At 43.5% G+C, this 132,957-nt stretch overlaps 3 protein-coding genes and 2 long non-coding RNA genes across 17 annotated transcripts; 3 read left to right on the plus strand and 2 right to left on the minus strand.

Moving 5' to 3' along the window:
- Positions 1 to 20,544: 20,544 nt before the first annotated feature.
- On the minus strand, positions 20,545 to 82,518 carry CEP350 (centrosomal protein 350). Of its 11 annotated transcripts, none has more exons than XM_081011986.1 (39): positions 79,915 to 82,518; positions 70,563 to 70,648; positions 69,110 to 69,153; positions 66,848 to 66,962; positions 64,169 to 64,292; positions 62,657 to 63,240; positions 61,802 to 61,915; positions 61,282 to 61,398; positions 60,931 to 61,077; positions 57,818 to 58,461; positions 56,370 to 56,494; positions 53,731 to 54,710; positions 53,197 to 53,350; positions 51,948 to 52,099; positions 51,613 to 51,799; positions 50,707 to 50,915; positions 50,431 to 50,594; positions 49,833 to 49,943; positions 48,229 to 48,369; positions 47,875 to 48,008; positions 46,546 to 46,659; positions 45,845 to 46,008; positions 44,261 to 44,454; positions 43,612 to 43,796; positions 41,731 to 41,818; positions 40,316 to 40,462; positions 39,546 to 39,697; positions 35,802 to 35,924; positions 33,121 to 33,320; positions 30,733 to 30,911; positions 30,265 to 30,409; positions 29,602 to 29,762; positions 28,858 to 28,994; positions 28,516 to 28,598; positions 24,801 to 26,527; positions 23,984 to 24,385; positions 23,281 to 23,427; positions 22,458 to 22,580; positions 20,545 to 21,329 (listed from the first exon to the last, which is right to left on the minus strand). In XM_081011986.1, exons 2-39 carry the CDS (start codon positions 70,633 to 70,635, stop codon positions 21,165 to 21,167), a joined length of 8,955 nt encoding a protein of 2,984 aa, XP_080868112.1. In that variant the 5' UTR covers positions 70,636 to 70,648; positions 79,915 to 82,518; the 3' UTR covers positions 20,545 to 21,164. The 11 variants fall into 11 exon arrangements, with proteins under 11 accessions (XP_080868112.1, XP_080868114.1, XP_080868111.1 ...); XM_081011988.1 differs by lacking the exon at positions 79,915 to 82,518 and adding an exon at positions 77,667 to 77,835 and having other exon boundaries at positions 20,545 to 21,323; XM_081011985.1 differs by lacking the exon at positions 79,915 to 82,518 and adding an exon at positions 77,667 to 77,834 and having other exon boundaries at positions 54,172 to 54,710.
- On the plus strand, positions 78,125 to 80,525 carry LOC308480673. The gene is made up of 2 exons (XR_013988214.1): positions 78,125 to 78,317; positions 79,793 to 80,525. It is a non-coding gene; the product is annotated as an uncharacterized lncRNA (long non-coding RNA).
- A 160-nt stretch (positions 82,519 to 82,678) lies between the features above and the next one.
- LOC308480548 (uncharacterized protein) lies at positions 82,679 to 94,503 on the minus strand. The gene is made up of 7 exons (XM_081012229.1): positions 93,888 to 94,503; positions 91,831 to 91,905; positions 91,078 to 91,122; positions 89,527 to 89,610; positions 88,150 to 88,218; positions 85,330 to 85,368; positions 82,679 to 83,898 (listed from the first exon to the last, which is right to left on the minus strand). The coding sequence occupies exons 1-7, from the start codon at positions 94,351 to 94,353 to the stop codon at positions 83,081 to 83,083; spliced, it is 1,596 nt and encodes a 531-aa protein (XP_080868355.1). The 5' UTR covers positions 94,354 to 94,503; the 3' UTR covers positions 82,679 to 83,080.
- Positions 94,504 to 98,347: 3,844 nt separating this feature from the next.
- Positions 98,348 to 108,592, plus strand: LOC308480543 (torsin-1A-interacting protein 2-like). Of its 3 annotated transcripts, none has more exons than XM_081012214.1 (4): positions 98,348 to 99,398; positions 104,025 to 104,795; positions 105,985 to 106,071; positions 107,539 to 108,592. In XM_081012214.1, exons 2-4 carry the CDS (start codon positions 104,063 to 104,065, stop codon positions 108,327 to 108,329), a joined length of 1,611 nt encoding a protein of 536 aa, XP_080868340.1. In that variant the 5' UTR covers positions 98,348 to 99,398; positions 104,025 to 104,062; the 3' UTR covers positions 108,330 to 108,592. The 3 variants fall into 3 exon arrangements, with proteins under 3 accessions (XP_080868340.1, XP_080868338.1, XP_080868339.1); XM_081012212.1 differs by having other exon boundaries at positions 98,351 to 99,398; positions 105,985 to 106,077; XM_081012213.1 differs by lacking the exon at positions 98,348 to 99,398 and adding an exon at positions 100,065 to 100,240 and having other exon boundaries at positions 105,985 to 106,077.
- Positions 108,593 to 108,869: 277 nt separating this feature from the next.
- LOC308479900 lies at positions 108,870 to 110,825 on the plus strand. The gene is made up of 2 exons (XR_013987885.1): positions 108,870 to 109,195; positions 109,258 to 110,825. It is a non-coding gene; the product is annotated as an uncharacterized lncRNA (long non-coding RNA).
- Positions 110,826 to 132,957: the final 22,132 nt, after the last annotated feature.

The raw sequence follows: 132,957 nt of genomic DNA on the forward strand, positions 1-132,957 counted from the left end.
GATCGGACTGGCGAGGGGAGGGGAAATGAAAGCGAGCTGGAGAAGAAACGAGAGAAAACGCAGAATTCAGGGCCCCCTATTACTTATGGGGTTTTGAATTCTGGTGCTGGAGGAGACTCTTGAGAGTCCCATAGACTGCAAGAAGATCAAACCTCTCCATTCTGAAGGAAATCAGCCCTGAGTGCTCACTGGAAGGACAGATCCTGAAGCTGAGGCTCCAATATTTTGGCCACCTCATGAGAAGAGAAGACTCCCTGGAAAAGACCCTGATGTTGGGAAAGATGGAGGGCACAAGGAGAAGGGGACGACTGAGGTCAAGATGGTTGGACAGTGTTCTCGAAGCTACCAGCATGAGTTTGACCAAACTGCGGGAGGCAGTGGAAGACAGGAGTGCCTGGCATGCTCTGGTCCAGGGGGTCACGAAGAGTCGGAAACGACTAAACAACAACAATTACTTATGGGACGGGTAGCTCCTCTGGTAGTGAAGGACACATTAGGCTCCTTCTGGGGTCGTTTTTGTCCACCTTTGGTCCCCATCCTGCACTCAGCTCCTGTGGCTCCTAGGAGCTGGGAAACAGCTTCAACTGGCCAGATGAAGCAGGTGTAGGTAGCGATGGGTATTAAACCCAGCGTGAGATATGGACTTGCCCAGCATGCAAAGACAGATCCGGGCAGATTGAGTGCGCAAGACCAATAGAGGGTTCAACAGTAAAGAGGGCAGTTTCTGCACATGCTGTAGACCGTGTAGTGGTTCTCAACTTGTGGGTCCCCAGATGTTGCTGGACTACAACTCCCATCATCCCTGAGTTCTGGCCTTGCTAGCTAGGGGTGATGGGAGTTGTAGTCCCAAAACATTTGGGGGCCCACAGGTTAAGAAAGGCTGCTAGAGGGACGTGGGGGGCAGGTGGGGCTCCTCCACCTCGGAAGGCTGTCCATCTAGGAGAAGAACAACTCTGATCGTAAACCTCTGCTGCCTTGCAGGATATGTATCTGGAGAAGAAAACACTAAGGAGTAAACACAACACAAGTCTGGAGTGGAGTCCCTAAAATGGCTCAATGATGCCTTGTACGCCTCCTTCCAGCAACTCCTGCAGTCAAGCTGGTGCCAGTCCTATTGTTCTGCTTTCCTTTGGACCACATCAGCGAGGCCGAGAGGTCTTGTCGCCTGGGAAACCCAGGAGGACCTCCATATGCTTTTGCACCAGGGATGTGACTTTGATGCTTCACCCCCAAAGGTGACCTGTATTGTCTCTTGAGACAGACAGGTGCCAACAGCTTACTTTACTTTTCTTCTTTTTGCTATTTTGCAAGTCCTGTCCAGCTTTTCCTACAGTTTACCTGAGCTGCACCTGTGTGGTTAACTGATGCTGTTGCAGGCCAAACTATAGTCATCTCCTGTGCTTGCCTTACTGGTCCACAGCTCCAGAATAAAAACCAAGCGAGTATAAAGTATATGTCTTTTGGTTGCAAGGGACAAAACACAGTCTGTTTGCTCTTCTTGGTCTCTTATCCCTCCCATGGGAATATACACAGGACAGGATCCAACTGCATAGTTTAAAGTACATCACAGTGCTTCCCTCTCTGCAGAGCATGATGTACTTTTTGCCCCAGCAGTAGATTTATCCAGTACTTTCCTTATCTAACAGATGTAGGGAAACTTGGGGCCCCATATGTTACTGAACTACAACTCCCATCAGCCTTGGCCCTTGATTGTTCTCTGTAGGGCTGGTGGGAGTTGTTGTTCAGCAACTGCCCAGGCTAGCTCAGTTGGTAGAGAATGCGACTCTTAATCTCAGGGTTGTGGGTTTGAGCCCCACATTGCATGAAATATTCCCGCATTGCAGGGGGTTGGACTGGATGACCTTCAGGGTCCCTTCCAACTGTACAATTCTGTGAACATCTGGAGGGCCCAAGGTCCTGAGGAATAATCAGTAGAGGGCCTGAAACACATGGAGGAAGCAACTGCCCTGGGTCCCCACAATCACCCTTGGAATTATTCTGTATCGTAGGCTTGGGTACCGTATTTTTCCCTCTATAACACGCAGATTTTTTCTCCTAAAAAGTAAGGGGAAATGTCTGCGCGTGTTATTGAGCGAATGTGTGGTCCCTGGAGCCGACAGGCGCGAGTGAAGGCAAAAATCAGACAAATATCAATCGTCCGGAGAAGGGAAGCCTTGAAAAGAGGAAGCTGCTGCTTTCCTGCATTCTGCCTCAGGGCCTTACTGCCCACCCGCTTCTGTTTGTTACTGTGTTTGCTCAAACGGAACAAAGAGCAGAGAAAACCCCTCCCCTCCAGGCAAGCAGAGGGGAAAGCAGAGCGTCCTTGGGGGGAGAGAGAGAGCTGGCTGGCTTGGGTGGGTGCGTGGGGGAACTTTTGCCTTCCTTTCCTCCCTCCGGTAAAACCCCTCTCCTGCATTCTTAGCCAGCTGCTTCTCCGCACACCCCTCTCGGTGCTCCTTGTCCCTTCTATGTTTTTCCTTCCCTCCCCACTTAAAACGTGGTTACAAAGCACGGATCCACATGGATCCTCAGGATCTTTGCATTGGGTCACCCCAAATTCACCATCAGATCACATAGCAATGTTCTGATGCAAAAACAGGGCTGCAATGGTGCAAAAACGTGGTTACAAAGCACGGATCCAGATGGATCCTCAGGATCTTTGCATAGGGTCACCCCAAATTCACCATCAGATCACATAGCAATGATCTGATGCAAAAACAGGGCTGCAGCGGTGCAAAAACATGGTTACAAAGCACGGATCCACATGGATCCTCAGGATCTTTGCATTGGGCTACCCCAAACTCACCGTCAAATCACATGTCTGTGGTCACAGCATGAAGCACAAAAATGATACATCCACTGTTTCATTCAGAATTTTTTTTTCTTGTTTTCCTCCTCTAAAAACTATGTGCGTGTTATGGTCAGGTACGTGTTATCGAGCGAAAAATACGGTACTTTTATACCGAAGGCAGGGAGTTAGAGAGAGAGAGAGAGAGAGAGAGGAGCTGCTTTCTGGGAAGTCACACCTGGTCTGAGAGCCATCCTGTCTAGTCTCATAAGTGAGCAACGCTTCTTTCTTGCCTGTCAAGTGAGTTTCCTGTGCAAATACTCTCTTCCTCTTTCTTCCAGGGGAGCGCCAGGGCCAGGGCTGAGTGCTTATTTTGCAGTACTGTGATACCTTGGTTTACAACCATAATCCATTCCAGAGGTCCAGTTGTAAACCAAAACAGGTTGTAACCCAAGGCACGCTTTTGCCAATGGGGCCTCCAAAACAAATGGGTTGTAATCCAAAAAAAGGGACACACACTTCAGGGTTTGATGTGGTTGTAATCCAAAATGGTTGTAATCCAAAATGGTTGCAAACCAAGGTACCACTGTATGTTGCTTGTACTCTTCTGATTGACTCCTACAAATGTCGCTGAGACACCCTCTCCACAAGAACACAGATACAGGGAAATCCTTTGAATAAACATCCCCAGACACAAGCAACAGTGGATTTGATATCCCACTTTATCACTACCCTAAGGAGTCTCTCTTTTTTTTAAAAATGATATTTATTAAAGTTTCAACAAATACAAGAGCAAAAAAATAGAAATACAAGAAAGTACAAATTACAGAAAAAAGAATAAGATTTTTAAAATATAACAAAACAAAACAAAAAGAAAAGTAGAGAAAAACATACAAAATACAATTAAAAACACATTAACTTTCCATAGTATACCTTCCCTAGCCTTATTTCCCCGGACCTCCTCATACCTCCCTTTTTTGTATTCCAATTTGATTTGTTAGTTCAGCAAATCCTTACCATTAAGCTTTTACCCATTTGTAAACCTTTTTTCATATCTCTTAAAGCATTGCAGCTGGAAACCACTTAGTTTCTATCTAACATCCTTCTAAAGTTCATTAATTTTACAATATTTCTGTAAATAGTCTTTAAATTTCTTCCAGTCTTCTTTCACCGACTCTTCTCCCTGGTCTCGGATTCTGCCAGTCATTTCTGCTAATTCCATGTAGTCAATCACCTTCATCTGCCATTCTTCCAGAGTGGGTAAATCTTGTGTCCTCCAATACTTTGCAATGAGTATTCTTGCTGCTGTTGTGGCATACATAAAAAAAAGTTCTGTCCTTCTTTGGCACCAATTGGCCAACGATGCCCAGAAGAAAGGCCTCTGGTTTCTTCAGAAAGGTATATTTAAATACCTTTTTTATTTCATTATAAATCATCTCCCAGAAAGCCTTAATCCTTGGGCACGTCCACCAAAGGTGAAAGAATGTGCCTTCAGTTTCTTTACATTTCCAACATTTATTATCGGGTTTCTCTTCAGATTGTATAAATCTTTCGCCTTTTACTACCCTAAGGAGTCTCAAAGTGGCTAACAATCTCCTTTCCCTTCCTCCTCCACAACAACTCATTACAACTCATTACCAAACTGATTACCAACTCATTACCAAACAACTGAATTACAACTCATTACCAAACTTAAAACCATGGAGAGACCTGGCCTGAACAAAGACATTGGATTCTTATCTCATTATACATGACAAAGCCATTTCTCACCTTCTCACCCCTTGCTTTTTCCTGTAAGACCTATTGCAGTCGTTAAGAGTCGTCAACAGGCTCATCTCAGCTATCTGCCAATCACCCATTCCCACCACCCTTCTGAGTAATACCCCTCCCCACCTTCTCACTATATAGAAGGGTCTGGCAACTTCTGTTTCAGTGTATCTGAAGAAGTGTGCTTGCACACGAAAGCTCATACCAAGAACTAACTTAGTTGGTCTTTAAGGTGCTACTGGAAGGAATTTTTTTGTTTTGACTATGGCAGACCAACACGGCTACCTATCTGTAACTCATCCTCCACAACAAACACTCTGTGAGGTGAGTGGGGCTGAGAGACTTTCAGAGAAGTGTGACCAGCCCAAGGTCACCCAGCAGCTGCATGTGAAGGAGCGGGGAAGCGAACCCAGTTCACCAGATTACGAGTCCACCGCTCTGAACCACTACACCACACTCCAGCCAGAGGTACATTTAGGGCAGCGCGACTGGATCCCCCACACAGGGTGCCAAGCTGAGGGGGTTGTCGCAGGGCACCACAACTATGTGGGTGCACAGAATGGAAGGCAGACGACCCCAAATTTTGGCCACTGGAATTTGAAAGATCCAAGTCTTTCCCTGCTCCAGCCTCACCCCAAAGACAATCTTTACTTCCAGAGAGTGCTTGTTGCTTAAAAGTTGCTTTCAAATTGCCTTGTATCAGAAGCAGGAAACCTGTGGCCATCCAGATGTTGCTGGAATTCCAGATTCCATCAACAGATGGTTGGGGATGATGGGAGTTGGAGTCTAGAAACATCTGGAGGGCCAAAGTTCTCCATCCCTGTATGAAATGAACAGAATCTGAAGAAATCGCTCACTGCATATCCTCTAGACCAGGTTGCTCCCCTCACCCCACCCCCGGGCAAGATGGTTTGAGCACATTTCTGGGCCCAATTCAGAGTGTTGGTTTTGACCTATAAAGCCTTAAAGGGCTCAGGGACCGCAATACCTCAAGGAACACCTCTCCCCATACAAACAGATCTGGGACCTGAGATAATCATCCGAGACCCTTCTTTGTGTGCCTCCTCTACAAGAGATCCGGAGGGTGGCAACATAAGAACGGGCCTTTTCTGCAGTGGCTCTCTATTTGTCAAGTGCTCTCCCAACGAGGTTCAGCAAGCACTTTCATGATACACCTTTAGGCAAGAGGCAAAAGCATTCCTCTTCAACCAGACGTTTGGCTGATTGATAGCCTAAGTCCTTTTAAATGGGTTTGTGGGAGAGGGGGATTATTGGTTTGGTTTGTCCTTGTTTTTATTATGTATTTTGTGTTTTTATTTTGCATTTTTATGCTGTCTTCCCCCTTGAGATCTTCGGATGAAGGGCAGTATACCAATGTAATAAATATTATTATTATTATTATTATTATTATATAAATAATATTAGTAATAGTAACCATCACATGGTCCTTGAGGGTTCCTACATTCTTTAGATATAGTGCACACTATATTTTTAAAGTGCATTTGAAGCATATTTCCCCCCTCAGAGGATTCTCAGCACATTAAGGGATGCTGGGAATCGTAACTGAGGAGTAAACAACGGTACTCAGAATTCTTTGAGGGAAAGAACATGCCTTAAATGTATAGTGTGCACACAGCCTTGGGCCATATCTTTGCTATACATTTCAAGCGGTATCATGCTACTTGAAATAGTCATGACTTCCCCCCCAAAGACTCTTGGGAAATGTAGTTTCTTAAAGGTGCTGAGCATGCATAGGCAAACTCAGCCCTCCAGATGTTTTGGGACTACAACTCCCATCATCCCTAGCTAGCAGGACCAGTGGTCAGGGATGATGGGAGTTGTAGTCCCAAAACATCTGGAGGGCCGAGTTTGCCTATGCCTGGTGTTGAGGGTTGTTAGGGGACCCTCTATTCCCCTCACGGAACTACAAATCCCAGAGTTCCCTGGGAAGAAGTATTGACTACAGTGGACGCTCGGGTTGCAAACGCGCGGGTTGCAATTTGGCGCTTCTGTGCATGCGCAAAGCGAGATTTAGCGCGAGCCCCGAAACCCGGAAGTAACCCATTCCGGTACTTCTGGGTTTTGGCGGTCCGTAACCTGAAAAAACGCAACCTGAAGCGTCTGTAACCCGAAGTATGACTGTATTCAGTTTGGGAATTGTAGCAACAAGCAACTGGTATCTGTGAGGCAACGCATGACCAGGCCTAAAGGGTAAAGGCCAGCTCAAGGAAGCTAATAAAGTAAATTCCCAGAAGGAAGACGGCAAATCGTACCTGTCTGTCTCCAGTACATGATTACTTCCTTTACAGGGGGCAATGTTTTCCCAAAAATGCAGATGAGACACACATCAATGGAGCAATAATAATTAAAATAAAGATTATTTCCCACCACTTATGCCGGAGGCAAAGAATTTTTTTTTTTACATAAGACAAATCACTGCTGATGAATGCAAGACTGAAAAGCTATGGCACATGTGAATAAGAATGAAGACAGCCAGCGCATCGACGGTGAGCAATTGAGGCTAAGGACACCTCGCAAGGAACTTACGGCCACTTGTGCCGACCATAAGCTTTTACCAAAGCATTAAGAATCAAAAGAAGTTCTGAACACTTTCCTTTCGATGGGAGAACTAAATCAATGGGATCCCTTGCTCACTTCTGGCTGGGTCATGTTCTACTCCTATGCCCTTTGCAAATTGTAGGGAGAACATCTGATATATATATATATATATAATATAAAATATATCAGACCTCGATCTTATTGTATCAAAACCAAAAAATGGAGGTTTCTTGTATGCAGTTTCATACATATATATATATATATATATACACACACACAGAGAGAGATATGGATCGATATATATCAATCTTATTGTATCAAAACCAAAAAATGGAGCTTTCTTGTGTGTGTGTGTGTGTGTGTGTGTGTGTAATATTAAAATGAAACTGGATACAAGAAAGCTCAATTTTTTTGTTTTGATACAATAAGATCGAGGTTTGAAGTAGAAAATAATGGGAAAGTGTTATCAAAAAACATACAAACTACTTTTAGAACAGCATACAAAAGATGAAGCAGTTAAGGCAGTGATGATACATTGGGCTAGAGCTTTTGGGTATAATATCCAACTTTCATCTTGCGAAAAGTTATGGAAAGAAGGAATAAAGTTTACTGCATGCTGTTCCCAGAAGGAAACTATAGAAAGAAAACTATACGAAAGAAAACTATATGAAAATGATGTATTGTCGGTATCCAACTGAGTAAAATGGCTAAAATGTACAAAACAAGTTCAAAGTTGTGTTGGAAATGTAAAGAGGGTAATTTTTACTATATGTGGTGGACATGTGCATTGGTAAAGGCTTTCTGGGAAATGATATATAATGAACTAAAGAAAATGTTTAAAAAATACAATTATTAAAAAACCAGAAGCCTTTTTAACTAGGTGTAATAGGTGAAGAGTTACCAAGAGGAGAAAAAAGACTTTTTATGAATGCAACAATGGCAGCAAGAGTGCTACCAGCCCAGAGATGGAAGGAAGAAGTACCAACAAAAGAAGAACGGCAGGTGAAACTGATGGAGTATGAGGAGATGGAGAAACTGATGGGGAAGATCCGAAACTAGGAAGATCAAGTATTTTCTAAAGACTGGCGTAAATTTGTAATTTATTTAAAAGACCACTGTAAACAGTTAAAATCTTTGGCAGGGATGTAATGACACTTGTAATGTGGAACTATTGATGATAATTATGGTTATATAATATATGGATAATGGTAAAAGAAGCAGCAAATTTAAACTCAAACATGGAACCCATGGAGGAGAGAAGGAGGTCCAAAGGTTCAAAAGAACCTTGTATTTTAATGTTTGAAATGGTTATGTTTTATATGTATAAAATTATCAAAAACCCAATTCCAAGACAGAGCTGTTCTGCCAGGCCTTTGGGCAGGATGCAGTTTGACTTACCGTACTTTCCTTTGTATAAAACAAGCCCAAAGGAGCCCTCCAACCCGTCACAGGTCCTTGTAGGATCGGTGGAAACAGTTGACCCTGGCAAGTATCAACCACTCTCAATTCCAACCTGATAATTGCCACCAGCCCAGATTTTAACTTATCTGAATTAATTTTAATATGTATTTTAATTAATTGATGTCTGTTTTTATGCACATTGTATTATTTTTATGATGTTAGTCACTCTGAGCCCGGCTCTGGCCAGGGAGGGCGGGATACAAATAAAATATATTATTATTATTATTATTATTATTATTATTATTATTATAATATAAAAAAATCTATTAAAAAAGCTCCATTTTGTGTCCAGAACTCTTCATGTCAAACACAATATATATTTCAAGAATGGTTTGTTTCTGCACTTGACTGCGACATTTTACATTATTTTTATTCTTAAATAAATGCAGCGATGTTGACTTTGGCGAGCCATGTCCTACTGCTTTAAATTTATAATGCGGAAAGCGCCTTACTGTATTTTACATTCCTATCCTGCCTTTCTTCTCTTGTGATATTTAAGGGTTTCCAGGCATAGGCCCCCATCTAATGAGCTTTGGCACCACTGCCTCATAATGTGTTTTCACACCATGAGGATTTTTCCCAATAAGAAGATCAGCAAACAGTGGATGGGCTTTCAGGAAAGACAGCTTAGTCCAGCACAGCCAGATCTTCCCTTGCGGGCGGGTATGGAGGACTCCCTGGTCCTGAATGGGGTAGCTGTGCCCCTGAAGGACCAGGTGCGCAGCCTGGGAGTCATTCTGGACTCGCAGCTGTCCATGGAGGCGCAGGTCAATTCTGCAGGGCAGCTGTTTATCAGCTCCATCTGGTATGCTGGCTGAAACCCTACCTGCCCGCGGACTGTCTTGCCAGAGTGGTGCATGCTCTAGTTATCTCTTGCTTGGACTACTGCAATGCGCTCTATGTGGGGCTACCTTTGAAGGTGACCCAGAAACTACAACTAATCCAGAATGCGGCAGCTAGACTGGTGACTGGGAGCGGCCGCCGAGACCATATAACACCGGTCCTGAAAGACCTACACTGGCTCCCAGGACATTTCCGAGCACAATTCAAAGTGTTGGTGTTGACCTTTAAAGCCCTAAATGGCCTCAGCCCAGTATACTTGAAGGAGCATCTCCACCCCCATCATTCTGCCGGACTCCGAGGTCCAGCGCTGAGTGCCTTCTGGCGGTTCCCTCACTGTGAGAAGCCAAGCTACAGGGAATCAGGCAGAGGGCCTTATCGGTTGTGGCACCCTTCTACATGCATGCTGTGCCTTTAGAAATGTGGTTTAAGGTAAAGATAAAGGGATCCCTGACCGTTAGTCACGGACGACTCTGGGGTTGCGGCACTCATCTCGCTTTATTGATTTAATTACATTTAGAGCCTAGGGCTTGCCAAATGGAAGGTCGGCGGTTCGAATCCCCGCGATGGGGTGAGCTCCCGTTGCTCGGTCCCTGCTCCTGCCAACCTAGCAGTTCAAAAGCACGTCAAAGTGCAAGTAGATAAATAGCTACCGCCCCAGCGGGAAGGTAAACGGCGTTTCCGTGCGCTGCTCTGGTTTGCCAGAAGTGGCTTAGTCATGCTGGCCACATGACCCGGAAGCTGTCTGCGGACAAACACCGGCTCCCTCGGCCTTATAGAGCGAGATGAGCGCCGCAACCCCAGAGTCGTGTGCGACTGGACCTAATGGTCAGGGGTACCTTTACAGCTTTAGTCTACATAGAAGGAGTCCAGTTCTTACAGCATGGTCATCTCAAGAGGGGCTTGTTCCCCACAGCAGTGCTAGAATCCAGACCACTTCAGCCAGCCAGCCAATATCTTTTTGCTCTTTTCTCAGCCATTCCAAGCCCCAAACTCTTCTTGTGACATCACACCCAAACCCCCTGTTTCTGTCTTCACCTCAGGGCAGTGGGGAAGGACAGTTCCCTTGCATTGCAATGGCCCTCAATGGCCTTGCATTGTTTATTAATGGTCCTAACTTGGCCAGGTCCTTTTTGCATAGGCTAGCCCAATAATTTCCCTGCAGCTGTTTTCCCCCCTTTCATATCCCAAATAATAAAAAAACCTACCATTTGTTAATTTCTACCGTTCACTAAAAGACTCTGGTACCTCGTATCAGTAGCATTATGATTAATGTGTTCCCGTCACGAAGCACATTTTCTCACTATGCTTCAGCCACCCTTTACTAGGAGGGTGGTGTCCTTACTCTCTTGTGTGCTGAATGTGGAAACAAAGATCCAGGGAGCCACCCAAGGTGTTTCTGAGTCAGAGGCAAAGGCTCAGTCTACGGTGGTGGAAAGAGCACTATTGTATTTGGTGTGGCTTTTAACTTGCTGGGCTTGTGGTGCCTCCGCCTTGCCTTGCCTGCACCTTCCCACCCTCCCAAATCCTTAGCGTATGGTTACCATATGCATATAACTTATGGTTACCAGATGTCCCCGTTTCCCAGGCAAACTGAAACACAGCAATCTTTCGAAATTTGCACTTCTCCGAATTTCGCAATGCAGTTTTCCAGCCAAGTAATGTGCTCAAAAATGCATATAACTTATGGTTACCAGATGTCCCCGTTTCCCAGGGACAGTTCCCGGATTTACAAATCTGTCCCCGGACAAAATCCGTCCCTGGAATGTCCCCAGATTTCATTTAATGTCCCTGGATTTATATTTTAAGTGTTGTAGATTTCTTAGTAGGGAATGAATGTTGCGTGATTGGTTCAACGGCACAAGACACATCATATGGGGACGTCCAGTGAGGAAAAATGGTGGGTGCCACAGCAGCGAACAGCTCCTGAAGCCAGCCAGAGCCAACTGCGCTACCAGGCTGGCTCCAGGCTGCTGAGACTGCCGCCGCTGCCACAGCCAAGGGGGAACCAGTGATGCCCGGCGTGTCAACTGGGGGAACCTCTGACCCCCCCCCCCCCCGCCGGGACCCAAATCAAGTCATGAGTGAGAGCGCCCGGCCACCCGGCTGACTGCCCAGCGGCGCTCCGGGGACAGTAAAAACCCCGAAGCTGACACAGGGAGAAGGAGGAGAGGAGGAGGAGAAGGAAGAGAGAGAAAGAGGAAGGAGAAAAAAGAGGGGAGCCCTGACCTTGCTTCACCGCCGCTGAGGAGGAGAGGTAGGAGAGCACCGGGAGGGCAAGGACACGTGGCCGAGCCCAGGCCCGACCCTGAGACAACTCCACAGTGGCTAGCGCTCCAAGAGAGCAGGCCGGGGCGCAGAGGAAGGCCGCGCTACAGAGGAGACCACAGAAGAGAAGATATTAGTTCTTATTTTTAAAAAAACAAAACTTTTTTTCCTTTTCTTTTTTTAAAGGTGTCACCGGATTCTTTGGAAAAAATCTAGTAACCTTACCTTAGTGTGTTTCCCAATTTTGTGTGTTAGCCTATGTTTCAGAAGGAGGGGGGGGGGGCGTGGGACTATCACCTGGAGTTGCAGAGAGATGCCACCTCCAAAGTATCTATACAAAGAAATTTAACTATGGCCCAGGCTGCAGGGAGTTCAAGGAAGAAAGGCGCAGAAAGGAGGACTGCTTAGCAGGAAGGAATGATTCAAAGTAAGTAGGGTCCCTCGACTGACAAGGGGCTGGTGCTTCTTTGTATTGGGCACAGTGGTTATTTCCATGCAGGCAAGGCCTTTGCTAAAGGTCACCAACCAAATGTGGTCAGTCAGTCTCTTAAGTTTCCATTTAACCTCCAAGCATTCTGAACCAGATAACTGTCATTTGTAGAGCACTGGACAGAAGAGGGGTCCTTCGGTGAGTTTATTTTTATTTATTACATTTATAGTATACCCCCTTTTCTCCCAAGGAGCTCAAGATGGCACACATGGTTCTCCTCCCCATTTCATCCTCACCGCAACCCTGTGAGGTAGATCAGGCTGAGAGACTGTGACTGGGCCAAGGTCACCCAGTGAGCTTCATGGCTGAGTGGGGATTTGAACCATGGTCTCCCAGGTCATAGTCCATCATTCTGCAACACAGGGATAGGTCATTTGTGGCCCTTTAGATGTTGTTTACCAGCAACTCCCATCACTCCTGATCCTTGTCTATGGTTGCTGAGGCTGATGAGTGTTGACCCCCAACAATGTCTGGAGGACCACTGGTTCCCCATCCATGTCTGTAATAGATCCTGGGTCACAGAACCCTCCTTCCCTCTACGATTTAGCGAAGGCTCCTCAAAAAAGCCTTTGTTATTCCACAGTCAATGTGATCAAAGACTACAGATGCTTTAGAAGAGAAGAAGAAGAGTTTGGATTTGATATCTGGCTTTATCACTACCCAAAGGAGTCTCAAAGCGGCTAACAATCTCCTTTCCCTTCCTCCCCCACAACAAACACTCTGTGAGGTGAGTGGGGCTGAGAGACTTCAGAGAAGTGTGACTGGCCCAAGGTCACCCAGCAGCTGCATGTGGAGGAGCATGGAATCGAATCCGGTTCACCAGATTACGAGTCCACCACTCTTAACCACTACACCACACTGCAACATTAATGCCAAAAACTTCCTCATCTCAAAGACAAGTTCCATTCTAAAGCGCCTGAAGAAGGAACGTTCTTGGACAAGGAGACAGAACGACAAGGAGACAAATGGGGCAAGGAGAAAGATTGGGGGGGGGGTGGAGAAGTAGTTGGTGACAGACAGATTACAGTTTGAACACTATGATTAGATGACCCTCGTATTTAAGCATTTTGGTACTTCTGTATGCAATTCCTCATTGGGGGAGGGTGTCTAATGGGTAATAAAAGGTTAGCAGTGTCAATATGAGTTGACTATTGCATTTCTTAGCTTCGGGGTGTTAAAACGATTAGTATCCAGTACAGAATTAGGCACACGTCAACCCATTGAAGCGGATGGGTTTCAGCATAACTAAATCTGGGTTGGATGAGCCCAATTATTACATAATTCTGAATTAATAAATTGCATCATCTTTGTCAGCAATGCTTCATTCCCCAGAGTAATTATTTCTAGTTCTGTTACAGCTAATTGTCGTAATTATTGTCCACGTAATTTCAGAAGTTCCCATTTGTGATGGTGGTTCTTTCCTTTCCTTGTTCCTGTGCTACATTCTGGGAGAATATTTCAGGGGGTCCAATTACAAATCTATCCCACAGGGTCTAGTCTGTGCTTGTGAGAATTTTCCCTCTTTCGCCTGTGACACCTTGGGAGGGCAGGGAGAGGAGGAGTAAAGTCTGATGACCTCAGTGACCACTGGTAATGAGGATGTTGAATGCTTGTGGCAGATCAGTTAATAGTTCTGCACTGGATCCCAGCCAGGTTCAAACCTTGGCATCTGTACAATCCCCCCCCCCCACTTCTTTTTTCAGTCCACAGAAATATTTACTCAGCCTGCAAAGACAGAAGAGGGGAAAAATAGTGATAACGCATGCTATTTGCACTAATCTGCATGTGATTTGCACAAATATTTTTAAGGCACACTTTCACCTAGTTATATTATATGCATTTTTGAGCACGTTACTTGGCTGGAAAACTGCATTGCAAAATTCGGATAAGTGCAAATTTCGAAAGATTGCTGTGTTTCAGTTTGCCTGCTGCCTCAGAAAGTGCATTGGGTAAGCTCACTGTTAAATGTGAACTGAATTGAACTTCTGCCCCATTCCATCCTCTGGACAGGAGGATCTGATTAGCTCCCCTAAGGTGCTCATTTCTATGCAGAAGACACCAAGGAAGATTCTTGCCTTGTGTCTTGAGGTTGAAGGACGGGAGATCATCATGGAGCAAAGGCTCCTGTGGAGACCAAGAGAGGATTTGGATTAACAGATGTCCAGTTTGAATCAGAGATAGTTCAGCCCTACAGACAATATGGGATCACATAGCATGCACTGCCACCTCCTGCGGTATCCTGCTTCAGAGAGAGAGCCAGTGTGGTGTAGTGGTTAAGAGTGGTGGACTCGTAATCTGGTGAACCGGGTTCGATTCCCAGCTCCTCCACATGCAGCTGCTGGGTGACCTTGGGCTAGTCACACTTCTCTGAAGTATCTCAGCCCCACTCACCTCACAGAGTGTTTGTTGTGGGGGAGGAAGGGAAAGGAGAATGTTAGCCGCTCTGAGACTCTTTAAGGTAGTGATAAAGCGGGATATCAAATCCAAACTCTTCTTCTTCTCTTCTTCAGTCATGGCTAGCCTGAAACTGTGCTTCAAGATAAGGAAACATTTGAGTTGCCTAAATAATAGATTGCAGGTGTTCTCCATCTTTTCCATGGGCCAATTACAGCTCAGTGCCCTTTGGTGGTAAATCTTCCAAAAGAAACATTCACTTCTTTAGGAATTTTCTGATGGTGAGGAAGAAGTTGCTTTGACTTGTTATTCTTGAGCAGCACTTGAGATAAATTCCAGCTCTCATCAAAACATTTGATCCACCTCTAAAATATTTCCCTGCAAAGACACTCCTCTTGACACATGCATTCTCACTGCGTTTATCTGCAGTCCCCTAATAACATACACAAATACACAAAACATCCATTATGCTATATTTTCATCACCTTTGCGGCATGTGTTGTTTTTTTTTAAGGAGCACCCAGGACTAAGGTTGTGACATACAATCGGCTAAATTTAGTCACTGCATATTTGTAGATCTGTCAGCGGTATCCTCCCTGGTCCTGATCTCTCCCTCGTTGCAACCCTCACCCACTGGAACATGTGCCAACTCATACACACTTTCACTTGGCTGGGCCATAAACCCTCTAACCATAACACCGCATGTTGCACACTCTCTGTTGTTGTTGTTGAAGAAGAAGAAGAAGAGTTTGGATTTGATATCCTGCTTTATCACTACCCAAAGAAGTCTCAAAGCGGCTCACAATCTCCTTTCCCTTCCTCCCCCACAACAAACACTCTGTGAGGTGAGTGGGGCTGAGAGACTTCAGAGAAGTGTGACTAGCCCAAGGTCACCCAGCAGCTGCACGTGGAGGAGCGGGGAAGCGAACCCGGTTCCCCAGATTACGAGTCTATCGCTCTTAACCACTACACCACACTGGCTCTCTGAAGCGCTGGAAGACCATGAGCAGCAATGAAGCTCTGGGTCACAGACCAAGTGAGCTCCCTGATCAGTCCTTCAGCATTCAGCTCCTCCCAGCCAATGAGTTCCTGGGACTTCTTAACTGTTGTTAACACAGCTTGTTATGGCTTTGTTTATTTGCTAGGCCTATTAACCTCCCAGGGCTCCACCCAGCCATTCAGTGCGGACAGGTTCTGTTTGCTGCAGGAGGGCAGAATTTTTACACGGCAATTAGAATTCCAAAAGCCACCGAGAGGCTAAGCCAAAACTCTTGCCTCCTGCAGCTGGCTGTGGCAGGAGCTGCTCTACCAAAACTAAGTGGCTGTAAAGTACGGCTGCACTCCTGATGCCTCTGGGGTATTCCTGAGTTACACAACAGCATAAAAAGGATGGACTATTCCCAGAGATGAAGCGGTGAGGAACTTGGAACACAGTATAATTATTCCAGGATCTCCTCTGCTATAGAACCATGAGGAAGGTGACAGCAAAGAGTTCAGTTGAGGCCAGGAAAGGACTGCATACTAAAATCAGTGCCAAAGAGGAACATCAGCAGCACAGCAGCCTGATCAGAGGACCAAAAAATTAAGCTTCTGGACATGGGATGTACAAGTGTAACGCTCAGAAGAATACACTGGTTTTGTATCAATCCACGTGCTTTATTGTAGAGGAGGAATTCCGCTTTCTGCAGAAGGCCCTGTGTTTCAACAAGGTGAAGGATACTGGTTTAGGAAGGAGCCATTGGCAGAGAGAAATGGAACTGGTATTCCAAGAGACAGGGGATGAGTAACCATGCAGATTAGAGGGGTGCCACCCTCTTGCCCTAACCCTGCTCCTGACACAGCAGCTTTTGACACACTTGGGAGTTCCCGAAAGTCAAGGAAGGTTTCCTCATTTGCTTCTGTGTTGGTGAAAGCTCTGGGCAGGCATCGCCTTGACACTGAAGTGAACTATTTACTCACGCGGGAGCTCTGGAGCCCTGCTGAGCCAATTACTTAATTTCTTTCAAAAGTACAGGGCCGGCCCATTCATGAAGCAGACTGAGGCAGCCGCCTCAGGTGGCAGAATCCAAGGGGCGCCAAAGCAAGAAGTGGCTGCGGTGGCTTCTGTGTTCTGGTGAGAGATTATAAGAGCCCCTCATAATCGGTTTAGAAGGGCTCACGTGCGATTTCGCCAGAACCTGGAAGCCACGCTGCCACGGTAATGGGGTGGTGGTGGCAGGGGTAGCAAGGAGGGGCAGGGGGCACACAGGGGAGCACCTTTCCATTTTGCCTCAGGTGGAAAAACATGACTGGCCGTCCCTGCCTCCATGAGCAACAAAAAGCTAAAAAATCACCCTGAAAGAGAGCAAAAAGGAAAAAAAAATCTAAATCAGGGAGACCTGCCGCCCTCCAGGTTTCAATGGGCTACAACTCCAATAATCCCTGATCAATGGTTATGGTGACAGGAGTAGCTGGGAGTTGGAGGCCAACAAGAGGGAACCTAAGCTTTACAGACATCAAACGTAGTACAAGGATTTTACAGCTGTGGAGTTTATGTGCAGGGCACCAGGGCCTGGGGACCCAACCCTTTGCCCCCCCCCCCAATATTTTGAGGAGCGGGCCTGCCCCCCATGTTAAAAAAAAATTGGGTCAAGCATCGAGCCGAGCGCAGCTTCAGTGGCCAGTTCCTCCTCCTGCCGCATAGGTGTGTAAAGGAGTAGACCTCAGCTTCTAGCTCTTGACATCACACCTTTTTCTTTGGGGAAATGAGTGTTGCATGTGCTTGTGTCAGAAAACTTTGGGGTTCGGCAGTATTGGGGCGGGGAACAAGTTCGTTGTCCCTATGCTGGTGATTTAGATAGCAAAAAGGCACATCTAGTCCAGCACCCTGTTTTCACTGTGGCCAACCATATGCCTGTGAGAAGTGCGCAAGCAATACATGAGATGCAAAAGAGCCACGGGGTTCACGGCCTCCATGACAACCACAAGTCTCTCAAATGGAATCTGGTATCCAGTACATCTAGCAGACCATGGGTTTGGTGTTTCGTACTGGGCAAAAAGAGTGTGATCTGTGGGTAGGTGAATCCAATGTGAATCTATTGCAGAGGTCAGACAAACCTGAGGACAGGGCTCCTTTAAGAGATGGGCTGGAAGGAACAAGAGATATATTGAAAGTGAAGAGGTGTGGCTAGCAACAGAAAGGAGTCATACAACTGAATGTAACAACAGTTTCCAGTGTTGCTTCACGACACAAGGAACAATAGAGGGATTAGTCTTTCTAACCACCCTAAACTGCTGCTAAGGTGAAAAAACCCATTAAAATGGTTCCACCTTGAGAGGACAGATTCCTGATGGCTCTCACAGAGTTTCTCACTATCTGGGAAAATCTGGCCAGTCTCTGAAACAGGGAGGTGACCCAAGCAGTTGAGAACAGATTTCTCCTAAATATCCTCTTCTGCTTCTAAGAACTGTTTGCCCATATTCTTGCCAGCTCTTATTCTAGAAATTAAATGTCAAAACAGATTAGGATGGGTGTTGATCTGCCAGTTCCTTGTGAGTTTTGTTGGAGGAGACGCTTGCTGTGTTCTACGTTTTCAAAGAGGGTCTAGCTATACTGCCATAGCGCTGTTGATGTGATTTGACAATAGAGTAAAACCCCACCAATGCAGAATTCCAACTCAGATGGACTCAAGCCAGATGGAATCAGTAGCTGGTTTCCACCCAGGACAGGTTCCACGGCAGGGGAAAACACTGGTAGCAGCTGTTGCATCTCCATGCATATTTGCAGCCAGTGGCAACTTGATCTCTCTTGGCATCGCAGCCTGCAAGGGGACCAGCCAAAGCCTTTTGCTGAAAACTTCCCCCATAAAAAGTGTTTTGTCTCTCTATTTGGGCTCTCTGCTCGGAGTTCAGCAAGTCTCTTTGGCCTCCCCTTGAGGAGAGAGCTGCAAACAAGGGGAAAAGTCTCCGTCACTATCAAACCCTTATGTTTGTCCTGCTGTATTGGAATTTATGTAAAGGCATAGGAAGTCTCCTCTTGAATCAGTCGAAAAGTCCACCACATTTACACCTGTTTAAAGACCTGAACTGGTTGCTGATTTGCTACCAAGTCATGTTCAAGGTCTTAGTATGCTTAGATCACTGGCCCTCTTTCACCTACTCAATTGCTTCGATCTACAGAACATGCACTCTTGCAAATATCATGCGAGGTGCATCTGTGAGGAGTCGGGTGTTTCACTGTGGCAGCACCTGTGCTCTGAAACTCTTCTCTTAATATTTGGCAGGCTGTTCTAAATGCATGCTGAAAACGATCTCGTTTCAGCAAAGCTACCCAGACATGTGCATAAATTGTCAGTATACCCGTTTTTAAATTCTGCTGCTTTTGATAACTGTTTAAAATTGTCATGTAGGTTAGGCTGGGAGATGGCAAGGGGGACAAAGTTTCAAAGTGGGGGGGAGTCACCCAGCGAGTTGCATAGCTCAGTGTCAATTTTAATCTGAATCCACCCAGTCTTGGGGCTTGTCCACACTTATGCTTATCCCATGTCTAGAAAGCACAGGTCCAAGCCATTCTGCCTTTGCACCGCCACGTTCTCCTGGAAAACCTGCTCTTAAGCGCTAAATTGGAGCAAACGTCAATCTGGAGAAAACCCAATCACCATTTGCTCTGATTCATTGGTAAATAGCAGGTTTCCCCGGGGGAAAGTACCGGGGTTAGCAGAAGTGTGGAAGAGCCCTTAATCCCAGGAACAGCCAGTGTGATACCCTCAAATGTTGTGGCCCCGACTACTGGCCATGGTGGCTGGGGGTTATGATTGCTGGGTCCCAAACCCCCAGAAAGCACATGTGCCACCCCTGCTGTAACTATTGCCCATCCTCTCTGGTTAGAGTTTGCCCAAGACTTTTTGCTGCCTGAGGTGAACCAGAAAATGGCACTCCCTTTGGGAATTGTAGTTCTTAAGGGGTACTGGGTTAGAGCATGGATAGGGAATGTAAGGCTCAGGGAACAAACGGAAGCCTTCAGGCCTCGAGTTCTGCTTTGCTCCTTCCTTGATTTTGATCGACTGAAATGTGTCTTTGGAGGAAGGTCATGTGGGAAACTGCTCATCTCACCCACTTCCTCGTCAACCCCCCAAACACACCTCCGCTTTCCATTTTGCCGGCTGACCTCTCTCTCGCTTTTGCACCATGGCTTGCTGGCTAGAGATGGAAGCCGCTCTCCTCCAAAACTGGCAACCAGCCCGGCAAGAGGCAGCTGCGCGTGCAGCGTGGACAGAATCAGTGGGTTAGCGGTTTGGGTGGAGGTGCGAAAAGAAAAGGTACAATGCTGTAAAATGGGGAGAGGTGCTGCGGTGAAGCAAGGGGAGGGGGAGTGAAATGTTAAAGGAAAAGAACAGGGAGGGAAAGCTTTCCTGCATCCCTGGAGAAACTGGTCCAGGGAAGAGGGATCACCGCCACAAGCGAGGAGGCATGGAGGCAGGAGCAGACGCCAGGTGCACAGAGTGCCGCTTGAGGTGACTGCCTTGGAAAGGTTTGTGGTGGTGCTGGGCCTGTCTCTTGGCTGAATGCAGGGTAGCTTCTTTCCAAGTAGCCATACATGGGAGAGGGCTGTTACTCTCATGTCCAGGCCTCACAGTTGAGGGGCAGGGTGGGGGAAAGAGTTTTTCCATTTCGTGGCTCTCTCAACCCCTCATTTTTCTCAGATTTGTGTCTCAGGCTGAACACAAATTAAAATTGTGTTGTTGTTTTGTCTTCCTTTAAAGTCACCTCAGAAGCCCTGGGAGGTTACTGTGAATTTTTAAAGATCGTTTTTAGATGTGAATATGAATAAATGGCACAGAAATGTACACACACAAAAAAAATATATGTGTGCACGTGTGTGTGTGTGTATGTATATGTGTGTGTGTGTGTGTGTGTGTGTATGTAATTCTTTTTTAATGGAGTAGAGTAAGATACACATATACAGAGAGAGAATTAGGAACATGTTTCAAAAAGAGAATTTTTTTTGGATAATTTATAAACCAGTTTATTTACAGTTTTTATTCTCTTAAAGTACATCTCAAATTAACAAAGATATTTACACTGGTATACACAGGGACTACCCTGGATATCTTACAGTTTACAGAGTGTTAAGGTTGCAATTATAATCTGCTGAGCTGCAGGTGTGATCGGTAGCAGAAATTGGCCTGGGAACCAGTCTGACAGGGTTATTTACAGACACGCTTCATATCAGATACGAAGCGTGTGTGTACGTGTCTGTGCAAATAACCGTGTCAAACTGGTTCTGCAGCTCAGCTCAGTATATCCAAGTAAAATATAGCTTCTGTCACTGGAGTACGATATGGTTTTACATCTCCCCCTTTTAATAAATTGGAGTTATTAAAATGAAGAACAATGTTTACTATTTAGTTTCCACTGATGGGTGTTTTGTGCTCTAACCCAGTTGGCACCTCTGTGAGTGGTTTTTGGGGAACCACTCACGGAGGTGCTAACTGGGTTAGAGCACGAGACATCCAGTAACGGAAACTAAATAGTAAACATGGTTCTTCATTTTAATAACTCCAATTTATTAAAGGTGGAGATGTAAAACCATATTGCTACGGAAAAAAATATTCTGTGTCAGACAGGCAGCAGCTTCTTGTGTTTTTCATTAATCTGGTGAAGGACATCAACAGTGTCTTTAAGTAAGGCATCAAAAATTCCATCTGCCAGTTGCATCTTCACCTGCAGCTCATCTTCATCATAGTTCACCCATTGAGCTTCTTCCTCGTGCAACTCCTGTGTCTTAGAATTTAGAGGGGGCAGAGGGAGAGAAAGTTCCTACTATTAAATACAAATCTGTATACATATTTAGAATAAGCACGTTCTTGCAAAAGCCTGCAGCTACCTTTGCTTCCTCCCACCTTAGAACAGGCTTCAGGAAATCAACCACAGTGTTTTATTATGAACAACATAATACAGTCATCATTTATATAACAGCTTAAAAGCAAACTTGGAAATATTGCAATAACCTGGGCCTGCCAGTGACTACACTCACTCCACAGTAGGGCTTCAGGCCAGTTGTAGTGCTATACCCCAGCCTCCACTGTTACGTCTGTCTTGACAGCTGGCAGTGATTTTAAGCTCCACCCATACTGTGCAATACAATGAAATGACAGCATGACTGAGTATATACTGTATATACCCATTTAAGATGAAGTAAAATTCCAAACTCTTACATCACCACCAGCACCCATTCTACTCTCACAATTCAAATAAAACTCCCTGCCAGGGCTTCAGTATTTACTCTGAACAGAGTGCTGAAAGTAGCTTGGTAGCTTTGTGGCGAAGACACTTGGATCATTTTAAACACGTAGGGCCCAACCCCCCCCCCCAACACTTTTCTATTTTGGAGCAGGAAAGGGTGGCTGTGATTTTGTTGGCTTTTGCAGAGGGATGGGTGTTCTGAACACTGCCTTCAAGCATCTGGTGAATCTAGTGTATTTGTCCACCTCTTTTTCCTGCAGGAAATAGCTCTGTGTGTGTGTGTGTGTGTGTGTGTGTGTGTGTTTTCCTTGGCTGCTATTGAATGAACGTGCTTGTCTCCATCAGGGCAGGATGGAAGGAAGACAAAGCTGATGACAACAATTTTTGGCTTGGTTTAGCAAGGCAGCCCCAAATGGCAAACACTGGGTTCTTGCTACTCATGAAGTTAATACAAAGCAAATGCTCTGCTCTGGAGTTAGTAGATTCCATTAAGCCATTACAGTCTAATGGGTTTTTAAGGTGCTCAGTTTTGGTTGGAGCATGTCCATGAGTTTCAGTATAAGCACAGAAGGGCAAATTATTTTATTGATAAGCAGATGAACTCCCTGTCCTTTGATAGCTATCCAGTAAATGTTTCAGCAACTAATTTTAAAAATATCTACTGACCAGTATATGATCCACTCTGTCACGTTTCTTCCGTCCAAATTTCATCATTTTCTGCCAGTCCGTTTTGTGGTTCGGCTCCTTCTTTAAACTTAAGAGCCTGAGCACCTCCGTTGCTATGAAACACTAGGGTAAAGTATATAAGAATGAGCTAAATATATTTGAAAGAAATATACCCTATTCACAGAATCCTCTCTACCAACACAATTCAAAGGTGGAAGATATCCAGTGAAGAACTTTGTACTGTTGGGTATGGAATGTACAATAGAAGATATAACATGTTTCCTTGGTCATTCTTGTGAAAATTCTGAAAATGTGTTGTCGGTTTATATAGTAGTTGAACATAGTAAAATCCTATTCACTATAGTCATCTTAAGAGGTGACAAGAGTATATTCTTTAGGAAACCTCCTCCTCAGAAACTAAAATGCAGTGAATTTAACATACTATCCAGGAAGGACTCTCAGAATTATGCTAGTTCAATTACAATAAAGCAACTTGATACCTAACTATAGCAGTAACTATTATAAATGTATTTGTGAACCACAAAGCTCATCAGTTTTACATCCCAGAATACAGGTCAGAGCAGTCATGTATTCATGGTAGAGCTTAAGTCTTCTTGCTATAACTAAAAGATAACAAGCCTTGTATGGGGGCATAGGTGCAAACTGGCAAATGGAAAGGGTCACACTTAGGAAAGCTTACACTAAGTCATGGCTTATTTTTTAAAATTCTAGATAAAATTATCAGCTATTTCTATACAACTTTTTTTGGCTTACAGATGAAGTGTGCCAAGTCCCTAAATGAAATTAACAGCTTCATTCTTACCTTGATCTCCTCTAGATCATTTGGATCTTTTACTCGATGGAAATAACCAGTAATAATTCTGCAGGATTTCATCCATATGGGTTGGTTAATACTGGGATCTTCTGCAAAGATCTCTTCAAAAATCTCTCTTGTTAAGTCAAACACAGCCTTGGTAAACATAAGAATGTAGAATAAAAATAGCTTCAGATGTTGTATTCTCCAGGACTATCAATATGCAGTCTGTGGTTTATAATTACACCTGCATAGTGACCACAGCTATTCTGGTGCATGTCTCTCAATGTGGAAGGTGAATCTTCCTGATGAGGTACAACTTCTAGAATTACTTTCTAACGGTCCCCCTCTTGTTGCACACCTACACAAACCCCCTGCATGCACCCCCTAACTTTGTGTTGGACTAAGGCCCAGAAGAGCTGTATTCAAATCTCAACTAGGTCATATAAGCTCTGGGGGTGACCTTCGGCTACTTCATACCTTTCAGCTTAATCACAGGTTGTTGTAAATATAAAATTGGGGCAGGAAGGAGAACCATGGAAACTGCCTGGAACTTCTTAGAGGAGAGGTGGGATAGATGTATTAATGAAATAACTAAATAAATAAATAAAGCTGGAGACCAAAAGAGCACATTCCTTCTTTTCCAAAGGATTCCTAAGTATTTTTCACATGGATCTGAGAGCAACAATCCCAACTGTCTCCCTTGATGTACCTGTTTATAGATCTGTTCACTAACAGCTTCAATGTCATCATCTCTGGGGGAATCGCTCATATCTCTGGGGAGCCTGAAAGCCTGAATCTCGTGCCCCAGCTTTTTGCACTTCCATAATTCTTCAGCTGCTGCATGCACCAGCTCCTCCACCTCTTCTGCAGTGTGTGGGACAGCCAATAGCTCTTCACATGGCTTGGAAGGCACTTTTGGGGGCTCTGTTTCAGACGGCACAGCCAAGTCCTCTGCTTCCTTCTGAATGAGCTTTTGAGAACTCAAGCCAAAGTCTTCTTCAAACCAATCTTGCTCATCGTCCGATAAATCCAGGAACTCCCGGCTAAGCTCCAGTTCTGCCAGCCTCTTGGCAAGCTCTTCCTGACCACTGGCACAACACACAGGGCTTTCCTGTAGAATAAAAAGAAAGTGGTTGCTACTCAGAACTGTAGTGGTTTTCACCTATAGTGTATGCCACATTTTGATACACAGTGGAATCTAGTAGGCATCAGCCCCAGATAAGCCCCATTCCATTCATCAGTCATAAGACTTAATGGCTAGACTGGAAGTAGAGGACCTTTTTTAGCTCCAGGGGCTGGAACCTGTGGGCATACTTCAACAGGTAATCCACCTATCATATTATGTCACTGTGATGCCACATGACTGATAGCTGGGTTGCCACATCCTTTTGTCAAAATCACATATGCTTCAAAAGTCTGCTCCACAACCAGAGCTTGAAATGAAAGGTGAAAAGGTTTGGAAAGAGTTTTGCAGAGCTCTCTGCAGACGTCTTCCCCCCTCCCCAATAGAGATTGACTGTACTTACAGCTCTGGGATACATATCTGGAGAATAAACTTCTTCGCCATCATCCAGTTCAGAAATTAAAGTGCTCTGCAGGTCATTAGCTTCCAATCTTTTCTCTTGGACAGAACAGAGGTCTTGATTGCTACACTGGATTTTCTCATTCTTGACCTTCCCGATTTGCTGCAGTTCATGAACTGTGTCCTTCACAAAAGCCTGCAGGAGGCTATCGGCCAGCAAGCCAACCTTTTTCTTTTGCTCTATCTGTTCTTCCTCCTTTTGGGATGGGACTCTAAGTTGTGCTTCTAATTGGCTTCTTTCTTTCGTCAGCAAGTCCAGGAGCGGAGAGGCAAATGTTATACAATCTTCGGCTGCAGGTGAGTCCTCTACGGCAGATGCATCTCTTGGAAAACTATTCTGGGGACATTTCTTACTTAGGTTTCTTCCTTCGCTCTCCTCTTCAAGATTCTCTTTTTCATTTTGATCCACTTTGTGGTGATTTAGCTCTTGTTTGCATAAAGAGTTTTCAGCTGTGTCCATGAAATTATTGGAACTTTCCAAAATATGAGAAATTTTTTGTGGAGGAGCAAAAATACCATGTTTTTCCTTACAATTAAAATATTGAACACCATTGTAAGTGCCATTATTATTTCCTTCAGGCTTGTCCAACTCTACACCAGCCCAAAGGCCTTTAGCAAACTCTGTCAGGCCCTTGAATCTCAGTGTACCTGGCTGGATATTACTCACAAGAACTCTGTCACCAATGTTGAAACCTCTCAAAATGGTTTCTTCTTCTGTCTTGGAAATGGAAACCCAAAGTGATGAATCAACATGAGAAGGTTCCTCTTCCACATCACTGCGTTCCCTACTTTTCATAAATTCTGTGGGTGACTTCAGTTCTAATAATCTCTCTGAATGAACACTGCCAGCCACAGATGAAGACTTGTCACTGAGACATTCACTTACTTCATCATCACTTTCAATACTACTCCTAGGAGTTTTTGTATAGCAAGATTTCTCCCCCTGTGACCTAGAGTCTTTTTCAAGGGACAATGTAAATGTGTCAAAATCATCCTTATAATATTCAGTAAGAGATGTCTCATCTTTTGACATCTCTGTTCCTGAGGAAGACACTTCAAAATCATTTGAATATGCTGGCTCTTTGCAAATGGAAATCTTTTCTGAAACCAAGGCATCTCCTTTCAACAGCTCCTTGCTCAACGTAGGAGAGGATTTGATCGATAAGGCACTTTTATCATCCTTGTTAGTTTCCTTTGGCATCTCAGTTTTTCTCTCAACACATACAAAAGCCAACTCAGTCTGATTCTTTTCCAACAGCTCAGCCTCAGGACACACATCTGTCTTTAGGGAAGCCGGAGGTGAACTCTTCAGCTCTTTGTTAAATTTATAAGCATCACATCTTTCAGAAACCTTCTGAGAAACTTCTGCCTCTGATTCTACAGATTCAATTTCCTCTTGTAGCACAGATCTAATAGTGGAAACAATAGAATCATAACTCTCTGCATCTTCAAACCTGTCCTGTGACACATGGGATGTTTTGCTTAAGTCTCCTAAGTCTTTGAAGAGAGCTGACGAAGCCAAACTGTCCAATGAACCACCAGGTTCTGCTCTAGATATTCTTGGGGACTGTACAAATGAGTTTAGTGTTCGGGAGTGCTCCTCGGTCTGAATTTCTGCTTCAATGAATTTTTTGGTGTATGCAGACACAGATTTCTCATGAGAAGCAGCATCTGAGGGGTGGGGGTGGGAATAAAGGCATGAATGGCTTACATCATTTTGTATAACATTTGCAATTTAACCTTATTAAAGCAGTTAAGTCAATAGTGCTTGTGTTCTAATGGAAAAGTGTAATCCTTGATAGCCAGGCTAAACACCCATGCAGTCAAGTAGTTTTTCATTTATTTTAAAAATGTACATCCCAACTTCCTTACAAAATAACCCAGAGGGGCTTAACAACATATCAGTTAAGAACAGCACTATATCCAACTAAAGAAATATATATGTAAAACTTCTCACAGATACTTTAAAAGGCCAATGTTTCACTAAAAGGGCAATAGAGTAGGACAGAGAAAATGGGAGGGGGGGGAGCGAGTGGAGAAATGAAAGAGTGCACATCCAAGATTCTGGAGGTTCACAACTCCAACACAGTGAAAACTATCAATTAGCAACGTAATAGGTAACAGGTTGTATTACGTTACATTATGAAATGCTAATCACCTGCATTTTTCTGGCTTACATTCATGAAGTTGAAAGAGAGAGAGTATGAATGAGAGAACACCACAGAAATTAACTTGGGAGGTACAATTCAGGAAAAAACAAGGAAAGGTCTCTACATAGTTGAAGACAGATTTATTTCTAGAATTAATTCCTCCTCAGGAGCACATTTTTTACAGCAATTTCCACCAAGTTCTTAAACCACTGAGGGCGGAAATGTTTCTTCAAGCCCCTAAGGTTTCTTCCTGTTTCTTTTCCTGCCCATGGGCCTTTCCCCAGTTTTGAGGACCAATAGAGACTACACATATCTACAGTCATATCCCTGTATTAAGAATTCTTAATACAGTTTTGTAGTTTTATCTTACAGTGCCAAACATATATATCCAAAGTGGCTCTTCCAGTCACAACAAAATGACTTCCTCTAGCTCCCATCCCTATCTGCAGTCCCTCATACCAGATCCCACACTGTTCCAGGGGGGTCCCTAATGCTCACCAGCAGATTTGGGGTAAGAGCAGTGAGAATTCCAGAGTGAAGGAGCGAGGAAGGAAAGCCCCGTTCCATTCACAGGAAGGAACGGAATATTTTAAACCGGGGGCGAGGAATCTTTTTCAAGGGCTGTATTCCCTCATGAGCAACTTTCTGGAGCAATGTGTCAGTGGTGGATGGGGCCAAAAGCAAAAGTGGGTGGAGGATCCTAGCCTTCGTAAAGCTGGCTACATTCCAGCCACGCAAACATTGAAGAGTTACATACATACAGACACACACACACACACACACACACACACGAAGACGTGTGTATCTCCACCACCTCCATCCAAGCAAGCAAGCAAGCAAGCAAGCAAGGGGCATTGATCACAGTTCAAGGACACATTCCAGCCAAGCAAAAGCACTCAAGGGGCATGAGGAACATGGCCTGGTGACAGGGGGCGCGACCTGGGGAGAGTCCTCTGGGACACATTTAAACCAAATTTAAACATTTTTATCTGGTATCTATTTGATTTCAATCTCAAATTGGCATTTTTAAAAAGGAAGAGAAAGGGTTGAAGCAATTGACTTTTTATAATCCTTTTTGTGCGTAGAAAAGTTTTGTGCACCCTTTCTAATACAGCCTCATTTCAACTTTGAAGAAGTACAGAAAAATGTAAAGACACAGCGTAACTGCGCACACAGAGAAGGGGTGAAAAACACTAGGAAATATGTGCAGTACTTTGATACCAATATAAACTATATTTCTGAAATTCATACTTTTGGCATGAATCAGTTTCCGAAATTGTACCTCCTTGTTCCAAGGCTGTAGTCCGGAAACTGTTACAATTAATTACTGGGGGAAGTGTTGATTGAATTGACATTACTTTCAAAAACTATAGCCCCAAAGAAGGAAGAATCATTTATCTTGGATATAGTTTACCCACAACACCCCTCACACAGTTTGCACATTGTAAATATCCAGGAAGGTTTCGGCAGAGACAAGATCAGCAAGCATTGGTTTTTCAAGCTACGTACCAACATGCTCTGCAATGGACTCCAGGGACCCTCTGGGACGTTCAGAATCAGTTATCGATTTCCAACTTTTTGTTGGTTCTGACCTTAAAAAAAAAAAGGGGAAACCAACAGCCATTATGCCATTATGGTATGTGAAAGTGTGATACGCTAAAGACACTAAAGAAACATGGTAAAAAAAAACCTGGCCAAAACTTGCTATTAGGCCAGGGCATTTTTTAAAAAAATAAATAGATCTCCCCATAAGTCTTAATCTCCAACTCAGTGTGATACAACAAACAAATTTAACTGTGGTATCTGGAAGAAATATACAATGGCATACACTTAGAAAGACAACTGTATTACCTAGTCAGTGAAGATGACTTGATCTTTGGTTTCTCAGTAGGTGAAGACGGGGTTTTAATTTGAGGCTTTGCAGTAGACGTTGCCTCCAGATCCCTACTCAGTTCTGCTTCAGTCTTCTTAATGAATTCATCATAAGTCTGAGAATAGGTGAGGAAAGTCTGAGAACTTTAATTCTTACTTTGAAAATGAGTGAACAAATAGAAACAGAGGATGAGATTCTTGTGAAAATTCTCTTTGCTCCATTTTAATTAAGTTTACCTTGACAGTCTTACTGAACATATGCCAATACAGAATGCTATAACTGAAAATAATTTATTTTTTACAAATAGCTTTTGCATATTAACAGTGGCGTAGCGTGGGGGGTGCAGGGGGGGCCGGCCGCACCAGGTGCAACATCTGGGGGGGGCGCGGTCGCACTCGCAGCTCTCTGCCCCTACTAAAATCCACGGGTTAGGGGGCGCAAATTACTTGCCTTGCCCCGGGTGCTGACAACCCACGCTACGCCACTGCATATTAACTAAACTGTACCTCAGAAGAGCATTATTCTTCCCTATTTGTCAGCACCACTAAGACTATAGAATCTTAGAAAACTGCAACCTTTAAGCTGTGATTACTAATTTAAAATTGTGCATTTTAAAAGAAAACATGGAAATAGTGGCACCATTACTACCAAGCTGGAGGAGAAAATGATTTTTCTTATAGATTCCATGACTATTTAAAACACCTCTTTCAAGTTATCCTTACCTCTAACTGCTTGATCAAACTAGCCTCTTGGGCTCTCAGTCTCTCCTTGTACCTCTTCTTCCGCTCCTTTTTCAGCTGGTAAACAACAGACTTTCTCTTCCGTAACTTATCCTTCAGAGCCTGAATCCGGCCTTCAACATCACTTTGATCAGATGCAGTTTCTGATAAGGAAAGTTTTCATAATTTCAGAGACAAATGCGCAGTACTACTTTTTTTACTGCTTTACTAATTGATTGATCATATGATTTTTGAGTCAGGGCCTTCTCTTGTTTGCTCATGCTATTAAGTTCCACCTAGTTTGATGGTGATGCATGAGTAAGCTAATATTTAATGTAGCAATCTTCACAAACCTGTTCATATATCAATGAAGCTAAGTGCAGTTAGGCACCCAGGTAATGTTGATTTCATCAATGGAATTTTGGAAGAACTCCGAGCTTTTTCAAGCTTACGTACCTTCACACCTATTTTTTAAAGATTCAGCCCAAAAAGCCCCAAGGGGGGGCGTGTGTTGAGAACTGACATTGACACTTACTCTAGTGAACAAGCTTCCTAAATGGAAACAATATGTACTTTCCCCAGCAAGAAAGAAATATTAATGCCTAAATGTTGAGTGTGACTTATGCTTGAAAAACAAGATAGGAATCCCGAAGCTCTAATACGTACCTGACTGAGTCATGGAAAAAGATTCATCGGACCAACAGTAAGATACATCTTGGGATATTGTAGATAAATTTTGCTGCTCCGCAGTTCTGTGGGTTCCTTTGCTAGATTCTTGCTTTGATGGGGATGTGCTGCTTTTGGATGGAGACTATTCAAAGAGGGAAGAAAGTAATCTGCTTGTAAAATTCACATGGGAGGTGGGTGGGAAACATGCATCCTGATAATCATTTTCAATAGACCAATTACAAGTATGGAAAACATTCTCTGGTCATAGTTCTTTAGTTGCAGCAAACTGCTAAGCATCTGTGAACTTTTAGGAGAATTCCATCTGCAGCTATAATTAGATATACTACAAGTTGCTGAAATCAAAATATTAATGCTATTTTTTCTTCCAAGAAGAAAATAAACTATATGCAATATTTAGTCACGGTGCAACATGGTTTTAGTACAGTGATAAACAAGTTCACTAACGTGTTTATAAACCATTTCTTCAGTAGGTTTGTGATCCAGGCTTTCCAACTGCTCTTGGTCCTCAGAGATCTTTGATAGGCAATTCTCAGCAGTGACACTGCCCAGTTCTTCAGGGACAGAACTTTCATTATTCAGGTGAGAACATGGTAGCACTGAAGACTCATCTTCACTGGCTATTTCTGGGAAAAGATAGTGGAGTAGAGTCAGTAGAGCAATAACTACCGCCACCTTCACATACAGAGATGATACAAATGTTCTGACTACAAATTTAATTCCCCTTTACTGAGGTGAGGGACACACACAAAATTAACGAATCCTCACACAAAGATCACAGGCACAGCTGAACAACAAGCAATTGTAATTAGCAATTTATCATCATCATCATCACCACCATCTCTACACCACCCTTCATCTGAGGATTATGGGGCTATTTACAATATAAAAGCACAAAATACATACCATAGTAACAGACAAAAAAAAATACCCACCCCCCAGTTTAAACGACCATAGATTATTAAATTAGCTGAAGTCGTGGGAGGAAAGGAATGTTTTTGCCTGGTGTGTAACAAAGGCACCAGGTGAGCCTCCCTGGGGAAAGCATTTCACAAGCGGAGAGCCACCACAGAAAAACCCTGTTCTCATGTTGCCGCCCTCTGAAAAGAAGCGCTTCAGATAATGATCGCAGGGTCTGGGTTGGTTCATATGGGGAGAGGTGATGCTTGAGGTATTGCAGTCCAATGAGATGTATCTGGCAATGATTCAGTTAAATGTTACAAATATTTTATTGCTGCTTTTGATAGCCCTAGGGTCATCACTATAAAGTGATGTTATATGAAGTACGTAACAACCACAGTGACAAAAAACAAAGGCCCCAGATATCCCACTCATGCATATTATTTTCCTTGGAGATGTCAGCCAAAGGAAAAAGAGTTAAGACTAAGGAATAGTTACGTCAGCCCAGATACTCTTAGTCGAGAAATGGAAGGAAGAGAAGATTCCAACAAGAGAGGAATCAATAACAAAATTGATGGACTATGCCAAAATGACTAAAATGTCTGGAAAAAAATCAGAAACCAGGATGATAAAATTTTTAATAAAGACTGGGGGGAATTTGTAACTTATTTGAGAGAACACTTAAACAATTAAAAATATTAGCAGGATTGCAATAACACTTGCAAAGCACTTGAAAAAGAACTTTGGATAAAGTTGAGTATTTATGGACAAATAGATGACAATATGATATGCAGTGGGAAGTGATTATTTGCGGATTCCACAGAGGGAAGGAAGGAAGTCTGAGAATTCAGAGAATTCTATACTTTATGATTGTATTTTGTGTCTGAATGTAAAACTAAAATGTAAAACCAGTATTTTTTTTTATAAAATAGAGTAAGGTATAGTTATATACCTCCTTCCTTCAAATACTGAATAAACAAAGTTCCTATACTTTGGATTTTCACATTTGGGGCCATTTAGACTGATACTGGAATTTTAATGTTTCATTTTTCACACAGAGTGTAATTTCAATTTTCCCCAATTTCATTTAAAGGAAAGGTGGTTGAAGAAAGGTTGTTGTTACCATCTTTATCCTGCCAGATCAAAGCACTGGCATTAGTTCTTCACCAAATGCAACGAACTGGAATAGTTCAAGACAAGATCAACCATTCAAGAAAAGGTAAAGGTAAAAGGACCCCTGACCGTTAGGTCCAGTTGCAGATGACTCTGGGGTTGCAGCGCTTATCTCGCTTTACTGGCCGAGGGAGCCGGCGTACAGCTTCTGGGTCATGTGGCCAGCATGACTAAGCCGCTTCTGGCGAACCAGAGCAGTGCACGGAAACGCCGTTTACCTTTCCGCTGGGGCGGTACCTATTTATCTACTTGCACTTTTGATGTGCTTTCGAACTGCTAGGTTGGCAGGAGCAGGGACTGAACAACGGGAGCTCACCCCCTTGCGGGAATTCGAACCTCCGACCTTCTGATTGGCAAGCCCTAGGCTCTGTGGTTTAACCCACAGTGCCACCCGCACAGAAGGCTATATCAAGTGCACCAAGTATTCTTCCCCCTCCAGAAAAAAACCACAGCTACCAAGAACCATCAAACAGCAGCTAAACCAATGCTTAACTGATGATCTCCTCCCTTTGAGTGGTGGCTGCTATAAAAAGAAGAAGAATCTGTCTAATAATCATGTGAAATGGGCATAACCCTTTGATCTAACCCTTTGATCAGACTATCTATCTCTGGAAGATGTGAGAGCTGCTCCACTGTGGTGCAATTCCATGTTGAAGGAAAGGATCATCTTGCTCCTGTGACTTGGGCCAACTGCATGAGTCTTTCCTCCATGATCAGAACCCAATCAAGGTCTTTCTCAAGAACACCCTCTCATTTTTGTACCTTTTGCATCAGATTTCTGGTCTCCGGCCCCCTTTCTGTTCACTTTTGCTTTAAGCAGCTCCATGTCCCAGGCAGCCAGGGCTTGCTTCTCTATTTGACGTATCTCTTCTTCCTCTGCATCTAAGCGGCGTTTCCATTCCAGCAATTCTTCAGCGTGCTGGCGACGCTTCATCAATTTTTGCTCTCGCTTTGTCAAGAACCTGGCAAACAAAATAGTGAGAAATTGGTTACAAGCGCCACAAAGTGTAGGAGACAAGGTACCTGACCCTCCATTAACACGTTTGGCCTAAGGTACATTATTTAATAACAATATTTCAATTAGTATCATGGTTGCTAATTCAGTACAACAAGAATACATGAAAAAGTAAGAGGAGGCAACAGAAGTTAATACATGTCACTTCACATAATTCGGCACAACCTGCCCTAAAAAATAAGGTGGGGGGGGGGGAGAGTTCCCATCCAGGTTAATCTTTCAACAGATCAAAGCGCGAGCAGCACCCAATTTAAGAATGTTACAAATGAATTCTAGATTATTTGAAGTAACAGATAATTGTAAGTCTAGGCTTACAATTTAATATAACTGCATTGCTAGCAATACAGCAATTCACCTCCATATCTGGATGCTTTGCAAACAATTATAGAATTCAGGATTTCTATCTCATCAACAAACTGTGTCAGGAACTGCAGTAGACTCTATTGCCCAGAACATCAATATAATCCTCCAGAAAGAAGCTGTTGAGATGGAATGCACACATCTCCACCAAGCCATACATTTTCCTACTGCCCCAAGTTACAAGAGATTGAAGAAACAAATAGTTCTTCTGAAATACTGTCAACCATGAGAACAGGGCTCTAAGAAATACAAATAGTGAACACAAAATTAGCCAAACCCTGGTGGCAGAAAAAAATTTGAATAGTGCCTCTCTATGGTGGTATGTATGTATGTATGTATAAATAATTGCTGTTTAATGGTAGCATAATGGAGACAGACCACATCATCCTCTGATAAATGGGGCACAAAATGAAGATTGCAAAAACCTGATCTAGAAAGCTGAGAAGTAGATATTTAAAAGGTAATTATTACTGTGACTTTCCAATGAACCTTGACACAAAGCTATATCAATTACATTTCCAGAACTTCTTTCCTAGCAGTTCTTGGAAGTTCTAAGCAACAAAACCAAAATATTCAAGTTTCATATACTACAAAAGGAAGCAGAAGACTGGGACAAGGGAGGATCTCCTCCTAAGGAGACCATTCACTAATTATCCTTAGCAGAATAAGGAAATTTGACAAAGGAGAACCAAATGCTCAGGTATATGCACGGATGCCAACGTGAATAAAATATTGGGGCATAATCGATCACAAGACATGGCACATGCACACCATTTGAATGGCAATGCCCATCAACTTTGGGGGGCTCAGCCCCCTCAAATATTTCATGGGGGGCAAAGGGACCTCGGTCCCTAGGAATTGGGCTCCTATGGGTAGAGGTCAGATAACCTAAAACCACAGCAGTGTCAATTGCCAGGTAGCCAGCTTATGGAAGCCACACTTTCCATGGGAGCTAAAAAAGCATACCTAAACAATTGCCCTAAGCTGTTGTCTAGGCTTGGGTTCTTCTGCTGTTAAAATAGAGATGTTCAGACAAAGCTTTAATTGGAAGCTTATTGTTCCACATGCCAAAGGCTTAGGTCCGTAAGTCAGAACCCAACAGACAGTGGGGTGATGATTGCTTCTGATCATTTGATTTTTTTCCATTCTGTTACACTGGAAATTTCATGATCCCACTGGTCTCTATTCTCCAAGTTAGAAGCAGAAGGAGGATCTGGTGCCAGGGAGCATCCTTTCTCCATTTTGATGTCTTTCAACCGAGAAAGCAATGAATTTTAAAGTCTTGTGCTAAGTAAAAACCTAAGACGCATTAATTTTATTTTTTTTAAATAGTAAGTCTGAACCTCATAATTAGAGAGAAAATATTGGAAACAGCAAGGATCCTGTGAAGGTTAAAAACAGGAGCTAGGCAAAGCAGTCATCATGTGTCAAGGAAATAAAGAGTCCAGAACTATATTGTGTCTCTGTTTCCCACATGGCTTTTGCAAGTCAACAACCTTTGCTTGCTGTACCTCCCTCTGCTAATCCTAATATCCATGCCTTTTAAAAATCAGGCCACCATGAAAATACCCCAAATTATTTGGTGGAAGCTGCAATTACTGGAAACAGAAACACATTTGGTTAGATTGCATCATTATTCCTAACTCTGATTTGGGCTCATTTATAAGCAATTTAGTTTGAGCAGGATAAATTTCAACCAATGTGGCCATATACAAGGCACCAACATTATTTTCAAATCAGTCTGAACAGCTTAATGAAAGCAAATAATTGAACTGAAGAATCTTTTATTTATATACAGTTAAAAATCTCAAAACTGGTGTTCTCAGCTGATAGGTAGGTGCTAAAAGACAAATTAAATCTCAGAATCTCTGCCTAAACCATTGTTCTCTAACACTAAATTATGCATTGGGTAACTAAGAGAGGCAGGAGACTGCCAGTCACATCTACAGAATTACCAGGTAAGAGCTGTGAAAAATCCGTCCAATTCATGAAGAGCCTCCCAGTCATGTAAAACTGAACAGAGCATGCTCGATCAAAGAGTCTACCATTTAAAAAGGTAGAACGTTACCTGACCAATTGGTTGTAGATATACAGCTGGAATTTGGGATGGAGGTTGGGAAAACAGACACTGAGAGAAGCCCAGTGGTGAGACGTAAAGACAGAGAAGAAGTAGTGAACAGGAGAGCAGTGTCTACAAAATAAGGAGGAAGAGTTTTAAGCCAAGATAGCAAGAAACAGACAGAAAAATGAGAGCAGGAGAGCATCTTGCACAAATGGGTCTTAAATGTCAAACATATCGTCTTTCCACAAGTAGAAGACTCCAAAGGCAACAGAACATAACCATGCATTACCTACAACCCTTCGTTCCCTGTCAAAAGCCAGGCACTTTCTACACTACGAAACATATCTTACTCTTGCTGCATTTTAGGATCCCCCCCCCCAATTGTTTATAAGAGGAAGGGATTCCACCTATCCATTTCAGTACTGAATTTTAAAAGGCTTGCTATTCTGACCATTTGAACCAAGGTTTCAAGCCATGTTCTAGCTAGTAGACACATTCCTACTAATGAGAACTCTAATGAACTGCCCTAAGCTAAGCAAATGAACGCCAAATAAAAAGAAAAAAAGCTGCAACTTCAATGCACAGAACCTCCTGGCGCAAAACTTCAAAATGATGTGGAAAACTAATGTCAGTTGAAGAGTTCATATGCTGCCATTTTTCACCAGAAATTGGTTTTATTCTTCGGATTTCACACTTTACACACACACACTTTCCTTTTCAAATACTGCTTTGCAACAGGACATCATCTCTACTAAAATGTCTACATGGCAAAAATGTTAAAGCCAAACAAAGCACTGGCTGAGAAAGTTGGTAAACGGTAAAAGTCATGCTATTCATAGGCACTAATCAGTTATGCATGCACAGTAAGAACTCACTAAGGTACAGCAACATGAAGTATCACTTGTGTTTGGGACGGCTCCATGTCAAGGGGCTGAATATGCCAGGATAACAAGGGGTTAATTCTTTGACAGAGCATGCTCCTGTTCACATGCAAACTACAGACAAAGTCTTTTATTTCTCCTCTGACCAAACATAGATCCTGATAATTCCTTAGAGGAGGAATCCTACAAACTGTCAAATAAAACCTAGTTTTGCAGAAAGCCCAAGAGCATCATTCTCTAATTTGTCGGCATCTTTGACAATTTACAAAATATTCTGCTTTTCCATACAGACTTGCCAATTCAAGACATGAAACAGGAGGCTAAGCTGCCTGTTGCCGTAAATATGCTATAAGCTTCTATGTAATTTAGCAGAATAATTTATTAAAGAACTCTCCCATTAAGCACATGTAAAAAATGAAATAGTTTGAAATATGCCAGATACCTGTTTCTTTTAAACATAAAAAGAAACACGCTGTGCTTCCATCATCTTGGAAACCAGCATTTTTTTTCCATGGACAGCAGACCCTAATAGAGCCGGGGTGTGTGTGTCAAAAGCTGTAAGAGTGTGTCTTAGGGAGAGTTCCAAACTGCCATGTCTTATCGCTGGCTCTGGTGCCAGGCAACGTTCTGATGTTCAGGGGCATCTTTTGAAGGCAGTGATGAGGGCAAACCCCAGTGCATTTATGGAAACCCTGGCACCTGCCCCACCCACCCAAAGCCCCACATGGGAATTTAAATCCTGCATAGAACTAATAAAAACAATTTTTACTGTGACTGAAAGGCAGTATTTCAGTTTAAAGTCCTCACCAGTGGGAAGATGCCTAATACTACATACGACAGAAATAAAATAATCTTTTTTTTTTTTTAAATGCAAGTACTCAACCCAACACACAACCTCAAGCTGCACCATCTTATTTCATGAATTGTTCTCCTGATGAATTTGAGCCTTTGAGGTTAAGCTTCAAAGATCACATTTGGTTTGGAGGTAGCAAAAGCTGAAGAGAAAGACCACCTCTTTACAAGCTGCATTGAGATAGATATCACATTATATAGCAAGCACTACACATTAAAGTAATGCATCTATACAGCTGCAGCCCTGCAGAAGATGTGTATGCCCAACAAGTGGGAGAGCATGCATCTTGCATGCAAGAGGTCCCAAGTTCAATGCGCAACACGTCCAGTCTAAAAGGGATGTCAGAGAGATTTTCCTGTCCAGGACTATAGACAGTCTCTTGTTACCTATCAGAATAGACCAGCAATTGCTAACGTGGTGCCCTGCAGACATTGTTGGACTCCAGATGTTGTCAGAGGAAGCAGATTATCTAGATCCATTCCAGTCTGGTTTCAGATCGGCACCAAAACAGCCTTAGTCACCCAGACTGAGAGAGACGGGGGAATGCAACCCTGCTGGTTCACCTTAGCCTCTCAGTGGCTGACCATGTGTTCTTCTGCAGCGACTCAGAGAGGTGGAAAAAACTGTTATAGTGGTTCCGCTCCTACCTGCAGCATGATGATCAGATACTAGTACCAGGAGAATGTTGCTTAGCTTCATGGCTTTTGGGCTATGGGGTCCCACAAGGGTTTATTTTGTCTCTTTTGCTATTTAACATCATATAAAGTTGCCATTTGGGGAAATGGAGCATGGTGCCATCAGTATGTTGATGACACACAATTTTCTCTCTCTCCATTCCATCTAAATCAGGAGAGACTGTGAAGGTGTTGGTTGGACGGGTGTGTGGGAAGCAGTGAAGGGCTGGATGGAGGCTAATAAACTGATGCTGAATCCTGATAACAAGATTGAAGTGCTATAGGCGGGTGGTTCTTTTGTTTGGGGATTAGGTGTCTAAACTGTCCTGGGATGGGTTGCACTCCTCCTGAAGGAACAGGCTCATAGTCTGGGAGTACTCCTGGATTCCAACTTGTCACTGGAACCTCAAGTGGCTAGGAGTGCCTAGGACTCAGTTGTCCACGCTCTGGTGAACTCCTGTCTGGGCAACTGTAATGTGGTTCTGCCCCTGAAGATGGTCTGGAGGCTGCAGCTAGTGAAGAATCCAGTGGCTAGGCTGGTAAGTGGGGCAACCCAATGGAACAATGTGGCACCAGGTGGCCAGTGAGCTAACCAGGTCAAATTCATGGTGTCAGTACTAAAGCCATAAATGGCTTGGGGACCAAGTATCCAAAAGAGCCCCTTCCTTAGTATCAACCATCTCAGATCCTACAATTGGCAGGTGAGGACCTGTTGGTTCTGCTGAGACTGGGTACTGCTCAGCTAGCTGCTGGTGACCCATGACAGGGCTTTTTCTGTGACAGGTAGGTCTGCCTCCCTCATTACTGACTTTCAGGGGAAATGTAAAAATACTTGCGTTTAACCAGGCATTTGATCAGAATACACTGTTCCTGGAAACCTTGAGATCACTCATTGAGAATTTTTTAAACTGGGTTTGTTTTCTTAGAATATTTTAAAACTGTTTGTGGGTTTATTTGTGTGTTTTTTAGTGTCTTATTAATGCTGTGTCTGCCACCCCAGGTTCCTGCGGGAAGAAGGGCAGGATATAAAATGAACAAAGTAACAACAACTCCCATCTGCCCCAGCACCGCCAATGGTGAAGGATTATGGGAGTTGGAATTCAGCAACGTCAGTAGAGCACCATGTTGGCTACCCCTGGAATAGGTGATACTTGACGAAATGGCAAGGCAACTTTGTATATTCACATTCATTCGTATGTTCAATGTACAATGCCAAGCCACCAATGAGGCTAGCTAAACTGAAATGACACTACAGCTATAGGAAGCAAAAGTAAACCCCAAAGAAGTAGCCAACCTTATAACCAGTTACTGATCTCATCAATAAAAAACCACCAATAGTTACTTTTCATCCATTTGGCTGCGCATTTTCTTTAGTTTCTGCATAATGCTACTGGTCTCAGAGCCGGAAACGGAGGAGAGGCTCCATGTTTCTGCATCTGATGGCAGCGGGGTTGAAGAACGTGTTCGCTTTACATCGTCCTCACTAAAATGCTCCTACGACCAAAAACAAAAAAACCCAAATAGATATTCAACATGTAAAAAGCTATTTTCTATTATCTATACATATTTCTCTAGCTATTATCTCTCTCTTTCTATATCCATGTACCTTGCATTTTTTGCGGAATATTTTCCTCTATCAATTTTATATACACTTTGATCAGCATCTTAATATAACTCCAGTATCACTGGATGCAAATATTTTTAACTGTAAATGCTTTTAGATGCAATTGTTTTTAGAACGTTTTAACTGCTTCAGTATGTTTTTGCTTTTTTCATTTTTAAATTGTGGACCTGTTTGCCACCTTGAGCTCCTTGGTGAGGAAGGGTGGGACAGAAATTATACTGAGAAACTCTAGACCTATGAGCACGATCTGCAGTTCCAGCAACAAAAACAGATCTTATTATTTTAGAAGTCACTGTTGTGTGGTTGGTCTTTTTCAAGCATAAATGTCAGCAATAAAGTATTCAGGACCAGCTTATTTATTTTAATAACTTATGCCCCTCTTTTTTGTCTCAATTATTTTTCATTCAGTTTGAGAACTGCAGTGCTACAAATAAAAATAACAGGCTAACTCTCAGGTGCATGTTTCCAGCTCTTGCAGTGAAGCTTACCTGTTTATTTTCCCCTGCAGACTTCAGTTTTTCCTGCAGTTTCATAGTGGTTTGCCGTATTCGCTCTATCTCTTCCTGCTGCTTAAGGATCAGTTGCCTCTCCTTTCTGGCTGCCTTATTGGCTTCCTTAAGACGCTTGATTTCTGCCTTTATGAGTTAAGAACAATAAAGCAAAGCAAAAAAAGAGCAGTAATGTTTTTGCAGGTTTCTCTCTTCAGCCTTTCACTTCTGCTCCTCATTATGCTGCTTGGTATGTTTGTCTTCACCTGTAGTTTGGACCACATCTCTTTCCCCTTCCCCCATCCCTATCACTACTTTATACTTCCTGCTTTCATTACAAGCTTTTTATTCTAATAATTAGCTTTCTCAACTTTTCTGCTAATCTTCTCATCTTCTCTTCTGTCAATCAATGTTCCTTCCCACTTCCTTTGTTTCACTGGCTCTAACCCTCTTGAAATAGACCTACCTTCTCTCTGCAATGTCCTATTCCAGTGTGCTTTCTATAATGCACTGGTTGAAACTTACGTTTTCTCCCATGGTTTTTGTTCCTCCCCTCTGCCCCTTTCTGAATTCAGTACCTCACCTCCAATACTCATTTTCTCCATTCATCCGCTCTCACTTTCCTCATACATCACGTCTGCTTCAGATTCAAAGATTTAAAGTATGGGCAATGTTTTATATGCAACTGTCTAAAACATTCCCCGTCTCCCAATTTTTTAGCCGAAAATAAATTCCCAAAGGAGTTTACAATATGCCTGGGTGATATATCAATATATCGCCCAGGACTGGTATGTGGAGCAGACAGTGATGTCGGCTTCACTCAGCGGTATATCGCTGAGTGAAACCGCCATCCCACTCTGCCCCCATACTGCACAGAGGGAGAAAAAGCTTCACTGGCGAGGCTCCAATACAGCTTGTTCCTCCCTCTACATCTTTCAACTGCTCAGCTAAGGAGTGTGCAGCTGCCGCTCCCCTTCAAGCATTTAAAGGATTCCCCAGCCCAGCACTGGCTCCCACACAAGCAGGGGGGCACCAGGGATGGCTCTGCTGGGGATGGGGAGCCCTCCTGCGCCCCAACAAGCTGCCATGTCCCACCCTGCTGGGCGCTGTGGCAATTTTACCCGATGTCTTACAGGCTGAGGCCAATGCAGCTTGTGTTTTCAACGTTGTGGCATGTCGCCAGACTGCAATGTTTGGCTGGTGACATACAGCGATGTTGAAAAGCTGTTATCACGATGCCTCTGCATAGCTCCAACCTTGTTTCAGACATTGTGATCAGTATCAGTATATCACAATGTTTAGGTGGTGATATATCACTATTTTGAAAACCAGATATTGCCCAGCCCTATACACCAGATCAAAATTCAGTGATTAAGGAGAAACTTGGCACAGGTGGATTTAAAAGTATTTTTTACCTTTTCCTGCTGCAACTTCAGAAGTAGACCACGCTGTTTCTTTCGGATAGGTGGCATTTTGTCGTCCTCTCCTTTGTCTCGTAAACGCCTGTGAGAATCAAGGCAAGGAAAGTTCACTTTCTCTCACTTCTGCCTTGCAATTCTGTTTTGGTAGTTATGGATTTTCATTTTCATTTACATATTGGTAATACAGTTTTATTTTGGTTAGCAAATGCATAGGGGTAAAGGTAAAAGACACCTGGATGGTCAAGTCTAGTCAAAGGGGACTATGGGGTGCGGGCAAATGCACAAAGCATCTTTCACCCCACATCAACTCCACCCCACAAGGATCCCACTGCCCCCTGGGGAATTTTTCAACTACACACCTCCCCCAATTCTGCTAGACTTTGGACAGCTTTACCCTAAATGCTTTGGATTACAACACTCATTGTTCCTGACCATTGTTCATGCTGGTTGGGGGTGACGGGAACTGGAGCACAAAACATCGGAGTCCCGTAGCCAATATAATCTTGTTCTAATAGACTAATTCAAATCTAGCTAATGTGTTGAAGTAATTTAGATGCTTCTACATCATGTTGGATGGCTTTAGGATGCTATACAGACATGCTCTTCCTGTGCCTACACTAGCCAACACCTGAAAGGGTGGATCCAAGAGCAACCGTGGCACTCACACTCTCACTTACCAGGTGGGCAATAACCCTGTGCAATCCTGGTACCTCATATTTGGCCATTTTGGTTGTTCTTGATGAGACAGCAGCAGCACTCATTTTTTAGTACTAGCTAATTACTTCAAGTAGGACCATACTCCCCAAAACATAGGGCCTACGGGATAAAGAACCTGGGCCTTTCGGGGGCAGAAATAGCCAAACTGTTTTTTAGAGGCAATTCTAATCTCCAGGTGCTAGGCCAAGAAATGGAACTATCCAATCCCATCACAGATGATCAGTATAATGGTATGGGGTTGCTCGTGCGTAAGTTGCCGCCTCTCCTGGCTATGTTGCCTTGTTAAACCTTTCTGTCTGGACAGCCCTTCAATTCGTGGCTGCCTCAGTCGCTAGCAGAATCCGTCAGTGGGCGTTTCTTAAACCTTTTCCAACATAAAAGTTGTTTGACACCCAGTCTCCTCCTCCTTTCTCTGCGCGGAAGTCTTCTGCGCAGGGAGGGCGTGGGTAGCGGAGGACCAGTGCTCTCCCCGCTGGTGTCCGTTGAAGAGTCTGGGAGCCCTCTCTCCGATTCCCCCGTCTGCCCCTCCTTATTCCTGGTGTTGCACTGAATTGCTTCCCCATCTGCTGAGCTGCCTCTCTCCCTGCTGGGCCCTTCTCCAGCATCATTAGAGAGCCTCCCCTCCACCTCTAGCTCCGATGTCAGTTCCCTGACAATCAGGTTCCGTAATATTAGAACCAGCAAGCAATAAGTGCTTGACGGTTCACATGTGTGAAAAAGAGTAGGGTGATCAGCTGAAGAATGGATTGCACTGTCTGGAAGATCTCCCTCAAAAGAAAGATGGACAGTAATTCTTTGCTTTTCAAGAATCCACATGATAGAATATATTAAAGTTAAGATGAAATATACAGAAAGACTCACTGTTTCCTTACAAGTGAGGCAGAGCTATGCTTTTAAAAAATCACACTTCATTTAAACTCCATCTGGCTTCTGCAGTTGCTTCTGCAGCACAACTGTGCACCAACCTTGCCCCCAGGGCTTCTATTTGTGTAACTACAAACACACTTCTTTGTTTAATCGTTATTTCATGGCATTCAGAACATTTGCAAAAGGGGTTTGGAAGCAGAGTTTAACAAAACTGACAGAAAACCAAAGAAGTCCTAGGATGGAGCACAAATTACTAAATTTGGGGTCATTATGTTTTCTGAACACTCTTACTTTTTCTGGTGTTCCAGCCAGGCTAGCTCAGCCCTTGCCTTCTCTTTCAGTGCTTTTTCACGTAGCCTAAGCAGGGACGACTGGTGAGCTGACCGCACTTCTTCCTCCTTCATGTACTGCCGCACCATTTCCATGGTAAATTTAGAAAAGCTATCTTGCCCTCCTGAGAATGGCAGGCTTAGCTCCTAATTACAAGAAAACAAATTTAAAACATACATTTGTAAACATACAAATGTAAATGTTTGTATAACAGGATAAGTACTTTTGTTAAGATAAGAAGCATTACTAAAGAGGATGCCACCTCCTTGATCAAGCATCCTTCCAAACAAGTATGGAATGAATAGCTGGTTTAAAAAACTAAGTTCAGGCCATGAATAAGTATGCAAGTGCTTTGAAAATGAACATGCACTTACAACTGTATTATGCAGTTTGTTTCCCTTGACCCCTTTTTGCTCACAAAAGGAGGTTCCTGTACCCTGCAGAATTTCATACGATATAACGTGCCCACAGTTTTTTAAAGTCTGCAGATACTATACAATTATGGTGTTCATTTATGTACAGGACATCCCCACTAAAATTTACTGAAAGGTTCTGAAAGCAACTAGAGGAGCCGCAACAAACATGTGGCTGCAGAGTATTGAAAACTTACTTTAACAGGTGACACGCTAGTCTTTCCAGGGAAAGCCTCCTCATCAGAATAATCCTGGTGAACTCGTTTCTTCAAATTGATCCGACGGTGACTTTCAGAAGGTAGCAAGGACCGGAATGACTTTTCTTCAATCTCATCCTCCGTCATGGACTCATCAAATTTAAGAGAATATTCTGTTGCTACAGAGGCTGAGTCTGAAGAAAACCCCCCAAAAATATTTAATTAAGGGAAAGTTTGCATTACCGAATGAGTAATGTATGAAGTAGTTTCATGTAGTAGGTGGAACGTATGGCTTAACGAAGTGAGCAATACAAGTAAATGAATACTGACTGAATGATCAGTATCGTCGATGACTGTGAATTATACCCCATCAGATGGGCAGGGTATGTATGTATGTATAAATAAATAAATAAACTAGCAAAACACCTGTCCATATCACAGAACGGGTCTATATATTGCACATAGGTAAAGGTAAAGGGACCCCTGAGGGTTAAGTCCAGTCGCGAACGACTCTGGGGTTGCGGCGCTCATCTAGTTTTACTGGCCGAGGGAGCTGGCGTTTGTCCACAGAGAGTTTCCAGGTCATGTAGCCAGCATGACTAAGCCGCTTCTGGCGAACCAGAGCAGCGCATGGAAACGCCGTTTACCTTCCCACCGGAGCGGTACCTATTTATCTACTTGCACTTTGAAGTGCTTTCAAACTGCTAGGTTTGCAGGAGCTGGAACTGAGCAACGGGAGCTCACCCCGTCGCAGGGATTCGAAACACCAACCTTCTGATCGGCAACATGCCCTTTCAATAGTATTCAGGACACTCAAGAGTTGGGATGATGGAGTAGATATTATCTCCAATCTGCAGCACTTTCCCCGCTTACAACAAATGTCAAAAAGTATGGGGTCAAAGACTAAAAGGATATCAATAAGTAGCAATGTCAGCATAGGAGCTAAATATGCTTCCTGGAGGTCCATGTTTCTTGGAACTAGGAAGCTGGCTTTATCCTCCCACAAAAGAACTTCAAATTGCAACAGATTTTTTTGCTCCATAAAACATACTGTCAGCCAATAATAACCAAGCCCCATCTGACGTTCCATCACTTAAGATATATTTGTGTAATAGAAATCAAGCTCAGGAAATTGCATCTTGCATAACACTCACTTGTAAACAAGTACACACACTGATGTAAAGATTCGTGACTTAAAAAAAAAACCAACCTCAGTGATTCCCAGAACAAAGGAAGGAGGAACACTCAGTCAGTGGCTCCCAGAACAATGGAGGCTGGAAGCAACAGCTAGCCAGGATTCAATGTGGCTATCATGGTGTCATTATCAGACTGCAGATTCCCCAGCAGCTCAAGGGGCTGGCTAACCAGAAAATGACATATAAAAGTAATTGTGGATTGCCTGTGATGGGGAAAGAGTGCTGCATGCAACAGCCTGGTAAATATTTCACCATTTTATATTTCTTCTATGTGACTCCACCAGCAGAACAATCAATAGAGCAAGGGAAATAGCACAAGCATCAAGTAGATGGGAACAGAACTAGGAGTAAACACTGAAGTAGTTTAAGTACTCGTCCAAGGACCCACCTCTCTCATCTGCAATGGATGGAATACTATTATTCATTAAAGAATCATTCAAAGCCATAGGAACCTGCTCTTCAATGGAGCTGCCTGACTTTTCACGACGGGAAAGTTTCTTGGTCCCCTTGGAAGGTGAGACAGATGGACTTCCCTGGCAACTGCTGCTGCTGCTGTTTTATGAAAAGGTATAATAAAAGCACAGAAGTGAATCTTGAATTAGGGTTGTAAAACAGGCCTCAGAATGCATAATAATAAATAATAATAATAATAATAATAATAATGCATAATAATAATAATAATACCAACAGTGTGCTGCTGCACAATAAAAAACAACAACTTTTAGATTGTTTCTGAACGAGGCTCTGCATAAGTGCAAAAACCATATTATGTGACTGCACAGAAACCATGAAGAAGAATTCAGTTCATATTCATGTCATGGGGTATCAGATTAGCATTAAACACCACTCCAAAATATAGCAACTCGGCTAACGCAATGGTCCTTGGATAGGCCTGCATGACTTGTGATCCAACAGCTAGCTATATACTATGTTCTACCCTATTTTATTGATCCCATGTGAGTTTGGGGGCTCAAAAGATCTGCAGGTCTGGACTAGAAGAAGAAACACTAGGCATCAAGTACTGCTCAAAGTATTCCTCTGCTAACTACCATTATAACTGACAGTAACTGTGTAAGTTCTGCTTCTTACCTCTGATCATGTGCCTTTGATCTCGACGATTCTGAATAACTTTCAAATGAGGAATAAAGGATTTTTGAGTCATCTAGCTCCTCTTTACTTTGTGAAGGTGTAGATTCTGCTTTCCTATTAAAGAAAATAAGCAAGTTTGAGTTATCCTGAAAATAAAAAAGAAAGTTCAAGCTGATTGTCATAAGTAGCTGAAAAAAGCCTTACAAGACAAAATAGTAGTGAAATAAGTGAGAAACATCCAATTAAGTATCAGTAATGACAAATGAGACAGAAAATGTATTTAGCTCTGCATAAAAAGAGCTTTGTGTGTTTCCAAACTAGGCCTAGTTTCTCTTGTGTACAGAACAAATGGAGAGCAGGCGACACTTCCTGACACTTGTCACTGCAGCACCCAATATAAATTGGCAGGGACTTCTTCCCACTCAGGATGAGTCACCTGACAGGGAAGGAAGACTCTCCTGTCAAGTGGCATGTGAAACAGGCCTCTGATTTGGCAGGCAGAAAGCAGAAGTCTCAGTCTTCTAACTCCAGGAGTTTGAGGGGAAATAAAAGGTCTGTGGAGCAGCCAACATCAGAGGCTTTGGCCTCTGATCATGGATTTCAATATAGAAGGCAGGAACTTTCCATTCTTCCATTCCCCAATGGGAAGAAATGGACAGGACGTGCAAACTGGTGTGATAGCCCTATGCACAAAGTCTTCCCTGATGCCTACAATAAGTCAATCAAGGGACTATCAAGTAAACCCAACAAGTACAAATGCACATACAGTCAAACCTCAGAAGTTGAACGTAATCCGTTCCAGAAGGATGTCCGACTTCCAAAACGTTCGACTTCCAAGGTGCAGCTTCTGATTGGCTGTTGCAAATGGAAGAGCCGGTCGGAAGCCGCTTGTCTGCTGCGACAGACAGTCGACCTCCGAAAATCGTTTCAGGGTTTTCGATGTTAGGGAGTTGAAACATTCAGCAACTAAGCCGTTCAGGAACCAAGGTTTGACTGTAGTCCCTTTCCTTAAGAATTCCCTTCTACACTCTAATGCTGGAGCCAAATGACCTGCCTTGTTACAGTATTGGCTGCTAGTGTAGAAAATCAAACAATAAAAGGTCACAAGGGCTGAAAGGAAGAGGGGGGACTACTCTTTATTGATGAGACAGGGAAAAGAAAGTAAAGAGCAGCCTTGGGGAGTTGCCTGGTACTCATGCGGACATCATATTCCCCTCCCTCACCTACGCATATCAGTGGTGGTGGGTGTCTGCCTGGAGTCTGCCTTCATGCCTCTGTTGAAACACCGCTCACAATCTATTCTAAGAACTAAAATGTTATCTAAAATACCTGCTTGTATTATGAGATTTTAGCTTCTTTATGAATACTGAATGTTGCTTCCGCTCTTGGTCAAACAGTGTGGTAATTGGGGTTGCAGGAGCACCAATGGCATCAGAGATCTGGACTCTTGCAAGCTCTGTCATCTGAATAAAGAAGCACAGTCAGATGTACTTTTCGTAAGTTAATATTTGAGAAATTAAGAACACACACACACATCCTCTCTCTCCCATCCTTCAAATAAGCAGCGTGCTTTCCTTTCCCAAAGTAGTCTGCTGAAGAGCTCTTCGTTACAATCAGCAAGCTAGCTTTAGCAACCATTCTGCACAAGGCCAAGTCTGCAAGGATTTCAGAGCAGAATCTAACCTCACGTATCTGGCTAGCAGCTTCTGTGGTGAGCAGAGCAGTCTCCGCCTGCTGAGCTGCAATTTTGCAAGTGGTCTCCTGTAAAGCATCTGCTTTCTCCTGTTGTGACTGTACGAGCTGCTGCATAGATTCTGCATGGCCCTATGTATTAAAAAAAAAAGTTCTACTTTAGTTCAGGTGCCAAAGGGGCCAAACTGGAATTTTAGTATGCCAAACGTATTTTTGTTGGTTTTAATTCTTCTTTACGCACAGAAGCAAAAACTGGATGAGATACTTGGCTCTAACATTTCTGTGACTGTCAAAGCAGAAAATTCTGAGGCAGAAAAAAATCTGTTCAGGCAATAATAAATGCTTGAAACTCATGGTAAATGATTAGGACATAAAAGAAATAAACAATTTTATTTAAACTTGTGCACACAAAAGTGGCATAGATAAACTATTTTGGCTTTTCATTCTTTTCTTCCAACAAGATGTACGTTGTGGCAAATGTGAGCTTGTTAGAGCAGAGGTTATGTGGGGTTGTATCCACCAGAATCATACTAAAATCAGCTCCATTGAAATTGAGATATAAAAATGATGAAAATGTGATTGACACACCATAATACAGCATCTGGGACCTGGACTATTTGCTTTCATAGAAAATGTAGACTTGCCTTGGCCAGACAAAGCTGATATACCAGTATACCTGAAGGTGTCTCCACCCCCATCGTTCAGCCCGGACACTGAGGTCCAGCTCTGAAGGCCTTCTGGCAGTTCCCTCATTGCGATACGTGAGGTTATAGGGAATCAGGCAGAGGGCCTTCTCGGTAGTGGCACCTGCCCTGTGGAACGCCCTCCCATCCGATGTCAAGAAAATAAACAACTATATGACTTTTAGAAGACATCTGAAGGCAACCCTGTTCAGGGAAGTTTTTAATGTTTGATGTCTTATCATGTTTTTAATATTCTATTGTGAGCCATCCAGAATGGCTGGGGAAACCCAGCCAGATGGGTGGGGTATAAATTATAAATTATTATGACATGCCCAGCACCTTTGCTATTAGGGCACGGTCTTCATTGAGACACACTTTGCAACAATACAGTTTAAATTTTGTTGAGCGTAGGGAGAGTGTCAGGCAGAAGTGGAGGTGCTGGGTATGAACTGATCAAGATGAACTGATGCTTTTGAGTTCTGAATACAATATGTTTTATTCAGTACAGTATATTTTTTTTAATGAGACATTCTGTCTGTGTGATCTGCTAGGTCCAAAGACCTCACTTCCTGTCATTTCCCTGGCTTAGGAAGTGTCAGTATTTGGCATGGTGTGAGCTGGCCTTGACTGGATCTCCAAATTAACACATGGCAGCCATTTTGTGATATGTCATGGCCCACATGGTAGCTATTTTGTGACTGAAGCCCATAGTGCCCCCTGGCCCACTAATGTTGCAACTTCTAAAATCTTGCACCTCTAGAACAAGATCTTTTTCTGAAGTACATTGAGATGACCCGATTTCTTGTTGCCTACTATTTGTGAGATTTGGATTAGCATCCATTCGCACCAATTTCTCCACAGGAAAAGAATTCTACTTTTAAGTTTTACATACTGTTTGAAAGACCTCATTACCTGAGCTGCTTTCTTCATCGCCTCTTCTAGCTGCCTCTGACTTTCCAGAGCTTCTTGCTCTGCCTTGAGCTTCAGAAGAGCCAAGTCGTGCTCATGTCGTTGCTGCTGTGCCTACGGATTAAGTTTAGTTTAGTTTTAGTTTATTAACTTATATCTTGCCTTTTTGCATACAATGTAATTCAAGGTACCTTACACTTAAAATATATTTCCATAAGGATATTAATGCTCCTGTCACTGAATCCTAAATATTTCATTAATGATTAGCACTTATACTTCTGCATCTTTTAGTGTATCTCATGACTTTCATTGCCTATTTTACAAAGTTCACAACTTCCACCCTATACAATAATACTGCAATAAATAAAACTTGTGGTATGAAAAATTGAAATTGCACATAGCTACTTGTGACAAATGTGGTTATCATTTTCAGGAACCACAGATTATGTTCCTCCTTTTTCGAACAAGAGCCTACTAGTTTTGTAGCTTTAACGGAAATATAACAATATTCATCTGATCGCAACCACTCTTATCTTTGACTGAGATACTTCAGAGGAGTGCATACAGCAAATAAGGCAGAGATAAGAACGCCTACGGTTACCTTTAGAATCTGAGCCAGTGAAACACTTTCCTGCTGGGCAAGTGATATACCTCGGACTCGTTCAACATCAGAGATCTGGCGAACAGACTCCTCAAGTGCACTTAAATAATTAAGTTCTGCTGACATACGATGTTGGAGACCAGCAGGTGAGAAGCGCATGGTACCTGTAAGGTAAATATGAAATACTAAACACCTACGTCTTCGTGTAAATCACACTTTTTAGAAACATAGGAAGAGTAAGCATCATCATGAGCCATCTATTTTTTGCCAGCTCACCATTCATGTTACCTGCTCCAGCCCTGTTGGTTCCAAAGTTCATATCAGAGAAGGCATGGCTTGCCTTGGGTCCAGAAGTTATAGTCCCTGGAGAGTCTGAAAGGGGGCTAATTTTTTCTTCTGTATTTACTGCAGGATCCAATGGTTTCTGTAAGCTTGGAGAATGAGGAGAGCCTGGAGTCCTTGGAGACTTTATCTTATCTGGGAGACTAACAGAAAAGTTAAACAAAAATTGAAGCAAGTCTTTATTCTTTCAAGAAAGAGTAGTCACACAGCAAAACCAGTTTGAAAAGTATCATATATTTCCATCAGTACACAAAGAAAAGAGTAATAGCCAGTGCTTTTCTTCTAGAAAAAACTGTCCCGATACTCATCAGTATGTGCCACACTTTTAACCTTTCTTCTTGGAAAAAAGGTGCCAGTACTGCCTACGTTGAGTACCCCAGGAAAAAAAGCTATAGCAATAGTTGAGATTTACAGACACAAAATACAGTCTTCCAACTATTTGAAGAGCTTATATGTTACTTCAAAAACATTGGTATAGTTCAGATTATCATACCTCGGTTTTAAAACAGAGATATTAAATTACTGTTTTGCCCACACAAGCATCCACCTTCGCTCTTCCCTTTGTGATATGATCAAATGAGGCAATCTCTAATCAATCATAATTTCCTATTTCATCTAAACCAAGACATTCTGGTTACCAGCTTTGGAACAGATTAGGTTATTAGATCAATTTCAAACTGTGGTTTAAAAACCTGGTTTGTTCCAAAGCTGTTAAATATGGCTCTTTGCTTCACTACACAAGCAAAAAGTCTGAATGCATGGGGGAAAGACTCATTGACATCACTCAGTTTATTAAGCCAATATATGATTATGATTACTAAATGAAGTGGTTCACTTTACCTCATCAAGGAGTGATCAGAAAGTTCTTCTAAAGTGCTGTCAGAATCTGGGCTCTTCTCTTCTCTATGAGATATTCCATTATTAGGTGATGCATTCTTCACCTGTTGCAATCCATACTCTGACCCTGGCAACATTTTGTTTTCCTCCCTCAGAGAGGCACTTGAAACTGTGCTGAAAGATTCTGACTCTGTAACACATATTTTGGCAAAAAGCGATTTAAATATAAAATAAATATACACTTTCCCCCACTTGACGAGTACACTTGACATTTTCAGATTTTAAAACTTTGCCAAAGGTTTCAACCCAGATTTGGGAGCGTAGTAAATGGCACTTACTTTCCTTTTTCACTCTTTTTTTAGACGATGCAGACGAGTTGGAAGAACCTGCAGAAAGTGTTCCTGAGGAATGGTGGGTAAAGTCTACAGCTGGCTGCTCATACAATGACTTTCTGGTGGCAAACTCTTCTTTGAGGCTGGGGCTGCTGCCACTGTCAATATAGACACGGAAGTAAAATATTGCTTGGCTTTCTCAGTTACATTTATACTACTTGTGTAATGAGCATTTTAAATCATTTAATAAAGCCTTACAAGGCACAAGAGCAGGACTTCTATTTACCTTTAAAAGCAGCTGAATTTTAGACAACTTTGCATATAGCTTAAGATAGGCACATGGGCTAGACCTGCAAGCTTTAGTTGAATTATGGTTTAGCCCATTAATATTTGGGCTGAATCTTAAAAGCATATATTTTTTTTTAAGTAGATGTTGTCACAATCAGGAATTACACGCAGGACTAGCCATCTGCCCACAATGCATTCCTCCTCCCAACATTGTTTCTGCCTAAAATGGCTGTATCCAGCCAGCAAAAGAGAGACAAAAAAACTGATTTGTCCTGCCCTCTTGTTTGGTCTGCTCTATCTCCCTCTTCCTCTCTCCATGGTTTCAGCCCCAGAATGACTGCCGCTGACAAGCAAAGCACAAAGTGGGCAAGCTCCAGCTGTTCAGATATCTGACTCTGCGGAATGTATAATTCTTTATGTTTGGATAAGTGAACTGGTGGGTATCCAGTGGATGGATAGTGGGACCTGCATGTAAACTATTACAGACACCTTTCCTTTTAACAATGCCATAATGTTTGTGTTCAACACTGAGTTCCTATTCTCCAACACCCTTAAGGATATTGAAATATCTATATTGAAAAATCAACTGAATTAATAAATTAAGTTAAATAGTTACTTTCTCTAGGTCTCTTAAATAGATTAAATAGATGTCAATCCTGATTTGAAACACCAGCAAAGGGAATTTACTTAAATAATTTTCAGGTTGATAATTCAGGATTTTCAAAAACAGTTGAGCTGAGTGTCATTTGTGCCATAAAAAAGTACCAGGTTGTGACTTGAAAGCTGTTTTAAATAGACGAAGTATTCATTTACTCTGCTCTGTGCCAAAACTCAGATTTGCCATACTCTATAACAAGGAAGCGTTCCCTTCCCATTCAGGGATGAAAAACAACTCTGTAATAGTTCTTTATTTAATGAACATGGTTCTTCATTGATTTTCACTGCCATTTGTGAACTCATTAAGTACCTGGGCTCAAGAGTAGCTCTTTTATCTGCAATGGTTACACTTTCCTGTGAGGAAATGAAATCATCTTCATATGAAACAATGCTAGCTGGGGGACTCATGACTGGAAGGAAAGGTTCCCGAGTTGGTGGTGTTTGCTCTGACCACTGCTCAATTCCTGCAAGAGGTGCAAAAGCAAAAAGAAAGTAATCTGTATTTCAGAAGCATGCCAAATAATCTTGCTGACAGAGATCCAAAGCCCATTAAGAGCAGCTCTGGAAAATTTCCTTTATATGCAACAACTTTCAATTATAATCTGAAGACAGTTAAGTGATTTCATAGTAAATAAGTAGTTGCCAAAATTTTCAAAAAGGACTGGAAACTTCTTGCTTATCAGCAAATACTGGTATCAGCAAAAAACAACAACACAAAATCCGAGCTACAGGTTTATACCATAACTTAAAGAGCTCAGGATTTCAACTATCATGGAAGTGCAGTCATTTTGACAATTACACCAACGAAACACCAGAGGCAGCAATAAGTCTCTCATTGCCTTACCTTTCCCACACTGCTGGTAATGTTTTGTAAAGACGTTGATGGCACTATGGGGACTCCCCCTTATCAGTTCTTCCCAAGTACTCCTTATATGTCTAAAAATGAGTAAACACTTCTCTGCCTCCTTCTGAACTTCTTTTATGGGCTCACAGCCAGCTATATCTGCAGCACAGAATTCTTTTTCCTTTAACACTTCCACAGTCTTCAAAGTTGGATGCTCATGCCTTTCTCCTTCCTCCTCAGATGCAAGACCATCACTGATTGGCCCCTCACTTATTGACTCTATGCTACCATCACGTGGAGCTACAACTTTACTTTCAGCACCTGGGGAGCATGCTTGTTTTTTGGATAGATCTCCTAGCATTCCTTCAGCTCTGTAGTTACCTGGAAGGCTGATAGCTGCAGCCCGAGGGCCGAGGGTCTCTGGGAGCCTTTTAAACTCACCAAGGTTTCCAACACCAGGAAGGTTATCATCAAAACTTGCATGTGGGGTGCAAGCACCCAACATCTTCTGGAGTCTGGCTGAAAAGACATCACTTTCTTCCACAGGGGGGCTGCTGGCCTTTGCCCAACGGCCATCGCCCTGATCTCCTTGCAACAAGTCACACTCAGAATTCCACACCTCACCATAGTTAATGCTGGCCCCGGCTAACTTCTTGGCTTCGCTTTCAATTCGGCTCGACAAAGAGGCTGCTGTTGCCTTCAGGGCTTCAATGCGGTTCAGTTTACTTTTATACTGATTAATGGTAGGCTGTACAGCAGATGCCATAAATGGCTGAGATGCCAAAGGCATGGATCCTACAGCTGCACTGTAACTCCTTCTGCTTGATAATACAGAGTCAAAGTCGTTTTGCAAGACATGGGTGTGATCTAGGTCCAAAAGCTGGGAGACAAATCCTCCAGTCAAGACCATTGAAGGTTGTTGGGAAGAAAGCTGGGCTTCTGAAGTCAGCCTATCTGGCTGAATCCATAAAGGGTTATTCCTATAAACAAAAAAGTTGAATTCTCATAAACTTGGAATAATGAAGACTGAACAATGTTTGACTATTAAATGTGCACATATGTTAACGTATTGGAAATCATTTTTAAAACTAGACTTCTTAGCCCAGATTAAATTTTCCCCGATCCCCCCATACACAATGTGGGAGCAGTGTAAAGGTGTAAAATTTGAAGCTGTGGGGTCAGGGACGTGTTTTTTCCAGGGCGTGAGATTTGGAAAGAGATGTTTTTTGGGGGAAAGCTGAACAAATGCATTACTTGTCTTTATATACCGAAAGCCACTTTGTTACTTTGGGGACATAAAAAGCATTGTGCATAAAATGGTTCATCATAAATTTATATCTGCTATATTAAAAGTACAGATTATTCAGATAATAATTACAAACTGATTAAACTTTTGTTGCAAATGGAATACAAGCTGCTGAACTGTAAGGAACCTAGCATTCAAGCTTCCCAGATCCTGCACCAAGAGGACTGAAATCTATTAACATTTTCTAAAAAACCAGAGGCTTTTTTACTAGGAATAACAGGAGAAGAAGTGCCAGAGAATTGAAAGAGACTACTTATGTATGCTACTACAGCGGCCAGAATGCTACTTGCCCAGAAGTGGAAGGAAGAAAACGTCCCAACGAAGGAAGAATGGATAACTAAGATGATGGACTATGCCAAAATGGCAAAATTGACCATGAAGATCAGGCACCAAGATGAGAAAAAAATTAACCAAGAATGGAAAAAAATTATAGATTACTTTAAAGAACACTGTAAATGCGTTAAAACATTAGCAGGACTGATGTAACATTTATGAAGTAACAATAGAATTAGGACTGGAAAAAGAAGCTGAAAGTAATTGGAGAAATATAATTATATGCAAGGAGAAGAAAAGGGGAAAAATTGGAAACCAGGGGTGGGTGTAAGTGGGTGGGTGTAAGTCAAACAATGCCATTTGGATTAGGCATGTGTGTATAACGTTGTCATACTTAAAAACTGAAAAATATATTTGAAATATATGTTTTTTTAAAAGCAAGTGAACTGAAATGTACAACACCTTTCAACTCAGCAAATTTCCATAACTCAATCATGCTCAACTTGTTTTTCAAAATAATTTCTCTTGATTTTCTAGTCACAGAGGAGGAAAAAGATACTAACAGGAACCCCAATCACTGGAAATCTGCCCAGTCACCACTTGGGCTTCTGAAGTTTCAGTAGGCATTGCCCATAAGCTTTCAAGAATACCATTGTAACAATAAGCGCATTTTGTATTAAGGAAAGGTCTTTATCCCAAAATATTTATGTATTTTTTATGCAGTGTCATTGAATCCAATCACACACAGAGCACTAACTATGCATAAAGAAGATGATTGCTTTTTCAGCTTGTATTTCATGCAGGGACATGTCATTCTTATAATGCGGAATCTTACAAAATCTAAAGTGCTGGATTTTAAAATGTCACTTATGTTTGCAGGAAAAGTCCTCCAATCTTGCTGCTGCTTACACAGGGCATATTGCTAAGTCATCTTAAGACCATTTTCTACTATACTGTACCAAGTTTCTAAGGTCGCAACAGTGACTTTTTACAAAAAATAGTGTTTCATGTTCTATTAAAATACTTACAAGTTGCCTTAAAGATAGTCCTGCTTTCTTACCTAATAAGAGGAGTAGGCGCAGCTTCAGAGAGAGACATATCGCTACTGGAAGATGCACTCGGCGGGCGCTCCTGCACTTTGTTTTCTTTATCAGATTCTCCAGACGGTTGATATCCAGGTTTGGCCTGGGAAGAAAAACGGAGATATTTTTGAAACATGAAATTCTGTTAGAATTAATCAAGATTAAAAAAAGTTAAAACATGTGAGAAGTCCCAAGTGACCAAGCAAACAGCTGACATTTGTTTTCTGCACTAGACAAAAGTAACAACATATTAGCCATATTAGCCGGTCCTTTGGCAAGAACACCTTATATTTAAGTCAGTATTTTTTCTACTTCTGCAAACGATGGGGTTCTCCCGAGGCTGCCAATAAATCCCTTGGTGGGGTGTGGATGTTGTAATTTTGGCTACATGTGACTGGCAATCAGTGATTCAAGATCACTATTAGAATATAAAGGTAAAGGGACCCCTGACCATTAGGTCCAGTCGTGGCCGACTCTGGGGTTGCGGCGCTCATCTCGCTTTACTGGCCGAGGGAGCCGGCGTACAGCTTCCAGGTCATGTGGCCAGCATGACTAAGCCGCTTCTGGCGAACCAGAGCAGCGCACGGAAACGCCGTTTACCTTCCCGCTGGAGCGGTACCTATTGATCTACTTGCACTTTGACGTACTTTCGAACTGCTAGGTTGGCAGGAGCAGGGACCGAGCAACGGGAGCTCACTCCATCACAGGGGTTCGAATTGCCGACCTTCTGATCGGCAAGCCCTAGGCTCTGTGGTTTAACCCACAGCGCCACCCGCATCCCTTTATTAGAATATATGATGGCTTTAATCCTAACTACGGCAAAAAAGAAAAAAGAAAAGAAAAAGGAAGGTCTCACAAGAGGACACCAAAACACTCCTTTCCAAAAAGCCTTCCTGGGCAGTCAGGAGACCCTCCTGAACAAAGTGGGATACAGCAGGATGGGGGGCTGATGTAGGAGGAAGGGAAATTGTGCTAAATCAGGCACAACTGGATGGCGAGGTGACATTTAAAGGTCTACACCCTTCACAGGAGCTGCCACATACACATTACATAATTTGCCCCTTGGTGTGCCTGAGCTTCCTGCCTTCCCCTCATCGATGCTTCTTCAGAATACGAGCTGGGTAGTTAAATTGATCAACATGCTGCCCAACGTCTGGATTCTTACTCTATGCCATGACAAATGCTGTGAGCTATAGCTGCAGCCATTTTTAACTCTGGGCATGTTTCTTGCTCCTACCAGAGCTCCACACTGCAGGCGCAATCAAAACCTCAGTTTGAGCATTATTCGGCATGTGCAAACCTAATGCCTATCTTTTACTGCTGCTAATACTTTACAAATCTTTTCTTTAAAAAAATGACATTAATACAAACTTTCAAACTGCAAGGAAAAATCCAAGCAAATCTTGCAAAATAGCTATCCCTGTACCTCCTGTCCAGGGACCAGGGGTTCCTCCAGTAAGGTTTGCTCCAGAAACAGTTTTGAGTATGTTTCTTGTAGTTGTTTGGTGGCTAATTCAGGAGCCAATGTTTCCTTGGTCTTATTCGCAAAAGCTTCTTTCTGTTTCTTGTAAAGTTCTTGAAGTCTTTTGTTCTTTTGTTCTGTTGCCACTTTCTGCGCTTTCTTCTCTTCATTTTGCCTCTTCTTCCTTTCCTCTTTTTGTCTAGCAATATACTGGCGAACTTCATCTGTATCATAATAGCGTTTCTTAGAACTGACTTGAGGCTCTTCATTGGCAGAAAGCTTCTCTGGCTTTCTTTTGGTTGGACTATGGCTCCTAATAAATGCAAAAGGTGGTGATTTTTGATCCTGTCTTCCTTCATCCCTCATTTGTTCTGCACCCTGAGATACAGAGTCCAGCTGCAGGTCATCAAGCATTCCACGGATCTCCACGGGCAAGAAGTCCTTGTTTACATGGTCTTCTCTCCGTTTTGAATCGGGAAGAGTCGATTCTTTTTTCTTCGTGTTATTCTCCACTCTTACTTTACTTTGTGATCTTTCAGAATTTCTTGAACGGGTTTCTATGGTCACATCCAACTTGAAATTAGTGTCTGTCTTTTCACTGTGGAAAACTGGGGTGGGGATAGGGGGACAAAAGTAGTGTTAAGACACTCTCCACTTGTAAGGCAAGGTGGATCTATTTATTTGACCTCTCATGTGGCAGCTTTTTGTTAAGTGTTGAAAGCCTGTCCACTTAAGCACTTTAGAAAGGCAACAGACCATGAGACATTCTAGCAAGTGCTACAAGAAAGGAGCTGCAAAAACCTGAACACATCAAAAACAGAAATAGGCTGCATTGGTTGACACTGGACTTCAGCTTGTGCAAGCAGAATTACTCCTTCCTCTCTTTCATCCTGCACCTCCCTGTCTGCTCTGTAGTGCCCAAACCTTCTGGAGCAGTTTTGGAAAGTTCTGCAGCAGAAAAGGGGAACGCCTCACCAGGGTCAAATGTTCCACTCGTGAATGGACACTGTCAAATTTCATCCTGTACTGAAGCCAGAATGCAATGCATATTTTGCCAAGTGGGCTACTGTCTTTGATGTTCTTCTCAGATTTTCACTAGAAATGGACATACTGATGGGACACTGTGTGAACATGGTTCCTTATAGAAAACATACATACAAGCAAACACACACACACACACACACACACACCAAGTAGTAGTAGCTTCTACGAATTAATTCTAATCTGGAAGCTTGGCCCTGTATCTATGCACAGCATCTCAAGATCCTTTGGGTAAACATGTTGGATCATAGTTCTGATAAGGATATCAGTTTATTCACTGGTAAAGAATTAGAGCAACTTCTGCAGTGAAAAAACCCCACTTAGGTTAATTTAATCTGTCACCAAGCACCGGGGCCAAGATTATAAGTGTTTCCAATATTAGTTTACTTATTTAATAGGCATAGTGAACCTGCCAAAATTTGGTCCTAGGGCAGCTAATATGCAGCTCAATACAATTAAACCATGTAACATCTTCCACCCGCAGTGCAAAAAGATGCATCTTGACCCAATGTTGAAATGTATATAGTGATAAGGCTAGAAACCATTCAAAGGAGAAGGCATTCCACAATCTGGGGTCCACCACAGAAAAGTCCCTCTTATGCACCAGCACCCCATGGACCACCATGCATATGCTGCTTAAAACAACTTCCACATAGATTTCCAGCATTTCTAGAGTAAAATTGGCTGAATCAAGCATTGAAGGGCATTTCTATTATAAAAAACTTCAGCTGTGGCAATTTTTTAAAGGCAAATCTGAAGACTTCTGATAAAGTGTATAGAAGCTGGATCAGCAGTCAGAAATCTCAACAGTTCTTGTGGGAAAAGACATTGACAGTGGAATGCCAAGAAGGGATTAATGGCTGAGACTGTATACAACAGCAACTCAATAATACTGAGGAGCTCGTCACAGCCAAGGCAGGTGAAAATTAAACTGATTGGATTTGAGCAATGCAATATCATTTAAGCCCCAATATCTCATGTAAGAGAGTAGTTATTTTTATCTCTTTGATAGTCCCTTGGGTAGGAGGTAAACAAGGCTATTTAATTCTAGTGGCTCATGGCCATAGGCCATTTCACTTATTGAAAATGAAATAAACAACTTGAAACCAGCTGAGTCCCAATTCTATTGTTCTGTTTCAATCACAGTCACACATGACTTGTTGCACACAAGCTATCTCATCCGATACTGGATGGGGAAGTTACCAAACTGTCACTATGTTTAATGTTCAAGTAGTCAAAGATGCTGGGGTATTACCATCTGCCCTTCCCAACTTTCCTACAGTTCTAGCAGAAGAGGAAAAGTAAATAGACAGTGACAACAAAGGTGTCAGCTAGGAGAGAAAACAAGATCCTTCAAGATAGCCAAACCAGAACCAATTTCCAAGGCAATGGTTGAGTTAAGAGCTACGCTGGTGTCACCCAAAGCCTCAGGAGATCTCAGAAAACTAAATATATGGTGGAAAGCTCCTCAGACCAGAGATGGGGAATCTGTGGTCCTCCACTTATGTTAGACTATACTCATCCTGACCATTGACAATGATGCCTGAGACTGATGGAGCTGTCATTCAACAACACCTGGAGAGTCACAAGTTCCCTGCCCCTAATGCAGACAATGCAAATGTGCACTACTGCTTCCTTTTCCACTTGACAGTTCTTCGTCAAATGCATAATGTCCTTTCTACAGCACAGCAAGAGCAAGTCAGATAGGGAGCGGTCTTTGTTGCGCTTGATGACCCAGAACACGACCCCAGTGCAAATCAAGGGTGGCCAGTATTTGCAAAACCTCAGCATCCCATTCCCAAACATGCACTCCCAAGTGCAGCCAATCCCAGCAGTTGTAAGCAGTGATTTGAACCCTGCTTTCGGCAGGGATCGGCTGCACTTGGGAGCTCAAGAGCGGAACCAATTCCAGTGGGGCTTGTGTTTGGCACCAAATTTGAAAGGCCACAAATGTCAGGGAACCACTGACAGCATGATTGCTGCTTCGTAGCCATATTATTATCTGCCCCATACCTGATACACAAAGCTTAGCTTACCAGATTTAGTGGGCTTATCCTTGCCAGCTCTGTCAATGGATAATGGCTGTTGGTCCTGCTGCCCTACTTTAGGTGCTGGACCCAGTATCTTCTTTGCAAGTCTCAGTCCCTCCCGCCAGGATGATGTACATATTACACTGGTACTACCTAAAACAAAGAACCAAGAAGGACATCGGAGTAATTTTCCAGTGCTTCATTAGCAATATAAACTTCAGGACACCGCAAAGATTGCAAAAAAGGAGGGGTAGCACCAGTGGTGGAGGGCGGTGTCTAGATCAAAAGAAGAAAAAACTGAACAATGTTTAAAGAGTGCAAGCCAAAGCTTGTATTTAAAAGCTAACTTGAATTGACCTGGTTTGGAATCGGGACTTGGAAGTTGTGCCACTTTCTGGATTTTGCGCACTGGTCTGGTTGCTTTTTTCCCCTTGGTTTTTCCAGCAGGTGTCTCTTTCACAGTCAAATTGTCTTCTGAAAAACAGTGTGAGAGAATCATTGCCACAACTAAAAGAACACACAAAGACATGTATCAGAACTGTAGCAGCTTGCCTTCTTAGCTCGTCTCTAGCCTATCAGAATTTAAATACACAACATCAGGCTTTCAAGCTACTTCATAGTCTTTCATTTTTGTTTTTTCTTTAATCTAAGAAGTCTGGGAAGTAGGGCTATAAGTTTTTGTTAATTTACAGGTTAATTATGTAGGATGTGTAGTTGTTCTTTGCTTTCCATGTGGCTATTAATAAGATGTTTTGTGCTTTTATACTGTAAACCATTCTGTGATCCTTTAAAGGATGGTATAGCTATGTAAATAATAACAATAATAACAATAATAATAATAATAATAATAATAATAATAATAATGTTTTCTACTTACCTGCTAATTGCAGTTCTAAGTCAGGACCTAACTCTCTACTGAGATTAATAAATTCCTCTTCACGCCACACCTTTCCATCAGGTGTACGGATCTTGGCTTCTGATGGATTGAATCCTAACAAAAGTAGCATACCTATATTTAGCTGACTTTGCCTTAAAACAATTGGTTAATATAAAGGTGACCAATGCATAATGCGGACATAATTTATCTGTTTTAAACATCTAATACATTTGTTAGTAGAAATAAAAAAAACTCAGATTCCAAATCCATGTTGCATAAAATAGATTAAACGAGAAATTTTTGTACAGAATTATTATGTAACAGAAAAATAAGATACATTCCTGCAAAAATTAAAAAAAAAGTTGCAATGAGGGGGCAAGTACACTTCAGAATAGTTTATACACATGACTGACTGATGCCTACAGAACTGCTAAAATGCAAAGACTGTACTGTGTGACTGCTGTGCATGTACAGCCAGTGGTTTCCTACAAGCTGTATCAGAAAAATCTCTTGTGCGACCGTGACAGGCAGCAGCTGTGATAGTTAGCACCAATGACAAGGAAACTAACGAAATAAAAGCAATTAATCCCTACAGTTAGTCACAATCCAATGTTTGTGAATTAAACTCTAAATGTATACAGTGCATCTGAACAAAAACATCTTCAGGGATGGAAATGCAGGTAAAGTTTGGAAGGTAATAAATAATAAGAATTTGAACAATCCTTTGTCTTTAATGTGTTCCTATCTAAGGTAGGGTGCACCTACCCCAGAGTTGCAACAGAAACCGCATTCTTGGTTTCGCAAACCAAATAAATATATTTCTTCTCGCACAGATTCAATTTACAAACTATGTACCTTTATATGAAGGAGCAGGAGGTGCAGCTGCAACTTTTCTGACTTTTGGAGTTACAGCTGCAGCAGGTATAGGATGGTCATCATATCCCAGATGATTTCCTCTGCTGCTCAGCTCTTCTGGGCGCGCCAATTGCTTCCTAATCCGTTCCTTCAGTTTTTCCAGTTTAGCCTCACGCTGATGCTGCTTTAAAATATCTAATCTGTGTGCACTGGATGTATTGGTAGAAGAAGCTGAGGGTTCTGCCAGCTGCAATTCTTTAAGGTCAGCATCCTGGGTTGTGGTACTCTGAGAAGTTTTACTATATTCATCTCTAGATTTCTCAGCCTTTTCCTCCTCTGATACAGATTTGAAGAAAACCTCAGAATTTTGTAAGGCATCAATTGCTGGTCGGTCATTTAAATATCTGACAACAGTTTCATCGGCAAAAGATGGGCTTTGGAAATCTCTGCTGTGCAAATCTGATTCACTTTTTTCATAAGTAAAATGTTTCATTTTTTCAGTCTTATTCCCCGCTTCTTTACGCTTTAAACATCTAGCCTCCAGTAGGTAAGATGTTTTATAAGATGGGGACCATGGAGGGCCCCTAAAAGAAGTAAACAAAAAAATAACTGAGAATCGGCTCTAAAAACATATACTAAATACAAAAGATCTAACAAGACTTTTGCAAGTAGAATCACTATTACAATGCAAGTATCCAATTAACAAAGTATTCTTATTTTTGTTGAATTTCTTATAATGCAGTTCTGAAGGTAAAACAACAGAATGTGCAAGAAATTTAAGTTCCTCTTCATAATCTTTTTTTCCTGCAAGACTGAGCTCTACGCCTCTCCATCAAGCATCAACTGAAACCAGAATGTTTCCCAATGTACAAAATTGCTGTTCTCTAGGGCTAGACAAATACTTTCATGCTTATGTAGTGCTGAGCCTCAGCAGTCTACAACTGCACACTGAACATTAACAGTACAGTGGGGGTATATATTTATTTTTTCCTGCATGGAAGGCTTAGGCAGTGAGGGACTGGAACCAGGTTTTTTTTTTGGTCTCACGTTATGCATCTGAAAACCCAAACTTCAGTCCTTTTTCCAGGGCGGTTTAGGTTTTAGAGATTCTGCTCCTTCATAGCTCAGAATTATTCAAAATTAGAGGTGGTGGTTTTCCTTCAATACTAATTAATCTCCCCTGAACCATGAATTTTCTCTATGAAGTGAGGAAGAGCCCTCAAAATCTTTGTTGCATCCTGGATACAGGAGAGGGAATACAAGCACTCCTAACAGTCTACTCTAACAGACAACACAGTTAGTAAGCCAATTCCCTTCCCCCCACTCCATTCCCTCACCCCTCATTTAACTGACATCTTCAACAGTCTGTGCAACGTCCAGCTCACAAAAGCCTGCTTGGATTGAAAGGTGGGATAGGAAGTTAATAAATATTCGTTCCTGAAAAAACGGAAGGTTCTGTGCTGATGGTTTGATTCCATGAGTTAGCAAACTTTCCTCTTATTTCATACTGACCTGAAAGAGGCCACAAGGGGTTCATGAAATTCAACATGTCCATTCTTTCCAACATTGCTATCCAAAGTGGTGGTACGAAGGGGGCAGCGAAGGGACCTCTCCTTCTGGCTGGAAGACCTGGAAGCTGAAAAAGAAACCAAGGAATCCTCTATGCATCTTGCGGGGTGTGTGTGTGTGTGTGTGTGTGTGTGTGTGTGTGCTCAATTAGCACTCAGTAGTACATTAAATAATTCCTCAGTGTCTCTAGAATGTAGTTTCAAGCGCTCGGAAATAAATGGCAAGGAACTGGAGCAAAGTAACAAACTTATTTTAAAACTCTGTAAAATATATTAAAAGCCTGCATTTTGGGGGTTGCCTGTATTTCAAAAAAACATTTAAAGGACAGCTTGGTGAACTCACTTCCTAGTCAACAGATAAAATTCAACAATAATGTCCACGTTCCCCCCCCCCCTCGCTGGAAAGTTTATGAGCAGTAATTTTTACAGATTTTATGCTATTTGTCTAAATGGTAGCAGAACATCCATCATTCCCAGAGGGAAGAGGGAATCATATTACATGGATTACATTGTATTATTTTAAAATTAGCTTTAGCTTCCAATCTCAAAGTTTTTCCAATGAGGCCTTCTACTGAACATCCATCTTCCCTAGCCTCAATGCTGAGGCAAAGGGAAGAGTTAAAGCACTAAAAATGAATTGTGTGGGGAAGCAGCCACAGCCCTGTGAGCCATTAACTGAAAGGCCTTAACTATAGTGCCAATGAACTACTTATGAGATCTGGTTCCAAGCAGGGAAAAGACCAACACCTGCTGTTCTTTCTGCATACCTTCCAGCTCTGCCTTCCTCAAAGTCCTATGGTACACTCCCCAAGGCATGATGATGATAATGATTTATTAAATTTATATACCACCCTTTATCAAAAGACCACAGGGTGGTTTACAGCATAAAACACAAAATACATAATGTAATAATAGTAAAAAAGAAAAAAGGGCAATTACTTCCCCCGCCCACACACATAAAAATGCCATAAATTGATTAACAGCTGAAGGTCAGGTTGAAGAGTAAAGTTTTCACCTGGCCCCTAAAGATATGCAACACTGCTGCCAGACGAGCCTCGCTGGGGACAGCATTCTATGAATGGGGAATCACTGCAGAAAAGGCCTGTTCTTATGTTTCTCCCCTTCAGAACTTGCCTGGAGGAGGCACATGAAGAAGAGCCACAGATGATGATCACAGGATCTAGGTCAGTTTATATGGGGAAAGGTGGTCCTTGAAGCATTGCGGTCCTAAGCCACAGAAGGCTTTATAGGTTATACTAGCCCTTTGAATTGGGACCGGAAATTAATTGGCAGCCAGTTCAAGAGGGCCAGGACTGTCATTATATGCTCAAGCTGTCTTGCCCCAGTGAGCAACTGACCACTGATTTCTGCATCAGCTGAAGTTTCCAAACCATCCTCAGAGGCAGCTCCACATAAAACACATTGCATTCATCTAATCTAAAGATTGCCAGAGTGTAGACAACAGAAGTTAAGCTCTCCAGACAGGGGGACAGCTGAGCCACCAGCCAAAACTGTTGGAAGGCACGCTGTGCCACCAAGGCCACCTGAGCCTCAAGTGACAGGATTAGATCCAGAAGAATGCCCAAGCTAAGTACCCGCTCCTTCAGATGGAGTGTAACTCCATCAAGAGCAGGCCATCTCCCATCCATCTGGTCTAGGGAACCACCCACTAACAGAGCTTCAGTCTTATCGGGACTGAGCTTCAGTTTATTGGCTCTCATCCAGTCCGTTACCAAGGTAATACTCATCCAGCTGATGAGTAAAGATATGAGATAGACTCCAGCCAAACGACTTCAACCATCTAATACAAATGCTCAAATGGACCTTAGTTTTACATAGACTCTGATGTCAGAATGGAAAAGCTGTGATCACCAATCTATTATGACAACGCAGGCACTGTTGCCAAGATACTCTACCTTTAACATTCCAAGCATACTATTACCAAGGCTACATGTGTACTGATAATGTCATAACAGAGGCATATTTCAAGATTTTGGGCTAAAGAATAAGTTGTTATTTTATAGATGTAAAAGCCATCTTGGATGATTTAACTGGAAAGATAGGATTTAACAAGCTGGTAAATAAATAAAAAGTCTAATGGACACAGGCACACAAAAACTGAGCCAAGAGGTGAGGAACACCATAGCAACGTTGCACTACATTTTAATAACCAAGGGATAGTTACATAGATCAGCAATCCCCAACCTGAGCAAAACAGAAGTTTGTTTAGTGTTAAAGCATGCCAAAATCGTGGCAGAAAATAAAATGCTGTACTATTACAAGTTTTGAGAAAGAACACATCTGGTTAATGAGTACTAAAAACTGCCCCAAATGATATCTTTATTTTTGTTCTTTACGGTGCTTCTAAGCATCAGTCAACAATGGTAGTGCCCAAACAAAAATTTAAGAAAAAGTACTTCCTAGAAGAGGTAGCTTCTTACTGCAGGAGTTGAGAGCACCTACCATTTACCATTATATATCACAGAAGGTTTGCCTCCTGTGCCAAATCTTTTAGTCTTCCAATTTGCCAAAGGTCTGTGTTGTGTGAGATGGGCATCCCAAACTGGAGTGTGAACCACTTACAAGCTTATTTGTAGAATGACTCTTCTAATCAAATACATACCTTTCCGACTTATTTTCCTGGTAGTACTTGCGGATGGCTTCTTGCTGTCCATGACAGGCTCCAACACAGCTGTGCTGTTAGGAGCTACTTCCAATTTGTTCTCAATGTGTTGCAACTAAGATGTTGATATATAAGAAATATGTGTATTAGAAATTAAATATTTAGATCACTTCTCACATCCACAAAAAAGCAGAGAAGCCAAAGCTGTACAGATTGGATAGATTTCTAAAAGGCTGAAATGCCTACCAAAGTAGAATGGAGTTCAGTTTGTAACTTTGTACAATCATTAGTCTCATCTAATGTGGAGCCCATGTTAGATTATGAAGTTGAGTTCAAAGTAGGTTTCAAATGCCACATAAGTAGCATTTTCCAAAGATGAATAAGACAAATATATTTTAATATTTGCCAATGTTGAAATATATGCACTAGGAATTCAACTTGTACAGTAGTTTTAGACTCTAGTCTAGATGAAGTACGTACAGGACAGCACATTGCTTAGAGGATCCTGTTCATCTGGCTGCTCAACTTGGATGTCAGGGAACTGCCATCGGAGCCAGGGGGAGAGGGAGGGCTCCAGAGGGATTCCGGAGAGCGTCCCGGGAGGGAGAGAAGCAGCACATCTTCTGGGGAAGGAAATCAGCGTAGCACCAGTGGAGAAGGCGGGCAGATGGGGGAATCGGCGATGTGGCTCCATGACTCCTCGCCAGGGACCAGCGGGGAGAGCACGGGTCCTCCGCTGCCCACACCCTCCCTGCGCAGAAGGCTTCCGCGCAGGGAGAGTAGGTGGAGACTAGGCGTCAAAGAACTTCTTTGCTGGAAGAAGTTCAAGGAACGCCCACTGACGGATTCTGCCAGCGATTGAGACAGCCACGGGTGAGTGGCTGTCCGGACAGAAACGGTTCACTCAGGCAACCCAGCCAGGTGTGGCGCCGATTTACGCACGAGCAACCCCTAGAACCATTACATTGGAGGAGGGGGGAAAGGCTAAATAGCCCACCTTTTAAAAACAATTTCAGGGACTGCAAGAGTGGTTTACACTGCTGCAGCTAATGCAAAGCCCTCTTTCTTTCTTTCCATTGTGTTTTTCTTTACTTGCAATATATATCAATGATAAACAGTGATACACACACACACACACACACACACACACACACACTACTTCCACCTCACAGATGAACCATACGTCTATATAATTACGTTTAACTTTTAACCCATTTTGGTTTTTAAACAAAACTGTCATTCCACAAATCGCCATGACTTCTTGGAGGCATATAGCTATGTTCTACTGATGTTGCATAGGTACTAAAACTATGCCAAGATGATTGAAAGGTGGTGATTTTCTTGTTTGTTCGACTCTCTCAGCCATGAGTTGTCAGTTTGTCCATTACGTCCCAAAGATGTGAGATCCGGATCTCAAACAGGTCTGAATTTAGAGTCTTTCAATGCTTTGCAACATTATAAGCCGTGCAGCAGTTGTCAGGTGAGTAATGAGATCTTTGTGGGAAATTTGTTGAGCGGTTTCTGAATAATATAGCGATAGTGCTATTTTAGGATCCAAAAGGATATCCTGTTTTGTGATAAGGCCTGCTTCATGATATACTTTTTTCCAAAAGAAAAAAAAATTGGGGCATTCCCACCACATGTGGATGAATGAGCCAGTGCCATTTTTCTAGCAAAAGAGGTGCTGGAACTCACTATGAATGCCTCCGTTCTTCTCTTATAATGGCAAAGGCACCCACCTGAGTGGTGCTGGAACTGCGTTCCAGTGAGTTCTGGCTGAAAAATGTCCTGTGTGTGAGATTATATTTGGCTTATCATTTCATGGTATATGTTACCCGGAATTTACAAAAGTTGGGATTTGAGGCAAATTTTCTATAACACAGTGATCTGGCTCAGATAATGATTATTGCAGACCTTCTGCCTGCACATTTCAAAATGTGGTTTCATATCCTGGTCTACTACGGTTAACTAAAGACCTCTTTGTTTGATTGCTTGCACTGCAAATGGAAGAGAAATGGGACCATGCATGCAGGCAAAAGGCATATTCACCTCTTTGGCTTCTTAAGTATGTGACCATCCAAATGCGGCTTATATTGCTGAAAGGGGGGCGGGAATGTGTATCTTCCACAACCACCTACCAGTTCCAAGTCAGACACAAAAATTCTCAATTTTCATTTAATATGTTTAGAACTATGGAAAACTGGTGTATACACTATTATTTTCACAGGCCTTTTCCTCTTTCACTGCTAAAATAATACTTACTGTTGCATTAGTCTGTGAAAAAGCATCCCGTGCTCTGGTTAAGACTGCACAAAGAAATGAAAGCAAGTTTGTTAGTTTCATGATAGCTTCAATGCAGTGTTAGAAACTGAAATATGAAAGCTAGGAGCTAAATGGCACCTTAAGCCTAGGTTACGGGTGCAACAATGGAATGTCTAGGCACACTTTTTTATACAGTGGTACCTCGGGTTAAGAACTTAATTCGTTTTGGAGGTCTGTTCTTAACCTGAAACTGTTCTTAACCTGAAGCACCACTTTAGCTAATGGGGCCTCTCGCCGCCGCCGCGCTGCCAGAGCACGATTTCTGTTCTCATCCTGAAGCAAAGTTCTTAACCCGAGGTACTATTTCTGGGTTAGTGGAGTCTGTAACCTGAAGCGTCTGTAACCTGAAGCGCATGTAACCCAAGGTACCACTGTAACAAGAATACAAAGCTGAAAATGAATGAACTGCAGCTAAAATATTATGTTCATTTTTCACAAGATCTAGTCCTTCCCCTGCCCACCCCGCTAATATTCTCAAGAGGGCCTCTTCTTCAGTCTTCAGAGAGTAGCTGGAAGTGGGGGGGGGGGGCTCTTTTCTTTCTACTCTGCAGTTTTTTAACCTGACATCTTAGGCACAGTACTGCGCCCAGAGCTCAGAAACTGCTCACGTTAATGAAATTCCCTGTCGCAAAATGCGCCCAGAACAATGTGAGTTTCGAACACTGCTTCAATGGCAAATATTTTGCATGCTTCAATAATATTTTAAAATGAGTATAACTCAGTTATAGTAGGAATTTTTTGCTTGCATCAATAATTGCTTGACATTATCGTTCTCTCCCTTTGGGAGAGAGAAACATTCAGAAGCTCATCCTTTACCTTTTAATTTATGTGATTATATTTTTTGTAACTTATTGCAGTGATACCAATTACATAGGCTAACTGCACAAAAATTAGATAACATGTGAAGAAGCAGTCCTTCAAACTCAAACTGCAGTAGTACTAGCTTAGTAAGAGAGATGCTAAGAAAAAGGACTTAATTGGGTAGTCAAAATAATTTGCTTCTGCTATCTTTTTATACCTATGATTCCTTTACTTTGAACAGCTTATTTTCAACTAGTTGTAGGACATATGCAAACAGCTTTAAGAGGATTTTTAGTCAGAGAAAATGCAGCTTCCCTTAAAAGCTGTGACAATTGTGGTTTCAACACTCTTTAATGCAATTTTTATTGCAAAGTTTGAAAGTGGCAACCTGAATGTGTATTAACAGAAGCTGGGAGTAAAGAAAGAAAGCCAACATCATCTGACCACTTTCCCAGAAACAGTATTTCAAAGCACATCTAGAAGCCATTATGTCTTGCATGGCAAACTGCACAGCACAGGCACATGCTGCCAAAATTTAAGAGACAGTCTGGCAAAACTGCTTTCAAACTTAGGCAACAAAATAAATCTGAACCTTTGACGGGGATTCGACTCCTGAATGACCTTGGATTTTGTAAAGGCACATCATTCAACTCGTTCCTCCACATCGTGTCAATTCACCTAAAACACAAACAAATATTCACTAAGAAAACAAAGAAAACAAAATCACAAGTGCATACAAAAAGTAAAGTGAACACCATGCACAACTAATGGTTTTTCATCACCCTGGGAAAAGTGACAAGTGGGATGCTGCCTCAGGGTTCTGTTCCAGGCCCATTGGTGTTCAACATCTTTATAAACTTGGATGAAGGAATTGAGGGGATGCTCATCAAATTTGCAGGTGACACCAAACTGGGAGGGGTAGTTAATGCTGCAGAAGACAGAACTGGGATTCAATGTGACCTTAAGAGATTGCAGAACTGGGCACAAACTAACAAAATGATTTTCAGTAGGGACAAATGCAAGGTTCAACATTTTGGGCAGGAATAACCAGCTGCACAAGTGTAAGATGGGAGACACCTGGCTTGCCTAAAGTACCGTATTTTTCGCACCATAGGGCGCACCGGACCATAGGGCGCACCCAGTTTTTAGGGGGGGGAAATAAAAAAAAAATTTCCCCCCAAAGAGCAGCGTACAGGCTGTGCACAACCTCTCCCTGCCGGAGGGGTTGAGTGGGGCTATGGCACAAGCCAAGGCAGCGAGCAGGATGGATCCCGCTCGCTGTTTTGGCTTCCTCTTTAGCCCCGCGCAACCTCTCCTTGCCAGGAGACGCTGCGCAGGGCTTTCCTGGCTTTACTGGGAGGTGGGGGGATTCCCTCACCTCTCCCAAAAGCCAGCAGAAGCCGTGCAACCCCTTTAAAGAGATCGCGGCTTCTCCTGGCTTTCTTGGGAAGTGGGGGAATTCCCCCACGTCCCGCAAAACCGGCAGAAGCCGCGCACACTTTAAAAGGGCTGCACGGCTTCTCCTGGCTTTCCTGGGAGGTGAGGGTCCCTCACCTCTCGCAAAAGCCCGCAGAAGCCGTGCAACCCCTTTAAAGAGATCGCAGCTTCTCCTGGCTTTTCTGGGAGGTGGGAGAAGGGACTGATGCGGCCAGTCAGTCCCTTCTCCCTCCTGTGGAAAAGCCTGCAAGAGCACACGGAGCTTGTGTGCGGCTCTTGGGGGCTTTTCTCGCCTGCCTCCCCCCTGCATTTGCTCCATAGGACGCACACACATTTCCCCTTGCTTTTTAGGAGGGAAAAAGTGCGTCCTATGGTGCGAAAAATACGGTACATGTGAAAAGGGTCTTGGTGTCCTGTTAGACCACAAGTTTAGCATGAGTCAACTGTATGATGTAGCAGCAAAAACATCTAATGCTATCCTAGGCTGCGTTAACTGAAATATGATGTCCCAATGAAGGGAAGTAATAGTACTCTATTCTGCCTTGGTCAAAACACATCTCAACTACTGTGTTCAGTTCTGGGCACCACAATTTAAGAAGGATATTGGCAAGCAGAGAAGGGAAACCAAGATTATCAAGGGCCTGGAAACCAAGCTTAATGAGGAACAGTTGAAGGAGTTGGGTATGTTTAGCCTGAATAAGAGACTGAGAAGACATATGATAGTCATCTTCAAACATCTAAAGGGCTGTCACACGGCAGATGGAGCAAGTTTGTTTTCTCCTGCTTTGCAAGCTTTGGCGTCAAGTTACAGGAAAGCAGATTCTGGTTAAACATCAGGAAGAACTTTCTGATGGTAAGAGTTGGGTTTTTTAAATTTTCTTTTGTTGAAGTAAGATTTAACTGTGGACTTCTCAGTTCCACTGTTAGGGTGGTATCTGACTGAGTCATACTCAGAGTAGACCCAATTAAATCAATATCTTAAGTAAGCTATGAATAACTTATTTCATATACAGTGGTACCTCGGTTTAAGAACAGTCCTGTTTACGAACGATTCGGTTTACGAACTCAGCAAAACCGGAAGTAGTGTCCAGGTTTGTGAACTTTACCTCGGTCTAAGAATGGAATCAGAATGTTGGAGGGGCACTGGCGGTGGGAGTCCTCATTAGTGAAAGTGTGCCTCAGTTTAAGTACGGGTTCGGTTTAAGAACGGACTTCCGGAAAGGATTAAGTTTGTAAACCAAGGTACCACTGTATACACGTACTGCTTAATTATAAGAAAAAAACCTCAAAACATTTTGCAGTGGGTCTTTGCTGAGTATGACCTACGTGGCTACCAGCCAAAGTGACTCCACCAGTTGTCTAAATACTGGGGGGGGGGGGGTAAGGGACCCCTGGGTAGCTATGTCCATTCGAAGGTGACTACGGAATTGCAGCGCTCATCTTGCTTTCAGGCCGAGGGAGCTGGCGTTTGCCCACAGACAGCTTTCCAGGTCATGTAGCCATCATGACTAAACCGCTTCTGCCACAACGGAGCACCGTGACAAGTGCCAGAGCGCACAGAAACACTGTTTACCTTCCCTCCGCTGCGGTACCTATTAATCTAGTTGCACTTTTTGGCGTGCTTTCGAACTGCTAGGTTGGCAGAAGCTGGGACAGGGCAACAGGAGCTCACTTCGCCATGTGGATTTGAACAGCTGACCAGCAAGCCCAAGAGGCTCAGTGGTTTAGACCACAGCGCTACCCACTCCCTTGTATTCATAAATACTATGAATATACCCACAACAATACTGGGATAGAAGGCAGATGAGAACACACTGAATCAGGCATACGCTTCACTTCTGTGCCCTTAGGATGCCACTGCCATGCAGAGCATAGAACCGAATCAGAGCCGTATTTGGTGCCTTCTTCTAGTTTGGCACAGAGTAACTCTGTCAGCTGAAAAGTGTAACTGTGAAGCTTTGTGTCCATTTATAAGGCAAGAGGAAGCAAAATGAGATACAATTGAAGGCATACGCCTCAAGTTTTATACAGTAACAGGAATATTGTTAGAAAAAAATAGTTATGACTCCTTCCAAAATGGATAATCCATCCTGTGATCTTTGCTGATGAAAAGCAGCATATAAATACTTTAAAACAAACGAACAGAGTCCAGATTAATATTTGTTATACCAGTTTAACTGTAGGGAAGCTTTACAGACACTAAGCTATTTCCTATCAGAGCCATAGGTATTTGTTCATTTACACTGCTGACAACCAGTATAGGGTTGTCACATGAATAAGAATGTGAGCTGCGAGCCAGGACCTCACCCCCAGCTGAACTCTCACTTTGTCCATAGCAAGCAACTATTCTCTCAAACTCACGTCACCTGCCTATGAAACGTAAGGATAACGCCATGTTCACTTTCTGTAGTTCAGAACATGTGTTTTCTTCCTAAACTTAAAGTGCGATTTTTGTTGCATCTGTAGTATTTTATTGAATTTTTAAAATAACTTAGTAGAAGTTATTTCTAAGTTAATATGATTATGCTGCTCAGCTGCAATTCTACACAAGGGATATCCTTCAAGACACTCAGCAGGAATTATCTTTAATAAACATGCACAGGATAGCACTAAGTTCCACTGATTTTAATGAAGCCAATGAAGGAAGTTAAAGCAAAGACCAATATGAAAGTGAAGCAGCAAAATCCACAGAAAATGTCTGGGGGAGGGCACCTTAAAGAGGAGCCCTCTTACTGAATGGGTTCCTAAACCATCCTTCAATAATTTTTTCCAATGCAGCTTAGAACAAAAATAGAAAATACAATAACCTAATAAAAACAATAAAGCCACAACAACGCATAGAACAGCAGACAAGAATAACAATCAATTCCAATAACAATTCTTGGATAAAGGTATTCATGTGTCACCAAAAGAACATCAATTGGGTATGCCTCCTGGGAAACAATTTTTAATTGACGCTAACTTTTAACAAGTGACAGGGTTTGAGGGGAATACACCTTTAGAGGTCCTAAATAATTCAGATAAGAAACTCCTGATCGACTGGGGAAAGGCAACTTGTTACTAAAATCCAAACCTCTCATAAGGGGGACAAAGCAGCCAACATGACATCAATTTTATAAATAGGGATGTGGGGAGATTCAAGAATTTACAGGTCAGCATCAGTTCCTGGTAGATTATGGAATCATAAATAAAGACAGAATGATTAAGCATACATAATCATTAAACCAGGAGTTGCCTATGTGCAGCCCATGGGCACAATGGTACTCTTGAGGATTTTCCATTCTGCTTGTGAAGCCTCTGAAAGAAAACAACACACACACACACACTGCCATTCACTGCCCCCTTTGTCATGAAGTGGTGAGGATGGTTATCTTCCCACTCTCCCTTTGAAATAAGCATATAGACTTGATGAAGGAAGTTTCAAGAGTGACACTCTGTTCCTCTTTTAGCATCATGCACTTCCCAGGGCTCAGATGGCACCTGAGCAGCTGAACAGAAAGCAGAGCAATAGTGAGGGGCCAGAAGGAAAGGGGGGGGGGATTCATCTGAAAGATTGGGAGGTGGAAATTGGAGTGACCATAGGTGAGAAAGCAGAGTGTCATAGGAGTCAGTAAAATGGAGTTTCAAAGACAGACAAAGTCACTTCCAGTCAAACTTGCATAAATTACATATTTTTTCAAACTACCTCCCCGCAACCCCATCACACCACATATCAACTGCCTCCATTGATGGAACCAAAAATATCATGGTTCTGGTGCTTTCCAGTGTTGCTACACTACAAAAACATGTATCTGTTTTTTGATATAGTATTAACCAACTTTTTTTCATAAATGATCTGGGGTCAGGGATGAGAAGTGAGGAATCCAGTTATATAAATGACACCAGGTTAGTCAGATGGTGAAATCCCAAGTATCAAAAGAATTTATCCAAACTGGGTGAACAGACACTAAAAACCACTAAAAAGACCAACAATGAAAAAGTGATGCAAAATGGGGCAAAGAAATCCAAACTTCACATGCATCAGGGGTGCCAAGCCTGCCTATGAGCTAGATGAGACCCACAGGGCCTCCCCATCTGATATGTTAGCCCTCTTCCTAGGCTTCCTTCTCTCCTCTTCAGCTCAGCTGTGGCTGCTGAGTAGCTGCTGTGGTTGTGGGAGATTTGGAGTGGGGGGTGGAGGTGAGGTTTGGCAGCTGAGAAGCAGGGAAGGGGTGTGTGGCTGTAGAATCCTGCTGCTTATGGAAAAAGATCGCTCTCTTCCTCCATTGGCAGCTGACTGTGTTTCTGTGCTGCATGCTGAAAAAGCAAAGCCTGCTTCTCAGCACCCATCACAGAAATGCAGCAAACAGCCAATGGAGAAAGAGCACAATCTCTTTCCACATCAGCAACTCTCTGTGTCCCTATGCAGAGCACTGAGAAAGGGAATCTTCTTCTCTATATAGATTTGTCCAAATCAGGGTGTGTGTGTGTACAGATGTGTGTGAATGGGATATGGGTAGATAGATGTGGCTTTGGTCTTGCCCACTTTTGGCTCTGGCCCTATCCACTGCCCTGAAGGTTACTCACCAGAGAATGTAGTCCTAAGGCTGAAAAAGCTTCCCCACTGCTGACATTCATGATGGGGTCAGAACCAAAAGTGACTAACTAGGAAATCAATCTTGAGGCAAAGCTCAAAAAAGTCAGTGTGCAGCATAAAATAAAAGCATGAATTCAATGCTAGCAGTCACATTCAATCGATTTCTTAAGTCTGGCAGTGTAATAGTGTGGATGAATTCAAGACACAGCCACATCTGGAATATTATGTGCAGTCCTGGATGCTCAACCTCAAAAAGGACTCTGTAGAATTAGAAAAGGTCCAGAAAAGGACAGCTAAAATTATGAAAAGTGTTTGCAATTTTTTTTTTCAGATAACCGTCCATTAAGAGGCATGATAGAGGCTTATAAAATTATGAATGGTGTGGAGACATAACTTTTTCTCCACTTCCTAGAATATTAAAACTCAATTCACCCAATGAAACTGACAGCTGAGGGCAGATAAGAGAAAGCACTACTTTGCACAATACATGGTCTATGGAATTCACTGCCACAGTATACAGTGATGGCCACTGGCCTAGGCAGCTTTAAAAGATTAGACGAATGCATAAGGTATACAGGTCTTTTGGCATGACAGCTAAATGGAACCTCTGCATTCAGAAAGCAGTATGCTACTGCTGACTACCATTTGCTAGACAGCAAGAGAAAGTTTGTTGCCTTCAAACTCTGTCGGGTTCTTGGGGCATCTGGTTGACATGGTGAGAAATGGGTGACATGGGTGCTGGACTGGATGTTTTTTTGATCTGATGCAGCAGAACACTTCTTACAGGAGAGATGAACAGACACCCAAACGGATCCAAATCCATGTTTACTCAGAAGTATTTTAGACCAATGGGCCTGATGTGTACATGCAACTGCAGCCTTAGAAGCGCATGGCTTATATCGAGCCCTTAGACTTTACATTTCTTGGTAGCAGAGACCTGCCTTTTCTTTCTCTCTCACCTTACTTTTTAAAAGCGCACAGACAAACATGCGTGCCTGGGGTACCTGCCCATGCACAAACACAGTCTTATGCAGCCTCCCTGTGGCAATTTGCAATCCGAATCCCAAAGTTAGAAACGGCATCACGTCTGCACAAACTTCTGAGCCCACATGTATTTCTTCTCCTTCCCAGTCCCAACATCTCATGTTCGTCAGCAGGCACTTTGAATAATAATAATAATAATAATAATTTGTTATTTATACCCCGTCCGTCTGGCTGGGTTTCCCCACAACTGAATTCCCCACAACGGCCGGGACACGTAACTAACAAACAAACAAACAACAGTAGTAGTAGTAACAACAACAATCTATGACGGGCTCCCTGAAATTAAAGGGCAGCGCTTCTGAAAACAGGGCCAGCCAACAGGAAACCCGAAGGCAGAACTTGTCCCTTTAAACCAGGAAGCAGCAATGACAGCCCTGGCCGAACCTGAGAGAGAGAAACAGGGCGGCGAGGAGAGGGGAAGCGAGGGGGAAGCGGGGCGCGGGAGGTTCACCCGCGGAACCCCCCGCTACTAGAAAACACCCACCGACCCCACAGTGGGGCCACCACACCCGGCCGAGGAAGGGCCCCCCGCCCCGCTCGCCCTCCCTTCATAAAGCCCAGCGCCCCGCTTTGGCCTCCGGGCCAGTCCCAGGGTGGAGGCCGGTGGGCCGGACAACCGGGAGGCCTCCTCCCCCTCACCTGCTCTACCGCCGTCTCCGTTCTTCCCAGCCCCTTCCCGGCGGGGCGGGTGAGGTAGCCGGTTCATCTCGTCAGCCTCCGGGAACAGGGCGGCGCTGAGGGGGGGCGGCGGCGGCGGCGGGCCCAGAGGCGGCTTCAGCGGCAACGCCGCCGCCAGCCCGGCGCCATTACCGGCCAGCAACTGACACACAGGGACGCGCGGGGAGGGGGGAGGAGAGGAGAGGCGGCGGCGGCGAAGGCGCGCGGCAGGGCGGGAGCCAACCTCCGGAAGCCTCGCGAGATGTCAGAAAGCGGGGGGGGGAAGAGAGGGAAGTGGCAGAGACCTTCTAAACATGGCGGCGGTTCCGGCCCGCCACGCCACGCCCTTCTCCGGACGTTGAGCGCCTGGCTCCGCCCACTTCGCGAGGCGGTTGGGAAGAGAAGGAAGAGGCTGGTAGTCTATAGCAGGCACGTTCAAAGCTAAACAACTCTGGTCATTCCTCCCCCCCCCCCCCCAACTCAACAACTCTGTGCAATCCTCCCTTCCACCCACCCTCGGTCCTCCGCCCTCCAATGAAAAAACTGCATTTTTTATACTGGGAGTAGATCGCAGTCTCTCGGGAGTTGGACGTGCCTGTTCAATAATAGCACCTGGTCCCATGCTGCTAAAAGGTACCTGCCTGAAATAATTAAAAGTATTTCCACTTCTAAGCAGCACCTTGAGATTACTAAAGATCCAGTGACATTTGCCAGACTTGCATACGCGTCAGCATGGTTGTAACTGGTCTTACTCAGGGTCGGAACTTTTTTTAAGAGTTCAAGAGGCCTCATTCAAACATTAGTGTATCAATGTTAGTAGCTGCCTTCCTGTGATAGTAAAATGTAGGCATCAAGAACCTCACAGTAAGACCACTGACTTGGTTCCTTAAGGGGAAGGAATGACTGTCTTCTCCATGTAACTGACATATTTATCAAGGTGGCAAAGAACTAAACAAGGTGGCACTTGCGGTGCTGTCAGCTGACTCTTAAAAGCAGTAAACTCCCAAATGACAACCCGTCACATAAACACGGATCAAGGTGCGCAGTATACAAAGCCAAGCCATTTTTGCAGCCAAGGCAGAAATTGCAGGAGGCACTTCTCCTTTTCCTTGGTAGTAAAAATGCAACAAATTAGAAAATATAAAGAAGAATTTGCTACGCTGCCTGAAATCAATTCCCTAAAGCTGCCACTTCACTCTGCCTAGTACTGTAATGGCAGAGCCAGCCCATACTTGCTTTGATCGGACCATTCTTGGACTACCCCAACTATGCCTCTTCCCCTTGCATGTTCCAACTTCCTCCATTTGGAGGTTAAGGAAACCAATTTGCTATGAAAGTCAACGTACACAGGCTACAGTAAGCATAAACCATACCTTCCCTCCGATGCCGGACTGGAAATGCACTTCAAACTGTAGTTAGAATTCTAAATGACTGTTAGCAGTAGGCCGTTACAGTCCTGATTCAAACAACCACAAACTCATTTCCCAAGTAAATAAATGGGGGGGGGGGGTCCAACAAGACAGAGGCACGTTTAATCAATCTGCTATCTACTAGTAATATTGATCTACACAAGCATAAATCCCTCCCATTGATTTCCACAGTTCACAAAAGCAACCAAGGGTTTAATTGCAGCCAAAGTACACAAGATTTCCCCTGCAGAGTCTACATTACAGAATGGATTCTTTTCTAAAAATGAGAAAGAAGTGATGCACACATGCAAAAAGGGCACTTGTAAGCACACACCCCAATACAAAATCACTGGCAAAGGCTGATTACTCCCATTCTAATTCCTGCAAAAGGCTACTTTAAATAAGATTAATAGGGCACCATTACAGTTTTGAACATTGCATGGCTTGTTTAATTTACTAGTTATGCTGATAAACTAGAAGCCAGTTTCTATAAGTAATTTTCAGAAATGTACCTTTGGGGGGGGGGGAAATCACCATAATTCCCTACTCACAGTGATTTCCACTTCCCTCCTCTAAATAGTTTTTTAAAATCCACTCTAGATTTGCTTTTGCTTTACAAGTGAGTGAAACCAAAAGAAATAGACACTCCACCTGCCACAGATTTTGCTTCATTCAGTGTTTTCCCGTTAAAACCTACAGGCCTGCAGCAGGAGAAGACACAAGACAACCCTGGTCCTTTGTGGGAAAGTCATATTCCATTTTTAACGTGACCCTTTTTGAGAAAATAATTAGCATTTTAAGAAACGCAACAAAGCTTTTACCTGCTGGAAACAAGCACAGATGGCAAGTAAGGGAAGAACCAAGAGAACTTGCATTTTAAAGCTGTTTCGGGTGAACTCCTACCAAGTTCACAAAGCAAGTAAATCGTAGCTGGGCAATCTAAATGCTGGCAGGGAAAGAGAGGAGGGCTGTATGTAAAGAAGCCTGCTATCATTTTACATCAGTCAGATTATTGTGACTGTAAAACAGGGGCGATGGAAAGTTTTCCACTCCACGGTGCTCTTGCACACCCCTCCTAAAAATAGAAAGTGGCAGCTGGGTGTTGCAACTGAAACCAAAGATGATCCATGAACGGCGTTAAAGGAAGCCTGGTGGTATTTTGGGAAGGGCTGCCTCCACCTGTTGAGGCCGGGATGAGAATTGGCCACACTCAGAAAAATCCATATTCTACTATCGTGGTTTGAAATTGGATAGAACCAGAGGAAGCTGCGAAATGAAAACTGGTGCCAAAAATAACTTGTGTACATTCTTCCTTTTACAAGGCAAACTTTCTATTCCTCTTAGCTGTCTCCAGCTCTAGTTTTAACGCTACTTCTTTGAGCTGTGGTGCTGTAAATGAATCTTAATAAAGCAGAGCATTAATATAACTCCATCCCAGATTTGGAATCACTACTTTTATTGATACTGCCCTTCTGTAACACAGCCAAAAGCTATCAAATTAATGTCTGTTTCTATATGCTGATCATGTGTACAATTAATTCTTAAAAAACACAACAGAGAAACAATCTTTTTTCAAAAGGATATTGAAAATAAATACTATAGTATTGAAACACTGAGCAGCAATATATGGCAGTAAGTTTATACTATATTTATCTGTCCCATCGGTTGATCTCCAGGAATTAAAAGCTATTGTATTTCAGAAGCATCCAATGAACACAGAGTTGATTTGCTGATTGTTAGGAAGCTCAGTTCATGAACAGTGCAAAGTAGTATTGACGCTCCAGGAGCCACTACCAAAAAGTCCTACACGAAATGTTCAGCATACACTTAATAGAGAAGACAACTGTTATAGCCACTCCTCATAAAGATTTTCTGTCCACTCATTCATTTAATAATTGTGCTGGCAGGATGTATGGAATCTCTTATATTATTAGAGTAGCACCAAGAAACAGCTGAGTAGTCAACAAATACATGTTTTAAAATTATTTAGACATAACTATATACAGTGCAACTAGATCCCAGGTTAACAAGTAAATGGAAGGGAGATTTCCCCTTTCTGGAGGACTGGGCCATTCTGAATAATATGGGATGGGGGGGGTGAGACACTGTTAGGGGAATGGTACAAAGGTGAACCTCTACCCAATTCTGAGCAAATCCCTGTTCCTATAGCAGCTTCCCAACACCATTGCTCAGAAGGGCATACCTCCCGCACCAAATGGCCTTTTGGGAGGTGCAGGTGACCTGAGCTCTACGAGTTATGAGTTCCTGGCCTAGAAAACTTCAAGACCCTAATGCCTACACTTTATAAACCACTTTACAGGAAAATATTTTCTTAAGACCTTCATGTATACATAAACATTTCCACGTGCTCTGGCTGCCGCTTGTGTTCCACACTCGAAAAAGGTGTATTCAGTGTTAGGCCCCAGGAATCTTCACTTCAAAGGTGTGACAGCCAGTTTTAATATAAGCCACTAAAGCATTTCTGACCTTGAGTCAGGAAGGAATGTGTAGCTGCATCATGTGCAAAAGCTCCCAAATAAAGAAAAAACATTCTACAGAACATGGCCAGGGGCTTTTCTAGCACTTCCAGAGGCGGCCATAGTTTCCGCGGTTAAAATCCACTTACTGTAGATACACTTGGGGACAAAGAATGGCACTCTGGTGAATCTTCAAAAAGCAAGGATGACAATTGTGCTGAGAACATATTTCGAAAATGCAGGTTTTGCAAGTTTCTCAAACACAGTAAAATCCAAGTGGCTCAATTATATAAGAATCAGTAAGTATCAAAGTCCTGAGGTTTGCACATTACCATTTACATTCAAGTACATACATTCATATACAATTAAGATGTATAGCCTGACATAAACTGAAAGCTGTCTGGAATGAAGCATTCAAAATATGTGGGCTGTCACACTTTACCAGTTGTCAGATTCAAATTTTACATGGAAAGTTCCATCTTCCTGCGGGGCAGGAATCCAAACCTGGGGGGCGGGGGGGGGGACTTTAGTCTTCATTTCTGCAATAAATAAGTTCTGCCCAGCGCAAAGACACCATTAAAACCTGTGCTTATCTAAAATAATATTTAATATTCATAAGTTTCAGAAGAGTGAATTATTTTGAGAAAGGAAGGACCTTGAAGCACACCAGTACAACACTTTTAAAAATCTTGATTGAACTATGGGTTAATCTATATCAGTGATTCCTTCACTCCTTTCTGGACAAGTGCAAAAATGTGTGTTTACAAAGGCTGCATCTTGTCCACCTGGGACCCCCATATGCCAAAGGAAATTCATATTGGTCAGTCTGGCAGGGGATCGACAGAGATTGACGAGCTTTGTAGTTCTGGATTAAAAATACTGGCATTGTGAAGACAATCCCAATGTTAGAATCTGGACAGGGCATTTGTGTTTGTATGTGAAGGCCTGCCACTCCTGACTAGAAATTTGAATTGCATCATTATGTTAATCAAACCCAACAACAGGACGTGGCTAAAGCAAACTCCAAGAGCCTGCAATTATAGGAGAGTTAGTCCATCCGAGATTTTGGTAAATGGATGACAAGAGTTGTTACTGGATATACGAAGTATTAGTGACACCTTTGAGTTTGCGTTTTATTCTAATACACTTCAAGTACAAAGAAGACAGAACCATGTGCTTATTACTATTCATTAACTTGTTGCTCCCATTTGCAGTATTCTCTGAAAGGACTTCAAATTGTTAAGTAGTTCTAGCAATCCATATTCTTTTGAGATGCAAGGTCCTGAACTCTAAGAATTACAGGAGTGTCACATAAACAGAACTATGTTATGCTCTACAAGTTCTTAATATGTGAATTTCCAGCTTATTTGGAAAGGAATAAATCAGATTTAAAATTTTGAAGCACACACCGAAAAGAGTCAGTTCTGATTACCAAGCTGGAAATACAAACCCTATCCAGCCATTAATAGATGTACATGCTGTATTGTTTTCATTCTCTCTTACAAAAATATTATTTCACTTGCAAACAGTTTTCCTGAGGAAGGACATTTTCAGGCCACACAGGTAAGACCAGGTGGGATATGCGGCTCCACAGCCCACTCAGTTTGTCTGTGTCCATGTGCTTATAGGAACCTGGCATGTCTGAATTGGTAAATTTAGCCCAGAGGAAGTCCCTCACTTTCTCCTCAACTTGCAGTGGGCTAAGGTCCTTTCTTAGAGTTTCCTCATCCAGAAGAACAGTTAAAAGTAGGGCAACATCCTTAAATGCTGCATTCTCATGGTCACAGTACTTGTAAAATATCAGGGTGGAACCAGCAGGCAGCGACTCAAATCGATGCACGACTGCCACCTTCCTGCCTCCCTTGAACCCAGAACTCAACTCTTCGTCCACAAGGAGTTTGACATCATCACTGTCTAGAGTGGCTTTGCTGGCCCCATCAATTTTTATTGTAGAAGCATGCTGCGAGGATGAGAAAGCATCAGCAAGCTGGTTGCTTAAACATTTCAGGGCATCTTCAGCTTCTTTTGCAGCAGTGAACAATAAAACAGCTGGTTGCAAAAACGGTTGAGAAGAGTTGAGGCGTTTCTCCAAGATGACTTGGATTCCCTTCCACAACTTTTTGTCTTGACTTGGGTAGCTGCTCATGAGATCTCTCATTTGTTTCTGAAATGCTTTCAGGGCTTCAGTTCGCAGGTTATTTTCCAAACTACGGTACGATGAATACTGAAGCACATACCATCCACCACCAGCAAGGCAAACTACTACTACTACTACTACAAGTGGCAGAATCCATGCAAATGCGTGTCCCCGATTAGACTGTTTAGAACCTAGTGCACACATATACACAAAACAAAGGATGAGAAAAAATACATACATCTGAGTTTCATTTTAGAAGTTGCTTTTATTATTCTGGCTGATTTCATCACCATTTCAGGCAGATTGGAAGGCACACTATTGACAATTCAAAAGAATTGGACTTCCCCAGAAAAACAGCAAAAAGCAAAGTGTTAACTTTAACAAGTTCAAATTAAAGCTTGCTTTTTGAAAAATGTTCATAAATGAAATATTGGGACTGAAAATCTCACACATGGCACAAGCGGGCATTCTTAAAGTCAGTATTTGGCAGTATTTATGGCTTCTCCGTTATTGTTCATTGCAAGCTTGTTTCTGCTGGAAAAAATACATCTTTATGTCAAAATTCTCCAGTCTCAACCAATAGATTTGTCTGCTAAAGTGAGTGAAATAAATATTCTCCCCAACCAACTTGTGGATTGTGACCATCTGCAGATAAGATTGCTAGATGGAAACAACCTCCTGTTCATAGCCAAGTGGGATCTGCCTCATAGTTGCAGGGGTGGGGGGAGACTTCCTCCTAAATATGACTTAGGGAGAGAAAAGGGTAACATATCCTCTTAACAGGTGCAGCCCAATAACAATTGACCCCACCTGTAGTGAGACCCCATGTCTGCATTTTTTTTCTTAAAAAAAAAAAAAAAAAAAAAGGTGCAACTGCACAAATTCACATTCAAGTTTATCCCCACCTGCCAGAATCTCTCCAGTGTCTCAGACAGGGATCTTTCCTAGTCCTATCTGGAACTGTTGTGGACTGAACATGGGGCCTTTTGTATGTGTACTTTACCCTATTCCATCACAACAGAAATAGATCACCAGCTGGTAGAGTTTTTACATCACAAGGAATAAGAAGGTATGTTTTAACATCTTTTAAGGCTATTCCCTTCTCATTCAAAAGGAAAATGTCTATCGTACGTGTTTTCCTGCTCGAACAACTCTGCAGGAAGCAGAGTTGAAGTAACTGCTCTTCCTTTGATGGAAAGAGTGTTCAAGCATGCTGGATTGGTTGTGCAACCAAGTTCCCTATGAGAAATCTAACTGCGCAACCAATCCCTGCAGAAAGCAATTTTGCCAACCTTATGCCCAGCAGACTAGAAAAGCCCCTTGGGCTGTAGTACCCAAGCGCTAAACAACAGAATTTTGACACATGGGCAGAACATCCCAACATGTCGATCATTTCCTACCCATCAAAGTTGGCCTGTGGAGTGGAGAAAGATCTAGCCCATTGAGGCAAAATGGTTCCCCACCTGATTAAAAGCCTAGATTTTAGACAAGCAAGTCTGCATACATAATTACAGAGGTGCAAGGTTGTCAAACACATTTCAGTAAAAAAACCTAGATTTTATCGGTGGTATGAACAGACACCACAACAACAACACATAGTCTGAAAGAGGAAAATACCTTACTTTTGGGAGCAGCATGTGGTTGGTTCTTTGGCACATGGGCTAGAATACAAACCAAAGATAAGAGATTTAAGTGCAAACCAATCCAATTATTTTCAAATAAAATTCAATAAATAAATTCCATAAACTTCATGATCCAAATTGTCTTCCTACAAAAAGAGGAATATTCTCATCATATTCATAAGGCAACGGGAGAACAGCACAACAGGAATTCATATTTGAATCCAAGTAGCTATAATATTTATAATTTCTGGAAAACCCAAACATGCATTTGCTTTGCTGTTTTAAGGCTATAAAACATATTCTGTATAACTTATTACATAATAAATGTAGCAGAGTATAAATGCCTTATAGTGTATAGCACAATTTAAGTACCTACATTTTGTTCAAATTGTTACAAATGCAACAGCTTTCTCTGTTCCATCTTTAAAATACTGTACTAAATGTATATATTTTTGCCAGTTGGAAAAACAGGAAGCATTACAATAAATAAAAGCAAGTATTATTATTTGGGTAAAGATAACAGACTCCATTCCAGTCAACATTATCCAAAAAGATGAAACAAAAAAACACACCCTGCATCACTTTGAGGAAACAGTGGCAAGGTGGTACATACTACAAACAATTATCCGTCTTCAAACTGTTTGCAAGTCTTCAGAAGTATTTAGCCAAGCTGTATTAGTAATTACCCAATACAATAGCCATGTTTGGACATAACAGCATGTCATGGCTCTTTTGTCAGGAATGCCTAAGGCTAGCTATGCATTTAGGTAGAGAGGGTTTCAGGAACTTTGTTTCCACTTTTTGTTAAGTTCAGTTCCCTGTGCTGTCCAAATCTGAAAGTTTAGTTAACACTAACTAAGACTAGTTTAAGCAAGCCAGCTTCGTGTTAAAGTAAAGGTAAAGGTAAAGGGACCCATGACTGTTAAGTCCAGTCGCGGACAACTCTGGGGTTGCGGTGCTCATCTCGCTTTACTGGCCAAGGGAGCTGGCGTACAGCTTCCGGGTCATGTGGCCAGCATGACTAAGCTGCTTCTGGCGAACCAGAGCAGCCGTTTACCTTCCCGCCGGAGCGGTACCTATTTATCTACTTGCAGTTTGTGCTTTTGAACTGCTAGATTGGCAGGAGCAGGGACCGAGCAACAGGAGCTCACCCCATCACGGGGATCGGCAAGCCCTAGGCTCTGTGGTTTAACCCACAGCACCACCCGCTGGTTTTAATTCAATGAATGCCTCCTCCTTGCTATGTGGGAAGAGAAAGAAGAACCTGAGCCAGAGGCTCACTACTAATACAACTCGTTTGTGACACTTAAACATAGCTTGCCATGATGGCTGAAGGCTACCACTATCTGAAACCATTCCTGGGACCCATTTTGAGAAAGTGAACTGTAGTCAACACGTTATCTTAAAACCCTGCCCTAAAAAGCATTTCATTAATTACAGTGGTGCCCCGCAAGACGAATGCCTCGCAAGACGGAAAACCCGCTAGACGAAAGGGTTTTCCGTTTTGGAGGTGCTTCGCAAAACGAATTTCCTATGGGCTTGCTTCGCAAGACGAAAATGTCTTGCGAGTTCCTGCGGGGTTTTTTTCCTTTCCCCCCCCCTTTTTCCCAAGCCGCTAAGCCGCTTATCAGCTGATCCGCTAAGCCGCTTATCAGCTGATCCGCTAAGCCGCTTAACAGCTGATCCCTTAAGCCACTAAGCCGCTTATCAGCTGATCCGCTAAGCCGCTTATCAGCTGATCCGTTAAGCCACTAAGCCGCTTATCAGCTGACCCGCTAAGCCCGCTAATAGCGCTAATCCGCTAAACCGCTAATGGGCTTGCTTCGCAAGACGAAAAACCCGCAAGACGAAGAGACTCGCGGAATGGATTCTTTTCCTCTTGCGAGGCACCACTGTATTCAAAAATAAAAGTTCAAGGTTTTTCTTCCCCAGTTTACTCCTATATTTCCATTTTTCCCCCACAGAAAAAATTGAAAAAAGATCTCACGATAGGCCTAATATTTCTGTTTCCCTACCCAAAGCCTTCAACAGAGCTTAGAGTCTTCCTTACATAAACCTCATTACACTTGCTTATTTTAGTGAAAGTATCTATGCAAGGGGGAATAGGTGAAAGAAATAGGTTTGGAACAACAGGTATCAAGTGGGACATATATTTCAAGAGAAATATATTGGGTTTAATGCCAATTCCATGCACTGCTGCCAAAACATAGTACTGGAACATTTCACACTTATCACACCTACCTAGGACAATATGAATATTATATATTTATGAATTCAGACCTTGCATTTAGATACACTTTCAACAAAAATGTATCCGTTTAGAAGAACGCAGGGAAATTCTCTTATTCAACCACAGGCTATGTCCAATAAAGTCATCCTGTTTGGGCAAGGATTTCCACATGTGCAACAGAACTTTCCCCGACTCTCTTGCCCTCAAATCTATTCTATGGGATTCCTCCACCTTCCAGAGCCACATGGGGGGGCACTTTGGGAGAGGGGAGCACAAGGAAGTTCCACTGTGCAAGTGGAAATCCTTGCACAAACAGAATAACTTCATTGGATACAACCCAATGTTTCAGACTAACAAGGTCTGTCTGTCTGTCTGTATTTATTTCATTATATACCACTGCCAAACCAATGTCTTAAATCTCTCCTCTTTTACTTTCAAACCCAGAACTAGATCTACCATTCATCCTGTCAGTGTTCTATAATCATGTAATGTGGAATGAACACACATTTAACCTACAGCTATAAACATGAAAGTTTTAAAATAAAAGCAGGCAAAATACCCACACACAAAAACTGAAGTTCCATACAAACCTTGCGTTCTCGCTCTTAACTTTGTCTTCTGATTAAGCCCTTGTGGTTTCTGAACAAAATAATGTGCATCTAAAAAAGAGGATGCAAGGAAAAAAATACGGTATCACATTAGTGATACAAGGAACCAACATAATCCTAAGACTGCAAAAGGAGCCCTAGATGGAGAAAGCTAGCTAGGGGTATAAGAGTAAGACAAGCTTGCAAGGAAACCCAGCTCTAGGGGCACAGGGAGCCCCAGACGATAGTTCAATCAGAAAGTTAAGCAGACAGGTGAGGTAAGAATCTCTGTAGGTTAAGGGTTAGCAGCTTACAAAGTTTTCTGATTTCACCAAATTGTTCAGAATGGTAAGAACAAAAAAATGATAGCAAGGAGTTTCAAAAGGAAGTAAACTTGGGGAAATGGGAATTAAAATGGCAATGCAAAGCGTCAATGTAAGCACATGTAAAGTGATGCACAGTGGGGAAAAAATCCCAAGCTCCAATTTGGTCTCCACTTGCTGGGACTAACCAGGAAAGAGACCTTATGGTCAAGCAGTGAAAATGTTGATTTGGTGTGCTTGGAATACTGTGAACAGTTATGGTAACTGCACCTCAAAAAATTGTAGAGCTTGGGGGGGAAATCCAGAAAAGGGCCACCAAAATGATCAAGGGGATGGAGCTACTCCTTTTTGAGAAAAGTTTACAATGTTTAGGGATTTTTAGTTTAGAAAAAAAAGCAGGAGGGGAATATGATACGATATGATAAAGCTAGGCATGATGTGGAAAAAATGAATAGAGATAAGCTTTTCTCTCTCACGATACTAGACAGCTAAAAGGAATTACTTCACACAGCACATAGTTAAACTCTGGAATTTGTTGTGATGGTTACCAACCTGTACAGCTTTAGAAATATTAGGCAAATTCATGCAGAACTAGACTAAATAGCAACTGGTCACGATGGCTGTATACCACTTCCAGGATCAGAAGCAACATGCCTCCAAATGCTGGGGGAATATGAGCTGGGAAGTGCTATTGTGCTTTGTTCTGCCTGCAGGTTTCTTGTTGATATTTGGTTGGTGCCACTGTGAGAACAGAATGTGGATGATACCGGTGTTTGGCATCAAGAGTCATTTTATGTTTTATCACTATATTGCATGTCAAACTGCTACCTGCATGAAAGGGCTCTGATCCAACCAGAGTTTCAGGCAATGCACACAACCGCTTTTGGATACGCACAATTCAATCTATGGGTGCCGCAATGAATTCCTCACAGATTATAGCTCTATATTATGAGCTGCCTAAATTTCTGGAAAACTGCAGTGGATAAAATACAAAAAGATCCTGCACCACATAATAAACTGACACCCTGCCAGGAATAGGAAAACAGGCAACTGCTACCTTCTATGAATCTGCTAGCTGACTGAAAATTATCGTGCCAGATTTCAGGTCTGTTTTCACTCTCCACTTCAGTTGCTTCATGTTCTGAAAAGATACAAATGTTGAATCAGAGCCTAAAGCAATAAAACTATTTAATCCCATATTTACTTACAGCCCCATCTTTAGATTTAGGTTTGGTCAGCCATGTGCTTCAACTAATTCATTAAGATGAGTAGTTACTTTGGACTAAATGCATATTTCAGGAACGAACTTACTTTTAAGAAATACGCACATAAAGAGCACCACACTGAATTGAGTTCAGACACTTCCTAGAAGTTTGCAGAGCTGCTTCAATATAGGTGGTCCATATTAGCAGTCTAGCGAGCTCAACAGCACAGGAGTGGATGCTCAGGAACAACTGTTTAATTGTCAATTGTTCTGGTCATTTCCACGTTTCACAAAGTGACCAAAGTATTGAAAGAACCACCTGGAGCTCCAAGAACATGCAGAAATCCGTTAGATTCCAGAAGACCATAGGAATAGGTTTACAGTGGTACCTTGGTTCTCGAACGTAATCCATTCTGGGAGTACGTTTGACTACTGAAATGCTTCAAAAACCAAGGTGCGGCTTCCGATTGGCTGCTGGAGCTTCCTGCACTCAATCAGAAGCTGTGGAAGCCATGTTGGACTCTAGGCTTCTGAAAAACGTTCACAAGCCAGAACATTTACTTCTGGGTTTGCGGCATTCGGGAGCTGATTTGTTCAGGAACCAAGCCGTTCGAGTACCAAAGTGCCACTGTACTACCCTTGCAGAAAAGAACACACACTACATACAATCTTAAGCCTCAACAGGTAGCCGTCTCGTTATAACATGGGAGTTTAGCTAAATATCCCATTTAGACCACCTTCCAGTTTAATTGATAACACTAGATCCAAAGTGTGACCTGCTACATGTGTTGGGCTACAACACATTGGGACAGAATCACTGTAAGTCTACTCCAACAGTAATGACTAATAAATAATTAAATCCCCCCTGTAAGAAGCCCCTCCTCCAACATGAACATGCTGATAAAAATATCAATAGTGCTGTCACCATCTCAAATGAAACAGGTAGCTCCTCAATTAAGAGAAGCTCTTATAGTTCCTAATTTATTGTCATCATGGACCTAGGCAATGACCTTTTAATTTGCCTGCAATTTTAATCTTTGATAAAATGGTAGCATTAGAAATCTGTTGAATAATTGCTATTTTCTTTAGTTTACTACCTTCTTGCAATATACCCGGAAATGTTTTATAACAAAGGGTGAGGTATAAATAAATTTGAGTTCTGTGTAGGCAACACCACAGACTACTGCATTTCACAAACCTCTGGGTCCCACCAGTTAGATTATTCCTTCATACCCATGTGTATGTGTAGACATGAATGTACCTCCCTATAGGGATAGCACTTCATGCATCTATTAATTTGGGTTCTGGAGCACAAAAAGCATATGCCACAATATGCTTTAGTGTGCCGTAGGTCCCAGATTATAATGGCTGCCTTTCTGAAATTCAAAAGCAAAGTGATCCAACCTGATTTATTTCTTGTAGAGTCTCTGGCTTGGTCATAAGAAAGCCCTGTTAAGACAAGAAATTATTCATTAGTAATCGATATAATAAGAAGTAAAAAAAGAAAGCTGGTCAATTTGTGAAGTGAGATTTCAAATAATGCTACAAGGGAAAATACATTTACTTCAGCTCTAGCTTCCACAATTCTTGGAAATGCAAAGTTATATTTTGTTCCTTTATTTTATTGGTATAAATAAAGGAACAAAAATTAGGAGCTGGGTATCTGTTACAGAGGATATGTTTGGACAATCAAATCCTGGTATAATAAACCAGGATATACATGAGCTTTGTTTACCTGCACACAGCCTCTGTGACCCCACATTATCCCACTCTTTGAGGAAACGGGGCAACAAGCTGCAGTTGACCATAGCTTCCCATTGCATCTGAATAAGGAGCCAACAATTTCCAGACATGCAAAAATATGAAGCAATTTGTTTACAGATGACTTCCAAATCCTGGCTTGCTTGGAAGCATATCCTAACCATAGTTTCTCAGTTCAGATGCAACAAGGAACCACGCTTGTTTCCAGACTCATGCAAACGCAGCAGCAAACAGGCTGTATAAAACTGTATGAATCTGAACAGCCAGAGTCAGAATCAGTTGAATCTAGTCAGATTTCTGAATTTCCATGAATATGTACATGTAAGCACTGTACATATTACATCCAAGTAATATAGAGCAACACAACTTTGTTCAAGACTGTTGTAGGCATTTTACCTGTCCTTGGACTTCTTCTAAGAGCTGGTCGAACAAGCTCAGAGTCATCTGCAATTCCCAAGATGTTTTTACTCCCTACCAAAGGAAGCAAAGTAGAAATGCAAAGAATTCAATAATCAAATAGCTACTGCAGCCACTCATATCCCTCAATTACGGAGAAAAGGCATCAATTTAAGAGCACAAGTAGAACATGCAACCCATGAGCCCCTAAGGACTCTGAAATAGAGACTGAATATTTGGCCTTCACAGGTTTTATACACCTGTCACTAAGACATAACATTAAATATAGGTAAGCAAGGCAGATTTTTGAAGATGTAATCAAGAAATGCTCCAAATATCTACTACTGGTTAGCCAATTTTTTCCCCTGCCAAATGATCACAGAATCATTAAAACATTATTTGCTAGAAAAATATGCTTATGTGACAAGTAAAGTCCCCATGTTTGGGGCATAGAAGAATTGACAGAATCTGATTAAAATAGTTTCAATAATTATGTCAATTAAGCAACATTGTCTGATAACAGTTAACTACAGTCATACCTTGGGTTGAAGTTGCTTCGGGATAAGTATTTTCGGGTTGCGTGCTGCGGTGACCAGGAAGTAACACGCTCCATTACTTTCGGGTTTCACCACCCACGCATGCGCAGACGGTCAAAATGACGTCATGCACATGCACAAAAGCAGTGAATCGCAACCCACGTGGGCATGGGTTGCGTTCGCTTCTGGATGTAAACGGGGCTCCAGAACGGATCCCGTTTGCATCCAGAGGTACCACTGTACTGTTTTACAATGATATGCAACTGGACCTATGACTTACTAGGAGAAGACATGTAGACATTCCTAGAAACTAACAATATACAGTGGACAATCGGGTTGCGAACATGCTCCATGCGGGATGCACGTTCGCAACCTGCAGCGGCGCGTCTGCACCTGCGCGGGTTGCAATTTGTCGCTTCTGTGTATGCGCAACTGCCAAAACCCCAAAAAACGCAACCTGAAGCGTCTGTAACCCAAGGTATGACTGTTTAAGCTAAAGGCAAAAAGCAACCATTTACATACCATGACATCCCTCACGTACCATTTTTCTTAGTCACTTATTGTTTACGCAATTCTTTCCTTCTGTGCATTCAAAATAGATGAAAATGAGGAAAAGGAAACAGAAACCTAACTTAAGAATTGTTGCAGCTTGTGAAATTGACTGTGCCTTCTCAACAGTAAGCCCAACCAAGTTCAATGGGACTTACTCCTAAATAAGCATATATAGGGTTTGCAGCCCAAAGATATAATTTGATTGGGAATTCTCTGGAAAAAAACTCCATCAGGGGGCCTCCGTGAGATGCCACCAACCACTGGACTTCCAATCCAGCAGAGGCAGACTTCAGGTAACCTTTCGTAATATGGCACCCTGCGCAAGGGCAAAGTCCCGTGTGAATCTTCCCAATGTTGTGCCCCCTTGGCTTTGCCCATGTGTGTAAGGAAACCACCTGCACCACCCTGAAAACAGCCTTCTTCAACCATGAGCATCCCGCCCCTGGAGAGGTTCCTGGACTACACAACCCATCATCCCTAACCAACAGGTCACGGATGATGGGTGCTGTAGTCCCACCAACGTCGGCTGAGGGAAGAAGGGTTGCTTCAGTCCTGTATATCTGAAGGAGCGTCTCCACCCCCATCGTTCAGCCCGGAAACAGATATCCAGCGCAGAGGGCCTTCTGGCGGTTCCCTCATTGTGAGAAGTGAGGTTACAGGAAACCAGGCAGAGGGCCTTCTCGGTCGTGGCGCCAAACCTGTGGAACGCCCTCCCTTCAGATGTGAAGGAAATAAGCAGCTATCCTATCTTTAAAAGACATCTGAAGGCAGCCCTCTTTAGGGAAGTTTTTAATATTTAATGCTGTACTGTTTTTAACACCTGACTGGGAGCCGCCCAGAGTGGCCGGGGAAACTCAGCCAGATGGGCAGGGTATAAATGAATTATTATTATTATTATTATTATTATTATTATTATTCGACCAAACCGAAGCGAGCCAGCCAGTCTCGCCCCCGCCGCTGCCCACTCACCTTCCGAGGAGGCGGCCGAGGCTTCTCGCGGGGCCTGCCTGTCCTCCGCCCTCTCGGGCCTCCTGAACGGCGTCGGCGGGTGGCGCCTCCCGGCCGAGCGGAGGCCGTAGGGCGCGGCGAGGGTCGCTTCCTCGCTCGGCTCCCCTTCGTCGTCCTCCTGTTCCTCGTCCACGTCGTCGTCGTCGTCCTCCGCTCCCCTCATCCTCCTCCTCCTCCGCAGCCTCCTCGCCGGCGTGGCCGGGTGCTCCAGCACCTCCTCGGAGAAAGTCACTCCCCGCCGCGGCGGCTTCCTCCCGGCCGGGCGGGAATAAGGAGTGGAACTGCTGAGGGGAGTGGAGGCGATGCCGCCGCCGCCGCCATCTTGAGAGGCGGTTCTCCTCAGGGGCGGCCTGGGCGTCACGTGACAGAAGGCCCCGCCGCCGCCGCCGCCGGCTCCTGAGGAAACAGCCGGGCTCTCTCCCAGCATCGCCTCCCGCTCGCTCCGGGCCGCCCTTCGCGGACCTGGCCGGCTTCAAACCCCCGGCTAATACGCAGCCAGCCACTGGGGAAGAAGCTGCGAAGGTGGCTCAGCTTGCCACCCGGCCTCGTCCTCTCAGCAGCGCAAATACAGTCAATAAATAAAACTCCGCTGCCTCTTCGCCTCCGCCGACTACTTGGCCGCCTCAGTCCCTTGCCCCGTCTCTCTCCTTCCCTCCCCGGAACTCGCGCATTCACACGAGCACAACTTTCCTCCTCCTCCTCCTGAGGAAATTCTTCCTTGGCGCCTTCTCCGCCTTCGCCTCTCCGGCCTCGGAGCGAAACGAGCGGCTTCCCAAGAGAGAGGAGGCCGCCCCGCTGCCGCTCTTTCCGGGCTCCTTCGCAGCTGTTTACGTTGCCGAGATGAGGGTTGCCCTCTCGGGCGCTTTAGTCTTGGGATTGGCGAAGGGAGGGAGCGGGATGAAGGCCCGGCCCAGCTGCTGCAGCCGCCGCCTGGGAGAGCAAATAGGTCGGGCAAGAGGGGAGCGGAGGTTTTTAAAGCACCCTTCTGCGGCGCCGTGTAAATATAAAACAATTGGAGAAGCTCCAGATCGGGTTGCAGGGCGACGCCGGGAGCCGAGTTACGTGTCGGTGTGAATAGGCCGACATCCCCGCAGGTTCATTCCTTGGCAGCAACAGGGCGCCTGTCGAGGGAAGCCGCTGCCCCAATTTCTGCTGCCCTTCGCAGATGAAAAGCTTAATTCCGTTTAAAGTCCGTTTTGGCCGGCATTTCCTTTGGAAGGAAACTATTTCTGACTACGACTCCCCCCCCCCCTTTTATAAACGCAAACGCGACTTTTCAAGACACACTGACTTGGGCACAACATTTATACATGATTCTCTCTAACCCCCCCCCCCTCCTTTATGAGTAGGACTCAAGGCAACATCTACAGGCCAAAATTGGAATTTTTTGTTGTTTGTCAAAATGGACTTAAGGCCCTTTTGGAATTAAGTTCTTCAAATTCTAGCTGGCAGCATTTTTGCTGGTGATGGTTCAGCTCACAAGCACCTGCCAAAGCGCAAAGCTCAGCCCTAGTTAGTCATCTGAGAGGGACATATCCTGCAGTTTTATACACATTTAAAGTAGATGAATAAAGTTAATTTTGGAAAATGGAAATAATATAAAAAATAAATTTAAGGAACCACAGAAAGAGGGGGGAGAAAGCACATCAAACAATTTCAATATCTTATCTTTCATTCACTTATTTCAAAGACCTCCTCACACCTCCCTTTTCGTACAGTATTCCACTTCTATTAATTGTTTCAGCAATTCCTTTCCATCTTCCTCTGCTTTCTATCCTATAATTATCTTAACACATTCTAACCTTATTTTTCCCTTTAATACTCTATTAATCTATTTATACTTAATTCCTTATAACTTTTCTACTAAAGCCATATAACTTCATTCCAGCATTTTTCTAACATTCATTAATTTTACAGTATTTCTGTAGATAGTCTTTAAACTTTTTCCAATCTAATTCCTGGCCTATTACTCTCACAGGACACCACACACTGTCCTTCACACTAAGCTCAGAGACTCCTTTCTCTAGCTTGTGATATATTCCTCAGAGAGGATGTTTCTACCCAGAACCAACTGTCTCTCCTCTCCCATCCCGACTCCCAACCTAAAGAACTGTCTCTCCAAATCCTCTCCTTTTCAAACCCCTCTCCTGGAACCCCGGCCAATCAGAGGCTGCTATTCGTTAACCGTGCAAAAGAAAAAGAAAACACTTGTTGACCCAACCTGCCCAGCAAAAGCAAACTTTTCCGTCACAGTGCCCACCTGAGAGGTGACAGAACTGAGTTCAGGCAAATTCGGCTGGAAAAAAAAGCCCTGTTTATTCTTCTTGTCCAAAGTTATATCCAGGCCCTCCTCCCAAAGGAGCCCAGGTTGTACAGACAAACAAACACTGTAAACTCTGTTGATGTGTTATTTTTTGGGGTAAAAAGCCCACAAAGCAGCGTGCCAAGTTAAAATGTTTAATAAAAATGTTAAAATGTTAAATAAAATTTGAAAGCAAGTAAATTACTTACATGTTAGCAGCCAGTGAGGTATAGTGGCTGTTGTGCTGGACTTGGAATGGAGAAACCCAATCTCAAGTCCCCACTTAGCAAAAAAAAGCTTATTACTAGGTGGCCTTGTAACAGCTACTAACATTAGCCTATCAGAGGGGACTATTGCTAAGGTGAAATAGGGAAGAACACCCAGTATGTTGTCATGAGTTCATTGTCAGCAGGTTGTAATAGTGCATAAAACCATAGTGTTTTTAAAGACAGATAAAGTACTCAAAAGCATCAAAACTGCTGAAAGTGCAATCCTGATATCATTTTTCCTGTTTACATCTAGGGAGCACAGCTGAGCAAGAAGTCCTAAGTCCATAAGATAACTTTCAGACAGAAGGAAAGGTGATAAGTTGTTGTTAAGAACCAGGCAGAGGGCCTTATCAGTAGTGGCACCCGCCCTGTGGAATGCCCTCCCATCAGATGTCAAAAGAAATAAGCAACTATTTGACTTTTATAAGAGATCTGAAGGCAGCCCAGTTTAGGGAAGTTTTAAATGTTTGATGTTTTATCATGTTTTTAATATTCCGTTGGGAGCCACCCAAAGTGGCTAGGGAAACCCAGCGTATAAATTATTATTATTATTATTATTATTATTATTATTATTATTACATAATGTTAGGAATCTCTGGGAGCAAGACATCTAAATTCCTGATCAAGTTAGTGTTAGAATTTAGTCTTGGGGTGTTAGAAGCTTATTGAGACAGGCTAGTCTCCAGTGTGAGGTGCTCCATGTGTGTATTTATGCTAGACTTTGCTAATCCTTTAATTAAGCAAGTGTCAAAAGCCAATTAAGTCAAGACTAGCCTCCTGCTTGCAGTGAGGTGTGAGCCTGGGGTAATGAGGTGTTAGCAAGACAAAGGATGAAAGGACAAATCTTATTTGCAAATGAGTGGATTTCCTCCCTCCCTCAACTGGAAGTTTAGTTTGAAAAAGACAATGCCAGTGTTTTAGGTGAGGTTTGAGTTTAGAATAGCGGGGAGAGTAGGCTGGGATTTGACTTGGAAAGCAGGGCAACAGAGCAAGGATGCTGCTGTGCCTATGGGGAAGCAGGACCCTTTTGCAGTGCTGATGCTCTGAACCCTTCCATGGCAAGCTCAGTTGTATATATGTGTCAGTAAACCATACATCATAAAGACACCACAGTCCCTGCTGTCTCCCATTTTCCTGGGTAAAGCTCCTGGTGTCTTGCACTGCCATGGAGATTGGGGGTGGCGTATAACAATAATATCCCTGCTGGATCAGAACCAAAGGTCTCTCTAGCCCAGCAGCCCCTTTCCTCCAGTGGCAAACCAGATGCCCCCCCTTACTTGCTGCCCCCCAGCAAAAAAGCCAAAAACATTGTAACCATCTGATAAGGGAATTGTTCCAGCCCCCTCAACCATTTTGGATACCCTTTTCCACAACCACAGTATCCTTTTTAAGAAGCAGCAATGGAAACATTGTATTTCAAGCCAAGCACAGTTGCATTATAGATTGTACAAATGCATCACTATGCAGTGGTACCTTGGTTTGCATACGTCTTGGTTTGCATACATTTTGGATTACAAACACGTAAAACCCAGAAGTGTGTGTCCCGGTTTGCAACCTTTTTTTGGATGACAACCCATTTTTGGGGGATTACCAACAAAAAAATTTTGGAGGCCCCATTGGTGAAAGCGCACCTTGGGTTACAACCTGTTTTGGTTTACAAACAGACCTCCGGAATGGATTATGGTTGTAAACCAAGGTACCACTGTATTGGCTGTTTTTAATTCCTTGCCTAATGATCTGTGGCAGGGAATATGCCTTTTTCGCAGCTGCCACACACTTGGGTGATGCTTTAATTAACACAGTCCCAAGATCGCTTTCCTGGTCAGTCACCATTAGTGTATTGGTGAAGTTTATCTGATTCATGGCTTTCTTTTAGGCAAGTACATGTACAGATAATATGTTAAGCACTCACAGAACTGTCCATGCATTCATTAAAGGTTCATAGGTTTCACTGGAACGATTATGCCCATGTCCAGACAATTCCCATTGAAACCACTGGGTGCTTAATTAGAATTGCATTGCGTCCTTTTGTTTATTTCAAAATTTTATAGGCCTTTTTTGGCAACCTCGGAGCAGTAAACAACGTAATAACAAAAAGTAAAAGTAAAAGCCGTGCTCTTTTGCCATCCCCATCAAACACTGCCTGCCATCGCGGGGGGGGGGGGACCCTCACAAATTTATTCAGTTTCTCCCCTCCCCGTTTATTATGCTCGGGTTGTTTTCCAGACTTGCTGCGCCACGCACCGCGCGAGTTTTTAACAGGAGAGAGGGAGCCTCGTTTCTTCTATTCTTGCGAAAAAGGAGTACCGGTACTTTGCCCTTCCAACCAAAGCGGCCAGGGTTTTACGGCCTCCTCTTCCTTCTTTCTCAAGAGATAAAGCACAAAAGCACAGCAGGAGTCGGAGCGCGCAAACAAAAGGGACTTTTCCAAGCTGGAAGGAACATTGCCCGGGTCCTCTTGCAGCTCCTTCCTCGACCGCGAAACGTCAACCTGGTTTCTTTTTCTCCTAAATAGGACACGGAGGGTTGAGAAAACTACATGTCCCAGCATCCCTCGGGTGGGGGGAACCTAGTGCCATTTGGGATGAATGGTGTTGACGTTGGTAGCAATGGAAAGTCCTGGGCGTGTGAGTGCGCTGCGCTGCGGGGCTTCCAGTAGGAATTGCTAGGAAGTTTGGGGAGGCTTTGGGGGTCGTAATCTCTCTGCGCAAAAAAACCAAAACCCCTTCTTGCAAGCAACGCGCGCACACACACACACACACACAAAAAGGGAAGGCCTGCCTGAAGTCACTTTCTACAGGGAAAGAGTCTGTTTTCATCTTTACTTCCTGGTCAGAGAGTGGAGGAGGAGGAGGAGCGCAAAAGAGAAGAAATAGCCAACGCTTGGAAAGCGCGTGAAAGGTGGGTTTTGGTCGCGCCATTCGCGGGGTTCAGGGAGATAGGGGCGCGCAAGGCGAGCGCCCCGTTTTTCTTCCCCACCCCCTGGCTCTTGCAGTTGCGGCTCTTGGAGTTTCCCTGCAGCTCTTGGTTAGCCGAGCAAGTCTGTCGCGCTGAAAAATAACAAAACGCGAAGCAGGCAAGGAACGGGTGGGGGACCCTCTCCACGGACTGGCAGAGCGAGCAGAAAGGCCTGCCAACGTTGGCTCTCAGCGTGAGCACCCAGGTCTGGGTATTATGTGAGTGCCCTGAACGGGTGAGCAACTTGTGACACCCCCCCCCCGAAGTAATCGGACTACAGTTTCCATCATGTCTGACCAAGCTGGTAGGAGCTGATGGGAGCTGGAGTCCAGCATTTGGGCGGCTCCCGTTCCCGTCCAGCATTTGGGCGGCTCCACCCCTGGACTTGGCTAGAAATGTGTTCGGATGGACTGGAGAGTAATCAATATTTTCGAAACCACCGTAAGATATAGGAAATAGTCGTGGGTTGAAACTAGGAAAGCTGGTTTCCCCGCTTTAAGGAAAATTAATGTTATATAACAATATTTCTCTTTTTCTGGGAGGTTACGCTCAGATGTTGTTGTTGTTTAGTCGTTTAGTCGTGTCCGACTCTTCATGACCCCATGGACCAGAGCACACTAGGCACTCCTGTCTTCCACTGCCTACGCTCAGATACATTCCTCATTAGGAGAGACAACCTCTTAAACTCCTCATGCCCTGAAACTAGAATAAACTTGTTCCAGGATTTGATTTCACTTCTTCAACCCTGTTTGACCCAAAAAAAGGCAACACAACAACCATTAAAGGTAAAGGGACCCCTTACCATTAGGTCCAGTCGCAGATGACTCTGGGGTTGCGGCGCTCATCTCGCTTTACTGGCCGAGGGAGCCGGCGTACAGCTTCCGGGTCATGTGGCCAGCATGAATAAGCCACTTCTGGTGAACCAGAGCAGCTCAATGAAACGCCGTTTACCTTCCTGCCAGAGCAGTACCTATTTATCTACTTGCACTTTGATGTGCTTTCGAACTGCTAGGTGGGCAGGAGCTGGGACCGAGCAATGGGAGCTCACCCCATCACGGGGATTCAAACCGCCGACCTTCTGATCGGCAAGCCCTAGGCTCTGTGGTTTAACCCACAGCGCCACCCGTGTCCCGTGACAACCATTATACTCCAACAAATCTAAACCCTGGTTCGATCAGGAATGCCTCGCTAAGAAGCGCACTTTGTTGGGAAAATACAGGAACTCTTTATCAAGGGAAACTTCCTTCCATCTACATACACTGTAGACAGGGCTGGCCCATCCATAAAGTCAGATGAGGCGATCACCTCAGGCAACAGGGTAGGGGCGAAACTAAGCTTTACTTCACCCTGGTCAAAGACCCAGTTTGGCACCCGCCTCACGTGCATTTGTGTACACACATGCACAGTCTGGGAGCCTCAATGGCACTCTTCTGGAGGTGTCACCCGGGGCAAAAAACCTGGCTGGCCCCCCACCCCCATAGCTACAGCTCTATCCGATGCATGAGTTCCTGCTGCCAATCTTTCTTCCACCCCCCACCCCCGTTCCTGATGTCAATCTTCACTCACCTGTTTTTTCCTGGCAGGGAGGGGGGCACTCCATTTTGGGGTTTGTTTCAGGTGCCAAAATGTATTGGGCCGGTATTGATTGCAGAATATAATATGCCATTGAGACAGGGCTGGGGTTCTGCGAGAGTGTTATTCATCAAATGGTGCATTCTGAAATTTAAGCTTCTCGGTAGTGGCGCCCTCCCTGTGGAACGCCCTCCCACCAGATGTCAAAGAGAACAACAACTACCAGACTTTTAGAAGACATCTGAAGGCAGCCCAGCTTAGGGAAGCTTTTAATGTTTGATGTATTACAGTTTTTAAATATTTTTTTTGGAAGCCGCCCAGAGTGGCTGGGGAGGCCCAGCCAGATGGGCGGGGTATAAATAAATAAATAAATAAATAATAATTATTATTAACATTATGCCTTCAGATTGTTCTGGTTCGAGAATTATCTTGGTTTTTTCAAAATCCAGTAAGTTAGTTATAGGATAAACATTATGATACATACAGAGACATACACATGCTTCCTCTGGTGACTGACCTACTCAGCTCCAGTATTTCATGGTACAAGTGTCATCTGCAAGAAAAAATTAGGAAGAGGAATAACAGGTGGACACATACACATGTAGGGCTTTCCGTGTCGTTCTAAACAGTGTCAGAAGCTGTGAGCCCCAAATCTGAGCATTTTACTGTGATGCAGAAAAGAAGGGGTAGCAATTCTGGAGAGTAGGGATGAGAAGAAGGTGTTCTTTCCCCTTTCCTTCTCCCTGAAATATAGTGTTTAGTGTATCCAGGGTGTACGTCTCCTGGATACAACCCTACACCCTACCCCAAGGATGCCTACTGTAAACTGGCAGAACTTGGCAGAGGCCAATTTGCTCTCTCCCCTTCCTTCCCTTTTTGTCCCTCCCCACAACTAACATCTAATATCCCATATCTCGTGTGTTGTCAGCCATTAACTGGTTAACTCACTGTGGTTGCTTCCGCCTTATTCCCTCACTTTTTACATACCATCCACATAAAGCTGTCATTCAATCAAGGACATCCTATATTTGCTTTGCAGTTCTTCCTTCTCTTCTCAAATCAAAGTCCAACTTCTCCCTCCCTCCCCGCCCTGAAGAATTGAATAGTAGGGTTTTGTTTTGACAGGGACAATGAATTCTCAGGCAGGTGAGTCCGTCGTAGCTCAACCCAAATTCCCTATAACGTTTTCAGTGGGCGACACTTTATGGTTTAAAATATATATTAAAACATTAGCTACATACCACCTAAAATGTAGGAATGTTATAGTGCAATAATATTATAATTCTCTTTGGTCACAGACAAATTTGTATGCTGTTTTTATTGTTTTATTATATTTTAATGTTCTTTTGCAGGGTTTCCCAAACTTGGGTCTCCAGCTGTTTTTGGACTACAATTCCCATCATCCCTAGCTACCAGGACCAGTGGTCAGGGATGATGTGAGTTGTAGTCCAAAAAGAGCTGGAGACCCAAGTTTGGCAAACCCTGTTCTGTCGCTAGTAAGTTCCCCAGAGAGCATTGCTATTGGGTGGCCTATACAAATAAATAAATATACAGGAAAAGTGATTTGAACTCAGTTTATTTATTTATTTTGTAATTAATAAGAGTTGGACAATGGCTACTTAACAGGCTGAGGAAAGGAAAATGGCCTACCTTGGTTGGTCTTCCATATGGCGATGCCCTAAAAGACACAGGGGCTTTTCCTAGTTTGGGAAATAGCAAGCGCCCAAGTAGGAACCTAGGCTTCAGGCAACATGGTTCTCTCCGCAGTGCCCTCTAACTGAGTTGTGGGTGCGGACAGACACATAATGTGGGGTGGGTACATCAGCAACTCCTCATAACCTGGGACTTTGCCACCCCAAGCTAGTCTTCCCCTTCAACCTGAAGGACCACGCTGGCAGTGTGGGCCCTGGAAGACCATGCCCTCAGAGGCAATGTGCTGCAGTGAGTAGAATATTCCACCTGGAGTAAACCATGAAACGTAACAGGGTAATCATAATACAGTGGTACCTCGGGTTAAGTACTTAATTCATTCCAGAGGTCCATTCTTAACCTGAAACTGTTCTTAACCTGAAGCACCACTTTAGCTAATGGGGCCTCCCGCTGCTGCCGCACCGCTGGAGCACGATTTCTGTTCTCATCCTGAAGCAAAGTTCTTAACCCGAGGTACTATTTCTGGGTTAGCGGAGCCTGTAACCTGAAGCGTATGTAACCTGAAGCGTATGTAACCCGAGGTACCACTGTAATAATTTTATTATTTATACCCTGCCCATCTGGCTGGTTTTCCCCAGCCACTCTGGGTGGCTTACAGCTCATAAAAAATGGTAAAACAAACAAACAAAAAATTCTTGATACAGGGTTGGCTTCAGGTGTCTTCTAAAAGTCAGATAGTTGCTTATTTCCTTGACATCTGATGGAAGGGCGTTCCGCAGGGCGGGTGCCACTACCGAAAAGGTCCTCTGCCTGGTTCCCTGTCACCTCATTTCTGGGAAATGAGTAATCCTGGGAAGTCAGAAAGTGAAACGGAATAAAGCTCCTTGAGGAAATGACAGGATAAAATTGTGAACAATAGGGCTGGCTTTGCCACTGGCTACTATTTTGTTGGGTTTATTTAAGATATTTTCAGCCCACCTTTCAGCCAAAGGCTGCCCAACATACCATAAAAAGAATAACAAAACAATAGAAATAAAACAACAATAAATATTAATCTGTTTGAAGCTGTGGTTTGTAGCAATCTACTGGATGTGCAGTGTGATACCTCCTCTGCATGGAACTGTAAAAGCTTCTTGAATACATAGGGACTCTGATTTTATTTTATTTTATTATTATCTATCACATTTATGTCCCACCTTTCCTTTAGGGAGCTCAAGGTGGTGTATATGGTTCTCTTCTGCCCTGTTTTGTCCTCACAACAACACTGTGAGGTTTTAAGTAAGTTGTAACTCAAAATCACCTGATAATTGCACAACAGCCAGTTATTTTTCTCTGTGGCCCATACAGGCTTCCATGAAAAAGAGAAGCTGATAACGCACTGGAAGATGACTCTTCAGCCCCCAAATACGGACGATATCTCACCCAATACTCTACAAAATGAAACGGAAGAAACCATAGAGGATTCCTTGTTGGAAAAGCCCTTGGAGTCTGACAGAGTTCTGCTGAAAATGGAGCCCAGTGGCCCTTTGGGATGCGACACAAGGCTTTCCCCAGGTTCATTTAGCATATCTGGCAGTTCTGAAGATAAAGATGTGGTAAACCCATTAGGTGAAAGGACTGGGTGTGTAGCCCAAGTTACCCGGCAATATTCTCTCACAGAAGAGGAAAACAATTTGCTCAACACTACTCCAGAACAAAAAATGAGCTCAGAGGACCAGCAGAGCCTGCACTCCTTGGAACAACTTGAGGGAAGAACAGAGGACTTAGATTCTGACGGAAATCTCCTGAAAATAGAGACAGTTGGTCCTCTAGGATGTGATATATTGCCTTCCTCAGGCACAGATAGTTTATCAGACAGTTTTGCACCCGAAGATGCGGTAGGTTCCTCAGATGAAAGGGCTGAATGTTCAAGCCAAGTTGGCCTACAAGATTCTCCAATGGAAGAGAAGAACAGTTCGCCCAAGACCATCCTTCAGGAAAAAGTGAGTTCACAGTGCCAGCAAAGAGAGAACTCCTTGGAGGGCCCTCGTGATGCAAAAGAGAATCTGTTGGACGAGGAAAGTGAAACCTTTGTTCAAAAGCCTGAAGGCCCTGGATTGGAGAGATCTTTGACTGAAGGTAAGACTGTAGTAACTATTCCATGGTAACTAACCTTGACTGCATACACACATGAAAGAGACCAGTCTAAAATTCTGCACTAAAGAAACAGATCAGGACCAGCGGGTTTAAATTAAGCACCTGGAATAAAGGACATAAAAGTATAAAACTGATTCTTGTTGCATGATTATTTTTTAAAAAGTTGCTCCAGCATGGAATGTGTGATGATTGGTGTGGTGTTGTTGTTTGTTTGTTTGTTTGTTTGTTTGTTATTAAAGTGGAAGAGGATAAAGCTCATATATTTTAAACAGGCAGTTAGCTGTTAGAATTAGAAGTCAGAAGAATAGACTAGAAGGAAATACATACCACTCCTGACCTGACTTTTGGTAATCTTGTTCTGTGGATTTGATTTAAATCAAATCAAATCGATTTAAATCATGATTTAAATCATTAGTCAGTAAGACTTGATTTAAATCATTATTTATTTTTTACAGAAAGACTCATTCTTGCTGGTATAATCTTAATATTTACAACCAGATGAAGGTTTCATTTTTGGAATAATAAATTTTCAGAGTAGTTTTTACAGTTATATCAAAAATTACTGATTTTGGTTATACTATTAGAAATACATTGACAGATAATTATGAAATTATTGTGAGGTTTAATAAGTTAACTTTATATTTGGACAACTTTTCTGCTGTAATTTATTGTAAGGAGAAAAATAATTATTTCCGTAATAACAATTTAAACAATTTATTTAACTGAAACAATAACACTATGGCATATGTATCCATGTCTGTTAACTAATGTGGTTAAATGATTTTTTTATATAAAAAAACTTAGACTGAATTTTAGCACACATGAAAAACTTAAAACAAATCCTTATTTCCTGATGAATAGCATTTGGACTATAATGTGCAAGACATTTGGACATTTAAGTGCAAGATGGAAAGGGGGGGGGGAAGGTGTGCTACGAGAGTGTAGTTAAAAGCATTGCCACATTGGAAACGAAACTTACGCCCTACCTAAATCTCATTTTCCAAAATTTGAGCTGACTCACCTCCACATTTATAAGAAGGGAGCTTTCGGGGCAAGCGCCCTCACGTTTTAGCTGGTACACTACATGATTTCTTTTTCTTCTGGTCTTGCTTTTGGGCTGGCTGGACTTCTTCCTTGCTGCTATTTCTGATAACGCTGATGTTCTTCTCAGGGCACACGGGACGCAAAGCAGAGGCTGAGCCCTGTGCAGAAGAGGCAAGCCAGCAGAGCCCAAGAGAACGACCGATGGAGCAGCCGGGTAATGGTGAGAGAACCTTTGTCCTCTGCATAGCAACAAAGCTGATCAAATGAATTCTAATTAAGAAATGACAAAAAAGGAAATTAAATTAAATTGAATTAAAAGGGCTTGTATTGGGAATGTTACTCCAGTTCTTAGTATCCGAAACTGTCTATTCTTTTTCAGCCAAGGTTTCTTGTGCAAGAAAGGGGTGGTACATCTCTGTCCCACTGGTCGAATGTGATCATCCAGACCCATCCCTTCTCTCTCTCTGGCCCTTGGGACCCCAGGCCACGTGTTTAGGGAAGTTTGTAGTGACTGATGTTTTAATGTATTTTTAATCCTTTATTGGAAGCCGCCCAGAATGGCTGGGGAAACCCAGCCAGATGGGTGGGGGTATAAATATTATTATTATTATTATTATTATTATTATTATTATTATTCCCTGCCCTATACCCTCCCCAATGCTTCTGCCCAGGCGACAGCAGTGGATGGCAAGGTGGGTCTGCCATGTTCCACTGACCTTTGGTCAGTTGCGTTGCTACTTACCAGGAGGGAGAGAGCGGAGGATGGAGGTGAGGCTGGCAAAGTGCAAACTCGGCCGCAGAAACCCTGGATTGGCTTGGCTGTTTCGCTTGCAACATTCCCACCTCACCAACACCTCTCCTCTCTCCTTCCCTCTACCTCCTGGTAAGCAGCAGCAACATGACCGATCAGAGGTCAGGTGAGCTTTCATGCGGCTAGAACATGGGTAGGCAAACTAAGGCCCGGGGGCCGGATCCGGCCCAATCGCCTTCTAAATCCAGCCCGTGGATGGTCTGGGAATCAGCGTGCTCTTACATGAGTAGAATGTGTCCTTTTATTTAAAATGCATCTCTGGGTTATTTGTGGGGCATAGGAATTCGTTCACCCCCCCCAATAGTCCGGCCCCCCACAAGGTCTGAGGGTCAGTTGACTGGCCCCCTGCTGAAAAGGTTTGCTGACCCCTGGGCTAGAAAAATAAGAGCCACAGACATTGTCCTGCTCATTTTATTGCTGCCCCCGCTCCCCAGTTTTCTCTCTGGCCCTCCCCGCCACTTGCATGTGGCCCCTGGGAAGCTGGCCATGGGGCAGAGCTGACGTTTTAAGGCTACTTTGCTGCCAACGGAGCCTGGTGTGTCAGAAGGTGGCAGCCGCCTTTGGAGTATGAAATATTTTTAGTACAAGGTGAAGCCAGTCTATGCCGTCTGCCGTGTGTTACCCTGAGTCTATTGCCATGTGAATTGATTGACTTTTATTGATTTTAAAATAAAGCTTTTTATTGATTTTCACAGTGCAACAGACAACAATTTGATTGATAGCATTTTTTATCCTGCTCTTCAGCCGGGGGGTGGGGAGAGGGGAGAGAGACTTCCTTGAGTGGCTTACAAATATTAGTGATGATAAGGCATTTTGTGGTATATCGGGCTCCTTTCTGAATCATGTTTTTCTGTCTTTCATGATCATCAGGTTTTGCGTCCCATGGGCTTGTTCTGGGAGCTGTGGTGCTTTTGGCTGCTGTTTGCATAGGTGTCTCTGGCTACTTAACTTCTCACCCCCTGAATGTGCCCAAAAACCCAGTTGTGGAGGCCTTCCTGTCAAGATTTGAACCTCTGAAGGACAGCTTCCCGGGTCAGAGACCTTACCTGTGGGTCCGGGTCCGGAAAGTCCTACAGAAACACCTCAATGCTTCCCGCCACACGGAGCCAGCTATCTTACTCCTTGCCTCTGCTCAGGAAGGCAAAGCAACCTTGAAGTGCCTCAGCTCCCAGATTGCAGATATCTACTCCTCATCCCTGGGCGGCAGCACGGTCCAGGTGGATGGAGCCTCGAAATCCACTCTCAGCAGCGATAGGGCCAAGCTGGCTGTCGACGAGGAGCTCACCTCTGGCTTCCACAGAGGGGGGAGGGCAGCCGTGGTGCATCAGTTTGAGTCTCTGCCTGCAGCTTCCACCTTGATCTTTTACAAGTACTGCGACCACGAGAGCGCAGCTTTCAGAGATGTGGCGCTGATTTTGACAGTCTTGCTGGAGGATGAGAACCTGGACCCTAATGTTGGCTCACAGATTGTGGAAGAAAGCGTGCGGGACTTCCTTTGGGCCAAGTTCACAAACTCAGACATGCCCACATCCTACAACCACATGGACACGGACAAACTGAGTGGATTGTGGAGCCGCATATCTCACCTGGTCCTCCCAGTCTACCCAGTACAAGCCATAGACGATGCTGGTTGCCCTTTGCAAGCCAGAGCCCAGGGCTGAACAAGGCGGGTTTCAGAGGAAAGCCAAAAAGCTCTGAAGGATTTGCACCAATCAAGGAAACTTGTTTTCCCCCTACATGACTGTGTGAGCCAAGCAAGGGTCTAGAAGCATTAATGAGGAGCTGGCTGATTTTATATCAATAATGCATTTTGATGTTGGTATTGATTGACAAAATGAGAAGTATATTAACTGTGCTACTTCTGTAGCCGTTGCAGCATTTGTGATGCAATCCAAGGACAATTTTAAAAAAATACTAATGGAGAGGTGGGTGGTATTTATCTCTTGCACGTTGCACATCCAGAATGCTTTTTGCCACTGGAGGAAAACAGAATGAATGCAGAGACCCAGGAAATTGCCCTTAGCAAACTCTGCCCTTCTTAAAAGTTAGTTTTGATATAGCAGTGTGCCTAAGCTTTCCGTTATATGGATTAAATCCTCATGTGCAGGGGGGGTGGGGAATACACCCTGTAATGTGTACCTGAAATCTGGAAGGCCCTGGAATGATTTATTGCATTCAACTGTGTGAACCCCCGTACTCCTGAAGAATAATGCAACCTTACACTTGGGTGTGCCTTAGCCAGTTGCACAAATTTCTTTCTTAGGTAGTGAGATGAGTGGAAAAGCAAGTCATGTTTGTAAGAACCGGAGAGCATGGGTAGCTAGGGAGGGAAATGTTGTTGTTTTTTCAATTTAACTGTTGATAATCTAGCGGTGATCAAGTCCCCAGACAGTATTGCAAGGCAGGTGTGTGACGCGGAAACCGCAGGAGGCAGATAAATGCAGTTGTCATTTCCCCATGTGAAACTGCATAGCATTTCCATTGAATAATACATTCTTTAGAGGCAAAGCTAGTCTGGATGGAGGAGGTAAATGTAGGAAGCAGAAAAGGTAAGTGGAGTCATGAGCGGGAGAGGGAAATTATCAGAAGAATTAAAAAATTTTTTTAAAAAAGGACTATGTCTTTGTATAGGAGAATCTCTCAGGAAGGCAAATCTGTCTGTTCCAAAGTAACAGAGAACAAACTTCATGCCAAAAGAAGTGTCTCCTTTTTTTTAATCCTAATGGATATTTGCTGGTGATTTGGTGGAATCCTGAGAGCCAGTGTGGTGTAGTGGTTAAGAGCGATAGACTCGTAATCTGGTGAACCGGGTTCGATTCCCTGCTCCTCCACATGCAGCTGCTGGGTGACCTTGGGCTAGTCACACTTCTCTGAAGTCTCTCAGCCTCACTCACCTCACAGAGTGTTTGTTGTGGGGGAGGAAGGGAAAGGAGATTGTTGGCCGCTTTGAGACTCCTTAGGGTAGTGATAAAGCGGGGTATCAAATCCAAACTCCCCCTCCTCCTCCTCCTCCTCCAGTATCCAATACGCTTGTTCCGCGAGCTCAAGAATTCCTGGTTGCACAGTGGAACTCTCCCATTCTCTCCCTGCGTGTGCCCTGCCCCCTCCCAAAATCTGCTCTGGAGGGTGGGTGGGGGACCCCTGAACAGATTCAGGGGGTGCATGAGGAGAGGGAAGAGAAGTTCTGTCAAACAGCCCAAAGTCCTTGTGCTGATGGAACTAGTTCATTGAATACCACCTGCTATAGTTACATGGCAGGTGCCAGCTGATTCCATAGCTTGAGTTCCATCAGCACCCACCATTCAATCATATTCCATCCCTGTATTAACTGCTGCATTAATTGTTTCACATCTGCACCATTTGCACTTGCAGTGCCACCTTACGTATGTCTACTCGGAAGCAAATCCCAGTATATTCAGTGGAGCTTATTTCCAGGAAAGGACGCATAAGATAGAAAACTTTCTTTCCTTCTGTTACCTGGCTTTGTCTCTTGGGAAACAAAGGGCAGTATTAGGCATACCCAGAGTAACCCATGGGAATTACTGAACACGACTAACTTAAGTTCATTAATTTCAGCGAGTGTAACTTGGTTGGATACAACCCGACTATTGTCTCCTCGCTTGCAGTAGAAAGGAAAACCATCACAAATCATTACGACTGTGCATGCTGCTTTCTTTAAAGGTTCATATAGCTTGAATCCAGCTGTTTTGTGCCTCCAATCAGAAGGCAAGTTTTGTGTCTCTCTGTTCAGAAGGCAAGTTCAGGTTCTTGGCTGCCAAGCCAAGAACAACTCGCCTAGATTATTTTTGATTTGAAGTCGAACATGGAATTGCAGTCTGAAGGAGCCACACTTGCGAATAGCATTGCCAACCTAACAGAAGTTTGAATTGTAGCAATGAGCACATCCATCTTATAAAAAACTTTGCCTTCTGATTTCTGCAAATCAAGTTGCTGCTAAAGGCACAAAACCAGCTACGTTTTGATCGGCTAGCAACACTACTGGACAGCAAATAAAGAAGTGCAATTAATTTGTCATTTTAAGTAACACTGAAAATCTAGTCAAATAAATATGAGCTAATAAAGGATAAGAATGAAGTGCATTAAAAATATTTTTGATCTTTGTGTGAAATAAAAGTCAAAGTGGAAGTTATCACATATTACTGGTGACACTTGGGTATTGTCCACAGTTTACCGTGTGTTTGCAGCCGTTTGTGTTCCCATTTCATTTGCATTACGTTACCCTCAGACAACACCATTCTCATTGCTTTCCCCCTGTAAATTTAGGCTTACTGAGTATGAGGATAATCCAAGAAGTTGGAGGAAAGCAGGATCCACTCCTGCCTATCAGGGAGTCTACACAGTGACATCAGCTGATGAACAGGTGTGGGTTTTTTTGGGGGGGGGGGTGTGGTTTTGCAGGCTGGAAGCTCTGCAATCCTGCCCTGTGTTGTCCAGAAGGAAAAGAAGACAGATTTCCTGATCCTTAAATAATTGTGCAGAAAAAGGCATTTATGTTTAGCTGTTCTCACCTACTGAAAGTCCCTCTTCCCCAGAGCCGTGAAAGATAGAGGGACAACCCTCTCTGCCCTTCTTTCCACTTGTTGCTCAGCGCAAAAAGTCACTGCAGTTTTTAAAGTTTTATTTTCCAAAGACTGCAGTGTCAAGCGCATGGCAAAATTTGCAAGAAATATACATTATTCCCTCTATAGGATAAGGTAGTTTCTACATGCCTTCATGCCCAGTGCTTTTTTTTTCTGGTGGTACTCGAGGGTATGCAAAAAAAATGTCAAAAGTGTGGCACTTTCTGGTGAATACAGGCACCTTTTTGTTAGCAATTCATGCCTCCGATGCTGCAGATGTGATTGGTGTAATTCACATGCCTGTCTGGGAGAGTGTGGGAACAGAGGACAGTCTTATCTCTTCTGCTATGTGTAGTGTTACACTGTACTTTTGCTTTTGGCCTGCCTGTTCTCTGAAAGCTGGGGGTTAGCCTCCCCTTCAAATGGTGGAGTGGCCAAGCCACACTATTCTCAAGTGCATACATACGGGACACATAGAAATCGCACACGGAGACGGACGGACGGATGGACAGGAATACACTTTTAGCGGGGGGGGGGGGGGGGATATAAAAGCACACGCACCCAGCAGAGAAGACCACAATGCTGGGCCATGAAGAGAGGAACATATTATTATTATTATTATTATTATTATTATTATTGAGAGGAACTCACAACCTCTGCTGTGTGTGCTTTTCTGACCTCTTTCCTCTGAGCATACGTGTACCTGCCTGCCTATATGGTATGAGTGGACCATGTGTATCTGTGAGTTGAGTGCATCAGCCTGTAGGTATCTTCTTCTTCTTCGATCACTCGTAGCCGCTTAAGATTGTCTTCCATAAACACGGTCTTAACAGTGAGTCTGTAAGTGACTGTGGAGGCCAATTCTGGATCCACAAGTCCTTCCACAGTGGGGACATTGGATTCCGGGTGGGAGTTGATCACTGTGAGGGTTTGCCAAGCGTGCCTTCCTCTTAGCACATGTCTTCTTTTTGTCCTGAGTTCGAGCGTCTTCAAAGCCCATGACACCTTTGGTAAAGGCTGTTCTCCAACTGGAGCGCTTGCAGGCCAGTGTTTCCCAGTTGTCAGTGTTTATACTACATTTTTTAAGATTTGCCTTGAGAGAGTCTTTGAACCTCTTTTGTTGACCACCAGCATTACGCTTTCCATTTTTAAGTTTGGAATAGAGTAGTTGCTTTGGAGGACGATAATCGGGCATCCGCACAACATGACCAGTCCAACAAAGTTGATACTGAAGAAAGTCCGTTGAGGAATTATTGGATCATTCTTTGTCTAGCTCCTCCCCTTTGACCTTACCGCATTGGGTGACCCTTCTGGGAGTAAGAGACTCCTGATGGCTTCGCTCACAAGGGTCACAGGAACATGCAAGCCCATTCACCACCACAAGGTGATGATCCAGCGAGTGAGCCTGTATGTATACATTGATATGTGCCAATTAGTGACAGAGCACAGCAGATGTGTAGCAGATGGCACCTCCTATTTTGCCATTTAACAGAGGACAAGCCTCCAAAGAAAGCCAGAGGAAAGCCGTTTCGTAACCAGTTGTAAACTTGTGCTCTTTCCCCAAGGATTTGTTTTGAGAGACAGTAATGTTATCTCGGACCCTGTGTTGGAATTGCAGCCAACTTTGCTTGGCCTTGTTGACATGTATGAGTTCCCAGCAAAGATACAGTGACCTTGGAGTCTCAAATTTCAGCATCCTGTGTAACACCGAAGTTCAGCACCAGCAGCCTCACGCCTTCCATTCTACATCGTAATTGTGGTGTCCCTGAGGCTCCGAACCAGTCACACTCCCCTAAATCCACCTGTGAACCCCAAGGTCTCCATGGAGGCTGGTGGAGAACAAAGGAGAAGGGAGAAGATTGATAGACTTGCCTGCCTTAAGATTAGAATGCTGGGACTTACACAGAGAATGGAAATGAATGAATGACGATGGACTGTTGACATTAATCCATCCTTACTTACTTTTACCTTTCTGTCCTATTTTATAAATATACAACAATATGAACAAAAAGTCTAAAAATAATAATTTCCCCTTTTCTTATCAAAGTGATGCCCTACTACAGTGGACGCCCGAGTTGCAAACGTGATCTGTGCGGGAGGCCCGTTCACAACCTGCAGCGTTCACAACCTGCAGCCCCGCGTCTGCGCACGCGCAGGTTGTGATTTGGCGCTTCTGCACATGCGCAAAGCGCGATTTAGTGCTTCTGTGCATGCGTGAGCGCCAAAACCCGGAAGTAACACATCCCGGTACTTCCAGGTTTCGGCACATCCGTAACCCAAAAACGCGCAACCTGAAGTGTCTGTAACCCGAGGTATGATTGTATAGGCTCAGCTTGCTTGAAATTAGAGGCCTTTTTGTCCCTGGGAAGTTTGAGGTACTGCTAGCCTCCCAGGTTCAGGGGAAAAGGGGTAGGAGAGCCTGATTAATGTGCGTTCTCTCCTCCTAGTCTAGTGCTGCAATGGGGAGGAAAGCCCTTGCCAAATAGCATGCCTCTTAGGGAGGAAACAGCAAATAATGCTAAGACTGCAGTCTAAGAACAGCAGTCTCCCCACTGAGTTCACAGGGGCTTACTTCAAAGGTTGTTATTTTACAAGCATCACAAACAGTTCCCACTTACAAAAGAGTAAAGGGAACCTCTTAGCCTGGATCATCCTCTCAGCAACAGCCAGATTTCCAGTACTTTGCGAAAGGCTGACACACACAACTTTTACATTCTAGTAAAGGTAAAGGACCCCTGACAATTAAGTCCAGTCGCAAATGACTCTGGGGTTGCGGCACTCATCTTGCTTTAGTGGCCGAGGGAGCCGACGTTTGTCCGCAGACAGTTTTTTCCGGGTCATGTGGCCAGCATGACTAAGCCGCTTCTGGCGAAACCAGAGCAACACACGGAAACACCGTTTACCTTCCCGCCGGAGTGGTACCTATTTATCTACTTGCACTTTGAGGTGCTTTCGAACTGCTAGGTTGGCAGGAGCTGAGACTGAGCAACGGGAGCTCACCCTGTTGCAGGGATTCGAACCGCCGACCTTCTGATCGGCAAGCCCAAGGCTCAGCAGTTTAGGCCGCAGCACCACCCGCGTCCCTACATTCTCGTAACGTAACCATAATACCGCTCTGCATGTAGCTTGCTCATTGTAATTGAGTCCCCCCCCCCCCACGGTTGTATGCTTTCCTATGCTTTTAAAATGAGTGAACATGCGTATTAAAAATGAGTTCAAAACACAGCTACTGCAGAGATCAGCTCCCTTCCAACCCATCAAGCGAGCTGAAAAGCACTCTGCTGCAAAGAAGGGTTTGCATGCTTCCTTGCAGGCTCCCTGTGCTCTGCTCCAGCCACTTGACTCCATTCCTATTTTTGTCCTTTGATTTGGACCTGTACCAAGCAGCTTCCACTGTTAAAGATATAACAGATCGAAGAGGCACAGGTGGCGCAGCCGTGCAACACAACGGAAATTCCTGTGGAGGTCAGGCCACCATCCATGAACATGGGCTGTGCAGGCCTGCCCACAAGAGGGCGCCCTGTTCCTCCGCTTGAGAGCAAAACAAAACTGCGCATTTCTGAATGAACAAATGAGTGAGTGCATCAGGAAGTAGAGAAACTCTGCTTTACAGTGGTACCTCGGGTTACATACGCTTCAGGTTACAGACTCCGCTAACCCAGAAATAGTGCTCCAGGTTAAGAACTTTGCTTCAGGATGAGAACAGAAATTGTGCTCCGGCGGCGCGGTGGCAGCAGGAGGCCCCATTAGCTAAAGTGGTGCTTCAGGTTAAGAACAGTTTCAGGTTAAGTACGGACCTCCGGAACGAATTAAGTACTTAACCCGAGGTACCACTGTATTGCTATGGCATTTGCATGCTAGCATGTTTGGCTCTGAAAGGCTCCCATAGCTAATTAGGAAAATATTTTATTTTAACACAAAGATAAATCATGCTATTCCTGCCCCCCCTTAAACCCTTGAACTCCTCCAACAGCACGCATGTCTACTCAACATCCCACTGCATTCAGTAGAGCTTCCACCCCACACCCTGTAATTTATGAGTGGGATTGCAACTCCACATGTTTTTCAAGACTGTATTTATTTATCTAAGTATGGCAGTAGCACCTTTCAGGGCAAAACCCTCCCAAGATAGCCTACAAAAGACAATAAAGTTCACATACATTGGTTGGCATCTGTCTGTCTCTAAAAAAAATAAAATGACATTTTTTGGGGGGGGAAATACAAAGATTAATATCAGATATCTTTTTATCAAAACTAAAAAGCTAAATAAAAACACATAGAAATAGAGAGGAGGAAGAGGAGGAGGAGGAGGAGGAGGAGGAGGAGGAGGAGGAGGAGAAGGGGAGAAAGAGGGAAAGAAAAAGAAATCAACAAGAAAGAGAAAGAGAACTTCTGATTCTTCATCTGTCAGCTATCTATAGAAAATTATTCAGTATAATACCAAGTAAGTGGTATTATACCGACAAAAACAGAGTGGCTTGCCAAATTATTGGAGTATTACAATATATCCAAAACAATGGGAGAAATTGGAAGGTTCTCAAAAGAGAAGATAAACAGGGACTGGAAGGTGTTTAAAGGATATTTGCAAAACCATATTGAAAAATCAGAACTCCTATTAGAATAAACAAGTTCCGTTTTAAATACTGAAATACTAGATAAGATGGATAACAATGTGTAATAGAAAAAGGAGCATGAAATTAGGTTAAAGGTGTGTGAAAGAAAGTAATAGAAGTGGAAAGAAATTGCAGTTGAGTAGATTGGAAGTCTAACACAAAGGTGGGGTGAGGGCTGGTGGATGGTGATGGGAAAAGGAATTATCTGTGGGATTGAGTGTAGGTGTGTTTGAACATTTTTAAGGATTGTATGAAATGTATGTTTGTATGCTTGTATATTTGCAATATGTGTGTATTAATACTGAATTATTTTAATAATAAAAACTTTTTTAAAAAAGAAAAGAAAATTATTCAACACATCTACTTCAAGATAATACCCAAGAAACCCAACTTCTATAAACCAACATTATCTTCAATCCTCAAAACCATATATCGTAAGTTCTGCAAGGACGCCTTCAGGGCTAATGAAGAGGTGGCTCTTCCTTCTCTTTGTGACCAGCACAACCCATGTGTCCCCCCCCCCCCAGCTGAGAGGGAGGGAGGGAAGGAGGGAGGGACGGAGGGAGGGAAGGAATGCCACCACTATTGCCCACCAAGGAGAGGCTCTGGCAACCACCTCCTCAGGTCTGCCGTCCTTGTGGGCCAGCTTTGAGCCTCTTTGTCCCTCCCCTTATTTCACCTGACTTCATGCACGCCGCCCAGTCTCCTCCATCGCACGTCAGACCACTGCTGTTATGTACTGAAGTTCTCACCCTGGGCCAGCAGGGGGATACTGTAGATAGTTATGCAAATGAAGGATTGAAAGTGACATTCAGTGATTGGATAGTTTGTATGCAAATGAAGGATCGAAAAGTGACGTTCTGTGATTGGATAGTTTTAGAAAATGGCAACAGTTACATTGTTCTGGAGCTCTATATAAGCAGGCTGACTGAGCTCCTCAGTCAGTTCTGTTCCAGCTTACAAATAAAGAGGTGCTTTGGAAGAATCGCTGTGTCGTCTGATATGTTCGCCCACAACTTAACAACTGCGGCTTGGTTGGTGGTGAGGTTTTGGGCTGGTGCGGCTAACCTCCTTGTCCCACTGTGCACATTTATGCCCAGGGCACCAACAACCCATGCTATGCAGCTGCCTAAGACGGTTGGATGGCGCCTTGAACGCCTCCTTCCTGCAACTCCTGCAGCCAAGATGGTGCCAAATGTACTGCTCTGCTTTCCTTTGGACCACATCAGCTAGGCCAAGAGTCTTGTCATCTGGGCAGCCCAGGATTTCCATACACACTGTCCAGGTTTGCACCCAAGGGAGGTCACTTCAGTGCTGCTAGCCCAGTGGTTTGACTTCACCCTCGGAGGTGCACTCCATTGTCTTTTGAGACAGACGGATGCCAACAGCTGCCTCCGAGAATGAGGTCTCCATTGAACTACAACAGTCTGTGAGTTCACCCATATCCATGAATGTGTCTAAAAGGTAAAGGTTAAGGGACCCCTGACCATTAGGTCCAGTCGCAGACGACTCTGGGGTTGTGCACTCATCTCGCTCTATAGGCTGAGGGAGCTGGCATTTGTCCGCAGACAGCTTCCGGGTCATGTGGCCAGCATGACTAAGCCGCTTCTGGTGAAACCAGAGCAGTGCATGGAAACACCATTTATCTTCCCGCAGGAGTGGTACCTATTTATCTACTTGCACTTTTGATGTGCTTTCGAACTGCTAGGTTGGCAGGAGCAGGGACCATTGCGGGGATTCAAACCACCAACCTTCTGATCGGCAAGCCTAGGCTCTATGGTTTAACCCACAGCACCACCCGCGTCCCTACATGAATGTGTCTACTCCTTTGTAAAGTCACATAAGCTAGTGGACATTGTTGTATACTGAGGTGTAGCACGCTGTGGAGCCCCTTCCAAGATGCTTCAAAGGGCACAACAATTCCATGTTTATTTATTGAAATATTTCTGTACTTCTTTCCGTTTATAGCAGCAGCGGGTACCACCTGTGGTCCTCCCAGATGTTGTTGGCCTACATCTCCCACCATCCCTGACCATAGCCCATGCTGGCTGGGCGTGATGGGGAGCTAACAAACTCATAGTTTCAAGAAGTGGCAGAGAGATATTTCTAGATTTGTCTGGCAGGGCAAGAAGTCCACAATAAAATTTAAGATATTAACTGATGCCAAGGAAAGAGGTGGATTTGCCCTGCCAGACCTTAAACTTTATTATGAATCAGCAGCTTTTTGCTGGCTGAAAGAATGGCTGCTTCTTGAAAACACAGACATTTTGGATCTAGAAGGTTTTAACAATGTATTTGGATGGCATGCATGGTATGGATGGTATGATAAGGTCAAAGCACACAAAGCATTCAAAAACCATATTGTTAGGAAAGCATTGTTTAATGTTTGGATAAGATATAAAGATTTATTGGAAAATAAAACCCCAAGGTGGCTGTCACCAATGGAAGCAAAAGCTCTGAAAAGGCTCAATATGGAGGCCAAATGGCCGACATATTGGGAAATTTTGGAGCAAGAAGGAGATAAATTGAGATTGCAGAGTTTTGAAAAACTAAAAAATAAAGTGAGAGATTGGCTTCATTATTATCAGATAATGGAGGCATATAATTTGGATAAGAAAATAGGCTTCCAGGTGGAAAAGTCAAAATTAGAAACAGAATTGTTAGAACCCAAAACTAAAAACTTGTCAAGAATGTATAACTTGCTGTTGAAATGGAATACTCAGGATGAAACGGTGAAATCTGTTATGATTAAATGGGCACAAGATGTTGGACATAATATTATGTTTGCTGACTGGGAACAGTTATGGACCACAGGTATGAAGTTTACGGCACGTAATGCCTTAAGAGAGAATATTATGAAAATGATATATAGGTGGTACATGACCCCAGTCAAGCTTGCAAAAATTTATCATTTGCCCGAAAATAAATGTTGGGAATGTAAAGAAACTGAAGGTACATTCTTTCACCTTTGGTGGACGTGCCCAAAGATCAAGGCTTTCTGGGAAATGATATATAATGAACTGAAAAAGGTATTTAAATATACCTTTCTGAAGAAACCAGAGGCCTTTCTTTTGGGCATTGTCGGCCAACTGGTGCCAAAGAAGGACAGAACCTTTTTTATGTATGCTACAACAGCAGCAAGAATACTCATTGCAAAGTATTGGAAGACACAAGATCTACCCACTTTGGAAGAATGGCAGATGAAGGTGATTGACTACATGGAATTGGCGGAAATGACCGGCAGAATCCGAGACCAGGGAGAAGAATCGGTGAAAGAAGACTGGAAGAAATTTAAAGACTATTTACAGAAATATTGCAAAATTAAGGAATTTTAGAAGGATGTTGGATAGAAACTAAGAGGTTTTTAGCTGTAATGCTTTAAGAGATATGAAAAAAAAGATTAACAATTGGGTAAAAGTTTAATGGTAAGGATTTGCTGAACTAACAAACTGAACTGGAATACAAAGAAGGGAGGTATGAGGAGGTCTGGGGAAATAAGAGAAGGGAAGATAGGTTTGGAAAATCAATGTCTTTTTAACTGTTTCATTTTGTATGTTTCTTTTTTTTATTCTCTATTTTTTGCTATATTTTGTACTCTGTATATTTTTCTTTTTTTTCTTTTCTTTTTTCCTTTTTTGTATTTCTTGAAACTTTAATAATTTTTTTTTTTTTAAAAAACAAACTCATAGAAACGTAGAGTTGGAAGGGACCACAAGTCCAAGCCCCTACAATGCAGGACTCTTTTGCCCAACGTGGGGTTCGAACCCACGACCCTGAGGTTAGGAGTCTCGTGCTCTACTGACTTAGCTATTCCAGCTGATGGGAGTCCCAACAACACCAAAAGGGCCTCAGGTTCCCCACCCCTGATTCACACAAAGAGCTGCCCAAGCAGTGCACTCAATAATAAAAAAATAACAATCTCAATGGGCAGCAACAAAATCAGTAACGCCATTGCGGTACTGACTAGTATGAAGGACCAGGGAAAACCTGAATGAACAGGTATGCCTTCAACTGGCAGCAAAAACATCCCAGCGCTGGATCTTACCTAAACATTTAGGGAATACTAAAGGTAAAGGGACCCCTGACCATTAGGTCCAGTCATGATCAACTCTGGGGCTGCAGCGCTCATCTCGCTTTATTGGCCGAGGAAGCCGGTGTACAGCTTCCGGGTCATGTGGCCAGCATGACTAAGCCGCTTCTGGCGAACCAGAGCAGCGCACGGAAATGCCGTTTACCTTCCCGCCGGAGTGGTACCTATTTATCTACTTGCACTTTGACGTGCTTTTGAACTGCTAGGTTGGCAGGAGCAGTGACCGAGCAACGGGAGCTCACCCCGTTGTGGGGATTTGAATCGCCGACCTTCTGATCAGCAAGTCCTAGGCTCAGTGGTTTAACCCACAGCGCCACCTGCGTCCCTTAGGGAATACTAGGGGGAGGCAAAACCAACCAATGTTGTTCCCCCTCCTGTAGCTCCCCCCCCTTTTTTTTTTTGAGGATAATGTACCTTAGCAGCTGCCAATAGTAAGCCAAAGAACAAAGGGACCCACGAAGGGCATTGCAGGCAAGTGCCATTAATCAAACTGATGTAGATGCCCTTTAAAGCACACAGTGCCTTGCCATCCAAGTTTTGTTTTGCATTATGGATTATTTCCTGGACCACACATGCCGAACCCATCAACCTTTGCAGGTCAGCCATCTAATCCAATAATGATTTTCCCATATGCAGTTGGGGCTGGGGGTGACTTGATTAGATTTCCTCTTAAATGCACAGGAGGGGAAAAAGAGAGGAGCGGAAACACTTCTCCGTCTCTGCAGAAGGCCTACTGTTTGCAATTTCTAAGCGTTCTGGAAAATGCCTAAAAGAAAAGAAGTTTGAGTTTGGTTAACGGATTAGAGTCAAAATTATGGTAGAGGGTTTGTGTCGATCATTGTCATCCTATGCTAAATCCCTCTAGACATGCTTCTCCCTTGTCTTCCCTTTTGTTTTAGCACTATATTTAGAATGGGAAACTCTGAAAGTGTGGAGGATCTTGCATTTGTTTAGCTCTAAATAGGCAATAAATGGATTTCGGGAAAAGAAGAGACACGGATTACAGTGGTACCTTGGGTTACAGACGCTTCAGGTTACAGACGCTTCAGGTTACAGACTCTGCTAACCCAGAAATAGTACCTCAGGTTAAGAACTTTGCTTCAGGATGAGAACAGAAATCGTGCTCCGGCTGTGTGGCGGCAGCGGAAGTCCCCATTAGCTAAAGTGGTGCTTCGGGTTAAGAACAGTTTCAGGTTAAGAATGGACCTCCGGAACGAATTAAATACTTAACCCGAGGTACCACTGTAGTCTTTGAAAGCTAATGTGGCTGTTCCCCCTGTTAGGACCCAGCTCTTCAGCTCAGTAACTGCAGTGAAATGAACAACTGGAACGGCTAAGTTTCAAGTTACTATCGCTCAGCCTAACCTACCTCAGAAGATTCTTACAAGGATAAAATGGAAATTAGCCTGTGATTGTTAGTCCTGACATCTATGGAGGAAGAGAGGGATACAAAGAAACTCCATATTACACACACACACATATGTACCATATATGTGTACACACACACACACACACACACACACACACAAAACCAAGAAGGGCATGATGGCATGGCCCAGGCATGTTCCCACTTTTTTTTATTATTAAGGATTATTGATATATTTATTTCAAACTTTATATCTTACCTCTCAGCCCTAAGGCATTTCTTTTGGAGACTTTGCGAAAAAGCCCAACAACTATGCCAGAAAAAGCATGACAACTTACAACTTTTGTGTCTAGATCTTCACTTTTTGAAATACGGCAACCCTATCCTATTCCTCTCTGAGCAGGTCACACAATCCAGCACCCTGTGCCATTTGCTGTACTCAGTGCTGCAGGTTTTTCCAACAGCAGAATACGGGATAGAATTCAGGCTTCCCCAGGCTGGTTCCCTCCCGATGTTTTGGAGTCCAGCTGCAAGTGATGGGAGCTGGAGCTGAAGAACATCTGGAGGCCAGCTAGAGGAGGAAGTCTGGGATAGATTCTCAGCCACTGGTGCTGGATGGAAGGACCCCTTGAAGTTTGGGGGAAGGGCCATGATCCAGCAACCGAGCATCTGCTTTGCAGGCAGAAGGAGTCAGCCTCCATCCACAGCATCTCTGTGGCGGGCTGGGACTGGCAGTGCCAGTCCACTGCCCGTCAGGGTACTCAGTACTGAGCTAGATGCACCTGTGGCCTGATCCAATAGAAGGCAGCTTCCTGCATACTTCCTATGAAACAGGGAAACAACAGAGGCCCATGAACCCTTTTTGCAAGAAATGTAGTGTGGATATCTGCACAGAAGCTAACATTTTGTGTCCAGGGCAGCTGTCTACCAGCTCCATCTGGTACGCAGGCTGAGACCCTACCTGCCCACGGACTGTCTCGCCAGAGTGGTGCATGCTCTAGTTATCTCTCGATTGGACTACTGCAATGCGCTCTCCGTGGGGCTACCTTTGAAGGTGACCTGGAAACTGCAATTAATCCAGAATGTGGCCGCTAGACTGGTGACTGGGAGCGGCCGCTGAGACCATATAACATCTTGAAAGACCTACACTGGCTCCCAGCACGTTTCCGAGGACAACTCAAAGTGTTGGTGCTGACCTTTAAAGCCCTAAACCGCCTTGGCCCAGTATACCTGAAGGAGCGTCTCCACCCCATCGTTCAGCCCAGACACTGAGGTCCAGTTCCGAGGGCCTTCTGGTGGTTCCCTCACTGTGAGAAGTGAGGTTACAGGGAACCAGGCAGAGGGCCTTCTCGGTAGTGGCACCCGCCCTGTGGAACGCCCTCCCACCAGATGTCAAAGAGAAAAACAACTCCCAGACTTTTAGAAGACATCTGAAGGCAGCCCTGTTTAGGGAAGTTTTTAATGACTGCGTTTTAATGTATTTTTAATTTCTTGTTGGAAGCCGCCCAGAGTGGTTAGGGAAACCCAGCCAGATGAGCGGGGTATAAGTAATATGTTAATATGTTGTTGTTGCCACTACAGATTTCTTAATCACAGATCACGGAATCATAGAGTTGAAAGGGACCCAGAGGGCACTCTAGTTTAACCCCCTGCAATGCAGGAATCTTTTGCCCAGCATGGGGGTCTAACCCATGACCCTGAGATTAAGAGCCTCATCCTCTACCAACTGAGCAATCGACCCCGGTAACATTCTACTCCTCTCAAGGCTAGACAAAACATTGTGTTTCTCATTATTTCCCCAGCACTGAGAGTCCTTGAGATGCTGCAGATGGAAACTCTTCACTCAAGAGTTGATGGACCTGAGGACTGGGATGAAAGAGTTTTCCCTTGAGAAGCTTGGGGGGGGGGATATTTACGTATGTTCTTTGGGGGTGGGTGGGTAGAGTTGGGCCATTGTCACTTTGAATTTATAATTAATTGTTCTTGGAGACTCAGTCCACCTGCTTATGTGCAGACAAAATTATATATCTTTTTTACTATTATATATCTTTTTTACTATTATATCTTATTTATCTTTTTTACTATTATGTTTACGGGTGGCGCTGTGGGTTAAACCACAGAGCCTAGGACTTGCCGATCAGGTCGGCAGTTCGAATCCCCACGACGGGGTGAGCTCCCGTTGCTCGGTCCCTGCTCCTGCAAACCTAGCAGTTTGAAAGCACGAAGTGCAAGTAGATAAATAGGTACTGCTCCAGTGGGAAGGTAAACGGCATTTCCATGCACTGTTCTGGTTTGCCAGAAGCGGCTTAGTCATGCTGGCCACATGACCCGGAAGCTGTACGCTGGTTCCCTTGGCTAGTAAAGTGAGATGAGCGCCAAAACCCCAGAGTCAGCCACGACTGGACCTAATGGTCAGGGGTCCCTTTACCTTTACCTTTTCTTCCCCTGCCAAAGGAACTGTTGTTTTTTGAAGCTACAGCTGTCCTTACAGTTAGTTGCCCTTAAGAACTTCTCAGTAAGGCTGCACTAAACAACATCCACTCTTACTAAACATAATAAGGATATTGTTATGGTGGCTGATTAACAATTCCTATGTTAGGCAATGACATCACCTTGCCGACAAACGTCCGTATAGTTAAAGCTATGGTTTTCCCGGTAGCGATGTATGGAAGTGAGAGCTGGACCATAAAGAAGGCTGATCGCCAAAGAATTGATGCTTTTGAATTATGGTGCTGGAGGAGACCCATGGACTGCAAGAAGATCAAACCTACCCATTCTGAAGGAAATCAGTCCTGAATGCTCACTGGAAGGACAGATCCTGAAGCTGAGGCTCCAATACTTTGGCCACCTCATGAGAAGAGAAGACTCCCTGGAAAATGTTGGGAAAGATGGAGGGCTCAAGGAGAAGGGGACGACAGAGGACGAGATGGTTGGACAGTGTTCTTGAAGCTACAAACATGAGTTTGACCAACCTGTGGGAGGCAGTGGAAGACAGGAGTGCCTGGTGTGCTCTGGTCCAGGGGGTCACGAAGAGTCGGACACGACTAAACGACTAAACAACAACAAATGTTAGGCAGTTACTGCTTAATTGCCTGGGGTGGTCAGTTGATTCTTTCATCAGTGGTTTAAGAGAAGGAAAACTCTGATCCTATACTTCCACTACCTTGCAGCTGTACAGTGGTACCTCGGGTTAAGAACTTAATTCGCTCCGGAGGTCTGTTCTTAACCTGAAACTGTTCTTAACCTGAGGTACCACTTTAGCTAATGGGGCCCCCCACTGCTGCCGCCGCTGCACAATTTCTGTTCTCATCCTGAAGCAAAGTTCTTAACCCGAAGTACTATTTCTGGGTTAGTGGAGTCTGTAACCTAAAGCGTCTGTAACCCAAGGTACCACTGTACTCATCCATGAGAAAGGCTTCGGGAGTACACCTGGAGGAAAAATCTATACCTGCTGCCTATGGGAGAAGAAAAGGCTAAGGAGCAAACCTTATACAAATCCAAAGTGCAATTTCTAAGACGGTTGGATGGCATTTTGTAATCTCCTTCCAGCAACACCTGCAGCCAAGCTGGTGCCAAATCCTTTAAAAGTCATTTAAGGTAGTTCAAGGTTGCTGTCTCCACAGTACAGTACAGATTGGAATAGAATTTGTCCAATGTGGGGAGGAACCCCATACAGGGATTGTAAGACAGTAGTATTCTAAGACCAACTCCAAATCACAAAATGGCGGGTTCATTTTAAGTTCCTGCAAACTCTTCTTCAGGCTGGTTGTTTAATTGTATTTTATTTCCTTTGCTTAATACAGGCTTCCTCAACCTCGGCCCTCCAGATGTTTTTGGCCTACAACTCCCATGATCCCTAGCTAGCAGGACCAGTGGTCAGGGAGGAGGGGAATTGTAGTCTCAAAACATCTGGAGGGCCGAGGTTGAGGAAGCCTGGCTTAATATCTAGCCCACGTAAGAATTTTGGAAAACTCAAGTGTTTGTTTACCGCATTGCGATTTGGGGTTGGCCTTAATATATTTTACTTTCCCCACAAAAGGGAGGATAGGCCTGTTTTCCACACAGATCTTATCAGGATTCTGCAACAGAAATGGCCAGCTGGCAGCCCACATTCAGTCTGGTAAAGTGCTGACAGTTCCACTCATAAAGAGACTATAAATATTCCCAGGTTGCCTGAAAAAGAGAAAATCCACTTCTTAACGTTACATCGTTCTGGATACAGCATGCAGTAAGTTATAAAATATGTAGGCCCACATGTCTGCATGCAGCCTGAAACACATGCGTTCTTTTTTAAAGGCCTTACTGCAAAATGATACAAACCTTTATTGTGGAGCCTGACCACCTGTGAAGGAGTTGGTTTGTGAAACACACACACACACACACACACACACACACACACGTGTCATTCTCTGGAGAATAGAATGGTCCCAGAGAATGCACACATTGGTCATTGCACATGTTGGCTCTGTAGTAGGATCCTTGTGGTGTATGAAACTGCAGAATTCCTTGCGTATACATGCATGGCTGGATCTACATGGATCTGTAAAAACATTATTAAAAATAACGTTAAATGATGTTATATAATGCTCAATGCATTTTGACATTGCAGGCAGATCACCTCCTGCTGTCACATTTTTATAACCCATTTCTTACATTATAACTAACGAATGTATGTAGATTCGCCCCATGGACTGAGGAGATACATAACTGAGGAGACCCCCCCCCCAAGCAAAATCTACCAACAAACTGCAGGCACATATAACTGTGTCAGCACTAATTAATGCTGATCTACATGAGAAAGGGTAAGAGGATGTCACACTTCTAATGGAATTGAAATCCTAGGCCTTGCTTTGAAGGGGAGGGGCAGTGAGAAGCAGGGACTCCTCACAACTATTTGCATTCACCACCATTACATCTTCAGACATATGCCAGCAATCATGTGGACTAGCCACTTGCTTTGTTTTAAATGGAAACCAAGAGCCGTCATCTCAGTTGTGCCACAGGGACTAGATTTTGCGGAGATTTTGCCTAGTCAGATCACAGAACATGAACAATCAATGCTAGCACCCAACCTATGTTCAAAGTTGCATGCATCCTAGCTATTACTTAAAAAAGATTTCTAAGACTGTATAGTTACCAATATATGTTTGAAAGGGTGTGGACAATGTCTGAACATAGGATCGCTTAGGGCCTAAGTCTGCCAAAGTCTGCTGAAACCATTCAAGCTGTCTGGATAAGACAGTGATTAGGTAATTTTAGACCCTGGCTTTAATATTATTACAAGGACCCACCTCTTTCAAATCACTTTGTTTCAAAATATGGTAAGCCAGCCCTGCTTCCTGTTCCTCCTTCTGAGTACGGTCCTGGACTTCTGCTCCAAAACCTGCCTTAGCAGTACCGCTGCCTTTTTTTTTACAGTGTTGAAATTGGTCCCTCCTTGCTTTGCTCTGTATAAATGACAGCTCTGGAAACAACATCTCCCCAAGAATGAGAAGAACAGAAAGCAGAAGCAGAGTCAAGGAAAGGGAGAGCGGAAAGTTAAACCTGCTAAGAAAGGAAGACCGGCATCTACCAAGCGGTGTTTTAAAATCAGAGACATTTGAACGCCAAGAATGATGGACCCAAAGAGCTTTATAGGTACCATTTAAATTCTCTTGTGCAGCTCAAGGAGTTCCAATGTTTATAATACGGGAGCACTGCCTTCTGAAGACCTTTTACATCTGTGTATGCCCAGATGGATCTTAAAAAGCAGAGACACCACCTTGCCAACAAAGGTCCGTATAGTAAAAGCTATGGTTTTCCCAGTAGTGATGTATGGAAGTGAGAGCTGGACCATAAAGAAGGCTGATCGCCAAAGAATTGATGCTTTTGAATTCTGGTGCTGGAGGAGACTCTTGAGAGTCCCATGGACTGCAAGAAGATCAAACCTCTCCATTCTGAAGGAAATCAGCCCTGAGTGCTCACTGGAAGGACAGATCCTGAAGCTGAGGCTCCAATACTTTGGTCACCTCATGAGAAGAGAAGATTCTCTGGAAAAGACCCTGATGTCCTTCACTGGAAGGACAGATCCTGAAGCTGAGGCTCCAATACTTTGGCCACCTCATGAGAAGAGAAGATTCTTTGGAAAAGACCCTGATGTTGGGAAAGATGGAGGGCACAAGGAGAAGGGGATGACAGAGGACAAGATGGTTGGACAGTGTTCTCGAAGCTACCAACATGAGTTTGACCAACCGGTGGGAGGCAGTGGAAGACAGGAGTGCCTGGCGTGCTCTGGTCCATGGGGTCACGAAGAGTTGGACACAACTAAACGACTAAACAACAACATGCCCAGGTGGGCTCTGGGGAAAGGAAATCCCATCAGGACTCATTAGAAACATGCTCTCTTCCAGTCCTTTGGGGTTGCATGGATTGGCAGCCATAAACTTTGATGCCGGCTGCTGTCAAATCCTAATGCACCTTACAGGCTTATATGCTTGAGAAAGGCATTGAGAAGGCGGTTATTTGGATCCTCGGCTTTCAAAAGAAAGCCAGTTTAGTGAGAAGAGGGATTCAGATTTCTGGGATGGACCTCATAAGGAGCCTCCCCAGATAAGACACACACCCTGTTTAGCATTTCCAAGGTAAAATTAAGAAAAAACAACCATGGCTTGGTCAGTAGTATTACAATTTTTCTTTCTATAATACTGCCCTTACGGCCAGAGAAGGCTCTTGGGCTCTGAGCTCATACAGCTCACTAGCCTAAGCTTGTGAGGTTCATGCTTCAAGTCCTCACACTGAGGAAAGAATTGAGGTTTGAGATGAAAGGCCATCAGCATAAATCAGATGGTACAGGGTAGGTAGCTCATTCAGCAGGGCATGAGACTCTTCACCTAGGGTTACCAGACGTCCCCGTTTCCCGGGGACAGTCCCCAGATTCGCGAATAAGTCCCTGGACAAATTCCATCCCCAGAATGTCCCTGGATTTCATCTAATGTCCCCGGGAAACGCAGCAGCGGCAGTCTCAGGAGCCCAGAGCAGTTGGCTCTGGCTGGCTTCAGGAGCTGCTCAGAAGTCCCATAAGATGGTGGTGCAGGGGCTCCAAGATGCAGCTTCCGGGCTGCCTCCATCTTCTCTGACCCCAGCAACTGAGCTGTGAAGGGAGACTTCATGCTGCCTATCGGAGCAGCCTCCCAACTCCTACTTGCGTGCAAACAGGAGGAGGCAGGGATCTCTCAGTTAGGCAACGGGATGCCTCCCTTCCCAGCTGAGGGATCCCCACTCCCTCCTGCTTGCGCGCAAGTAGGAGTAGGATTGGGGCTGCTCCGATGGGAAAGGAGGCATTGCGTCGCCTGAGCCTCGCCGCTCTTGGCTCTTCTTCTCCGCCTTCCATGCCTGATCCACCATGCACCGCTCCCCCACCACCACCAACGAAGAATCAACAACTCAGGGTCTGCCCAGGCTCATGGAGAAAGGAGATAGAAGCCTAGGAGGAAGGGGAAACGTGGTGGTTGAGGTCAAGGCGGTGGCCGCCCCTCTGCCACTGCCATCGCTGCAGCGTCAACATCCCAAATGTGTAGTATCTATCTATCTATCTATCTATCTAGCATTTATTTATTTATTTATTTATTTATTTATTTATTTATTTATTTATTGTGTCCCTGGATTCATTGAAAAAAATATGGTAACCTTGTCTTAATCTCTTTTTTTTAAATGATATTTATTAAAATTTCAAAAGAAAAAGATTACATTAATAAGAAAAACAACAATAAAAAAGGAAAAATACAAAATACAAAAAAAAAAAACAGTTAAAAACAATTCCATCTTTTCATCACTTCTCTTACATTTACTTGTTTCCCGGACCTCCTCATACCACCCTCTTTTGTATTCCAATTCAATTTGTTAGTCCAGCAATTCCTTTCCCTCCTTTTTAATCCTGATCTTTAATCTTGATATATTATAACATTAAATTTTTACGTATTAAAAACCAATTTTTCCATATTCTTTTATACCATTACGGCTAGAAACCACTTAACTTCAATCCAACATCATTCTAACATTCATTAATTTTACAATATTTCTGTAAGTAGTCTTTAAATTTCTTCCAATCTTCTTCCACCGACTCTTCTCCCTGGTCTCGGATTCTGCCGGTCATTTCCGCCAATTCCATGTAGTCCATCATTTTCATCTGCCATTCCTCCAGTGTGGGTAGATCTTGTGTCTTCCAATGCTTTCCAATAAGTATTCTTGCTGCTGTTGTAGCATACATAAAGAAAGTTCTGTCCTTCTTTAACACCGATTGGCCGACGGTAACCTTGTCTTAATCTCAAGGTTGTACCTTGGGCAAAAGATTCCTGAATTGCAGAGGGTTGGTCACTTCCAACTCTACAATTCTACAAATCTGGCAAGAAGGGTGTGGTGTAGTTTAGTGAGCCAAGTCCTCCAGGTCTTGGTTCAAGGTCTTGAAGGCCCCTTTTCGGAAATATTTTGTCCTTCTTGAGCTAAGCTCTTGAGACTCCTGTGCTCTCTTGATCTCCTAACAGTGCATTCATGCAGTGCAACTCTCTTTGATTTCTGTTTTTAAAGAAAGAAAGAAAAAAGGGGGGGGGGAGAACGACACTCTATTTTCATTTTCTTTGGAAAGATATTCTTAGCAGTGTACAACTTCAAACTCGCACACAGACTGTAATGCACACACATAGCCCTCTATAACTGCAATTGTGAGCAGGATGGCAGGACAGAGTGTCTGGTCCAAACTGGTCCAAAATGAAGCCTGCCATGAAACTAAGGTTACATGCTTGCATGGGACGAGGAGCAAGTTTGAACTCAATGCAGACATGTGTAGGGTTGTGCTGTAAAGAATTTTGTCTATTCTTTGTGTGCACACTGTAGACATCAAAGGTAAAGAAATCTTAGTTTGGAATAAAGTTGCAGGGTTTAATTATCTCTCAAATAAGTCAGTAGTTTAGCAGTTTGGCCTGGCCTTGAAGGCAAAGCTTCCCATTTTCCGCTGTATTCCCTTTTGCCTTGTATGTCTTGTCTCTTTAGTCCAGGGGTCAGCAACCTTTTTCAGCCATGGGCCGGTCCACCATCCCTCAGACCATTTGGTGGGCCAGACTATTTTTGGGGGGTGTTTGTGGAATGAACAAATTCCTATGCCGCACAAATAACCCAGAGATGCATTTTAAATAAAAGGACACATTCTACTCATGTAAAAACACACTGATTCCCGGACCATCCGTGGGCCAGATTGAGAAGGGGATTGGGCCGCATCCGGCCCACGGGCCTTAGGTTGCCTACCCTTGCTTTAGTCTGTAAGCCTCACCATGGCAGGGCCTGCCTGCCCCTTTCAATTGATGTGAACCATTTTGGGACACAAAGGATGCTTCCAGACTGCCACTATTTTCAGGTGGAATTCAATCACCTGCCAGCAAATTTAGATTGGACACCAAACCTGCTTCTTCAAAATACTGGACTTTTTGGGATAAGGGAAATGATACGGCAAATGCATTTGGAAGTTGTGGATAACACTCACTCTGATTGTAGTCTAGCCCAGTTTTACTTGCTTAGCAGAATAAAATAAAATAAAATAAAATAAAATAAAATAAAATAAAATAAAATTCGGTATATCTCCACGCCAGGTATGGCGATGTTTTCCTTCTATCTTCAGGGATACTCAGATAAATGAACTCCATCTGACCATATATATTTGGAGCCTTTGGGGAAAGCCAGTGGGTTTAGGATCCACAGACACAATCTACCAAGAAGATCTCGGGCACAAGCCAAGCTCCATTAAAATGCACGGCACGCGACTACACTTCTGCCACTTCCATTCATTTTAATAGGGTTTTGCATTGGACCGGGTGAAGAACAAAGAGAGGATTTGTAGCAGGAAAATGGAGCAGGGAGAGGTTTAAGGAGCAAATGAGTTGCTTGGTATCAGACGGCATAGGGCAGATGAATTAATTTATTGGTTTAGCAACAGCTTTGGAGAAGCTGTTCTCGGATAGCCCTGGCTTCCAGGACATCTCTTAGACGGATGGTTTCCAGTATCACCTCCTTCCAACGCAGGATCCCGACAAACATCTTTCATCTTTCTTTCTGCTGTGCCTATGAAGCCAAGACCTTTTGGGGAAGGAAGGGGGAGATGGGGAGGCTTAGACCGACTTCCTGCACCAGCCAACGCTACATCTGGCAACCAGATCCCTCTTCCTTCCCAGCCTTTGCTATTATTAGTAATTGATGAAATTCTTTAACTGTGCAAAGTGCTTTGTGGCATAATCTCATTCATCCTCCCAATGACCCTTTGAGATATATGGGGAGCCTTTCTTGGTAAAATACAGACATACACACACATATCCAGTGCCAAGGAAACTCAAAATAATAATAATAATAATAATTGCACCCACCCAACTGATGGGGTTACTCCAGCCACAAAGATGGCTTGGCTGGCCATGTCACTATCTTTACATATGAGCAGGGGTCAGCAATGTTTTCCAGCAGGGGGCCGGTCCACTGTCCCTCAGACCATGTGGGGGGCCAGACTATATTTTGAAAAAAAAATATGAACGAATTCCTATGCCCCACAAATCACCCAGGTATGCATTTTAAATAAAAGGACACATTCTACCCATGTAAAAACATGCTGATTCCCGGACCGTCTGCGGGCTGGATTGAGAAGGCGATTGGGCCACATCCGGCCCCCGGGCCTTAGGTTACCTACCCCTGCATAAGACTGTCCCAGACACTTTTTATTATTCCTGTATTAAGAACTTTCCCATGGAGTTAGTTCACACATTCAATGTGTCAATCATCAAGTATAAGCAAGTGATTACATGCACCAGGAAGGGGGGGGGGGGACGACACTTATGCATTACTCAAAAAAAGGAGCATATATTTGCATATGCTAATTTATATGCCTATCTGCACTTTTCAAAATAATTACAGTCATACCTTGGGATGAATACACTTCAGCTTAAATATTTTTGGGTTGCGCTCTGTGGCGACCCGGAAGTAATGGAGTGTGTTACTTCCGGGTTTCGCCGCTCGCACATGCGCAGACACTCAAAATAACATCACGCACATGTGTGGAAGCGGCAAAACATGACCCACGCATGCGCAGACGCATCTTATGTTCGCTTCAGGATGCGAACGGGGCTCCGGAACGGATCCTGTTCGCATCCAGAGGTACCACTGTACTAATATTTACAAAGAAATCCAATACCTAGGGCAGGAGAGTGTCGTCAGGTGACCTGTGTGCCTGCTTGATATGCTGTTCAGGTGTTAACTTTTGGAGGGAAGTTTTAAGGCCTCTGCTCTCCCTTCTTATGGTTCTCTTGTCTTTAAATCAAACTAGGACAAGACAGCCTTTCAGAGGGCTGTCTTCTGAAACATGGGACACATGCCCCCCCCCCATCTGTGAACCAACTCAGAGAGTTCACAAGCAGAGAAGGGTTAATGTATGAATGACACTACACACGGGAACAAAGGGCACTGCCTTGGGCAGAAGAAGATTTCTGGTCCAACCAACTCAAGATTGTCTACATTGACTGAGTTTCAGAGAAATGGCATTCCCAGCTGTCAGGGGTGGATCTACTTTGAAAATAATGGAGAAGAAGAAGAAGAGTTTGGATTTGATATCTCGCTTTATCACTACCCTGAGGA

Source organism: Podarcis pityusensis, assembly GCF_964106645.2.
Source record: "Podarcis pityusensis genome assembly, chromosome: 6".
NCBI classification, from domain to species: Eukaryota; Metazoa; Chordata; class Lepidosauria; order Squamata; family Lacertidae; genus Podarcis; species Podarcis pityusensis.

Excerpts from the sequence above, each read along its gene's own strand:
- CEP350 (XM_081011986.1), bottom strand. The coding sequence starts at position 70,635 with ATGTGGAGGAACGAGTTGAATGATGTGCCTTTACAAAATCCAAGGTCA. Across the intron at positions 61,399-61,801 it reads CTTAGAACTGCAATTAGCAG|AAGACAATTTGACTGTGAAA; the intron begins GTAAGTAGAAAA and ends ACTGTTTTTCAG. Across the intron at positions 33,321-35,801 it reads ATCTACAACCAATTGGTCAG|GTTCTTGACAAAGCGAGAGC; the intron begins GTAACGTTCTAC and ends TTTGTTTGCCAG.
- LOC308480548 (XM_081012229.1), bottom strand. The coding sequence starts at position 94,353 with ATGCTGGGAGAGAGCCCGGCTGTTTCCTCAGGAGCCGGCGGCGGCGGC. Across the intron at positions 89,611-91,077 it reads CTCTACAAGAAATAAATCAG|AACATGAAGCAACTGAAGTG; the intron begins GTTGGATCACTT and ends GTATCTTTTCAG. Across the intron at positions 88,219-89,526 it reads AGCTAGCAGATTCATAGAAG|ATGCACATTATTTTGTTCAG; the intron begins GTAGCAGTTGCC and ends CCTCTTTTTTAG.
- LOC308480543 (XM_081012212.1), top strand. The coding sequence starts at position 104,063 with ATGACTCTTCAGCCCCCAAATACGGACGATATCTCACCCAATACTCTA. Across the intron at positions 104,796-105,984 it reads GGAGAGATCTTTGACTGAAG|GGCACACGGGACGCAAAGCA; the intron begins GTAAGACTGTAG and ends TGTTCTTCTCAG. Across the intron at positions 106,078-107,538 it reads GATGGAGCAGCCGGGTAATG|GTTTTGCGTCCCATGGGCTT; the intron begins GTGAGAGAACCT and ends CATGATCATCAG.